Raw genomic sequence first — 144,179 nt, 5'->3', positions numbered from 1 at the left:
TTCTGGCAGGAAGCTTGGGGTTCCTCTCGAGTTGCCAAGAGGACCTCAGGGAACCTCTCGTGTTGCCTCAGGGAAGTCAAGTCTCCTTTCCAGTTGTGAGGGGGAGCGCGGAATTGCTCTCAAGTCACTGCAGAGGAATCAGGCCTCAACTTGCATTGATGGGGGAATCTCGTGGTTTTTCTCGAGTTGCGGCAGGAAGCTTTGGGTTTTTCTCGAGTAAAGACGTGAACGTCAGGGAACTTCTCATGTTGCCTCAGGGAAGTCAGGTCTCCTTTCAAGATGCAAGGGACACTTCGGGATCCCACTCAAGTTGCTTCAGGGGTACAGAACCTCATTTTGAGGTGAGGAGGGAAACTCAGAGTTCCTCTCCACTTGCAACAGGGATTTCGGGGTTCCTATCTAGTTTCAACATGTGAATCTGGCCTCATCTCTTGTCGAGGCGTGGAAAACTGCTTTCCTCTCGAGTCGTAAAGGGGTGGTGAGTTTAGGTGGGGAACTTGTACTTTTTCTAGAGGTGCAACAGGGAAGTCAGACGTCCATTCATGTCGTAAGGGGCTACTCAGGATTCCACTCAAGTCACTGCAGGGAAACATGGCCACATCTCAAGATGAGGAGGCGAACTCAGGGTTGCTCTCCACTTGCAACAGGGATTTTGTGATTCCTGTCAAGTTTCAACATGTGAGTCTGGCCTCATCTCCTGTTGAGGCATGGAAATCCGCTTTCCTCTCGAGTTGTAAAGGGATGTCGACTTGAGGAGGGGAACCTGTGCTTTCTCTAGAGGGACAACAGGGAAGTCAGACCTCCATTTGTGTTGTGAGGGGCTACTCGGGGTTCCATTAGAGTCAGTGCTGGGAAATCAGGCCTTATCTCATGTTGAGGGTGAACTCGTTGTCCTTTTGTCTTGAGGTGGGAACTGAGTGTTTCCTCTCAAGTTTCGATAGGTGAGACAGGTCTCCTCTTGAGGCACGAGGGTAAAGTCGGGATTCCTCTCGAATCGAAGCAGGACAACTGGCCCTCATCTTGAGATGAGGTGGGGAACCCAGGGCCCTTCTCAAGTTGTGGTCATAAACTCGGGCTCCTGTTGAGTGGCAATGTGTTTCTTGGGGAACATCTTGAGTTGCATAGAGGGAGTTAGGCCTTCTTTAGAATATCGAGACAAAACTCTGTATTGCTCTCAAGGTGTTGCAGGGGGAAAGGGCCTCATCACGCATTCAGGGGGGCATCTGGTGGTTTTTCTCGTGTTGAGGCGGGATGCTTGGGGTTCCTCTCTAGTTACGGCAGGTATGTCAGGGAGCCTCCTGTGTTGCCTTTGGAAGTCAGGCCTCCTTTTAAGTTTTGAGTGGCATCTCGGGAACCCTCAGGATGCGCTGCAGTGGAATATGGCCTCATTTAGCATTGAGGTAGGAATGTGGTAGTTTTTCTTGAGTTACAGCGGTAAGTTTGGTGTTCCTCTCATGTTGCAACAGGGAATTCAAGTCTCCTTTCATGTTTCTAGGACAAGCACAGGATTGCTATCAAGTCACTGCAGGGGAATCAGGTCTCATATCACATTGAGGGGGGAATCTCGTGATGTTTTTCAAGTTGCACAAGGAAGCTTTTTGTTTCTCTATTTGCCACAGTGTCTCCAGAGAACCTCTCATGTTGCCTCAGGGAAGTCTGGTCTCCTTTCAAGTTGTGATTGGCCCTCGGGATTGCTTTTGAGTAGCTGCAGGAGAATAGGGCCTCATCTCTTAGTATGGCAGGAAACTCAGTGTTTCTCTCCTGTTGCGACAGGGATCTTGGGGTTCCTAGTGAGTTTCAACAGGGGCGTCAGGACTCGTCTTATGTTGAGGCATGGAACTCCACTTTGTTCTCGAGTTGTAAAATGGTTGTCAGGCCTCCTGTCGAGTTGAGGCGGGGAACTCAGCCATTTTCTAGAGGTGCAACAGAGAAGTCAGACCTCCCTTCGTTTTGTGAGGGAATACTCGTGGTTCCATTTGATGGGTGCAGAAGAAGGTCTTTATCGTGAGTTGATTGGGAACTCGGTGTCGTTTCAACTTGTGGCAGGAAGGCCGGGGTTCCTCTCGAGTTTCAATATGTGACAGTCCTCCCCTTGAGGTGTGAGGGGAAAGTCGGGATTCCTCTTGAGTTGAAAAAGGGGAATCAGCCCCCATCTCGAGATGATGTGGGGTACACGGGGCACGTCTCGAGTTGTTGCTGGATCCTCGGGATTGCTCTTGAGTTGTGACGGGTACCTTGGGGAACCTCTTGAGATTCCTAAAGGGATTCAAGCCTGGTTTCGAGTTTCGAGAGGGAAATCTGGATTGGTCTCGAGGCACTGCAGGGCAAAAGGGCCTCATCTCGCATTGAGGCAGAAATCTCATGGTTTTTCTCGAGTCGTGGCAGGAAGATTGACATTCCTCTTGAGTTGCCACGGGGACCTCAGGGAACCTCTCGTATTGCCTCAGGGAAGTCAAGTCTCCTTTCAAGTTTCGAGGGAGAGGGCCGGACTGCTCTCGAGTCACTGCAGAGGAATCGGGCTTCATCTTGCATTGAGAGGCAGAATCTCATGGTGTTTCTCGAGTTGCAGCAGGAAGATTTGGTTTCTTCTAGATTTGTCTTGTGGACATCAGGGAACCTCTCATATTGCCTCAGGGAAGTCAGGCCTCCTTTCAAGTTGCGAGGGGCACCTCGGGATTTCTGTTGAGATGCTGCAAGGTCACAGGGCCTCATCTCTGATTGAGGAAGGAAACTCAGGATTCCCCTACTTACGACTGGGATATCAGGATTGCTATCAAGCTTCAACAGGGGACTCTGGCCTCACCTCTTGTTGAGGCATGGAATTCCACTCTCCTCTGACGTTGTAAATAACGTGTCAGGCCTCCTGTTGAGTTGAGGTGGGGAATTGGCCTTTTTCTAGAGGCGCAACAGGTGAGTCAGACCTCCATTCATGTTGTGAGGGGTTACTCCGGGTTCCATTCGAGTTGGTGCAGGGGAATCAGGGTTTATCTCGAGTTGAGGGTGAAGTCTGTCCTTTTGTCTTGTGGCAGGAACTGTGGGTTTCCTCTCGAGTTTCAACTGATGAGACAGATCTCCTCTTGAGTTGCGAGTGTGAAATCGGGATTTCTCTCGAATTGATGCAGTATAATCGGCCCTCATCTTGAGATTAGGTGGGGGACACAGTACTCTTCTCGAGAGTTGGTGTCGTATACTCGGGGTTCCTGTTGAGTTGCAACGTATATTTCGGCTTTCCTCTTGAGTTGCATAAAGTAAGCCTCCTTTTGAGCTTTGATAGTGGACTCGGGATTGCCCTCAAAGTGTTGAAGGGAAAAGGGCCTCATCTTGCATTGAGGGGCCAATCTCATTGTATTACTTGAGTTGTGGCAGGAAGCCTTGGGTTCCTCTGGAGTTGCAATGGGGACCTCAGGAACCTCTCTTGTTGCCTCAGGGAAGTAAAGTCTCCTGTCGTGTAGCAAAGCATAGTGCTAGATTGCTCTAGAGTCACTGCAGGGAATCGGGCCTTATCTTGCATTGATGGGGGTATCTCGTGGTTTTTTTTTCGTGTTGCAGTGGGAAGCTTTGTGTTTTTCTAGTTGTGATAGTGTACTCAGAGAACCTCTCATATTGCCTCAGGGAAGTGACATCCTTTCAAGTTGCGATTGGCACCTCGGGATTCCTTTTGATTCACTGCAGGTGAATAGGACCTCATGTCGTGTGAAGGCGGGAAACTCAGGGTTCCTCTCCAGATTTGAAAGGATTTTGGGTTCCTACCGAGTGTCAGGGGAGTCAGGCCTCGTCTGGTTTTGAGACATGGAACTCCGCTTTCCTCTAGAGTTGTAAAAGGGGAGTCAAACCTCCTGAATAGTTGAGGCGGGGAATTGGGTTCTTTTTCTATAGGTGCAACAGGGGAGTCAGACATCCTTCGTGTTGTGAGGGGAGACTCGGGGTTCCACTCAATTGGTTAGTGAAATCAGTTTTTAATCTCAAGTTGAGGTGGAATTCGGTGTCCTTTTGACTTGAGGCAGTAACTGTGGGGTTCCTCTCGAGTTTCAATAGGTGAGACAGGCCTCCTCTTGAGGAGTGAAGGAAAGTCAGGATTCCTCTAGAATCGAAGCAGGGGAATCGGCCCTCATCTCGAGATGAGGTGGTGAACGTGGGGGCACATCTCGAGTTGTGGCAGGAAACTCGTGATTCTTCTCGAGTTGTGACAGGTATCTCGGGGAACCTCGTGAATTGCATAAAGGGAGTCAAGCCTCCTTTTGAGTTTCAAGAGGGAACTCAGGATTGCCCTCGAGGAGATGCATGGGAAAGGGGCCTCGTCTTGCATTGATGGGGGAATCTCGTGGCTTTTCTAGAGTTGTGGCAGGAAGTTTGGGGTTCCTCTCAACATGCAACGGGGACCTCACGAACCTCTCATGTTGCCTCGGTGAAGTCAGGCCTCCTTTCAACTTGTCAGGGGCACTCTGGATTCCTTTCGAGTCACTTCAGGGGAATCTGGCCTCATCTCACATTGACAAGTGTATCTCGTGGTATTACTCGAGTTGCTGTGGGAAGCTTTGGGTTTCTCTCGAGTTGCGAGGGGGACCTCTGGGAACCTCTTTTGTTGACTTAGGGAAGTGCAATGTCCTTTCAAGTTGCGAGAGGCAGCTCTGGTTTCTTCTCGAGTCCGTGCACAAGAATAAGGCCTCATCTCGAGTTGAGGTGGGAAACTCAGGGTTCCTCTCCAGTTTCGATAAGAATCTTGGGGTCCTTATCGAGTTTCAACAGGGGAGTCAGGCCTTGTCTCATTTTGAGGCATGGAATTACGCTTTCCTCTCGGGTTGTAAAAGGGCTGTGAGGCCTCAAGTTGAGTTAAGGTGTGGAACTTGGGCTTTTTCTAGAGGTGCAACAAGGGAGTCAGACCTCGCTTACTGTTGTGAGGGGATACTCGGGGTTCCATTCCCTTCAGTGCGGGGAAATCAGGCTTTATCTCGATTTGAGGGGAAACTTGGTGTCCTTTCGACTTGTGGCAGGAACCATGGGGTAACTCTTGAGTTTCAATGGTGAGACAGGATTCCTCTTAAGATGCGAGGGAAATCGAGTGTCCTATCGAGTCAAAGCAGGGGAATCGGCCCTCATTTCAACTGAGATGGGGAACACGGGGCTCTTCTCGAGTTGTGGCAGGAAACTAGAGATTCCTCTAGAGTGAAGACAGGTGTCTCGGGGAAAATCTTGAGTTGTGTAATGCGAGTCAAACCTCCTTTCGAGTTTCGAGAGGACTCTCGGGATTGCTCTCCAGGGGAAATGTTCTCTCATCTTGCATTGATGGGGGAATCTCATTGTTTTTTTCAAGTTGAGGTGGTAAGCTAGGGGTTTCTACTGAGTTGCAATGGGGACCTCAGGAACCTCTCATATTACCTCGGGGAAGTCAACTCCTTTTGAGTTGCAAGGGGGTGAACGGGATTGCTCTCAAGTCACTGCAGGGGAATCAGGCCTCATCTCGCATTGAGCATGATATCTTCTGGTGTTTCTCGAGTTGTGGTGAATCTTTGGGTTCCTCTCAAATTGCGACGGTGACTTCAGGGAACCTCTCATGTTGCCTCAGGGAATTCAGTCCTCCTTTCAAGTTGCGATGGGCACTTCAGGATTCCCCTTCTGTTGCTGCAGGGGAGAAGGTCTTCATCTCAGGTTGAGGCAGGAAACTCTGGAGAGAGTGTTCCACTCCAGTTCCAACATGGAAATCGGGGTTCCAACTGAGTTTCAACAGGCCTCGTCTCGTGTTGAGGCATGGAACTCCACTTTCTTCTCGAGTGTAAAAGGGGTGTTAGGCCTCCTGTCGAGTTGAGGCGAACAACTTGGGCTTTTTCTAGAGGTGCAACTGGGGAGTCAGACCTCCCTTCGTGTGAGGGGGTACTCATGATTCCATTCTAGTCGATGCAGGCGAATCAGGCCTTATCTCGAGTTGAGTGGGAATGCAGTGTCCTGAGGAATTGTGGCACAACCGCAGGGTTCCTCTTGAGTTTCAATAGGTGAAAAATGCCTCCTCTTGAGGTGCAAGGGCAAAGTTGGGATTCCTCTCGAGTTGAAGCAGGGGAATTGGCCCCCATCTCAAGATGAGTTGGAGAACATGGGGCCTTCTCGAGTTGTGGTTGGAAACTTGGGGTTCCCCTCAAGTGGTGATGGGTAACCATGAAACATCTTTAGTTGCATAAAGGGAATCAAGCCTCCTTTCAAGTTTTGAGAGGGAAATTGTGATTGCTGTCGAGGTGCTGCAGGGGAGAAGTGATTCATCTCATGTTGAGAGGTGAATTTAGTGGTTTTTCTTGAGTTGAAACGGGAAGCTTGGGGTTCCCCCTGAGTTGCAACAGAGACCTCATGGAACCTCTCGTGTTGTATCAGGGAAGTCAAGTCTTCCTTCAAGTTGCCATGGGGAGTGTGGGATTGCTCTGAAATCACTGCAGGGTAATCGGGCCTCATCTCGCATTGAGGGGGGATCTCATGGTGTTTTTCGAGTTGCGGTGGGAAGCTTTGGGTTCCTCTCGAGTTGCGATAGGGACCTTATGGAACGTCTCATGTTGAATCAGGGAAGTTTGGCCACCTTTCAACTTGCGAGGGGCACCCAGGATTCCTCTTGAGTCACTCCAGGGGAATAGGGGCTCATCTCGAGTAGAGGTGGGAAACTCAGGTTTCCTCTCCAGTTGCCACAGGGATTTTGGCGTTCCTATCGAGTTTCAACAGGGAATTCAGGCCTCGTCTCATTTTGAGTAATGGAACTATGCTTTCCTCTGGAGTTGTAAAAGGGATGTCAGGCTTCCTGTCGAGTTGAGGCTGGGAACTTGGACTGTTTCTAGAGGTTCAGCAGGGGAGTCAGACGTGACTTCGTGCTGTGAAAGTATCTTCGAGTTTCTATTCTAGTCCGTGCAGGGGAATCAGCCCTTATCTCAAGTTGAGGGGGAAGTCGGTGTGCTTTCGACTTTTGGCAGGAACTGCGGGGTTCCTCTCGAGTTTCAATAGGTGAGACAGGCCTCCTCTTGATGTACGAGGGAGAAATTGGGATTCCTCTCTAGTCCTAGAATAGCAATTGGCCCTCATCTCGAGATGAGGTGGGGAATATGGGGTTCTTCCCGAGTTGGGGTGGAAAACTCGGGATTCCTCTTGAGTTTCAATAGGTGAGACAGGCCTCCTTCTGATGTGCAAGGGGAAAGTCGTGATTCCTCCCAAGTTGAAGCAGGGGAATCGGCCCTCATCTCAAGATGAGCTGGTGAACACAGGTCACATCTTGGGTTGTGGCAAGAAACTCTGGGTTCCTCTCGAGTTTCAACGTGTAACTCGGGGAACCTCTTGAATTGCATAAAGGGAGTGAAGTTACGTTTTGACTTTCAAGAGGGAACTCAGGATTGCTTTTGAGGCGCTGCAGGGAGAAAGTGCCTCATCTGGCGTTGAGCAGTAAATTCCGTGGGTTTTCTCAAATTGCGGCGGGAAGCTTGGGGTGCCTCTCGACTTGAGACTGGAACCTCAGGGAGCCTCTCATGTTGCCTCAAGAAAGTCAAGTCTCATTTCAAGTTGCTAGGGAGAGCGCTGGATTGCTCTCGAGTCACTTCAGGGGAATCAGGCCTCATCTCATATTGAGGGATGAATCTTGTGGTGTTTCTCGAGATGCAGCAGGAAGCTTTGGGTTCCTCTCGAGTTGTGACAGGGACCTCAGGGAACCTCTCATTTTTGCCTCAGGGAAGTCAGGCCTCCTTTCATGTTGTGATGGGACACCTAGGGATTCCTCTCGAGTTGCTGCAGGGGAATAGGACCTAATCTCAAGTTGAGGTGGGAAACTCAGTGTTCCTCTCCAGTTGCGATAGGGATCTTGGTGTTCCTACCAAGTTTCAACAGGGCAGCCAGGCCTCGTCTCATGTTGAGGCATGGAACTCCGCTTTTCTCCCAAGTTTTAAAAGGGGTTTCAGACATCCTGTTGAGTTCAGGTGGGGATTTGGGCTTTGTCTATGAAAGGTTGTTGTTGAATCACGCGAATACACTGGGATTCTTGGCCCCCGGAGGAGAAGAATTCAATCCAGGGCCAGAGACGAGGCTTGATTGCTCAGAGCTTTTGTGTAATAAAGTTTTATTAAAGTATAAAGGAGATAGAAAAAGCTTCTGACATAGGCATCAGAAGGGGGCAGAAAGAGTACCCGCTTGCTAGTGTTAACAATGAAGTTATATAATCCAAAGAATATCTGGAGGTTGTAAAGACCTCATCAGACCTACTCCCATAATTTACATTTTAAGATAACACTGTCCTCAGGCAAGATACATCCTTGTAAAGACCAGGTCTATTCCCATAATTAACATTTTAAGATAACAAAAGGTTGAATCCAAAGACTGTCCTTAGGCAGGATACGTTATTGTTATATAATCCTAAGGAATGTGGAGAAAGAAAAAAAGTTTGTCCTTTCTTGCGGGGAGCCGGTGAGGCATTCCACTCATGACAAAGGTCATGAGGAAGGAGGCTCGGCATACGCAAAGGCGGGATCGAGCCTCAGGAGTCCCCCCGGATATTCTCGAGCATTTTCCCCCCAAAAACCAGAGTCTGCCTACTTTATTGCTTTGTGCTCTCACCTCTGACTTTACTAGGGGCTGTCCCCTACCACCATCTCACTCTCTCTCTGTCAAAGAGTTAACTTACAGCTCCAATTAATAAAGTTCCTGGGCAATTAGGAGTGTTTAAATCCAAACCCCTCAGATGGCTCTCTAACTCGCCTGACAAGTTTACCCGGACTCCTGCAGCTAGCTATGCATTGTTTACAGTCTCCTAGCCTCCAGAGGCACAGGAAGCTTAAGATATTCAAATAGCTTAGAGCCTCTCAGAGAGTTAAAAACTGTCAGAATAAACTAGTAAAGGATTTCATTGATGAGTCAATGCTTGTTGCCAAGTTTTCACATCCCCTGAATTGTATCCTTGAATGTGTATTAATTAATAGTTGGTATATAGTAAAAAATAAGTAGTGGCCTTGGTGTTAGTAACTTTAGACCCTTAAGGTAATAAATTCTTTCTTTGTTGTAAACCCATTACACATCCGCCCTATAGGAATGCAATTTTATCTTTGGAAGATGGTGCCAAACCTTAAAATAATTACTCTTAGAGAAAATAAGTCTTTGTTGATAAGTCCTTGTCAAGAGTCATAAAATGTTAGTAGGCCTTCTGGCCAGAAGATGATGTAAATCACCTAAACCATTTGTATACGATAAATTTGCAGGAAAGAAACCTTGGTTTTTGATAAGAATCAAAGACTGCTGACTTTGCATCCCCTATTATCCTCTGTGTGTAACTTAGGGTATAAAAGCCCCTGTTAAAAATAAAGCTATGGGCCTTGTTCACCAGCGCTTGGTCTCCCCATGTCATTCTTCCCTTTAACTTCCAGCTGAGTCTCCATCTGGAGCGCGGAACCCACCACGCTTACTAATTATGCCTGGGCTTCTAAGACCCACTCGAGAAGGTGTCTAGGGTGAGGCACCTTCCGCTATTCGAGAGGGCGCCTGCGGCCTACGTAAGTGGTGCAAACTTCTTGTCTTGAAGTTTTATTGGCCTCCCGCGTAAACCAAGCTACTCAGCTTCTTTTCTCCACTGAATTTTCCTACTGAGCTATCCTCATTCTATTGTTCTCTATATCTCTAATTAGCATATAAATAGTCGCCTAGGTCGTCTCTCCTTCGAATACCCTGGATCAGCTGGGGCTGGTCCCCGGCACTTTCTTCCTCCTTGAGAATTCCAGACCCCTCTCTCCTTGGGGACCCCTAGACTCCCTATCAACATGCCCAGGAACTGACTCTCTCATCTAGAGATGCAACAGGGGAGTCAGACACCTGTTGTGTTTTCAGGGGATACTTGGGGTTCCATGCAAGTCAGTGCAGGGGAATCAGACTTTATTTCTAACTGAGTGGCAACTCAGGGTATTTTCAATTAGTGGCAGGAACCGTGGAGTTCCTCTGGAATTTCAATAGGTGAGTCAGGCCTCCTCTTGGGGTGTGAGGGGAAATTGGGGATTCCTCTCGACACAAAGCATAGGAATAGGCCCTCAACTCGAGATGAGGTGGGGAACACTGTGCTCTTCTTGTGTTGTGAAGGGAAATTCGGTGTTCTTCTCTTGTTGCAACAGGTATCTAGGGAATCTCTTGATTTGCATAAAGGGAGTCAAGTTTTCCTTTCAAGTTTTGAGAGGAAACTCGGGATTGCTCTCCAGTAACTTCAGGGGAAAAGGACTTCATCTCACTTTGAGGAGTTAATCTCGTGGTTTTCACGAGTTGTAGTGGGAAGATTGAAGTTCTTCTTGAGTTGTGACAGGGACCTCAAGGAACCTCTCGTGTTGCCTCAGGGAAGTCAAGTCTCCTTTTGAGTTTTGAGGGTGTTCGTGGGATTGCTCTTGAGTCACTGCAGGAGAATTGGGCCTCATCTCACATTGAGGGATGAATCTCCGGGTGTTTCTTGACTTGTGGCTGGAAGATTTGGGTTCCTCTCGAGTTGCAACGGGGATGTGAAGGAACCTCTCATGTTGCCTCAGGTAAGTCAGGCCTCATTTCAAGTTGTGAGGGTACCTCGGCATTCCTCTACAGTCGCTGCAGGGTAACAGGGCCTAATCTCGAGTTGAGGCGGGAAACTCAGTGTTCCTCTCCAGTTGTTACAGGGATCTGAGGGTTCCTACTGAGTTTCAACAGGGGAATGAGGCCTCGTCTCGTCTTAAGGCCTGGAATTCTGCTTTCCTCACGAGTTGTAAAAGGGATATCAGGCCTCCTGTAGAGTTCAGGTGGGGAAATTGGGCTTTTCCTAGAGGTGTAACAGGGGAGTCAGACCTCCCATCGTTTTGTGAGGGGATACTCGGGGTTCCATGAGAGTCAGTGAAGGGGAACCAGGCCTAATTGCAATTTGACGGGTAATTCGGTGTCCTTTGGAATTGAGGCAGGAACCGCAGGGATCCTCTTGAATTTCAATAGATGAGACATGCATCCTCTTGAAGTGTGAGTGGAAAGTCAGGATTCCTCTTGACTTGAAGCAGGGGAATTGGCCCTAATCTCAAGATGAGTTGGAGAACACGGGGCCCTTCTGGAGATGTGGTTGGAAACTTGGGGTTCCTCTCTAGTGGTTACAGGGGTCTCAGGAAATCTCTTGAGCTACATAAAGGGAGTCAAGCCTCCTTTCGAATTTCGAGAGGGAACTTCGGATTGCTCTCATGGGGCTGTAGGGGAATAGGGGCTCATCTCAAGTTGAGGTCAGAAACTCAGGGTTCATCTCCAGTTGCCACAGGGATCTCGGGGTTCCTTTCGAGTTTCAACAGGGGAGACAGGCCTTGTCTCCGTTTTAGGCATGGAACTCCATTTTCATCTTGAGTTGCAAAAGGGGTGTCAGGTCTCCTGTCGAGTTTAGGTGGGGAACATGGGCTTTTTTAGAGGTGCAATAGGGGAGTCAGACCTCCCTTCATTTTGTGAGTTCCGTTCAAGTTTTGTGGCTTCCATTCGAGTTGGTGCAATGGAATCAGGCCTTATCTCAAGTTGAGGAGGGAACTTGTTGCTTTTCAAATTGTGGCAGTAACTGCAGGATTCCTCTTGAGTTAAATATGTGAGCCAGGCCTCCTCTTGATGTGCAAGGGGAAAGTCAGGATTTGTCTCAAATTGAAGCAGTGGAATCGGCCATCATCTCAAGATGATGTCGGGAACATGGAGCCCTTCTCAAATTGTGGTTGAAAACTCGGGGTTCCTCTCCACTGGCAACGGATATCTCGGGTGTCATCTTGAGTTGCATAAAGGGAGTCAAGCCCTCCCTTCAAGTTTCAAGAGGGAACTCGGGATTCTTTCAAAGCCCTGCAGGGGAAAGGGCCTCATCTCACGTTGAAGGGGGTATCTCTTGGTTTTTCTCCAGTTTCAGAAGGAAGCTTAGGATTCCTCTCAACTTGCCATGGGGACATCAGGGGACCTCTCATGTTTCCTCAGGGAAGTCAAGTCTCCTTTCGAGTTGTGAGGGGTAGCTCAGGATTGTTCTCAAGTCACTGCAGGGGAATCCAGCATCATCTTGCATTGAAGGGGGAATCTAGTGGTGTTTCTCGAGTTGCAATGGGAAGTGTTGGGTTCCTCTTGAGTTAAGACGGCGACCTCAGGGAACCCCTCTTGTTGCCTCAGGGAAGCCAGGCCCTTTTTCAAGTTGCGAGGGGCACTGAGGGATTCCTCTCGAGTTGCTGCAGGGGAATACATCCTCATTTCGAGTTGAGGCAGGAAGCTCAGGTTTCCTTTCCAGTTGCCACAAGGATCTAGGTGTTCCTTTCAAGTTTCAACAGGGAATTCAGGCCTTGTCTTTGTTTTAGGCATGGAACTCCACTTTCCTCTCGAGTTGTAAAGGGGTGTCAGGCCTCCTGTCGAGTTCAGGCATGGAATTTGGGCTTTTTCTAGACATGCAACACGGGAGTCAGACCTCTCTTCACATTGTGTGGGGGTACTCGGGGTTCCATTCAAGTTGGTGCAGGGGAATCAGGCCTTATCTCAAGTTGAGCAGGAACTCGGTGTCCTTTCAAATTGTGGCAGGAACTGAGGGTTTCATCTGGAATTTCAGTATGTGAGATAAGCCTCCTCTTGAAGTGTGAGGGGAAAGTCGTGTTTCCTCTAAAGTTGAAGCAGGAGAATCTTCCCTCATCTCGAGATGAGGTGAAGAACATGAGGCTCTTCTTGGGTTTTAGCAGGAACTTTGGGATTCCACTCGAGTTGTGACAGGAACTCGGGAACTTCTTGAGTTGCATAAAGGAAGTCAAACCTCTTTTTGAGTTTTGAGAGGGAACTCGGAATTGCTCTGTTGGTGCTGCAGGGGAAAATGGGTTCATGTCACGTTGAGGAGGGGTAATCTCGTGGTTTTTCTAGAGCTGCAGCAGGAAGCTTGGAGTTCCTCTCGAGTTACAATGGTACCTCAGGGAACCTCTCATGTTTCCGCAGTGAAGGAAGCCCTCCTTTCAAGTTGTGAGGGGCACCTCATGATTGCTCTCGAGTCACTGCAGGAGAATAGGGCTTCATCTCCAGTTGAGGCAGGAAACTTAGGGCTCCTCTCCAGTTGCAACAGTGATCTTGGGGTTCTTATTGGCTTTCAATAGGGGAGTCAGGCCTGGTCTCTTCTTGAGGCATGGAACTCCTTTCCTCTCGAGTTGTAAAAGGAGTGTCAGGCCTCCTGTCATGTTCAGGCAGGAACTTGGGCTTTTTCTAGAGGTGCAACAGGCGTGTCAGACCTCCCTTTGTGTTATGAGGGGATACTCGGGGTTCCATTTGAGTCAGTGCAGTGGAATCAGTCCTTATTTTGAGTTGAGGGAGAACTCAGTGTCCTTTCGAATTTCCGCAGGTACAGCTCCTCTCGAGTTTCAAAGGTGACACAGGTCTCCTCTGGAGGTGCGAGGGGAAGCTCGGTATTCCTCACGGATTGAAGCAGGGGAATGCGTCCTCATCTCAAGATGAGGTGGGGAACATGGGGCTCTTCTCGGGTTGTGGCAGGAAACTTGGGGTTCCTCTCGAGTTGTGACGGGTATCTCGGGGAACCCCATGAGTTGCATAAAGGGAGTCAAGCCTCCTTTCAAGTTGGAGAGGTTACTCGGGATTGCTCTTGAGTAGCTGCAGTGGAAAAGCACATCATCTCCCGCTGAGGGGGGAATCTCGTGGTGTTTCTCGAGTTGTGGAGGGAAGCTTTGGATTCCTCTCAAGTTGAGAGTGAGACCACAGGGAACCTTTCATGTTGCCTTAGGGAAGTCAGGCCTCCTTTCATGTTGTGAGGGGCGCCTTGGGATTCCTCTCGAGTTGCTGCAGTGGAATCAGGCCTCATCTCGCATTGAGGGGTTAATCTCCTGTTGTTCTTCAAGTTGCAGTGGAAAGCTTTGGATTTCTCTCGAGATGCAATGGGGACCTCAGGGAACCTCTCATTTTGCCTCAGGGAAGTCAGGCCTCCTTTCAACTTGCATGGGGTACCAAGAGATTCCTCTTGAGTCGCTGCAAGGGGAATAGGGCCTCATCTCGAGTTGAGGTGGGAAACTCAATATTCCTCTCCAGTTGTGGCAGGGATCTCGCAGTTCCTATCGAGTTTCAACAGGGGAGTTAGGCCTCATCTCGTTTTGAGGCATGAAACTCTGCTTTCCTCTTGAATTTTAAAAAAAGTGTCAGGCATCCCGTAGAGTTCATGCAGGTAACTTGGGCTATTTCAAAGGTGCAACACTGTAATCAGACCACCCTTCATGTTGTGCGGGGATACTCAGGGTTCCCTTCTAGTCGGTGGAGGGGAATCAGGCCTTATCTCCTGTTCAGCGGGAGCTCACTGTCCTTTCGACTTGTGGCAGGAACCACGGGGTTCATCTCGAATTTCAATAGGTGAGACAGGCCTCCTCTTGAGGTGCAAGGGGAAAGTCGGGATTCCTCTTGAGTCAAAGCAGGGGAATCGGCCCTCATCGAGATGAGGCAGGTAACATGGCACTCTTCTCTTGATGTGTGTGTGTGGGGGGGGGATCTCGGGGTTCCTCTTGAGTTGTAAAGGGTATAGTGGGAACCTATTTATTTGCCTAAAGGGAGTCAAGCCTCCTTTCGAGTTTCAAAAGGGAACCCAAGATTTATCTCCAGGCGCTGCAGTGTAATATGGCCTCATCTCACCTTGAGGGGGGAATCTCATGGCTTTTCTAGAGTTGCGGCCGAAAGTTAAGGGTTCCTCTCGAGTTGTGATGGGGAACTCAGGAAACCTCTCATGTTGCCTCAGGGAAGTCAAGTCTCCTTTCGATTTTCAAGGGGGAATGCTTGATTGCTCTCGAGTAACTGCAGGGTATTGGGCCTCATATGACATTGAGGGGGGAGTCTCATAGTGTTTCTCGAGTTGTGGCAGAAAGCTTCGGGTTCCTCTCGAGTTGCGGCGGGGACCACAGGGATCTTCCCACGTTGCTTCAGGAAGTCAGGCCTCTTTCAAGTTACAAGGGGACCTCAGGATTCCCCTCGAGTCTCTACAGGGGGAAAGGGCCTCATCTTGCATTGAGGCAGGAATCTCGTGGTTTTTCTCGAGTTCCAGCTGGAAGCTTGGGCTTTCTCTCGAGTTACGACGGGGACCTCAGGGGTCATCTTGTGTTGCCTCAGGAAAGTCAGTCCTCCTTTAAACCTGTGAGGGTCACCTCGGAATTCCTCTTGAGTCGCTGCAGGGGAACAGGGCTTCATCTAGAGTTGAGGAGGGAAACACAGGGCTCCTCTCCACTTGCAACAGTGATTTCGGGGTTCCTATTGAGTTTCATCAGTGGAGTCAGGCCACATTTCCTTTTGAGGCATGGAATTCCACTTTTCTCTAGAGTTGTAAAAGGGGTGTCAGGCGTGCTGTCTAGTTGAGGTGGGGAACTTGGGCTTTTTCTAGGGCTGCAAAAGGGGAGCCACACCTCCCTTCCTGTTGTGAGGGGATGCTCGGGTTTCCATTCGATTGGCGCAGAGGAATCAGTTTTTATCTTTAATTGAGCTGGAATCTGGTGTCCTTTCGATTGCAGCATAAACCATGGGGTTCCTCTCGGGTTTCAGTAGGTGAGACTGGCCTCCTCTTGACATGCGAGGGGAAAGTAGGTATTCCTCTCGAGTCGAAGCAGGGGTGTTGACCCTCATGTCAAGAAGAGGTGGTGAAAACTGGGCAAATCTGACGACGTGGCGGGAAATTCGGTGTTCCACTCGAGTTGCGGTGGATATCTCTGGGAACCTCTTGAGTTGCATAAAGGGAGTTCAGCCTCCTTTCGAGTTTCAAGAGGGAACTGGGGATTGCACTCTAGGCGCTGCAGGAGAATAGTGCCTCATCTCGAGTTGAGGTGGGAAACTCAGGGTTCCTCTCCAGTTGCGACAGGTATCTCGGGGTTCCTACCGTGGTTTAACAGAGGAGTCAGGCCTCGTCTTGTTTTGAGGCATGGAACTCTGCTTTACTCTCGAGTTGTAATGGGTTGTCAGGTCTAGTGTCGAGTTCAGGCAGGGAACTTCGGCTTTTCTAGAGGTGTAACAAGGGAGCCAGACCTCCCTTTGTGTTGTGTGGGGATATTCGTGGTTACATTTGAGTTGGTGCAGGGGAATCAGGCCTTATCTCAAGTTGAGTTGGGACTCGGTGTCCTTTTGATTTGTGGCAGGAACCTAGGGGTTCCCCTGGAGTTTCAAAAGTTGAGACAGGCCTACTCTTGAAGTGTAAAGGGAAAGTCGGGTTTCCACTCGAGTCAAAGCAGGGGAATCTGCCCTCATCTCAAGATGAGGTATGGAACATGGGGCTCTTGGGCTGGTGGGAACCTTGATGTTCCTCTCGAGTTCAATAGGAATCGTGGGAACCTCTTGAGTTGCACAGAGGGAGTCAAGCCCCTTTTTGAGTTTTGAGAGGGAACTCGGAATTGCTCTAGAGGCTCTGCAGGGGAAAACGGCCTCATGTCACGTTTGGGGGGGGGGTGGGGGGAGGGAATCTCGTGGTTTTCTCGATCTGTGGCTGGAAGCTTGGAGTTCCTCTCAACTTGTGACGTGGACCTCAGGGAACCTCTCTTGTTGCCTAAGGGAAGTCAAGTCTCCTTTCAAGTTGTGAGGGGCAACTCGTGTTTCCTCTCTAGTTGCTGCAGAGGAATAGGGCCTCATCTCGCATTGAGGGGGTAATTGTGAGGTGTTTCTTGAGGTGGGCCAGGAACATTTGGGTTCCTCTAGAGTTCTGATGGTGACATCAGGGAACCTTTCATGTTGCCTCTGGAAAATCAGGCTTCCTTACAGGTTTCGAGGGGCACCTCGGGATTCCTCTCAAGTCCCTGTAGGGGAATAGGGCCTCATCTCGAGTTGAGGAGGGAAACTCAGGTTTCCTCTCCAATTGCAACAGGGATCTCTGGGTTCCTATCCAGTTTCAACATGGGAGTCAGACCTCATCTTGTGTTGAGGCATGGAACCCTGCTTTCCTCTCGAGTTGTAAAAGGGTTGTCAGGCCTCCTGTCGAGTTGAGGCAGGGAACTTGGGATTTTTCTAGAGGTTCAACAGGGGAGTTGGATCTCCCTTCGTATTGTGAGAGGATACTTGGGATTCCATTCGAGTCAGTGCAGGAGAACCAGGCCATATCTGGAGTTGAGAAGGAACTTGGTGTCCTTTCAAATTGCACTGGGAATGGTGGCGTTCTTCTCGAGTTTCAAGGTGAGACAGGCCTCCTCTTGAGGTATGAGGGGAAAGTAGGGACTTCTCTTGGGTCTAAGGGGGGAATCAGACCTCATTTCAAGATGAAGTGGGTAACATGGGGCTCTTCTCAAGTTGTGGCAGGAAGCTTCGGGTTCCTCTCCACTTGTGACAGGGCCCTCAGGGAACCTCTCATGATGACTCAGGGAAGTCAAGACTCCTTTAGAGTTGTGAGGGGGAGCACAGGATTGCTCTCGAGTCACTGCAGAGGAATCTGGCCTCATCTCCAATTGACAAGGGTATCACATGGTGTTTCTCGAGTTGCGGTGGGATTCTTAGGGTTTCTCTCGATTTGCGACAGTGACCTCAGAGAAACTCTTGTGTTAACTTAGGGAAGTCAAACTTCCTTTCAAGTTGCAAGGGGCAGCTCGGGTTTCCTCTCGAGTCACTGCAGGGGAATAGGCCTCATCTCGCATTGAGGTGGGAAACTCAGCGTTCCTCTCCAGTTTCAACGGGTATCTCGGGGTTCCTATCAAGTTTCAACAGGGAAGTCTGGCCTCGTCTCATGTTGAGGCATGGAACTCCGCTTTCCTGTCAAGTTGAGGCAGGGAACTTGGGCTTTTTCTAGAGGTTCAACAAGGAAGTCAGACCACCCTTCGCGTTGTGAGTGTATACTCGGTGATTCATTCTAGTTGATGCAGAGAAATCAGGTGTTATCTCAAGTTGAGTGGGAACTTGGTGTCCTTTCAAGTTGCAGCAGGCAACGAGGGGTTCCTCTGGAGTTTCAATAGGTGAGACAGGCCTCCTCTTGAGGCGTGAATGGAAAGTCAGGACTCCTCTTGAGTCGAAGCAGGGGAATCTGCCCTCATCTCGAGATGAGTTGGGGAACACAGGGTTCTTCTCTAGTTGTGACAGGGAACATGGTTTTCTTCTTGTGTTGTGACGGGTATCCTGGGGAGCCTCTTGACTTGCATAAAAGGAGTCAAGCTTCCTTCTGAGTTTTGAGAGGGAACTCGTGCTTGCACTCAAGGCACTGCATGAGAAAAGGACCTCATCTCTTGCTGAAAGAGAATCTCATTGTTTTTATCGAGTTGAAGCGGGAAGCTTCGGGTTCCTCCGGAGTTGTGATGGGGACATCAAGGAAGCCATCATGTTGCCTCAGAGAAGTCAGGCCTCCTTACATGTTGCAAGGGGCACCTCGGGATTCCTCTCAGGTCATTTCAGAGGAATAGGGCCTCATCTTGAGTTGAGAAGTGAAACTCAGGGTTCTCTGCAGTTGCGACAGGGATTTTGGGTTTCCTATTGAGTTCCAACAGGGGAGTCAGACCTCATCTCATGTTGAGCCATGGAACCCCACTTTCCTCTCGAGTTGTAAAAGGGGTGTCAGGCCTCCTGTCGAGTTGAGGTGGGGAACTTGGGCTTTTTCTAGAGGTGCAACAGGAGAGTCCAAGCTCCCTTCATGTTGTGTGGGGACTCTCTGTTCCATTCAAGTCAGTGCAGGGTGCCGGAGTCCAGCTCCAGCAACCAGGGATTCAACCTGAAAAGATGGATGGTGTCGGCGAGAGAAATGGGGCAGCCTCTCATTTTTCTTGGACTGCCTGTTTATTTCAAGTTTAAGATTCTCTTTTATACTTTTACAAAAACATTAGGCCAGAGGTTTGACATTTTCAGTTCCCCCTCTCCCAGATTTATTATTTCCATAAATCATTGTTGCTCTTCAAACAAAGTTCCTGCTTCAGTGATTCTCTGGGAATCATCCTTATCATCTATTATCTACCTCCTCTAATGTGTCCTATAGTTAACTTGTGATTACATTGTAACTCATGCTACATTCCTCAGTTTAATACTTATCTTCCGAAATCCTGTTTGCCCCTAACATCCTGAGCTCACTATCTCTTAAAAAGGCTTCTAGCTATAGTGTCTCTAAAAATTCCTAACTTCTATAAGCTATAGTAAAATATGCTAACTTTACAACATTCCTTAAATCTTTAACTTCTAACTGTTTTAATTATTTCTAAGCCCTAAATTCAGTAAACTCCTTTGCCATAAACATTCTCCTCACAAATAGGCTTCAGATAGCAATCCCTCCCATGGCCTCAAGCTTCGGCCTATGTGCTCATCCTGGAACACTCTTTTGTAAAAGTCCTTGAACAAATGTCAATGATTAACTTTATGAATTATTTTCTGAGCATAGCTGTGGAAGGTTTTGTGCCTCCTCATGCTCCTTTCAAGAACAATCAGTTCAGTTCAGTTCAGTTCAGTCGCTCAGTCGTGTCTGACTCTTTGCGACCCCATGAATCGCACCATGCCAGGCCTCCCTGTCCATCACCAACTCCCGGAGTTCACTCAGACTCACGTCCACTGAGTCAGTGATGCCATCCAGCCATCTCATCCTCTGTCGTCCCCTTCTCCTCCTGCCCCCAATCCCTCCCAGCATCAGAGTCTTTTCCAGTGAGTCAACTCTTCGCATGAGGTGGCCAAAGTATTGGAGTTTCAGCTTTAGCGTCATTCCTTCCAAAGAAATCCCAGGGCTGATCTCCTTCAGAACGGACTTGTTGGATCTCCTTGCAGTCCAAGGGACTCTCAAGAGTCTTCTCCAACACCACAGTTCAAAAACATCAATTCTTCAGCACTTAGCTTTCTTCACAGTCAAACTCTCACATCCATACTAACCACTGAAAAAACCATAGCCTTGACTAGATGGACCTTTGTTGGCAAATAAGCACCTTAATATTCCTTTTCAGTCAACTCAGCTGAGGAGAGGAAAAGACAAGTCAGAATTACAAGGCCTAACCCCCGACAGAGGATGAGATGGCTGGATGGCATCACTGACTTGATGGAGGTGAGTCTGAGTGAACTCCTGGAGTTGGTGATGGACAGGGAGGCCTGGCGTGCTGGTATTTATGGGGTCGCAAAGAGTTGGACATGACTGAGCAACTAAACTGAACTGAACTCCTTCATCCTGGGACCATGCCTGTGGAATGAGGAAAGGGGTCTGTGGCCATGCCTCCATTTTGTCAGGAATGCCTAACGTGGCTCCCGACAGCAGGGGAATCAGGTTTCATCTCGAGTTGAGAGGGAACTCGCTGCCCTTTCTACTTGCGGCAGGAACAGCAGGGTTCCTGTCGAGTTTCAATAGGTGAGATAGGCCCCCTCTTGAGGTCCGAGCGGAAATTCGGGATTCCTCTCCAATCGAAGACAGGGATTCGGCCCTCATCTCGAGATGAATTGTGCCGAGTAACTCGGAGTTCCTCTCCGGCTGTGACAGGCATCTTAGGGTACCTCTTGAGTTGCATAAAGGGAGTCAAGCCTCCTTCCGAGTTTCAAGATGGAACTCGGGCTGCTCTTAAGGCACTGCCGGGGAAAGGGCATCATCCCACGTTACGGGGGAAGTCTCCTTGTTTTTTTCAAGTTAAGGTGGGAAGATTGGGGTACCTCTAGAGTTGCGATGGGGACATCAGGAAATCTCTCCTGTTGCCTCAGGTAAGTTAACTCTACTTTCAAGTTGCATGGGGGGCAGGCGGGCGATATTGCTCTCAGGTCACTGCAGGTGAAATGGGCATCATCTTGCATTGAGGGGGAAATCTCATTGATTTTTTTTTTTCGAGATGCGGCTGGAAGCTTGGGGTTCCCATACAGTAGCGACGGGGACCTCAGGGAGCCTCTCATTTTGCCTCAGGAAAGTCAAGTCTACTTTCATTTTGTGAGGGTGTATGCGTGTTTGCTTTCAAGTTACTGCAGTGGAATCTGGCATCATTTCACCTTGTGGGGGAATCTCTTGATGTTTCTCGAGAAGAGGCGGGGAGCATTTTGTTCCTCTTGAGTTGTAACAGGGAACTCAGGGAAACTCTCATGTTGCCTCAAGGAAGTCAGACCTCCTTACAAGTTGCGAGGGGCACCATGGTATTCCTCTCCTGTCACTGCAGGGTAATTGGGCCTCATCTCGAGTTGAGGCAGGAAGCTTCAGGTTCCAATTGCAACAGGAATATCAGTGTTCCTGTTGAGCTTCAACAGGGAAGTCAGGCCTCATCTCATTTTGAGGCTTGGAACTCTGCTTTCCTCTAGAGATGTAAAAGGGGTGTCAGTCCTCCTGTCGAGTTGAGGTGGGGAAATTGGGCTTTTACTAGAGGTGCAATAGGGGAGTCAGACCTCCCTTCATCTTGTGAAGGGATACTCCAAGTTCAATTTGAATCGGTGCAGGGGAATTAGGCCTTATCTAGAGTTGAGGGGGAACTCGGTGTCCTTTCAACTTGGGTCAGGAACCCTGAATTTCCTCTGGAGTTTCCATAGTTGAGAGAGGCCTCCTCTTGAGGTGCAAAGGGAAAGTCGGGATTCCTCTCTTGAGTTGAAGCAGGGGAATTGGCCCTCATCTCAAGACAAGGTGGGGAACACGGGTTCCCTCTTGTGTTGTGGTCAGAAACTCGGGGTTCCACTTGAGTTGCGACGGGTATATTGGGAAACCTCTTGAGTTGCATAAAGGTAGTCAAGCCTCCTTTCAAGTTTTGAGAGGGACATTGGGATTGCTGTTGAGGTGCTGCAGGGGAAGAGTGCTTCATCTTGCGTTGAGGGGTGCATTAGAAATTTTTCTCAAGTTGAAATGGGAAGTTTGGGGTTCCTCTCAATTTGCAACAGGGACCTCAGGGAACCTCTTGTGTTGCCTCGTGGAAGTCAAGTCTTCTTTAGGATTTCAAGGGGGAGCGTGGGATTGCTCTCAAGTCACAACAGGGTAACCGGGCCTCATCTGGCAACGAGGGGAGATTCTCGTGGTGTTTCTCGAGTTGTGGCGGAAAGCATTTGGTTCCTGTCGAGTTGCGATAGGGAACTCAAGGAACGTCTCATGTTGCATCAGGGAAGTCTGGCCTTCTTTCAACTTGTGAGGGGCACATCGGGATTCCTCTCGAGTTGTTGCAGGGGAATAGGGGCTCATCTTGAGTTGAGGTGACAAAATCAGGGTTCCTCTCCAGTTGCCACAGGGATCTCGGGGTTCCTATCGAGTATCAACAGGGGATTCAGTCCTTGTCTCATTTTGAGGCATGGACTCCGCTTTCCTCTCGAGTCATAAAAGGGGTGTCAGGCTTCATGTCAGTTGAGGCTGGGAACTTGGACTGTTTCTAGGTGTGCAACAGGGGAGTCAGACTTCCCTTGTGTTGTGAAAGGTTACTTGGAGTTCCATCCTAGTTGGTGCAGCGGAATCATGCCTCATCTCAAGTTGAGGGGGAACTCGGTGTCATTTTGACTTCCAACAGGAACTGCGACATTCCACTCTAGTTTTTTTTTTTTTTTTTTCCCAGTTGAATCATCATATATTTAATTAAAAATACAATAGAAACTTTACGTTGTCATTGATAATCATTATGAAAGTAATAGGAAATACATTCTTATTTATTTTTTAACAGTGTTATAGGAAGTAAGCAAATTGTCCACTCTAGTTTTAATAGGTGAGACAGTCCTCCTCTTGATATGCGAGGGAAAGGTGAAATTCCTCTGGATTCCTAGAAGAGGAATCAGCCCTCATCTCGAGATGAGGTGGGGAACACAGGGTTCTTCTTGATCTGGGGTAGAAAACTCGGGATTCCTGTTGAGTTGCAATGGGTACCTCAGGGAACCACTTGAGTTGCATAAAGGGATTCAATCGTCCTCTCAATTTTTGAGAGGGAACTCAGGATTATTCTTGAGGTGCTGCAGGGGAAAAAGGCCTCATCTTCATTGAGGGTGGAATCTCATGGCTTTTCTCTAGTTGTGGTGAGAAGATTAGGCTTCCTCTCCAGTTGCAGAGGGTCCCTCAGGGAGCCACTTATGTTGTCTCAGGGAAGTCAGGTCTACTTTCAAGTTACGAGAGGTAGCATGAATTTATCTCGAGTCAGTGTAGGGGAATCGAGTCTCATCTCACATTGAGGGGGGAACCTCATGGTGTTTCCCCAGTTGCGGTGGGAAGCTTTGGGTTCCTCTCAAGTTGCAGTGGGGACCTCAGGGAACCTCTCATGTTGCCTCTGGAAAGTCAGGTCTCAAGTTGCGAGGGGTACCTCCTGATTCCTCTTTAGTCACTTCAGGGGAATAGGAACTAATCTCGAGTTGAAGAGGGAAACTCAGGCTTCTTCTCCAGTTGTGACACAGATCTTTGGGATTCGATCAAGTTTCAACTGGGAGTCAGGCCTTGTTTCATTTTGAGGCATGGAATTTCACTTTCCTCTCGAGTGGTAAAAGTGGTGTCAGGCTTCCTGTCGAGTTGAGGAGGGGAACTTCGGTTTTTTTCTGGAGTTTCAACAGGGGAGTCAGAGCTTCCTTCGTGGTATGAGAGGATACTCAGGGTTCCACTTGAGTTGGTGCAGGGGAACCAGGCCATATCTTGAGTTGAGAGGGAATTCTGTGTCCTTCAAATTGCACCAGGAATGGTATGGTTCTTCACGAGTTTCAAGGTGAGACAGGCCTCCTCTTGAGGTGTGAGGGGAAAGTAGGGATTTCTCTTGGGTCTAAGAGGGGAATCAGACCTCAGCTTGAGATAAGGTGGGTAACACAGGGCTCCTCTCGAGTTGTGGCCAGTAACTCGGGGATCCTCTCGAGTTTTGACGGGTCACTCAGTGAACAACTTGAGTTGCATAAAGGGAGTGAAGTCTCCTATCAAGTTTTGAGAGGGAACTTGGGATTGCTCTCAAGAAGCTGCAGAGGAAAAGGGCCTCATCTCGTGTTGAAGGGGGAATCTTGTGGTTTTTCTCGAGTTGTGGCAGGAAGCTTTGGGTTCCTCTCCACTTGTGATGGGGCCCTCAGGGAAACTCTCGTGTTGACTCAGGGAAGTCAAGACTCTTTCGAGTTGCGAGGGGAAGTGCAGGATTGCTCTCGTGTCACTGCAGGGGAATCGGGCCACATCTCACATTTAAGAGGGGATGTCATGGTTTTTCTCAAGTTGTGGCAGGAAGCTTTGGCTTTCTTTCAGATTGCAACTGGGACCTCAGGGAGCCTATCATGCTGCCTCAGGGAAGTCAGGCCTCCTTTCAAGTTGTGAGGGGCACCTCAGGATTCCTCTCGAGTCGCTGTAGGGGAATAGGGCCTCATCTCCATTTGAGCCGGTAAACTCTGGGTCGCTCTCCAGTTGCGATAAGGTATCTCAGTGTTCATATCGAGTTTCAACAGGGGAGTCAGGCCTCACTTCCTTTTGAGGCATGGAACTCCGGTTTCCTCTCGAGTTGTAAAGGGATGTCAGGCCTCCTGTTGAGTTGAGACAGGGAACTTGGGCTTTTTCTAGAGGTGCAACAGGCAAATCAGACCTCCATTCGTGTTGTGAGGAGCTACTTGGGGTTCCATTCAAGTTGGTGCTGGAGAACCAGGCCTTATCTTGAGTTGAGGGGGAACTCGATGTCCTTTTGTCTTGCGGCAGGAACAGAGGGTTTCCTCTCGAGTTTTGATAGATGAGGCAGGCCTCCTCTTGAGGTGCGAGGGCAAAGTCAAGATTCCTTTTGAATTGAAGTAGGGGAATCGGCCCTCATGTCGAGATGAGGTGGGGAACCCAGGGCCCTTCTCGAGTTGTGGTCGTAAACTTGGGCTCCTGTCCAGTGGCGACGTGAATCTCGGGGAACATCTTGAGTTGCATAAAGGGAGTCAAGCCTCCTTTCGAGTATCGAGACAGTACTCAGGATTGCTCTTGGGGCATTGCAGGGGGAAAGGGCCTCATCTCGCGTTGAGGGGAGTATCTCATGGTTTTTCTCGAGTTGCAGCGGGAAGCTTGGGGTTCCTCTTGAGTTACAGCGGGTACCTCAGAGAGCCTCGTGTGTTGCCTCTAGGAAGTCAGGACTCCTTTCACGATTCGAGGGGCATCTTGGGATTCCTTAGGAGGTGCTGAGTGGAATAGGGCCTCATTTTGTGTTGAGGGGGGAATGTTGTGGTTTTTCTCGAGTTACAGTGGTAAGCTTGGGGTGCCTTTCGAGCTGCGACTGGGATCTCAGGGAACCTCTCGTATTACCTTAGGGAAGTTAAGTCTCCTTCTGTGTTGCTAGGGGGAGCGAAGGATTGCTATTGAATCACTGCAGGGGAATCGGGCCTCATCTCACATTAAGAGGGGAATCTCATGGTGTTTCTCATGTTAAGGCAGGAAGCTTTGTGTTTTCTCGAGTTATGACAGTGTCTTTAGAGAACCTCTCATGTTGCCTCAGGGAAGTCAGGCCTCTTTTCAAGTTGTGATTGGTCTTCTGGATTGCTTTCGAGTAGCTGCAGGGTAATAGGGTCTCATCTAGTGTTAAGGCAGGAAACTCAGTGTTTCTCTCCAGAGGCCACAGGGATCTCAGGGTTCCTACCTATTTTCAACAGGGGAGTCAGGCCTTGTCTTGTGTTGAGGCATGGAACTCCACTTTCTTCTTGAGTTGTAAAAGGGTTATCAGGCCTCCTGTCGAGTTGAGGCTGGGAACAAGGGCTCTTTCTAGAGGTGCAACAGGGGAGTCAGATCTCCCTTTGTGTTGTGAGGGGATACTCGTGGTTCCATTCGATCGGTGCAAGGGAAACGGTGTTTATGGCGAGTTGAGTGGGAACTCAATGTCGTTTCGACTTGTAGCAGGAATCCCGGGGTTCCTCTCGAGTTTCAATATGTGAAGCACTCTTGAGGTGTGGGAAGTCGAGATTCCTCTGGAGTCAAAGCAGGGGAATTTGCCCTCATCTTGAGATGATGTGGGGAACACGGGGCACATCTCGAGTTGTGGCAGGAAACTCGGGTTTCTTCTTGAGTTGCGACGGGTATCTTTGGGAACAGAGTTGCACAAAGGGAGTCAAGATTCCTTTCGAGTTTCGAGAGGGAACTTGGGCTAGCTCTCAAGTTGCTGCAGAGGAAAAGGGTCTGATCTCGCGCTGAGGTGGATCTCGGTGTCTTTTCAACCTGCGGCAGGAAACTCAGGGTTACTCTCCAGTTGCAATAGGTGAGATGGCCTCCTCTTGAGGTGCGATGGAAAGTCTGGCTTCCTTTCGAGTCAAAGAAGGGGAATAGGCCCTCCTCTCGAGATGAGGTGGGGAACACGAGGCTCTTCTCAAATTGCCATGGGAAACTCAGTGTACCTCTCGAGTTGTGGTAGTTATCTCGGGGAACCAGTGGAGTTGCATAACGTGAGTCAAGTCTCCCTTCGAGTTGCAAGGAGGAAGGCGGGATTGCTCTTGAGTCTCTGCAGGGGAATCGGGCCTCATCTCGCTTTGAGGGGAGAATTTCATGGTTTTTCTCAAGTTGCGGGAGGTAGTTTAGGGTTCTTCTCAAGTTACCACTGGTATCTTGGGGAACCTCTGGAGTTGCATAAAGGGAGTTCCTCCTTTTGCGTTGCGAGGGGAACATGGGATTGCTTTCATGTCACTGTACTGGAAACAGGACTCATCTCATGTTGAGGGGAAATCTCATGGTTTTTCTCAAGTTGCAGTGGGAAACTGTGCATTCCTCTCGGGTTGAAAGGGGCACCTCAGGTTTCCTCTTGAATCGATGCACGAGAATAGGGACTCATCTTGAGTTGAGGCGGGAAATTCAGCATTCCTCTCCAGTTCTGATGGGATCCTGGGATCCTATCGTGTTTCAACAGGGGAGTCAGGCCTCGTCTTGTGATAAGGCATGGAACTCTTCTTTCCTATCATGTTGTAAAACGAGTGTCAAGCCTCCTGTCAAGTTGAGGTGGGGAAGTCGGGCTTTTCCTAGAGGTGCAACAAGGAAGTCAGACCTCCCTTCGTGTTGTGAGTGGAAACTCTGGTTTCCATTCGAGACGCTGTAGGTTAATGAGGTCTTATTCGAGTTTAGGGGGGACTCGGTGTCCTTTTGACTTGCAGCAGGAATCTTATGATTCCTCTCAAGTTGCAGTAGGTGAGACAGGCCTCCACTTGATATGCGAGGGGAAAGTCGGGATTCCTCTCGAGTTGAGGAAGGGATCAGTCCTCATCTTGAGATCAGGTAGGGCACACGGAGTACTTCTTGAGTTGAGGCTGGAAACCCAGAGTTCCTCTCGTGTTGCGATGGCTATCTTGGGAAACCTCTTAACTTGCATAAAAGGAGTCAACCTTCCTTTCGAGTTGCAAGGGGGAACACAGAATTTCTCTTGAGTCACTGCAGGTGAATTGGGGTTCATCTTGCCTTGAGGGGGGAATCTCGTGGTTTTTCTTGAGTTGCAGCGGTAAATTTGGGGTTCCTCTCAAGTTGTGACGGGGACCTCAGGGGACCTCTCATGTTGCCTCAGGGAAGTCAGGCCTCCTTTCAAGTTGCGAGGGGTTCCTTGGTATTCCTCTCCTGACTGTCACTGCAGGGGAATAAGGGCCTTGTGTAGAATTGAGGGGGGAAACTCGGTGTTCCTCCCCAGTTTCAATAGGGATTTCGGGATTCCTATCGAGTTTCAACAGGGGAGTCATGCCTCGTCTTGTATTTAGGCATGGAACTCCACTTTCCTCTCATGTCGTAAAAGGGGTGTCAGCCCTCCTGTCGAGTTGAGGCGGGAAATTCGGACTTTTTATAGAGGTGCAACTGGGGAGTCAGACCTTCCTTCATATTTCAGGGGAAACTTGGGGTTCCATTCGAGTCACTGCAGGGGAATCAGGCCTTATCTAGAGTTGAGGGGGACCTTGGTGTCCTTTTGACTTACAGGAGGAAACTTGGGGTTCCTTTTGAGTTGCAGTAGGTGAGACAGGCCTCCTTTTGTGGTGCGAGAGAAAAGTCGGGATTCCTCTTGAGTCAAAGCAGGGGAATCGGCCCTCATCTCAAGATGAGGTGGGGAACATGGGGCTTCACTTGGGTTATGGCGGGAACCTCGGGTTTCCTCTGAGTTGTGACGGGTATCTTGGGAAAGCTCTGGAGTTGCATAAAGGGAGTCAAGCCTCCTTTCAAGTTTCGAGAGGGAACTCGGGATTGCACTCGAGGCTCTGCAGGGTAATCGGGCCTCATGTCGTGTTAAGGAGGGAATGTCTTTTTTTTTTTTTTTTCAAGTTGCAAGGGGAAGCTTGGGGTTCCTCTTGAGTTAAGATGGGGACCTCAGGGAACCTGTCATGTTGCCTCAGAGATGTCAGGCCTCCCTTCTATTGGCAAGGGTCACCTCGGGATTCCTCTCACGTTGCTGCAGGGGAATAGGACCTCATCTCGAGTTGAGGTGGGAAACTCGGTGTTCCTCTCTATATGTGAAAGGGATCTTGGGGTCCCTGTCAAGTTTCAACACGGGAGTCATGCCTCGTCTCGTATTGAGGCATGGAACTCTGCTTTTCTCTCAATTTGTAAAAGGGGTATCAGGCCTCCTGTCGAATTGAGGCGGGGGACCCCAGCTTTTTCTCGAGGTGCAACACAGGAGTCAGACCTCCCTTCATGTTGTGGGATACTCTTGATTCCATCTGTGTCTCTGCAGGGGAATCAGGCCTTATCTTGAGTTGAGGGGGAACTCGGTGTTCTTTCGACTTAGGGCGGGAAACACGGGTTTCCTCTAGAGTTGCCACAGGGGACTGAGATCTCCTCTCCAAGTGCAGTAAGAAATCAGTGTTCCTCTGGATTTGTAGCATGGGGTGCAGGATTGCACTGAAGTCGTGGCAGGGAAGTAGGGGTTCTCCTCGAGCTTGGTTGGTACTCAGGGTTCCTGGCAGCTTGCAGTGGGGTCTCCTGTCAAGTTCTCTTGTGGCAATTCTTCTCTAGCAGGGATCTGCAGGGTGGCTCCTGTCTTTTTGCAATGACGGGTGACTACTCACTAGTTTTGGCAAGGGACTACTCTATCATTGTGGTCGGGATCCATTCTGTCATTGCAGGGGTTTCAAGTCTCTCTAGTGGTGGTGTGCAAACTCCTTTCTCCTTGTAGTCTGAGGTTCGTCGGTATTAGCAGAAGAGGGTCTTCTCTCTGCATGTGATGTCCAATGGGGTCCTCTCAAGTAGAGGCGGAGGTCTCCTCTCTAGGGGCGAGGCTGTGTCCTCTCCAGTTGGTGTGCCTGTCTCCACCAGGGAGGTCCTCTCTGCTTTTGGCACTATGGGCTCCTCACTTCTATTCGTGGGATGCTGCTCTCCAGTTGTGAGGGCCTCCACTAGACTTCCTTCAGGGAGCTCGTCTCCATTGGAGGCAGGTCTTCTCTCTAGGTTTGATATCCTGGGGGACATCTCTCGGGTTGTGCCTAGGGAATCCACTTCAGTTTTGGCTGGAAAGCCCCTCCGTCATTTGCTGCTGTGGCCCCTTTTCTTGTGCCAGCCTAGGGATCCTGTGAAATTCCAGAGTGGATTCAGGGTGCCTCTTGAGTTGAAGCATATGACTTGGGGTTCCCTTAAAGCTGTGGTGGAGACTCCTCTTGATCTACAGTGGGGCAGATCCTCTCTAGTAGCAATGTGAAGCTGGCGCCTGTCTAAGGGCACTGTGCAGGAGGCTACTCTCTAGATGTGGCCTGGGGTTCACTCATTGCAGTGGGTGTCCGCTCTTTATTTTCCGTGGGCCGGCTCGTCTCTAGTTGTCGTTTGCAGCCACCTGTCTCATTGTGGCAGGGGAACTCCTCTTTAAGTGTGCTAATATGGCTCCTCTAGATGCAGTAGAATGCTCTTCTCAAATTGGGAGGTGGCTGACTCTCTATGGTTGTTTTGAGAAGGGGCCCATTTTCTAGTTGTGAAGTGCAGGAAGCTACTGGCTATTTGTAGCCAGTCCTGCCAGAAGAAGTCCTGCTTAGTTGTAGTATGAGGCTTCCTCTCTGGTTGAGGAAGAGGGCTCTTCTCCAATTGGGATGGGCTTGGCTCCTCTTGGAAATCCTCTGCAGTTGCCCCAGTGTCTTGGGTCTCGTGTCGAGTTGGGCTGGGGAACTCCTGGTTCCTCTCGAGTCACTGCAGGGGAATCGGAACACATGTTGAATTGAGGCGGGGAACTCAGGGTTCTTCTTGAGTTGTGGTGGGAAACTCTGGGTTTCTCCCTAGTTGTGATGGGGAGCTAGGGGATCCTCTCGAGTTGCAATAGATGAGACAGGCCTCCTCTTGAGGTGTGAGGGGGATGTTGAGATTCCTCTCGAGTCGAATCAAGGGAATCAGCCCTCATCTTGAGATGATCAGGGGAACACGGGGTTCTTCTTGAGTTGCAACAGGTATCTAGGGAACCCTCTTGAGTTGCCAAAAGGGAGTCAAGCCTCATTTCGAGTTGCAAGGGGGAACTTGGGATTGCTCTCAAGTCGCTGCAGGGGACTTGGGCCTCATCTCGCATTAAGGAGAGAAATGCGGGGGTTTTCTCACATGGTTTTTCTTGTGGCAGGAAGCCCGGGGTTCCTCTCGAGTTGCGAAGGTGATGTCAAGGAACCTCTTGTGTTGCCTCAGGGCAGTTAGGCCTCCTTTAGAGATGTGAGGGGAAACTCGTGATTGCTCTCGAGTTGCTGCAGGGGACTTGGGCCTCATCTAGCATTGAGGGAGTAATCGCGTGTCTTTTCTCGAGTTGTAGAGGGGAGCCCCGGGTTCCTATCGAGTTGTGGTGGGAACCTCAGGGAACCTCTCATGTTGCCTCAGGGAATCAGGCCTCCTTTCGAGTTCTGAGGGGGAACTCAGGATTGCTCTCGAGTCGCTGCAGGGGAATAGGGCCTCATCTCAAGTTGAGGTGGGATACTCGAGGTTCCTCTCCAGTTACGACAGGGATCTCAGGGTTCCTCTCGAGTTGCAAAAGAGGAGTCGGGTCTCATCCAGTGTTTAGTCATGGAACTCCGCTTTCCTCTCGAGTTTTGAAAGGGGTGTTAGGTCTCCTATCGAGCTGAGGTGGAGAACTGTGGATTTTTCTTGACTTGCAACAGGCGTTTCAGATCCCCCCACCCCCCGACTTCGTGTTGTGAGGGGAAACGCCAGGTTCCATTTGAATCGCTGCAGGGGAATCAGGCCTTATCTCGAGTTGAGAGGAACTCGGTCTCCTTTTGACTTGCGGCAGGAAACTCAGGGTTCCCCTCAAGTTGTGATGGGGATCTGAGGATACCTCTCGAGTGGCAACAAGGGAGTCAGGGCTCTTTTCGAATTGAAGCGGGAAAGTCGTGTTTCCTCTCGAGTTGCAGCAAGGGAGTCAGCCTCCTCTTGAGCTGCAGCAGAAACCCTTGGTTCTAGTTGTTGCTGGAAACTCAGGGTTTCCTCAAGAGTTGCCACAGGTGAATGAAAACTCCTCTCGAAATCAGTGTTCCTCTGGATTTTGAGCACGGGACGCAGGATTGCACTGGAGTCGTGGCGGGGAAATCATGGTTCTCCTTGAGCTTGGTTGATATTCAAGGTTCCTGGTGACTTGCGGTGGGGCCTCCTGTCAAGTTCTCTTGGGGCGACTCATCTTTAGCAGGGATGTGCAGGGTGGCTCATGTCTTGTTGCAATGATGGGTGACTGCTCCCTAGTTTTGGCAAGGGACTACTCTATCATTGTGGTCAGGTTCCACTCTGTAGTTGTGGGGGTTTTGAGTCTCTCTAGTGGTGGTGTGCAAGTTCCTCTCTCCTTGCTGTGGGTCGGCTCATCTCTAGTCATCGTTTGCAGCCACCTCTCTTGTTGTGGCAGGGGAATTCCTCTTTAATTGTGCTAGCAAAATCCTCTATAGATGTGGTACAGTGCTTTTCTCAAATTGGGAGGTGGGTAACTCCTCTATGGTTGTAATGAGAAGGGGTGATTTTTTCTAGTTGCAAAGTGCATGAAGCTACTGGCTATTTGTGGCAGGGCAGGCCTCCTGCTTAGTTGCGGTATGAGGCTTCCTCTCTGTTTGCAGTAGAGGGCCCTTCTCCAATTCGGGTGTGGTAGGCTGCTCTTGGGAATCCTCTGCAGCTGCATCATTATTGTAGGGCTCGTGTTAAGTTGGGACGGGGAACACGGGGTTCCTCTCGAGTCACAGGGTAATTGGGCTGCATCTCAAATTGAGGCAGACAACTCGGGGTTGCCCTCGAGTTGAGGCAGGAACAATGGGGTTTCTTTTGAGTTGTGACAGGGAACTCAGGGATCCTCTTGAGTTGCCAGAGATGAGACAGGCCTCCTCTTGAGGTGCAAGGGGAAAGTCAGGATTCATCTTGAGTCAAAGCAGGGGATTCGGCCCTCATCTCAAGATGAGGTGGGGAACCCAGGGTTCTTCTCCAGTTGTGGTGGGAAAATCGGGGTTCCTCTTGAGTTGCGACAGGAATCTTGGGGAACCACTCGAGTTGCCAAAAGGGAGTCAAGCCTCCTTTTGAGTTGCAAGGGGGAACTCAGGATTGCTCCCAAGTCCCTGCAGGGGAATCAGGCCTCATCTCGCATTGAAGGGGGAATCTTGTGGTTTTTCTCGAGTTGCAGTGGGAAGATCAGGCTTCCTCTTGAGTTATGATGCAGACCTCAGGGAACCTCTCATGTTGCCTCAGGGGAATCAGGCCTCCTTTTGAGCTTCGAGGAGAGCCTCAAGATTCCTCCTGGGTTGCTGCAGGGGAATTGGGCTTCATCTTGAGTTGAGGTGGGAAACTCGGGGTTCCTCTCAAGTTGAGACAGGGTTTTGGGAGAAGCTTTCAAGTTGCAAAAAGGGAATCAAGCCTTCTTTTTAATTGTCATGGGGAACTCGTGATTGCTTTCCATCGATGCATTGAATTCGGGCCTCATTTTGGCTTCAGCAGGAACATTGTGTTTTTTCTCATGTTGCGGCAGGAAGCTCAGTGTTCATCTCGAGTTGCGACTGGCATCTGGAGGAACCTCTTGAGTTGCAAAAAGGGAGACAAGCCTCCTTTCCAGTTCCCTGCGGGAACTCATGATGGCTCTCAAATCGATACAGGGTAATTGGGCCTCATCTTGAGTGAAGGTGGGAAACTCGGGGTTCCTCTTGAATTGCAACGGGTATCTGGGGGAACCTCTCAAGTTGCAAAAAGGGAGTCAAGCCTCCTTTCGAGTTGTGAGGGGGAACTCGAGGTTACTCTTGAGCTGTTGAAGGGGAATCGGGGCTCACCTCGAGTTGAGGGAGGATATTGTGATTTTTCTCGAGTTGGGGCAGGAAGCTTGGGGTTCCTCTCAAGTTTTGACGGGGATCTGGGGAAACCTCTAGAGATGCAAAAAGGAAGTCAAGCCTCTTTTTTGAATTGGAGGGGGAACTCAGAATTTCTCTAGAGTCGCCGCAGGTAATTGGGCCCTCATCTCACATTAAGGGGGGATCTCATGGTTTGTCCCGTGTTGCGGTGGGAAAATTGGTGTTCCTTTCGAGTTGCTACGGGGTTCTCAGGGAACCTCTCGAGTTGTCTCAGAGGAGTCACGCCTCCTTTCCAGTTGTGAGGGGGAACTCTGGATTTCTCTCAAGGTGCTGCAGGGGAATTGGGCCTCATCTCGAGTTGAGGCAGGAAATTCGGTGTTCCTCTCGAGTTGTGACAGGAATCTCAGGGAACCTCTTGAGTTGAATCACATAAGTCAGGCCTCCTTTTCAGTTGTGAGTGGGAACTTGGGATTCCTATCAGTGTGCTGCAGGGGAATCAGGACTCATCTCGAGTTGAGGTAGGAAATTCGGTGTCCCTCTCGAGTTGCGGCTGGAAATATGGGGTTCCTCTCTAGTTGTGATGGGGATCTGGGGGAACCTCTCAAGTTGCAAAATGGGAGTCAAGCCTCCTTTCATCGAGGAGGCTCAGGATTCCTCTTGAGTCGCTGCTGTGTAATTGGGCCTCATCTCAGGTTGAGGAGGGAAGCTCAGGGTTCTTGATTTTTGAAAGGAATCTGGGGGAACCTCTCAAGTTCCAAAAAGGGAGTCAAGTCTCCTTTCCAGTTGTCTGGGGAACTCAGGAATGCTCTTGAATTGAAGCAGGGAAATTGCGCTTCATTGCAAGATATGCTGGGGAACATGGAGTTCTTCTCGAGTTGTGATGGGAAACTCGGGGTTCTGCCCGAGTTGCGATGGGGACCTCAGGGAACCTCTCGACTTGCTTCAGGAGAGTCAGGCCTCCTTTCGATTTGCTAGGGGAAACTTCCAATTCTTCTTGAGATGCTGCAGGGTAATCAGGCCTCATCTCGAGTTGAGGCATGAAACTCGGGGTTCCTCTCAAGTTGGAGTAGGGATCTCAGGGAACATCTCGAGTTGCAAAAAAAGGAGTTAAGCCTCCTTTCTAGTTGAGAGGGTGAACTCTGGATTGCTCTGGAGTCCCTGAAGGGGAATCTGGCCTAATTTCTGGTTGAGGGGGGATCTTGTGTTTGTTCTTGCATTGCGGCAAGAAAATTGGGATTTCTGTCAAGTTGCAATGGGGATCTGGGAAAACCTCTCAGGTTACAAAAAGGGAATCAAGACTTCTTCTAGTTGTGATGGGGAACTCATAATTGCTCTCGATCCCTGCATTGGAATTGGGCCTCGTCTGGGGTTGATGGGGGATATTGTGGTTTTTGTTGAGTAGTGGCGGTAAATTCGGGGTTCCTCTCAAGTTGTGATGGGGACCTGGGGGAACCTCTCAAGTTGCAAAAGGGAATTCAAGCCTCCTTTCTAATTGACTGGGTGAACTTGGAATTGCTCTGAAGGCTATGCAGGGGAATTGGGCCTCATCTCGGTTTGAGGTGGTATATCATGGTTTTTCTCGAGTTGTGGCGGGAAGCTTGGGGTTGCTCTCGAGTTACGACAGGGATCTCAGGGAACCTCTAGAGTTACAAAAATGTAGTCAAGCCTCCTTTCAAGTTGCAAGGGGGAACTCAGGATTGCTCTTGAGTCACTGCAGTTGAATCCCACCTCATCTCAAGTAGAGGGGGGATCTTGTGGTTTCCCGACTTGGGGCGGGAAGCTCAGGGTTCCCTCGAGTTGCGACGATGATCTGGGGGAACCTCTGGAGTTGCAACAATGAAGTCAAGCTCCTTTCCAATTGCCTGGGGGAACTCGGGATTGCTCTCAAGTCACTGCAGTGAAATCCCACTTCATCATAAGTAGAGGGGATATCTTGTGGTTTCCTGAGTTGGGGCAAGAAGCTCAGGGTTCCCCTCGAATTGTGACGAAGATCTCTCAAGTAGCAAAATGGAGTCAAGCATCCTTTCAAGTTGCGATTGGCAACTCGGGATTGCTCTCGAGTCACTGCTGGGGAATCGGGCCTAATCTTGGGTTGAGGATGGATGTTGCGGTTTTTCTCGTGTTTCAGCAGGAAGCTCGGGGTTGCTCTCAATTTTGGAAGGGGATCTGGGGGAACCTCTTGAGTTGCAAAAATGGAGTCACACCTCTTTTCCAGTTGCCTGGAGGAACTTGGGATTTCTCTCTACTCCCTGAGGAATAACAGGGGTCTCATTTTGAATTGAGGGGTGGTTTTGTGGGGTTTTGGAGTTCCTCTTGAGTTGCTGTGGGAAATTCGGGATTCCACTCGATTTACCAAATGAGAGTCAAGCCTCCTTTTGAGTTGTGAGTGGGAACTCGGGATTGCTCTTGACTCACTGAGGGGAATCAGGGATCATCTCGGGTTGAGGTGGGATCTCGTGGTTTTTCTCAAGTTGAGGAGGGAAGCTCGGGGTTCCTCTCAAGTTGAGACAGGTATCTTGGGGAACCTCTCAAGTTTCGAAAAGGGAGTCAAGCCTCTTTTCAATTTCCAAGGGGGACCTCGGGATTTCACTTGAGTCGCTGCATGGTAATGGGGCTTTGTCTCGGGATGAGGGGCCATCTTGAGGTTTTTCTTGAGGTGTAGCAGAAGCTTGGGGTTTCTCTCGAGTTGGGATGATGATCTGGGGGAACCTCTCAAGTTAAAATAGGGAGTTAAGGCTCCTTTCAAATTGCGAGGGGGAACTCTGTATTGCTCTCGAGTTGCTGCACTGGAATTGGGCCTCATCTTGGTTGAGGGTAGATGCTGTGGTTTTTCTCGAGTTGTGATGGGAAGCTTGGGGATCCTCTTGAGATGTGGTGCATATCTTGGGGAACCTCTCGAGGTACAAAATGGAATAAAGCCTCCTTTCCAGTTGCCTGGGCAAAGTCGTGATTGCCCTAGAGTCACTGCATGAATTGGGCCTCATCTCGGTTGAGAGGGGATCTTGTGTTTTTCTCGAGTTGCGGCGGAAAGCTCTGGGTTCCCCTCGAGTTGCAATGGGGATCTAGGGGAACCTCTCGTGTTGCAAAAAGGGAGTCAAAGCTCCTTCCCAATTGCCTAGGGGAGCTCAGGATTGCTCTCGAGTCGCAGCAGGGGAAATCCAGCCTCATCTTGGGTTGAGGGGGGAATCTCATGGTTTTTGTCAAGTTTTGGCGGGAAGTTTTGTGTTCCTCAGGAATTGCAAAGGCGATCTGGGGGAACCTCTTGAGTTGCAAAATGGGAGTCAAGCTTTCTTTTGAGTTGTGAGTGGGAACTCGGGATTGCTCTCATGTCACTGCAGAGGAATCAGGTCTCATCCCACGTTAAGGGGAGATCTTGTGATTTTTCTCAAGTTGCAGCAGAATGCTCGGAGTTCTCTCGAGTTGTGACCAGGATCTGCGTGTACCTCTGGAGTTGCAAAAAGGGAGTCAAGCCTCCTATTGAGTTGCAAGGGGAAACTCGGGATTGCTCTCAAGTCACTGCAGGGGAATTGGGACTCATCTCGGGTTGAGGGAGGATCTCGTGGTTTTTCTAGAAGTGCGGCTGGAAGCTTGGGGATCCTGTCAAGTTGCATTGGGGATCTCAGTGATCCTCTCGAGTTGCCTCAGGGGAGTCATGCCTCCTTCCCAGTTGTGAGGGGGAATTCAGCATTCCTCTCGAGGTGCTGCAGAGGAATCAGGCCTCATGTCGAGTTGAGGCAGGAAACTAGGGGTTTCTCTCGAGTTTTGACAGGGATCTTGGGGTTCCTCTTGAGTTGCAATGGGGATCTCAGTGAATTTCTCTATTTGCCTCAGGGGAGTCAGGCCATCTTTTGTGTTGCGTGCAGGAACTTGGGATTCCTCTCGAGTCAATGCAGGGGTTTCAGGCGTCATCTGGAGATGTGGTTTGGAACATGGTGTTCTTCTTGAGTTGTGACGGGGATCTGGGGGAACCTCTTGAGCTGCAAAAAGGGTGACAAGCATCCTTTCGAGTTGTGAGGAGGAACTCGGGATTGGTCTCGAATTGCTGCAGTGGAACTGGGCCTCATCTCAGGTTGAGGGTGTCTTGTGGTTTTCCTCGAGTTGTGGCAGGAAGCTCAGGGTTCCTCTCGAGTTGTGATGGGGATCTGGGGGAACCTCTTGGGTTGCAAAAAGGGAGTCAAAAATTCCTTTTGATTGCTCTCGGGTGGCTACAGGGGAATTGGGCATCATATCAGGTTGAGCAGAGATCTCTTGGTTTTTCTCGAGTTGTGGTGGGAAGCTTGGGGTTCCTCTTGAGTTGCAACAGTGAACTGCGGGAACCTCTTGAGTTGCAAAAAGGGAGTGAACGCTCCTGTCGAGTTGCAAGAGGGAACTCGAGATTTCTCTCAAGTCGCTGCAGTGGTATTGGTCTCAACTTGGGTTGAGGGGTTTCTTGTGGTTTTTCTCGAGTTGTGGCTGGAAGCTCGGGGTTCCTCTCAAGTTGCAATGGGAATCTGGGGCACCCTCTCTTGTAACTAAAAGGAAGTGTAGCCTCCTTTAAAGTTGCAAGGGGGAACTAGGGATTACTCTCAAGTCCCTGAAGGAGGATCAGGCCTCATTTCAGGTTGAGGGAAGGTCTTGTGGTTTTTCTCAAGGTGCATTTCAAAGCTTGGGAATCCTGTCGAGTTGCGGCAGGGATCTCAGTGATCCTCTCGAGTTGCCTCAGAGGAGTCGGACCTACTTTCCAGTCATGAGGGGAAATTCAGGATTCCTCTCGAGGTGCTGCAGAGGAATCAGGCCTCATGTCCTCTTGAGGCAGGAAACTCAGGGTTCATCTCGAGATTTGACAGGAATCTTGTGGTTCCTCTCAAGTTGTGACAGGGATCTCGGGGAACTTCTTTATTTGCCTCAGGGGAGTCAGGCCTCCTTTCTAGTTGTGAGGGGGAACTCAGGATTCCTCTCTAGAGTGCTGCAGGGGAATTGGGCCTCGTCTCGAGGTGAGGCAGGAAATTCGGGGTTCCTCTCAACTTGCGACAGGGATCTCAGTGAACATCTAGAGTTTCTATAGGGGGTCAGGCCTCCTTTCCAATTCTTAGGGATAACTCGATATTACTCTTGAGTTCAGTTCAGTTCAGTCACTCAGTCGTGTCCAACTTTTTGTGACCCCAGGAATCGCAGCACGCCAGGCCTCCCTGTCCATCACCAACTCCCGGAGTTCACCCAAACTCATGTCCACTGAGTCGGTGATGCCATCCACCCATCTCATCCTCTGGCATCCCCTTCTCCTCCTGCCCCCAATCCCTCCCAGCATCAGAGTCTTTTCCAATGAGTCAGCTCTTCACATGAAGTGGCCAAAGTATTGGAGTTTCAGCTTTAGCATCAGTCCTTCCAAAGAACACCCAGGGTTGATCTCCTTCAGAATGGACTGGTTGGATCTCCTTGCAGTCTAAGAGACTCTCAAGAGTCTTCTCCAACACCACAGTTCAAAAGCATCAATTCTTTGGAGCTCAGCTTTCTTCACAGTCCAACTCTCACATCCATACATGACCACAGGAAAAACCATAGCCTTGACTAGACGGACCTTTGTTGGAAAAGTTATGTCTCTGCTTTTCAATATACTATCTAGGTTGGTCATAACTTTCCTTCCAAAGAGTAAGTGCCTTTTAATTTCATGGCTGCAATCACCATCTGCAGTAATTTTGGAGCCCTAAAAAATAAAGTCTGACACTGTTTCCACTGTTTCCCCATATATTTCCTGTGAAGTGATGGGACCAGATGCCATGATCTTAGTTTTCTGAATGTTGAGCTTTAAGCCAACTCTTTCACTCTCCTCTTTCACTTTCATCAAGAGGCTTTTTAGTAGAAGCAGGGAAATCGTGCCTCATCTTGAGATGTTGTTGGGAACTTGGTGTTTTTGAGTTTCTGTGGGAAACTTGGGGTTCCTCTGGAGGTGCAACAGGGATGTTGGGGAACCTCTCAAGTTGCAAAAAGGGAGTCAAGCCTTCTTTTGAGTTGCAAGGGGAAGCTTGGGATATCTCTCGAGTCACTGAATTGAAATTGGGCCTCATATCGAGTTGAGGTGATATCTCATGGCTTATCTTGTGTTGCTTCGGGAAACTCGGGGTTCCTCTCGAATTGCGATGGGGATCTAGCGAAACTGTCAAGTTGCAAAATGGGAGCCAAGCCTCCTTTCATGTTGTGAGTGGGGAACTCGGGATTGCTCTCGAGTCACTGCAGTGAAATCATGCCTATTTTCGGGTTGAAGGGTGATCTTATCATTTTTCTCGAGTTGTCGCAGGAAGCTCAGGCTTCCTCACGAGTTGTGACAGGGGTCAGGAGGAACTTCTCAAGTTCCCAAAATGGAGTTCAGCCTCCTTTCCAGTTGCCTGGGGGAACCTGGGATTGCTCTCGAGTTGCTACAGGGGAATCAGGCCTCATCTCTGGTTCGGGGTGGGGGGGAATCTTGTGGTGTTTTTTTGTGTTGCAGCAGGAAGCTTTGGGTTCCTCTCTAGTTGCAAAGGGAATCTGGGGAAACTTTGTTCTGCCAAAAGTGAGCCAAGTCTCCTTCCGAGTTGTGAAGGGGAACTCGGGATTGCTGTCGTGTCACTGCAGTGAAATCCCACCTCATTTTTGGTTGAGGGTGGATCTTCTGGTTTTTCTCAAGTTGTGGTAGGAAGCTTGAATTTCCTCTCAAGTTGCCATTGGAATTTCGGGGATCTTCTAGAGTTGTGATAGGGATCTCAGGGAACCACTCGAGTTGCCCTAGGGGTGTCAGGCCTCCTTTCCTATTGTGAGGGGGAACTTGGGATTCCTCTCGAGGTTCTGCAGAGGATTTGGGCCTCATCTCGAGTTGTAGTGGGGAGCTTGTGTTTCCTATCAAGTTGTAACGGGCATCTGGGGGAACCTTTCAAGTTGCAAAAAGGGAGTCAAGCCTCCTTTCCAGTTGCCAGGGGGAACTATGGATTGCTCTCGAGTTGCTGCAGGGGAATTGGGCCTTTCTCTCGAGTTGCAGCAGAAACTAGGGGCTCCTCTATAGTTGTTGCTGGAAACTCAGGATTTCCTCGAGAGTTGCCGCAAGGGACTCTGGGAACCTTTCAAACTGCAGTGGGAAATCAGCGTTCCTCTAGATTTGCAGCAGGGGATGCAGGATTCCAGTGGAGTCTTGGTGGGGAACTCATAGATCTTCTTGAAGTGCTCAATGACCTTGAAGAGGTGACATTAGTATGGCACCCAGCCCTCTCAGACACACTCCGGTAACCTGCTTCCTTATGGGCAGTACTGGTCTGATCTAGAAATGTATTTGACAGCTCGGAAAGTGCACGGAGACACACGGCCCTGACTCTGGAATTTAGGCTCTCTGGGCAGGCCTGGATACTGACTCTGGAATTTAGGCTCTCTGGGCAGGCCTGGATACCTGACTTCTGAGAAGTGAAAGAGTTGCTGCAAGATAGAGGCCTGAAAAACACTCTCTGGATGCCTTTCCTTCCTCGAAGAAGATAGCTTTCCCAGCCTCTTGCATGCAGAGTCACACACTGCTTGAAAGCACTTGCTTGGTGGTCATTGCTAAAGGAAGATGGGATCAGAGTCATTTTGTCAGATGTATTCTTGAAGGACTCAGGCAAATGCATACTAAAACCTTAAACTATGCTAAATTGGCAGTCATAGAACAGGAGGAGACAGAAGCTCCTGGTAAATTCCTAGGGAGACTGAAAGAAGCCCTTTGAAGATTCACCGAGATTGATTCTGAAAGTGGAGAGGCAGGAGTGATCTTAAAAGATAGATTTCTCACTCAATTGGCTCCAGATATCCACTGTAAGCTATTAAAACAGGTGTATGCAATAAATCAGGAAGTTCATGGTTCACATATTGCTGAAGCCTGGCTTGGAGAATTTTGAGCATTACTTTACTAGCATGTGAGATGAGTGCAATTGTGTGGTAGTTTGAGCATTCTTTGGCATTGCCTTTCTTTGGGATCGGAATGAAAACTGACCTTTTCCAGTCCTGTGGCCACTGCTGAGTTTTCCAAATTTGCTGGCATATTGACTGTAGCACTTTCACAGCATCATCTTTCAGGATTTGGAATAGCTCAACTAGAATTCCATCACCTCCACTAGCTTTGTTCGTAGTAATGCTCTCTAAGGCCCACTTGACTTCACATTCCAGGATGCCTGGCTCTAGGACAGTGATCACACCATCGTGATTATCTGGGTCATGAAGATCTTTTTTGTACAGGTCTTCTGTGTATTCTTGCCACCTCTTCTTGATATCTTCTGCTTCTATTAGGTCCATACCATTTCTGTCCTTTATCGAGCCCATCTTTGCATGAAATGTTCCCTTGGTATCTCTAATTTTCTTGAGGAGATCTCTAATCTTCCCCATTCTGTTGTTTTCCTCTATTTCTTTGCATTGATCACTGAGTAAGGCTTTCTTATCGCTTCTTGCTATTCTTTGGAACTCTGCATTCAGATGCTTGTATCTTTGCTTTTCTCCTTTGCTTTTCGCCTCTCTTCTTTTCACAGCTATTTGTAAGGCCTCCCCAGACAGCCATTTTGCTTTTTTGCATTTCTTTTCCATGGGGATGGTCTTGATCCCTGTCTCCTGTACAATGTCACAAACCTCATTCCATAGTTCATCAGGCACTCTATCTATCAGATCTAGGCCCTTAAATCTATTTCTCACTTCCACTGTATAATCATAAGGGATTTGATTTAGGTCATACCTGAATGGTCTAGTGGTTTTCCCCACTTTCTTCAATTTAAGTCTGAATTTGGTAATAAGGAGTTCATGATCCGAGCCACAGTCAGCTCCTGGTCTTGTTTTTGCTGACTGTATAGAGCTTCTCCATCTTTGGCTGCAAAGAATATAATCAATCTGATTTTGGTGTTGACCATCTGGTGATGTCCATGTGTAGAGTCTTCTCTTGTGTTGTTGGAAGAGGGTGTTTGCTATGACCAGTGCATTTTCTTGGCAGAACTCTATTAGCCTTTGCCCTGCTTCATTCTGTACTCCAAGGCCAAATTTGCCTGTTACTCCAGGTGTTTCTTGACTTCCTACTTTTGCGTTCCAGTCCCCTATAATGAAAATGACATCTTTTTTGGGTGTTAGTTCTAAAAGCTGGTTTTACAAAAGGCAGAGGAACCAGAGATCCAATTGCCAACATGCGCTGGATCATAGGAAAAGCAAGAAAGTTCCAGAAAAAACATCTATTTCTGCTTTATTGACTATGCCAAAGCCTTTGACTGTGTGGATCACAGTAAACTGTGGAAAATTCTGAAAGAGATGGGTATACCAGACCACCTGACCTGCCTCTTGAGAAATCTGTATGCAGGTCAGGAAGCAACAGTTAGAACTGGACATGGAACAACAGACTGGTTCCAAATAGGAAAAGGAGCTCGTCAAGGCTGTATATTGTCACCCTGCTTATTTAACTTATATGCAGAGTACATCATGAGAAACGCTGGACTGGAAGAAACACAAGCTGGAATCAAGATTGCCGGGAGAAATATCAATAACCTCAGACATGTAGATGACACCACCCTTATGGAAGAAAGTGAAGAGGAACTCAAAAGCCTCTTGATGAAAGTGAAAGTGGAGAGTGAAAAAGTTGGCTTAAATCTCAACATTCAGAAAATGAAGATCATGGCATCTGGTCCCATCACTTCATGGGAAATAGATGGGGAAACAGTGGAAACAGTGTCAGACTTTATTTTGGGGGGCTCTAAAGTCACTGCAGATGGTGACTGCAGCCATGAAATTAAAAAGCGCTTACTCCTTGGAAGGAAAGTTATGACCAACCTAGATAGCATATTCAAAAGCAGAGACATTACTTTGCCAACAAAGATCTGTCTAGTCAAGGCTATGGTTTTTCCTGTGGTCATGTATGGATGTGAGAGTTGGACTGTGAAGAAAGCTGAGTGCTTAAGAATTGATGCTTTTGAACTGTGGTGTTGGGGAAGACTCTTGAGAGTCCCTTGGACTGCAAGGAGATCCAACCAGTCCATTCTGAAGGAGATCAGCCCTGGGATTTCTTTGGGAGAAATGATGCTAAAGCTGAAACTCCAGTACTTTGGCCACCTCATGCGAAGAGTTGACTCCTTGGAAAAGACTCTAATGCTGGGAGGGATTGAGGGCAGGAGGAGAAGGGGACGACAGAGGGTGAGATGGCTGGATGGCATCACTTACTCGATGGACGTGAGTCTGAGTGAACTCTGGGAGTTGGTGATGGACAGGGAGGCCTGGAGTGCTGTGATTCATGGGGTCGCAAAGAGTCGGACATGACTGAGCGACTGAACTGAACTGAACTGATGCAATAAATCAGTCTTTAGATAATCTGTTGCAACTGGCTCAAACAGTCTATTATGGTAAGGAACATGAAGAAAATAAATAAATGCAGTAAAAGACAAAGGCACAGGAGGAAGCCCTCATAATGGCTGTAAGAACCGTTCTTAAACAGCATGAGAAAAATGCCCAGAGGGACCCGGGTGAAAAGGGATGGGCTTGCTATTACTGTGGAAAGGAGGGGCACCTCAAACGAGATTGCCCTCAGGAATCTAGGCCGCCTGCAGCTTCATGTCTGGTCTGCAAGGCACCACATTACAGGAGAGACTACCCCCAGAGGCATAGATTTCAGGGGTTGGACTCTCAAGACAATCAAGACTGAAGGTGCCCAGGGGTCCCCACACAAACTCCCATCCTAATTACTCCTGAGGAACCTCAGGTATTAATAACTGGGGAGGGTGGCATTACTGAAGCCCCTGGCCCACTTTCTTCCCAATCCGCTTCCATAGTGGGACTGTCTGGACGAGCCAAAAGGTATTATTTCAGTTGTTCTTTAAGCTGTAACTGGAACTCTGTGCTATTTTCACACGAGTTTCTGATCGTGCCAGTGTCTCCTTCACCCCTTTTGGGGAGGGATAGACTAAGCAAGGTCCATGCTTCCGTTTTCAGTAATATTGAGCCCTCCCTTTCTCTCCCTTTAACTGAACAAAATGTAAATCCTAGAGTGTTGGATGATGGAAAATCTGTGGGTCGAGCACACAATGCTATTCCTGATGTTGTCAAGATCAAAGATAAGGATTTTAACCCATGAAATTATCCCCAGGTTTGGGCTGCCACAGTGCCTTCAGAGTGACAATGGTTCTGCCTTTAAAGCTGCCATAACTCAGGAGGTGTCTAAAGCTCAAGGAGAAGAATATCACTTACACTGTTCCCAGAGACCCCAATCCTCAGGAAAGGTTGAAAAAGCTAATAACATTATCAAAAGACATTTGCACAAATTAACTCAAGAGATGCAGGACAATTGGATTTAAGTTCTGCCCATAGCCTTAATGAGGGCTCGGACTGCCCCCCCCCCAAAAGGAGGGATTGTTCCCCTTTAAATGTATTTATGGAAGGCCTTTCTTACACATAGACATTGTTGTAGACCCTGAAGCCTTAGAATAAACTTATTATGTAACTCAGCTCTCAGCTTTTCAATAGGCATTAACAGAACTCCAGAAGTTGACTCCTGACCCATCCTCTGAGTCAAGCAAGCCTCTATTTGAGCCAGGAACTGAGATCCTGATAAAAACAGTGGAATCTGGGGTCTCATTCCTCGAGCCCCTCTGGAAAGGCCCTTACCAGGTTATTCTTTCTTCTCCCACAGCTGTCAAAGTGCCAGAAATTGATTCATGGGTACATCACACTCAAGTTAAGAGGTGGCACCCTGACCAGAACTAAGTGACATCATTTTATGTCTTTACTTTCTATGCTCTGACTTTGTACTTTTCAAATGGGCCTGATAATCTATGTGTGTCTACTTCTGCTGACTCCAAAAATCCTGAGTCTGCCGTTTGATCCTGAAGACAATGCCTTCCTGTCCTGGACTCATTCCTATGCTGCATTCCACAATCGGTCTAACTGCTAGGTCTGCAGAGCACTCCCCTCTTCATCAGTGGAAGGCTTCCCATGGTAGATATCTCCACTTCAAGGAAAAGACTTTCTAAAAGTCTGCAAATACCTTCAACAACAATCATATGTGATTGATGTGATGCTTCTTAAACTGATGACATCTAACAACCCTAAGATGTACTGGTGCAACACTTTGTACTTTAATGATGGACATAATGTGATTTTTAATTTTGATAATACATTGTCTCAGTTTAATGACTATTTCGCTACACATAAGGCAAATGGGTCTAAATCTAATTTTTCACCTGATGTTTATCAAATATGGGATGAGGTTATACGGCTAATTCCTGAAAAAGGATGCCTAATATCTATTGCCCCTGTATGCTGGGAACAAAGAGAGGCATCCCCAGAAGTTAGTCAACAATTTAATTATAATGTTTGGAAACAATTGGGATTTTTGCCTCAGGAAATATGCAATGTAATCATTCCTGTGTTTTTCAACCCCAGTTCAAGTTCTCCCTTTGCCTGGCCAAGTACAGATTAGGACTGGATATCTCAGCTGGCTTGTTCCAAATGGGACCTATTGGATATGTGGCTCTTACCTATGGGCATGGCTTCACCCTGGTTGGATAGGGAGATGAACCCTAGGTCTAGTTTTACTCACGGCTTTATATTTTCAGAGCTCCCAAAATATCCTGCTAATTTACCACACTTTAAAACTCAGTGGGCAAGGTTTGTATTTCACTGGTGTGATTATTTGGCTGCAGTGTTTGTTCCCTCTCTGGGAACTCCAGATGTTATGCTATGAGTGGATGCTTTGACTACTTTTACTCAACAGGCATTACAAGATTCTCAGAAAGCTATTTCAGCTCTTAATGCTAAACAAGCACAAATTAGAAAGGTGGTCTTACAAAACAGATTGGCCTTAGACATTCTGACAGCTGCACAAGGAGGAACTTGTGCCATTATTCATACCCAATGCTATACAAATATACCTAATACGAGTACTAATATTACTCATTTTTTGAAGCTATCGATACTCCTAAAGCCTCAATTGCCTCACTTTGGGGGATGTTAACTAGTACCCCATGGTGGAAAACTATCTTAATTACAATAATTCTGATTGTTATGTTTTTGTTCTTTGCTCCATGCATCTGTAAATGTAAATAAAGGATAAACTTTATTTGTCTACATTCCTTCAGTTCAGTTCAGTTCAGTTCAGTCGCTCAGTTGTGTCCGACTCTTTGTGACCCCATGAATTGCAACACGCCAGGCCTCCCTGTCCATTACCAACTCCCGGAGTTCACTCAAACCCACGTCCATCAAGTCCGTGATTCCATCCAGACATCTCATCCTCTGTGTCCCCTTCTCCTGCCCCCAATCCCTCCCAGCATCAGAGTCCTTTCCAATGAGTCAATGCTTTGCATCAGGTGGCCAAAGTACTGGAGTTTCAGCTTTAGCATCAGTACTTCCAAAGAACACCCAGGACTGTTCTCTTTTAGATGGACTGGTTGGATCTCCTTTCAGTCCAAGGGACTCTCAAGAGTCTTCTCCAACACCACAGTTCAAAAGCATCAGCTCTTCGGTGCTCAGCTTTCTTCACAGTCCAACTCTCACATCCGTACATGACTACTGGAAAAACCATAGCCTTGACTAGACGAACCTTTGTTGGCAAAGTAATGTCTCTGCTTTTCAATATGCTATCTAGGTTGGTCATAACTTTCTTTCCAAGGAGTAAGCGCCTTTTAATTTCCTGGCTTCAGTCACCATCTGCAGTGATTTTGGAGCCCCAGAAAATAAAGTCTGACAGTGTTTCCCCATCTATTTCTCATGAAGTGATGGGACCAGATGCCATGATCTTCGTTTTCTGGATGTTGAGCTTTAAGCCAACTTTTTCACTCTCTTCTTTCACTTTCGTCAAGAAAGTTTTTAGTTCCTCTTCACTTAGGAATCAGCAAACCAAAATGGACTGGAATGGGCGAATTTAACTCAGATGACCATTATATCTACTACTGTGGGCAAGAATCCCTTAGAAGGAATGGAGTAGCCATCATAGTCAACAAAAGAGTCTGAAATGCAGTACTTGGATGCAATCTCAAAAATGACAGAATGATCTCTGTTCATTTCTAAGGCAAACCATTCAATATCATGAATGCTTTAATATCAGTAATGCTGAAGAAGCTGAAGTTGATCAGTTCTATGAAGACCTACAAGATCTATTAGAACTAACACCCAAAAAGATGCCCTTTTAGTGGACTGGAATGCAGAAGTAGGAAGTCAAGAAACACCTGGAGTAACAGGCAATTTGGCCTTGGAGTACAGAATATAGCAGGGCAAATGCTACTTGAGTTTTGCCAAGAGAAAGCACTGGTTATAGCAAACACCATATTCCAGCAACACAAGAGAAGACTCTACACATGGACATCACCAGATGGCCAATACCAAAATCAGATTGATTATATTCTTTGCAGCCAAAGATGGAGAAGCTCTATACAGTCAGCAAAAACAAGACCGGGAGCTGACTATGGCTCAGATCATGAACTCCTTATTGCCAAATTCAGACTTAAGTTGAAGAAAGTGGGGAAAACCACTAGACCATTCAGGTATGACCTAAATCACTTTAAAATTAAGAGTTTGTATATGACAATAAGTGGGGAGGGGACTTGAAAATGATCTTACAGATCCAGCAACAATTCCCCTCCCAATCCTGCCCCCAAAAGGGAAAAATAAGAACTGAATTTGTATAGTTTTAGAAACAAAGTCTTTCAGACTTTTAAAGGAAGTGTCATCTATGATAGGAACTGTTTAATATTATTGAAAGGTATGGAAAACTCCAGTTCATTAAAAAAAAAAAAAAACTAGTATAAACCTGATGACAAAAATCTATAAAAGAGAAAAAAAAAACAAATCTACTTAACATAGTGTTGCCTTACACAATTTTACATGACAGATGCATGCCTAGGGCCATATTGAAAAGGGTAGTTATCATATGTTTTCCTCTCTGCTGATTAAGCAGTATGATAGAATAAATACTACTATAACCTCCCAGGCAATGAAAAAAAAGAGAAGCATAATATCTTATGGACACAGAGGAATGCCATTTTGGTGTTAAAATGCAAGTTTTATAGCACTCCAAATAGATGAGCTCTTTTTAGGGGCCAGTTGAGACAGCTGGTAAAAATTAAGGATTGTTAAAAGCCATTTGGTCTCATGAAGGGCATCATAAACATCAGTGGAGCCTGAGAGGAAGTGATCAATTATATCAAGAGTAGCTGAAATAAACTCCAGCTCAAGGCCTGTTAAGATTTGAAGGGATTTGAAGAGAACAAAGGAGAAGGCAATGGCAACCCACTCCAGTACTCTTGCCTGGAAAATCCCATGGACGGAGGAGCCTGGTAGGCTGCAGTCCATAGGGTCGCTAAGAGTCAGACACAACTGAGCGACTTCACTTTCACTTTTCACTTTCATGCATTGGAGAAGGAAATGGCAACCCACTCCAGTGTTCCTGCCTGGAGAATCCCAGGGACAGGGGAGCCTGGTGGGCTGCCGTCTATGGGGTCGCACAGAGTCAGACACGACTGAAGCAACTTAGCAGCAGCAGCAGCAGCAGAAGAAGAGAACAATATGGTGACTGATAATGTACCATGTTGGAAACACATCTCCATGGGGAGTATGCCCAAATGAGCCCATGGTGCACCAGTTGAGCTTTCAGACCCCTTTCCCATTTTCAGGAAGGCATTCTCGTATTCTACCATGCTCAGTGGAGGCTACCAACTTGCATCAATATCATTCATATCTAAATGCATAATCCGAAATTAAACATGGGGTTAACCAAAAAGTTCATTTGAGTTTTTTCCATAACATCTTACAGAAAAATTTGAATGAACCTTTTGGACAACCCAGTAGTAGCACACTGTAGTCAAGTGTATAATAAAAGAATACTACAGTGTGACTTCAAACCCTGGGCATTCACCAATCAAATCATTCACACACAAATATTCACACATGCTCAACCAGAAACAGATAGGAACTTCCTATGATCCAGCAGATAAACCCATCAGCCCATCCAGCAGATAAATCCATCCACCCAGGCCTTTCCCTTGCCAGTTTCCATTAGGAGATGCACCTCTAACTAGTTAAGGTTGAACTCCACAAGTAGGCTTTAGATTTCACTCCCTTCCATCATAGGAAGTTTGTTGACACTTTGCCTTTCACTTTTATCCTGGAACTTTCTCATTGCCTTTTTTTAAAAGAAAATTACTGATTTGGCTGTGCTGGGTCTTTGTAAGATCTTTAGTTGCAGCATGCAGGAACTAGTTCCCTGACCAGGGCTCCCTGCACTGGAAGTATGGAGTCTTAGCCTCTGGACCACTAGGGAAATCCCCTCTCATTGCCTTTTAAATGCACCTGGACTCTCTGTCATGAAGTGACAGCACACACACAGCCCTCCCTTAACAAACCATGCCTTCTAGCCATCTTCCTCTCTGTGGCCCCCTGACATCTCTTGTTACCCCTTTTTTACAATACAACTGGACTAACCTTTTTGAAATAAACATTTGACCATTAATTTCCATTTTAATGGACTTGGATGGCTTCTCATTGTTCTTAAGATAAAGACCCAAATGAACATGGCCCATAAGACCTTCACTGTCTGGCCCCTGCTTTCCTTTCCAGCATCATCTCACATTAAACCCCATCTTTCTCAGTATATTAGCTGTACCCAACTTCTTCAGCTCCTGGAATGTCCCATGTGCTCTCTTGCCACCTAGCGCCCTTCCACATGATCTTTTTCCTGCTGGAAATTCTCTTTGTACCACTGTCGCAAACTTCTCTTTTGCTTAATTAATTTCTCATCTTTCAGACTTAAGTTCAAATGTAATGTTCTTAGGGAATCTTTCCCTGACCTCCCAAATTAGGTCAAATTCCTCCTATTATGTGCTTTCATAGCATCATATACTTATTTTTAAAATTTGTTTCTAGCTATTTTTTGGTCATACCACATGGCATGTGGGATCTTAGTTCCTTGACCAGTGATAGAACCTGTGCCCCCTGTTATGGAAGTGCAGATTCTTAACCACTGGACTGCCAGGCAAGTCCCAACCATATACTTTTTTGTAGCTGCAATAATCAGCTGTAAGTTTACACATGTGTGTGTGTGATTATGCAATAAACACATTTCCCCCTCTATATCTGAGTTGCAGAGGTGGGAACTATTTGTCTCTATCACCTAGGTCAGTACCTTGCACAAAAAAACACACAATAAATATTTGTAGGATGTTGTTTTCAAATGAAACAATAGAGAGATTCCTGCTACTGTCAAGACCAAGGCAAAGTTGGCATCATCTACCTTATTTACTATTGTTCTGGCAATTCTGGACAATGCAATAAGAGATAAAACTTAAACAGGAAAAACAACTATTGGAAAGAGAAAATCATCATTAATTGCAGATGATGATTTACTTGAGGAATTCAAAGAATGCACTTGGCACAGTTAGATGCATTAAGGGGTTCAGCAATTTAGTCCGTTTCTTTTTAAAGGAAAAAACAATATTCTCAGATGAATAACTTCTGATATTATAAACTATATTATAAACTTATAAACTCATATTATTCCACCAACATTTATAACACACATGTGTCAGGCACAGTGATTAAACACTTTCCAACATAACCTTGCTTAAGAATCACATTTAATCCTTTCATTAATCCTAATAATGTAGGTGTGGCTCTTCTCATTTTACAAAAATAAATCTCTGCAAATTTAAACAACTAACCCAAAGGGAGGGGCAGAACTATGGTTCAAAATAAGGCCAGACAAAGTCCACGTCTATGCTACAATCTGTGATTTTAGAAAACACAAAGGGAGAAATGAAAGGTCATAAATGTAACAAATAATATAGGACACAAGAGAAAACGTTAGTGAGGAATATTTATGGTGTGCATGTGTGTGTGTGTTCAGTCATTAAGTCATGTCTGACTCTTTGTGACCCCATGGACTGTAGACTTCCTGGCTCCTCTGTCCATGGGAATCTCCAGGCAAGATTACTAAAGTGGGTTGCCATTTCCTCCTCCACGGGATCTTCCCCACCAAGGGATCAAACCTGCATCTCTTATGTCTCCTGTATTACAAGTGGATTCTTTACCACTAGTACCACCTGGGAAGCCCATGTTGATAGTGTAGTAAATTACAAAACCTTATCAGTGGGTATTTAAAAGGCAAGCATAACCTTCAGGATGCACATACACACATAACATAATGCTGTATACCATATACTTACATACACTCTGGAGACTGGAAAGTGAGTATGTCTGTATTCTTTATACTTTTGGAAATTGAGAAAGAATTGTTGCCACTCCAGTGTGAAAACAGACTTGAAAAAGATTCTTAAACATCAGTGATTACAAAAAATTGATTTACTTTTATTTCCTGTATGATGTGAAGGCAAGTTCAGTTCAGTTCAGTCGCTCAGTCGTGTCCGACTATTTGCGACTCCACGAATCGCAGTACGCCAGGCCTCCCTGTCCATCACCAACTCCAGGAGTTCACTCAGACTCACGTCCATTTAGTCAGTGATGCCATCCAGCCATCTCATCCTCTGTCGTCCCCTTCTCCTTCTGCCCCCAATCCCTCCCAGCATCAGAGTCTTTTCCAATGAGTCAACTCTTCGCATGAGGTGGCCAAAGTACTGGAGTTTCAGCTTTAGCATCATTCCTTCCAAAGAAATCCCAGGGCTGATCTCCTTTAGAATGGACTGGTTGGATCTCCTTTCAGTCCAAGGGACTCTCAAGAGTCTTATCCGACACCACAGTTCAAAAGCATCAATTCTTAAGCACTCAGCCTTCTTCACAGTCCAACTCTCACATCCATACATGACCACTGGAAAAACCATAGCCTTGACTAGACGGACCTTTGTTGGCAAAGTAATGTCTCTGCTTTTGAATATGCTATCTAGGTTGGTCATAACTTTCCTTCCAAGGAGTAAGCGCCTTTTAATTTCATGGCTGCAGTCACCATCTGTAGTGATTTTGGAGCCCAGAAAAATAAAGTCTGACACTGTTTCCACTGTTTCCCCATCTATTTCCCATGAAGTGGAGGGACCAGATGCCATGATCTTCGTTTTCTGAATGTTGAGGTTTAAGCCAACTTTTTCAGTCTCTTCTTTCACTTTTATCAAGGGGCTTTTGAGTTCCTCTTCACTTTCTGCCGTAAGGGTGGTGTCATCTGCATATCTGAGGTTATTGATATTTCTCCTGGCAATCTTGATTCCAGCTTGTTTTTCTTCCAGCCCAGAATTTCTCATGATGTACTCTGCATAGAAGTTAAATAAGCAGGGAGACAATATACAGCCTTGACGTACTCCTTTTCCTATTTGGAACCAGTCTGTTGTTCCATGTCCAGTTCTAACTGTTGCTTCCTGACTTACATACAGATTTCCCAAGAGGCAGATCAGGTGGTCTGGTATTCCCATCTCTTTCAGAATTTTCCACAGTTTATTGGGATCCACGTGGTCAAAGGCTTTGGCATAGTCAATAAAGCAGAAATAGATGCTTTTCTGGAACTCTCTTGCTTTTTCCATGATCCAGCGGATGTTGGCAATTTGGTTTCTGGTTCCTCTGCCTTTTCTAAAACCAGCTTGAACATCTGGAAGTTCACGGTTCACATATTGCTGAAGCCTGGCTTGGAGAATTTTGAGCATTACTTTACTAGCATGTGAGATGAGTGTTAAGACTATACAAATATACAATATCGGGATGGGAATCAGAGGTTTATCTTTTTGAAAATATATCACTTGCCTATCTTATTTTTCAACCAGAAACAGGAATGCTGAAGAAATAACTGCATGTCTGTGGAAATTTTATTTTCCTGTGGTTTCTAGTCATTGGAGAATTACCCTCCCTGTTATCCAGGATGAAGGTTAAAATCCACATTCAAAACCACACATAAGTGGGCTTGCAGAGGCTGAGCCTCTAAAACCACATTAAAATGGATTATAGAGAGGCAAGTGTCACTGCCTGTAAGTAATGTAGTAGAGACATTAAAATCAACATAACCGAGAGCTGTGCTCCCTCAGGACAAGGACTGTGCCTTCATTTTATATAATGGTATTGATCCCAGAACCGAGTGGAAAGCATGGAGTCTAGCATAGAGCAGGTGTCCTGTTTCCTGCATTGAGAGGATTTTATAACCCTCCAAGATAATCACAATGATGTGATCACTCACCTAGAGCCAAACATCCTGGAATGTGAAGTCAAGTGGGCCTTAGAAAGCATCACTATGAACAAAGCTAGTGGAGGTGATGGAATTCCAGTTGAGCTATTCCAAATCCTGAAAGATGATGCTGTGAAAGTGCTACACTCAATATGCCAGCAAATCTGGAAAACTCAGCAGTGGCCACAGGACTGGAAAAGGTCAGTTTTCATTCCAATCCCAAAGAAAGGCAATGCCAAAGGATGCTCAAACTACCACACAATTGCACTCATCTTACATGCTAGTAAAGTAATGCTCAAAATTCTCCAAGCCAGGCTTCAGCAATATGTGAACGGTGAACTTCCAGATGTTCAAGCTGGTTTTAGAAAAGGCAGAGGAACCAGAGATCAAATTGCCAACATCCGCTGGGTCATCAAAAAAGCAAGAGAGTTCCAGAAAAATATCTATTTCTGCTTTATTGACTATGCTAAAGCCTTTGACTGTGTGGATCACAATAAACTGTGGAAAATTTTGAAAGAGATGGGGATACCAGACCACCTGATCTGCCTCTTGAGAAATTTGTATGCAGGTCAGGAAGCAACAGTTAGAACTGGACATGGAACAACGGACTGGTTCCAAATAGGAAAAGGAGTATGTCAAGGCTGTATATTGTCACCCTGCTTATTTAACTTCTATGCAGAGTACATCATGAGAAATGCTGGGCTGGAAGAAGCACAAGCTGGAATCAAGATTGCTGGGAGAAATATCAATAACCTCAGATATGCAGATGACACCACCCTTATGGCAGAAAGTGAAGAGGAACTCAAAAGCCTCTTGATAAAAGTGAAAGAAGAGACTGAAAAAGTTGGCTTAAACCTCAACATTCAGAAAACGAAGATCATGGCATCTGGTCCCATCACTTCATGGGAAATAGATGGGGAAACAGTGGAAACAGTGTCAGACTTTATTTTTGGGGGCTCCAAAATCACTGCAGATGGTGATTTCAGTCATGAAATTAAAAGGCGCTTACTCCTTGGAAGGAAAGTTATGACCAACCTAGATAGCATATTCAAAAGCAGAGACATTACTTTGCCAACAAAGGTCTGTCTAGTCAAGGCTATGGTTTTTCCAGTGGTCATGTATGGATGTGAGAGTTGGACTGTGAAGAAGGCTGAGTGCTTAAGAATTGATGCTTTTGAACTGTGGTGTTGGATAAGACTCTTGAGAGTCCCTTGGACTGAAAGGAGATCCAACCAGTCCATTCTAAAGGAGATCAGTCCTGGGTGCTCTTTGGAAGGAACTATGTTAAAGCTGAAACTCCAGTACTTTGGCTACCTCATGCGAAGAGTTGACTCATTGGGAAAGACTCTGATGCTAGAAGGGATTGGGGGCAGAAGGAGAAGGGGACGACAGAGGATGAGATGGCTGGATGGCATCACTGACTCGATGGACGTGAGTTTGAGTGAACTCTCGGAGATGGTGATGGACAGGGAGGCCTGGCATGCTGCGATTCATGGGGTCACGAAGAGTCGGACACGACTGAGTGACTGAACTGAACTGAAGCATTCCAAGCATTCAGTAGAATTGAGGTATGTATTTAAAATGAAATTTTAAGCTTTAAGTCAAGAAATTAAAAACATTAAGAAAATTTAAGCCTGGAGGAGGAGCTAAGATGGGGGAGGAATAGGACGGGGAGAACACTTTCTCCCCCACAAATTCATCAAAAGAACATTTAAACGCTGAGTAAATTCCACAAAACAACTTCTGAATGCAGGCAGAAGACATCAGGCACCCAGAAAAGCAACCCATTGTCTTCAAAAGGAGGTAGGAAAAAATATAAAAGACAAAAAGAGACAAAAGAGGGAGGGACAGAGCTCCATCCTGGGAAGGAAGTCTTAAAAAGAGAGATGTTTCCAAGCACCAGGAAACATTCTCACTGCCGAATCTGTGCTAAGCCTTGGAAGCACAGAGGGCAACATAACAGGGAGGAAAAATAAACAAACAATTAAAACCCGCAGGTTACGAGCCCTATGGTAACTCCCCCAGCGGAGAAGCAGCACAGATGCCTGCACACGCCACTAGCAAGCAGGGGCTGGGCAGGGAGGCGCGGCGCAGGCTGCATCGCTTACAGTAAGGATCTGGCCTGAATACCCCGAGCGCTATCTGAGCTAAATAATTTGGGCTAACAAACCAGACTGTGGGATATCTACCACGCGAAAAGCCAGCCCTAACCTAAGACACTGCCAGGCCCGCACACGGAACAAAGGACTGAACAGAGATAGCCAGCTACAGACAATCCCCCTCCGGTGACAGGCATCCAGAGCCGGAAGGGGGCAATCGCAGCCCCAGAGAGACGTTATCTACAAAACTGTAAGCAGGCTTCGTTGCTAACTAAAACTTCTTGGGGGTCTGGACGGTCAACATACGCCTGAGAAGGTGCGCCGGTTGTACACATAGAATACGGAGCGGCAGGGAGACGATAAGTCGCAGCAACCACGCTTGCCAAACACCTCATCACCTGAGCTGCTCGGACCTGGGAAGGGCACAAAATGCAGGCCCAACCGAGTCTGCGCCTCTGAGGACTACCTGAGCGCCTGAACCTGAGCGGCTTAGACCTGGGAGGTGCAAGCAGCCCAGGGCTGGCCACGGATGGTTCCTCGCAGAGCAACCTAGAGGCTGAGCAGTGTGGGCAGGGAGGCTACATGCACCGTGAGCAGGGGCAGGCCCAGTGTGGCTGAGGCACTGCGAGCACACACCAGTGTTATTTGTTTGCAGCGACCCTCCCTCCCCACAGCTTTGTGTCAGGGTGGAAATCAGACACTGAAGAGACCAGCAAACAGAAGAAGCTATAACAGAGGGAACCACCTTGGAAGCTACAGGCAATAGATTAAAACCCTGTGGTTAGTACCGACTACATAGGAAGGGGCCTATAGATCTTGAGAAATATAAGTCGGACCAAGGAACTAGCTGAAAATGAACTGACCCCACAATACCCACAACAAAACCAGAGAAAGTCCTAGAAATATTTTTACTATTTTTATGATCATTCTCTCTTTCTTTCTTTTTTTTTAATTTTTAAAAAATTTTAAGTCCTCTATTACTCCTTTAATTTTTACTTTTATAACCTACTATTACTTTGCAAAAAAAAAAGACTATTTTTTTTTTGAAAAAGCAAACTTCATATATGTGTTTTTTATAATTTTTGTAACCTTGTTTTTTTTTCTTTTCTTCTTTTCTTTAACATTGTATTTTTGAAATTCCAAACTCTACTCTAGATTTTTAATTTTAGCTTTTTTATATTTGTTATCAATTTTGTACCTATATTTTTTTATATAATTTTTGTGACTTTTTATAATCTCTCTTTCTCTTCTTTTATATAACATTGTATATCTGAAATTCCAAACTCTACTCTAGATTTTTAATTTATGTTTTTTGGTATTTGTTATCAATTTTGTACCTACATTTTCTTCATAATTTTTGCGACTTTGTTTGTTTTTGTTTGTTTTTTTTTTCTCTCTTTCTTTTTCTTCTTCTTTTCTTTAACATTGTATTTTTGAAATTCCAAACTCTACTCTAGATTTTTAATTTTTGTTTTTTGGTATTTGTTATCAATTATGTACATATATTTTCTTTATAATTTTTGTGACTTTTTTTTTCTTTTTTTTTTCTCTTTCTTTTCCTTCTTCTTTTCTTTAACATTGTATTTTTGAAATTCCAAACTCTACTCTAGATTTTTAATTTTTGCTTTTATGTATTTGTTACCAATTTTGTACCTTTAAGAACCCAATCTTCAGTACCCATTTTTTACTAGGGAGCGAGATTACTGGCTTGACTGCTCTCTCCCCCTTTGGACTCTCCTTTTTCTCCACCAGGTCGCCTGTGTCTCCTCCCTAACCCCTCTCTACTCTACCCAACTCTGTGAATTTCTGTGTGTTCCAGACGGTGGAGAACACTTAGGGAACTGATTACTGGCTGGATCTGTCTCTCTCCTTTTCATGCCCCCCTTTTATCCTCCTGGCCACCTCTGTCTTCTTCCTCCTTCTTCTCTTCTCTGTATAACTCTGTGAACATCTCTGAGCAGTCCAGTTGTGGAGTGCACATAAGGAAGTGATTACTGGCTATCCCACTCTCTCCTCTATTGATTCCATCTCATCTCATTCGGGTCACCTCTAACTCCCTCCTCCCTCTTCTCTTCTCCATGTAATGCTGTGAACCTCTCTGGGTGACCCTCACAGTGGAGAAATTTTTCATCTTTAACCTAGATATTTTATCAATGGTGCTGTATAGGAGAAGTTTTGAAACTACTGTAAAAATAAGACTGATAACTGGAAGCAGGAGGCTTAAGTCCAAACCCTGACTCCAGGGAACATTAATTGACAGGAGCTCATCAAACACCTCTATACCTACACTGAAACCAAGTACCACACAAGGGCCAACAAGTTCCAGGGCAAGATGTACCAAACAAATTCTCCAGCAACACAGGAACACAGCACTGAGCTCCAAGATACAGGCTGCCCAAAGTCACCCCAAAACCATAGACATGTCATAACTCATCACTGGATACTTCATTGCACTCCAGAGGGAAGAAATACAGCTCCACCCACCAGAACACTGACACAAGCTTCCCTAACCAAGAAACCTTGACAAGCCACCTGTACAAACCCACACACAGCGAGGAAATGCCACAATAAAGAGAACTCCACAAACTACCAGAATACAGAAAGGACACCCCAAACTCAGCAATTTAAACAAGATGAAGAGACAGAGGAATATCCAGCAGGTAAAGGAACAGGATAAATGCCCACCAAACCAAACAAAAGAGGAAGAGATAGGGAATCGACCTGATAAAGAATTCCGAATAATGATAGTGAAATTGATCCAAAATCTTGAAATCAAAATGGAATCACAGATAAATAGCCTGGAGACAAGGATTGAGAAGATGCAAGAAAGGTTTAACAAGGACCTAGAAGAAATAAAAAAGAGTTGATATATAATGAATAATGCAATAAATGAGATCAAAAACACTCTGGAGGCAACAAATAGTAGAATAACAGAGGCAGAAGATAAGATTAGTGAATTAGAAGATAGAATGATAGAAATAAATGAATCAGAGAGGAAAAAAGAAAAACTAATTAAAAGAAATGAGGACAATCTCAGAGACCTCCAGGACAATATTAAACACTACAACATTCGAATCATAGGGGTCCCAGAAGAAGAAGACAAAAAGGAAGACCATGAGAAAATACTTGAGGAGATAATAGTTGAAAACTTCCCTAAAATGGGGAAGGAAATAATCACTCAAGTCCAAGAAACCCAGAAAGTCCCAAACAGGATAAACCCAAGGCGAAACACCCAAGACACATATTAATCAAATTAACAAAGATCAAACACAACAAATATTAAAAGCAGCAAGGGGAAAACAACAAATAACACACAAGGGAATCCCCATAAGGATAACAGCTGATCTTTCAATAGAAACTCTTCAAGCCAGGAGGGAATGGCAAGACATACTTAAAGTGATGAAAGAAAATAACCTAGAGCCCAGATTATTGTACCCAGCAAGGATCTCATTCACATATGAAGGATAAATCAAAAGCTTTACAGACAAGCAAAAACTGAGAGAATTTAGCACCACCAAACCAGCTCTCCAACAAATACTAAAGGATATTCTGTAGACAGAAAACACAAAAATGGTGTATAAATTCGAACCCAAAACAATAAAGTAAATGGCAACGGGATCATACTTATCGATAATTACCTTAAATGTAAATGGATTGAATGCCCCAACCAAAAGACAAAGACTTGCTGAATGGATACAAAAACAAGACCCCTACATATGCTGTCTACAAGAGACCCACCTCAAAACAGGGGACACACACAGACTGAAAGTGAAGGGCTGGAAAAAGATTTTCCATGCAAATAGGGACCAAAAGAAAGCAGGAGTAGCAATACTCATATCAGATAAAATAGACTTTAAAACAAAGGCTGTGAAAAGAGACAAAGACGGCCACTACATAATGATCAAAGGATCAATCCAAGAAGAAGATATGACAATTATAAATATATATGCACCCAACATGGGAGCACAGCAATATGTAAGACAAATGCTAACAAGTAAGAAAGGAGAAATTAACAATAACACAATAATAGTGGGAGACTTTAATACCCCACTCACACATATGGATAGATCAACTAAACAGAAAATTAACAAGGAAACACAAACTTTAATGATACAATAGACCAGTTAGACCTAATTGATATCTATAGGACATTTCATCCCCAAACAATGAATTTCACCTTTTTCTCAAGCGTACATGGAACCTTCTCCAGGATAGATCACATCCTGGGCCATAAATCTAGCCTTGGTAAATTCAAAAAAATTGAAATCATTCCAAGCATCTTTTCTGACCACAATGCAGTAAGATTAGATCTCAGTAACAGGAGAAAAACTATTTAAAATTCCAACATATGGAGGCTGAACAACACGTTGCTGAATAACCAACAAATCACAGAAGAAGTCAAAAAAGAAATCAAAATTTGCATAGAAATGAATAAAAATGAAAACACAACAACCCAAAACCTGTGGGACACTGTAAAAGCAGTCCTAAGGGGAAAGTTCATAGCAATACAGGCATACCTCAAGAAACAAGAAAAAAGTCAAATAAATAACCTAACTCTACACCTAAAGCAACTAGAAAAGGAAGAAATGAAGAACACCAGGGTTAGTAGAAAGAAAGAAATCTTAAAAATTAGGGCAGAAATAAATGCAAAAGAAACAAAAGAGACCATAGCAAAAATCAACAAAGCCAAAAGCTGGTTCTTTGAAAGGATAAATAAAATTGATAAACCATTAGCCAGACTCATCAAGAAACAAAGGGAGAAAAATCAAATCAATAAAATTAGCAATGAAAATGGAGAGATCACAACAGACAACACAGAAATACAAAGGATTGTAACAGACTACTATCAGCAATTATATGCCAATAAAATGGACAACGTGGAAGAAATGGACAAATTCTTAGAAAAGTACAACTTTCCAAAACTCGACCAGGAAGAAATAGAAAACCTTAACAGACCCATCACAAGCACGGAAATTGAAACTAATCAAAAATCTTCCAGCAAACAAAAGCCCAGGTCCAGAGGGCTTCACAGCTGAATTCTACCAAAAATTTAGAGAAGAGCTAACACCTGTCCTACTCAAACTCTTCCAGAAAATTGCAGAGGAAGGTAAACTTCCAAACTCATTCTATAAGGCCACCATCACCCTAATACCAAAACCTGACAAAGATCCCACAAAAAAAGAAAACTACAGGCCAATATCACTGATGAACATAGATGCAAAAATCCTTAACAAAATTCTAGCAATCAGAATCCAACAACACATTAAAAAGATCATACACCTGGGATAAAGTGGGCTTTATCCCAGGGATGAAGGATTCTTCAATATCCGCAAATCAAACAATGTAATACACCACATTAACAAATTGAAAAATAAAAACCATATGATTATCTCAATAGATGCAGAGAAAGCCTTTGACAAAATTCAACATCCATTTATGATAAAAACTCTCCAGAAAGCAGGAATAGAAGAAACATACATCAACATAATAAAAGCTATATATGACAAACCCACAGCAAACATTATCCTCAATGGTGAAAAATTGAAAGCATTTCCTCTAAAGTCAGGAACAAGACAAGGGTGCCCACTTTCACCATTACTATTCAACATAGTTTTGGAAGTTTTGGCCACAGCAATCAGAGCAGAAAAAGAAATAAAAGGAATCCAAATTGGAAAAGAAAAAGTAAAACTCTCACTGTTTACAGATGGCATGATCCTCTACATAGAAAACCCTAAAGACTCCACCAGAAAATTACTAGAACTAATCAATGATTATAATAAAGTTGCAGGATATAAAATCAACACACAGAAATCCCTTGCATTCCTATACACTAATAATGAGAAAACAGAAAGAGAAATTAAGGAAACAATTCCATTCACCATTGCAACGAAAAGAATAAAATACTTAGGAATATATCTACCTAAAGAAACTAAAGACCTATATATAGAAAACTATAAAACACTGGTGAAAGAAATCAAAGAGGACACTAATAGATGGAGAAATATACCATGTTCATGGATTGGAAGAATCAATATAGTGAAAATGAGTATACTACCCAAAGCAATTTATAGATTCAATGCAATCCCTATCAAGCTACCAACAGTATTCTTCACAGAGCTAGAACAAATCATTTCACAATTTGCATGGAAATACAAAAAACCTCGAATAGCCAAAGCTATCTTGAGAAAGAAGAATGGAACTGGAGGAATTAACCTGCGTGACTTCAGGCTCTACTACAAAGCCACAGTCATCAAGACAGTATGGTACTGGCACAAAGACAGAAATATAGATCAATGGAACAAAACAGAAAGCCCAGAGATAAATCCACACACATATGGACACCTTATCTTTGACAAAGGAGGCAAGAATATACAATGGATTAAAGACAATCTCTTTAACAAGTGGTGCTGGGAAAACTGGTCAACCACTTGTAAAAGAATGAAACTAGACCACTTTATAACACCATACACAAAAATAAACTCAAAATGGGTTAAAGATCTCAACGTAAGACCAGAAACTATAAAACTTCTAGAGGAGAACATAGGAAAAACACTCTCCGACATACATCACAGCAGGATCCTCTATGACCCACCTCCCAGAATATCGGAAATGAAAGCAAAAATAAACAAATGGGACCTAATTAAACTTAAAAGCTTCTGCCCAACAAAGGAAACTATAAGCAAGGTGAAAAGACAGCCTTCAGAACGGGAGAAAATAATAGCAAATGAAGCAACTGACAAACAACTCATCTCAAAAATATACAAGCAACTCCTACAGCTCAATTCCAGAAAAATAAATGACCCAATCAAAAAATGGGCCAAAGAACTAAATAGACATTTCTCCACAGAAGACATACAGATGGCTAACAAACACATGAAAAGATGCTCCACATCACTCATTATCAGAGAAATGCAAATCAAAACCACTATGAGGTACCATTTCACGCCAGTCAGAATGGCTGCGATCCAAAAGTCTACAAGCAATAAATGCTGGAGAGGGTGTGGAGAAAAGGGAACCCTCTTACACTGTTGGTGGGAATGCAAACTAGTACAGCCATTATGGAGAACAGTGTGGAGATTCCTTAAAAAGCTGGAAATAGAACTGCCTTATGATCCAGCAATCCCACTGCTGGGCATACACACTGAGGAAACCAGAAGGGAAAGAGACACGTGTACCCCAATGTTCATCACAACACTGTTTATAATATTAAGCCAGGACATGGAAGCAACCTAGATGTCCATCAGCAGATGAATGGATAAGAAAGCTGTGGTACATATACACAATGGAGTATTACTCAGCCATTAAAAAGAATACATTTGAATCAGTTCTAATGAGGTGGATCAAACTGGAGCCTATTATACAGAGTGAAGTAATCCAGAAAGAAAAACATCAATACAGTATACTAAGGCATATATATGGAATTTAGAAAGATGGTAACAATAACCCTGTATACGAGACAGCAAAAGAGACACTGATGTATAGAACAGTCTTTTGGACTCTGTGGGAGAGGGAGAGGGTGGCATGATTTGGGAGAATGGCATTGAAATATGTATAATATCATATATGAAATGAGTCACCAGTCCAGGTTCGATGCACGATACTGGATGCTTGGGGCTGGTGCACTGGGACGACCCAGAGGGATGGTATGGGGAGGGAGGAGGGAAGAGGGTTCAGGATGGGGAACACATGTATACCTGTGGCAGATTCATTTCGGTATATGGCAAAACCAATACAATACTGTAAACTTAAAAAATAAAATTAAATTTTAAAAAAAAGAAAGAAAATTCAAGCCTGAACCCAAGAAATTAAACCATTGATTTTTGCAAAGTGGAGAATATTACTATAAGCACTTACAGTTCAACCCCTCAATAGAGAAGTTGTCCAGTCTCTATTTTGAACTGTGTGATACACTCTCTCAGCTTCCCTAGCCATACCATTTGGGTTCATGGGCATGCAAGGTTCATCTAATGATATTATCCTGAATTACACAACAAAGGATAGCCTCACAAGGCTAAATTCTGTTTAACTGAGAGTTGAAAGATTAGCAAGCTGAGCCCTGTTAAAATTTTCAAAATGTGTTCCAGTTACACAAGAGGATGTCAGAAAAAAATGGACACCTTCCCACCCACCATGTGAGTACTGAAATGCACTTCTAACATGTGAAAGGCCTTTCTCTCCTCACAGCTGGCCAAAAGGCCCACAGTGCCAATAAGGATAAGTTGAACTGGTCAAGTTTCACAAAACTTGTATGCCTTAAACAGATCCAGAGATTATTTTACTACTTCTAACCATATATCCAAGAGAAATGAAGATGTACGTCCACACAATAATGTGTACGTGAATGTTCAGAGCAGTTTTAGGCATAGTATCCAAGACATGTGAATAAACCAAAATCTAACTGATGAATGGATAAATATGGACATATCCATACAATGGAATAGTATTCAAACCTAAAAAGAAACGAAGTGCTGACTTATGTTACAACATGGATGAACTTTGAGAGCACACTAAATGAAAGAAGGTGGTCACAAAGATTGCTTATTGTGTGATTCCATTTATATGCAATGTCCAGAAGAAATAAAAAGTAGATTAGCAGTTGTGAGAGGCTGCTGGTAGCAGGAAAATGGGGGTTTGAGAGGAAATGGGGGTTGATTTCTTAAGGGTACAGGGTTCTTTTTGGGTCAGAGTGTTCTAAAACTGTTTTGATGGGGTCTTCCCTGGTGGTCCAGTGGTTAAGAATCCACCTTGCACACAAGTTTGCCCCAAGTTTGACCCCTGATTGGGCAACTAATCCTGTGTGCTGCAATCAGAAGAGTCTGTGTGCTGCATGAAAGATCACACATGGCACAACTAAGACTCAATGCAGCCAAATACATCAGTGTTAAAAGAAGATTGTGACAATGGGTACACAACTTTGTGAATATACCAAAAAACACCATGTTGTATGCTTCAGATATATAAACTGTATGGTATGTGAATTATATCTTAATAAAGTTGTTACCAAAAAAAACAGAAAATCATGCCAGGGGGTCCAGGCCTCCTGGAGGTGGAACCCAGGGCCGTCTTGGTGGGGACCGGAAACACAGCAGATCCGAACACTTTGGCATCAGGCTCTAAAAGTGAGGTATCTCTCAAATGAATCAGAATTCATCTGGTGAATTTCCCTTGGGTAACTCTATGTGGTCTGTTAAGTTACAAGGGCCCAACATGCCATGCTTTCCAATCTGGAGGGCCTTCTCGGTCAGGAGAAAACTGAAGTCAAGGATGACAGAGTACTAGATGCAAGACTAATTCTATCAATGGCAGTATTCAAAAGCCTGAGATTAATACAGTAGATTTGGAGGTATGCAAGCAATAGCCGGGGGCTTCCTAGGTGATGCTAGTGGCAAAGAAAGTGTAGTCACTCAGTACTGTCTGACTCTTTGAGACCCCATGAATAGCAGCCCCACCTGGCTCATCTGTCCATGGAATTCTTTAGGCAAGAATACTGAAGTGGATTGCCATTTCCCTGCCTGCCAATGCAGGAGACATAAGAGACTCAGGTTCGATCCCTGCATCTGAAAGATTCCCTGGAGAAGAACTCCAGTATTCTTGTCTGGGGAATCCCATAGACAGAGGAACCTGGAAGGCTACAGTCCATGTGGTCACAAAGAGTCAGACACAATTGACTGAGCAAGCATGCAGGCATGCATGACCATCTCTGGAGGGCTTCCCCCAACTCATCAGGAAAGTACCAGTTCCCAGATTATGAAGGGCATATCAGTCTTAAGGCTTCCAAGATATAACAGAAGACATGTCCAGGACTCTGAACCCAGAGGTTTGGGCCAAAGCAGACATGAAAGTGAGGAGGAAAGACTTCTATTCCTGGGAGGGAAGAGACACAGCAGACATTTAGTGTTGGGTGAAGCAGGTTAAACTCCTGCTATTTGAGGTGAGCTTCTAGGAAGCAGAGAGAAGCAAGCAAGAGAGAAATATTTTGGAGGCAGATGAGAGTTCTTTTCCTAATTGCACACGGGTACCACTATATGAAAGACAGTAGCTTAACTGAGGCCTAGGGGTAAAGGACACACCATTTTACCTGGGTTTACTGATGGGTTGGTGTCCAGGATAGGTGGATTTACAGGTTGAACTACTCAGGAAAGAGAAAGACAGATACCTCAAGTCACAGTGACTGGATGGCAAGAATGGAGAATGCACTCCACCTGCCTAGGGAAGAGGCCAGAACACAATGACTGGTACACGAGCTCTTAAGACCTGATGGGGAGTGCCTAGTAAAGGGTGCAGGGCTGCCAGCAGGAGTGGAGCAGGCTATTGAGCCAACTGCCTCTTAAGGCAGCAGCTTCCTTAGCTTTCCCACCACTGGCTGGCACTGAAGTCAGAGCATTTCTTTCTTTCTTTCTTTTATCTTTGACCATGCCACATGGCACATAGGATCACAGTTCCCTGACCTGGGATCAAACCCATGCCCCTTGCAGTTGAAGTGCATGGTCTTAACAACTGGACCACTAGGGAAGTCTGGTTAGAGTATTTCTAGCCCCCAGTTTCAGCCACGAAAGCTGGCTGGAAGGCACAGTCAGGAGTCAGGGAGAGGATGTCAGGGGCCTGGATTCCTGAGAGAGGAGTCCCCTTCATGTCACTAGAGGGTCTTGATTTCCCACTGATTATTTCTGTCCTTTTACTTCCAGCAGAGAGAGAATGACTATCTGGACTTCTCTCTGTTCATTCACTCTCTTTTGGATCCTGGAATGCCTGAAGCACCTTGCAGCTAATTTCCACCCCAAGGAGGCCACCTGACAATATGATCACTTCCTAGTCCTATCAGGGTCCCTAGCTGTGTGTACACACATGTACACACACATAAACCACAGTGATCAGTTTGCTCCATACTGGTTTCTGGTTCAATGTGCAGGTATGAACCTAAATTATTTTCTGAGGATAACTTCTGACCAAGAGAGCATCAGATAAGGCAGTCCCAGGCTGCTTCATTCTGTAATTCTGACTTATGCACAATACTACCTCAACTAATCATTTCTTGCATTTTCCTATTTATTCTCTATCAATCAGTGACCTCTGTAACCATCTCAGTTAGGCTAATGCTTAGGAACACAGGAACACAGAATCTAGTCCCACTGTCCTTTATCTTTCTAAAATAATGATGATGAAAACTGAAAGAAAGGAAAGGAACAGTTTTCAATTATTCAAATGACTTCTCCTTTGGACCTCTGCTGGTTTGTAGATAAGGCTTTACTGATTTACTATTGCTATTTCTCAAACCATCAGCAATGCCAGACACACCTGTCCTTTAAGTAAAAGATCAAATACCTCTCAAACAGGTGGGGGTGCAGGGGGTGAAGCCAGCATATTCCCAGTCGTAGGTCATTTCACTGTCCTGCTCCTGCAAAGAAGAGGCCAGTTCCTGGGTGGCAGGGCTCTCATCACAGGGCTGCAGGAGGCAGGGCTGCTCTGTGGGCAGCCAGGAGCCTTCACACCCTTCCTCTGGCAGCTCGGTCTCAGTCTGCGTGAAGGCCAGGAGCACGCGGCACTTCACCTCTCACACCTGAACACCTGGCCCACATGTGGCACTGCAGGCAGACCACGGCTCTGGAACAAACCTGCAGGCAACCGGGGAGCCCCGGGGGTCAGAGCAGAGGAGGACACGGGCCATCGGTCCAAAGAGAGCACAAAGGGGGCGTGATGAGCATTCTATGAAGGGAAGAAGTAACTTCATTCAGAGGGGATTCAATATGTTTTGGAGGCTGTCCTTTTGTTGGTGCCTGAAAATGTGTCGTGGACAAACGTTCCAACCTCATCAGCAACAGAAAGAAGCTTTTACCAGAGATACACTGAACTTTTGCACCTATGTTATTTAACTCAAATTCTGTGCTCTGACCTTTGCATATCATCATTAAAAGGTTTTCTGTAAGATTTGGACATAATAAATTGTGTAGAGATAATTTCTACTCTGAGTTCTTTTATAACATGGAAATGTTCACCAGTATTTATTCAAGAAATTTTGGAGCTTACCCTGTCTTAACAGGCAGAATTTTATTAAAATGTCTTGATATTTAGGGGCAAAACTGTAGGATAACAAACGCTTTCTGCAGAGTGGTGGTGGTGGTTTAGTCACTAAGTTGTGTCCAACTCTTGTGACCCCATGGACTATAGACCACCAGGTTCCTCTGTCCATGGGATTCTCCATGCAAGAATTCTGGAGTGGGTTGCCATTTCCTTCTCCTTCTGCAGAGTAAATGAAGCTTTGTTATTCTTTTTTATTTAGTATATGGGCTTCCCTGGTGGCTCAGTAGTAAAGAATCTGCCTGCCATTTCAGGAGACACAGGTTTGATTCCTGGTCCAGGAAGAACCCCTGGAGAAGGAAATGGCAACCCACTCCAGTATTCTTGCCTAGAGAATTCCATGAACAGAGGAGCCTGGCGGGCTACAGTTTATGGGGTCCCAAAGAGTTGGACATGACTGAGCAACTAAACAATATGCAACATTTTCATATATAACAACACACAAAACTTCTGAATTTTCTTGAAACTATCACAGCTGTTACCCATTGTGACTGAATAAAGCATGTATTTCTTATCCTGAATCTTTCTCCACTAAATTACAGGGTGTCCTCCTTTGGCCTACAGGTTAAATCCCGTCCACCTATTTCTGCACAGCCTACCTGGTAAGAATGATTTTCATAGTTCTAAATGGATGGTGAGAAAAAAGCAGGATATTTTGTGTCATGTAAAAATGACATAAAATTCAATGTGTGTCCATAACTAAATATTTATTGGAATACAGTCATGGTCACTTGTTCAGCCTTGTTTATGGCTGGCCAGGTCTGAGGATTTGCAAAATAGACTGTTTGGCTGGCAAAACCTAAGATATTTATTATTTGGCTCTTTATAGAAAATGTTTACTGATTCCTGCACTGAATTTAAGACACAGACTCCATTGGGACATATATATTTTTTTGTTTGTTTTATTTTATTTTTAAACTTTATAATATTGTATTGGTTTTGCCAAATATCAAAATGAATCTGCCACAGGTATACATGTGTTCCCCATCCTGAACCCTCCTCCCTCCTCCCTCCCCATACCATCCCTCTGGGTCGTCCCAGTGCACCAGCCCCAAGCATCCAGTATCGTGCATCGAACCTGGACTGGTGACTCGTTTCATACATGATATTATACATGTTTCAATGCCATTCTCCCAAATCTTCCCACCCTCTCCCTCTCCCACAGAGTCCAAAAGACTGTTCTATACATCAGTGTCTCTTTTGCTGTCTCGTATACAGGATTATTGTTACCATCTTTCTAAATTCCATATATATGCATTAGTATACTGTATTGATGTTTTTCTTTCCGGCTTACTTCACTCTGTATAATAGGCTCCAGTTTCATCCACCTCATTAGAACTGATTCAAAAGTATTCTTTTTAATGGCTGAGTAATACTCCATTGTGTGTATGTACCACAGCTTTCTTATCCATTCATCTGCTGATGGACATCTAGGTTGCTTCCATGTCCTGGCTATTATAAACAGTGCTGCGATGAACATTGGGGTACACGTGTCTCTTTCCCTTCTGGTTTCCTCAGTGTGTATGCCCAGCAGTGGGATTGCTGGATCATAAGGCAGTTCTATTTCCAGCTTTTTAAGGAATCTCCACACTGTTCTCCATAATGGCTGTACTAGTTTGTACAGTGTAAGAGGGTTCCCTTTTCTCCACACCCCCTCCAGCATTTATTGCTTGTAGACTTTTGGATCGCAGCCATTCTGACTGGCGTGAAATGGTACCTCATAGTGGTTTTGATTTGCATTTCTCTGATAATGAGTGATGTGGAGCATCTTTTCATGTGTTTTTTAGCCATCTGTATGTCTTCTTTGGAGAAATGTCATATATTTTTAAGACAATCTGAAGCAACACTTGCATCATGAGATATTAATAAGTGATAGGCTGGAAAGAGAGCAGTAATTGAGTGTGGAAAACACTGTTTTCAATAATGTTCAATAGGTTTATTTACTGCAAAATTTTTCCCAAAACTATGATATATGAACACATACCATACATACTCAAGGGGGAGTGGATACAACGTGTATGGTTTCCTAAATTTGAGTGACTATAGACCTATATTCATGGGAAAATGTTGTACTAAATAACTTCAGAAAAAATGCTGCTGAGCTGTTTGCTTCAAATACAGTTCCAAGGCTTAATGTTTAAAATCTCAGAATGAGCTGGTTGTAAACATCTCTCAGAATCACCTAAGCATCTCTCCCTACATGAGGCTTCACCACAGTTGTACACAAGAGCACAGCAGAATCAAAACACTATTGCTGTCCATGAGCAATAAAGAAATATCAATAACACCTCCCTGTTTTCATTTTGTTTTGTTGGAAACTGTTAGTGGCAAACTATTCTCTAATCTTCATTTTCCATGACTCAGCTCCTTAGGATGTAGTAGTACTGGAGCAATATTTGCATCTTTACTCTTTTCTGTCCTTGCTGCTTTCCCATGGGAAAACTGGAAAGGAGACTGATTAAATTTAAGAAGACACATCCATACAATGTATTCAATAATAGGATGAGGTCACTGAAAAGAAGAAGGTGAATCTATATGAATTGGCAAGGAATATTCTCCTTTTGGAGGCTGTTAAATGAAATAAGTATGTGGTCTTATGAAATAAGTATCATACGCAATGATCTTTTGTCTAACTACACAAAAGAGCACAGACATGCCTATATAGTGTATATATTACATATTGTTGCTCAGTCTCTAAGTCATGTCCCACTCTTTGTAACCCTGTGAACTGCAGTACACCAGGCTTCCCTGTCCTTCACTAACTCCCTGAATTTGCTCAAACTCATTTCCATGGAGTCAGTGATGTCATCCAACCATCTCATCCTCTGTCACTCCCTTCTCCTCTTTTCCTCAATCTTTCCCAGCATCAGGATCTTTTCCAATGAGTTGGTTCTTCGCATCAGGTGACCAAAGTATTGGAGCTTCAGCATCAGTTCTTCCAATGAATATTCAGGGTTGATTTCCTTTAGGATTAACAGGTTTGATCTCCTTGCAGTCCAAGGGACTCTCACGAGTCCTCTCCAGCACCACAGTTCAGAAGCATCAGTTCTTCAATGCTCAGCCTTCTTTATGGTCCAACTTTCACATCCGTACATGACTACTTGAAAAACCATAGTTTTGACTATACAGACCTTTGTTGGCAAAGTGATCTCTGCTTTTTTAACACAATGTCTGTCATAGCTTTTCTTTCAAGGAGCAAGTGTCTTTTGATTTCATGGCTGCAGTTACTGTCCACAGTGATTTTGGAGCTCAATAAAATAAAATCTGTCACTTTTTCCCCATCTATTTGCCATAAAGTAATGGGACTGACTGCCATGATCTTAGTTTTTTGAATGTTGAATTTTAAGCCAGCTTTTTAACTCTCCTCTCTCACTTTCATCAAGAAGCTCTATAATTCTTCTTTGCTTTCTGCCATTAGAGTGGTACCATCTGCATATCTGAGGTTTTATCATTTCTCCCTGCACTCTTGATTCCAGTTCATGACTCATCCAGCCCTGAATTTCTCATGATGAACTCTGAATATAAGTTAAATAAGCAAGGTGACAGTATACAGCCTTGATGTTCTCCTTTCCCAATTTTGAACCAGTCTGTTGTTTCACGTCTGGTTCTAACGGTATATATTTATAGCTTCTATGTTATCTATGCTGATTTATATATAATTTCTCTTTTCAGGAAGTGATTGCAAGAGCCAGGAAATGGAGTTTATAGAAGGAGGCTTTTACTGTATTTTGTTGCTGCTTTTTTTAAATTAAATTTTATTGGAGGATAGTTGCTTTACAGTGTTGGTTAGTTTCTACTGTACAGCACAGTGAACCAGCTATACGTAGACATGTATCCCCTCTTTTTTTTTTTTGGATTTCCTTCCCAGTTAGGTCACCACAGAGCACTGAGTAGAGTTCTCTGTGCTATACAGTAGGATCTCATGAGTTATCTATTTTATATATAGTATCAATAGTGTATATACATCAATCCCAATCTCCCAATTCATCCCCCCCGTTGTTTCTGCTTTGGAGTCCATACGTTTGTTCTCTACATCTATGTCTCTATTTCTCTTTTGCAAATAGGATCATCTATACCATTTTATAGATTCCATATGTATGTGTTAATACGTGACATTTGTCTTTGTTCATTTTCATTTTGCACCTTTTAAAGGCTTTAACTTTCTAACCATATGCATAGTATACTTCTATGGTCATTAATTTTTTTCTCTTTTCTCCTTCATAATAAAAACTAAAATTTGGGATTATGTTTCAGCGAGAAGGCCCATCTTAATTCCCAACAGGGCAAATGATGGTTACACTTGATGTTTTCCAGGTGTCCTGGATGTTTCAAGTTGGTTATCATTTTTTTTTTTTCTTAGCTTGTAGAATCTTAGTTCCCCAACCAGAGATCAAACCCCAGCCTTCAACTGTGAAAGTCTGGAATTCTACCCACTGGACCACCAGGGAATTCTGTCAAGTTGGTTTTCAAAGATCCTTTTAAGTGTCCTCTTAAAAAACAAATATCAGAGCTGTCCAAATTATCCATGAGTGATTTGGGGGAAGCGAGATGGGGAGTCACGGCAACTCAAAAATGTATGCATCATCCTGCATGATTTTCTTCTACACATTATGTTTCATTTAAACAAAGGACACTATCATGTTCATGCAGTTTGAATCTTGTTTTGTCTTTGTTCCCCCCTCTACACACACACACACACACACACACACACACACACACACACAGTAATTTTTTCTTTCAAGAAAAGAAAGACACACAGCTGCACACAAATATTTGAAGAGTAATGTCTGGGAAAAACAATCAGAGAAACAGAGCATATTCCCTGTGTCTTTGCACAATGCATGCATGCTCAGTTGCTCAGTTGTGTCCAACTCCACAACAGAAAAGATTTTTTTTTTTTTAAAGAGCAATTCAAGGGACTTCTCTGATGGTCCATTGATTAAAAGACTTCATCTTCCAATGAAAGGGTGCAGGATCAATCCCTGGTCAGGGAATCCCACATGCCTTAAGGCCAAAAACCCAAAACATAAAAAAAAACAACAGTTCACCTATAAGAGAGCCTAGGTACGAGATGATAAAACCACAGAATAAAATGGAAAACTACAGAGCTGAGGAAACAAATGGTGAAACAAAACATCATTAGAAACTAACAATTCAGAACCAAGAGAAAAGAATAGAAGAAACATGGCTGAAGGTCAAATTAACAACATAGAAGCAAGACTTGGAAGTGAATGCAGTGTTGAGAGAAAGAAAAGTTTTAAAGCAATTAGAGGGGTGAATGGAGGGCTGGGCTGCAAAGGAAGCTTCTGGGTGGGGGAGATGTTCTGTATCAAGAATGGGACTGGGGTTCTGTGTTTTGTGTCCACCTGTTAAAACCCATCACTTTAGACAGACACACATTTTGTATGTAAATTGTATCTCTCTAAAATTGATTTTTAATGCAGTTTTTAGAGATAAAATGAGAGAATCCAATGTTGAAGATAGTTGGATTCTTCAAGTAGAGGTTTCAACACATGAAACAGAAAACAAAAGTTCATAAATAAAATATGTGAAAAATGTGCCTAAAATACAGCCTGGAAAGGTTACACTGTCTTCCAGGAAAAGGTGATTAAAAATGATTAACATAAAAACCTAGAGCTTTCAGCAGAATGCCCTCCCTAAAGATACCCACACCCTAATCCCTAGAATATATGAATATGCTGTTACATGGCAAAAGGGATTCTGCAGATGTGGTTAAGATTATGGACCTCAAGACAGGGCAATTATTTCAGTGGGCCTAATCACACAAGTCCTTAAAAACAGAAAGAATTCTCTGGCTGGAGTTAGAGAGATGCAGCATAACAGGAGGCAAGAGAGAATGACAGCATGAGAGGTACTCAGCCCACTGTGGCTGGCTCCAGGTTGGAAGGGGCCAGGAGACAAGGAATGCAGGAAGCCTCCAGAAATGGGAACAGCTCCCAGCCAAGAGCCAGCAAGGAAATGGAGATTTCAGCTCTGGAACTGCATGGATCTGCACTCTGCCAACTGCCTGAATGAGCCTGGAAGTGGATTCTACCCTGGGCCTCCAGAGAAGAGATCAGGCTGACAGATGCCATGGTTTTACCCTAGTGGGACCTAAAGAAATCAGCTAAATATATTGGGTTTCTGACCCCCCGAACTATGAGATAATACATTTGTGCTGTCTTAAAGTACTGCTGCTGCTGCTGAGTCACTTCAGTCGTGTCTGACTCTGTGCGACCCCATAGACAGTAGCCCACCAGGCTCCCCCGTCCCTGGGATTCTCCAGGCAAGAACACTGGAGTGGGTTGCCATTTCCCTCTCCAATGCATGAAAGTGAGAAGTGAAAGTGAAGTTGCTCAGTCGTGTCCGACTCTTGGTGACCCCATGGACTGCAGCCCACCAGGCTCCTCCATCCATGGGATTTTCCAGGCAAGAGTACTGGAGTGGGGTGTCATTGCCTTCTCTGCTTAAAGCACTAAGTTTATGTAAATGAATATACTTAAAAACTAAGACTTTGAGGATGAAAAAAAGAATTGCATAGGCGTCTAGGTACAAAAATCAAGTCCCTTATAATAAAAAGTCAGGTGGACTTCAGACTCAGCAACATTCAAAACCAGAAAAAGACGAACAAAAGTTTTGAAAGAGAGAGTTGGGGTCCCAAGAATATTACGTCCAATCAAACTGTTATTCAAATACAAAGGCAATAATTTCCTGTAATATAGCAACAGTAATAGTACCAACCTAATGGGGTTAGGTTGGGATTAAATGAGATGTCAGAGTGAAAAGCTCAATAATTACAACAAAAATGAAAACAACTGACATTCATTACATTGTTATTTGTGTGAGACATTGTTCCATGTACTTCACATATATTTTATCATTTACTCATAGCAACAGCCCCATCAGGAAGTATTATTATTATTCCCATTGTACAGATGAGGAAACTGAGGATAATTTATCAAAGATGACATAGTAGCTACTGGCATTATTTTACCCTGCCTCAACAGTATCATAGGTGAGAGATGCAATTTAAGATCATCCAAGATGACAATGAAAGGATCCCAGGAAAATCTGAGAATATTATTTTGGGGCATTTATTTTCCTGATTTCAAAAGTGAATAAACAAACACCAATATCCACTTGTTAACATAATTTTTTGCTATTAAAGAAGAAGAATGTAACATATATCTGTGAAGGGAAAGCATATTTTGGGAAAAAATATTATCAGATACAGAAGGAAATGCTACAGCATCTCCTTAAAATGTAATGACAATAAAATTCAAGGAAATATTCTATAAAACAAAAGATAAATGAAGAGATTAAGAAAGTCAAAACACAAACTTCCCTGGCGGTCCAGTAACCACTGGACTAGGGGACTAGGATTCGATTTCTGGCTTGGGAAGATCACACATGCTATAGAGCAACTAAGCCCGTGTGCCACAACTGCTGAAGCCTGCACCCTAGAGCCCATGCTCTGCAACTAGCGAAGCCCCCACAATGAGAAGCCTGCACACTGCAACTAGAGAAAGAAAGCATGCAGCAACAAAGACCAAGGCAGGAAAAAAATAAAACACTCAAAACATGGCTGGAAATACTCCCTGGCTTGGTTGAGAAAAGGCTGAAAAAATACAAAAATAATGCAAAGTTTGCTCTATGACAGAAGAAAATCCAAATGAATAGTAGGAAATACATTCATGGTAAGGATAGCAAATGGTTGTTTGAAGGGCAGATGTGCACCCAAAACATAGAGGAGAAAACACAAAAAGGTGAGGGAAGTATCACATGTTAAAAACAGAGAAGAGATTCAATATGGAGAGTTGATGAACCTTCAGAATAAATAAGAAATACAATAGAAAGAGGCACAAATACAAAAGAAGAAAACTTTCATGCACCCAAGAAAGATTTGAATCCATGTCCCAAAAATTCTCACTGTTTACCAAAATTTGAAAAGAAAAGAATACCTGGATTTATTCTTTAAAAATCCTAATTTTAAGTATATGGAGAAAAATCTTATGTCTAAGTAAAAAAAAATTTCATAACACAAGTATAAAGGGCAGTTTAGGCACAAAGAAGACAGTTATTGAACAAGAGTTCATACTTCTGCTCATTTCAGAGTATAAGAAAGGAACTCTTAAATGCAGAAGGTCTGAAAGACTTATGCCATCTATATAATCTCCCAGAAAAAAAAAAATGTACAAAGATACACTCTCATTTAATGAGAATTTAATTTTTAAAATTACCATGGGAGAAAAACAGAAATAAGATTCAGCACTTCCTGAACACTATAGTATCTTTTGTTTAAATTTTAAAGAGGAAATTTGATGGTAGGAATTAAATGCCTTCAATGTGTCCATCTTCTGGCCCCCAAATTCCACTCCAGCAAATGTGTCCTAAGGAGACATAGAGATGTAGAGAGGTGCAATTTGAGATTTGCTACAGTTTTATTTATCATAGTGAATAATTAGATACAAACTGCAGAAGGCCAGAAACATCTTTCTAAAATATAATTGTTGTGATTACATCACTTGTTAAAAATTCCTAAATGATTCTCACTGCCTACAGATGAAGTCCAAATCCTTTATGAGCCATGGAAGGCCTCCAAGACTTGCCCACTTTCCCTGCTGTCATTACCACCTCCTTAGCCTCCAGCCTCCTCTCCACATTCAGTACCCTCAGTGTCCAGGTGTGGTGGCCCCCACGGACCAGTTGGCCTACATACAACCCCAATGCCTGATGTGCTGTTCTAACACCCATATACAACTTAGGGCATCATTTCATGTACCAGCTCTCCCTGGAAGCCATCCCTGAGCTTTAAGCCTCACAACACAGCAATCTAATCGCTAACTTCTCTGTCTGCCTTATGAGACCAACCCAAGGATGGGAGAGCCTTGAATTCAGGTCTCCTAACAATGGCACCCCACTCCAGTACTCTTGCCTGGAAAATCCCATGGACGGTGGAGCCTGGTAGGCTGCAGTCCATGGAGTTGCTAGGAGTCAGACATGTCTGAGCGACTTCACTTTCACTTTTCACTTTCATGCATTGGAGAAGGAAATAGCAACCCTCTCCAGTATTCTTGCCTGGAGAATCCCAGAGACGGGGGAGCCTGGTGGGCTGCCATCTATGGTGTCACACAGAATCAGACACTACTGAAGCGATTTAGCAGCAGCAGCAACATAAAATTGGAGCTCTTCCTTGAATCACAGGCTAGAGCATCACCACCCACCACTTAGTAGATCTGAAATGTTGGAGATAATTCTGTAATCTAAACATTTGTTTCTTCATCCCTACAATGAAACTAATAATAATGCCTCCTCATGGGGTCATTGTGAGAATTGGATCAGAATTAATCCACATACAACACTGAGGACACAGTCTGGCACAAAGTCCTTAGTATTAGTTGTTACTACTGTTGTAAGAAAAATAGAATGTCTAAAATATAACCTGATTCAATTTGAGCAAATACAAATGGAGAGGCTAAAATGGCAGTGGAAAATATACAAAATTGTTCTGAATCTGTCTCATTTCCTTGGTTCTCATACATGCTAAAAGAGAGGGAGGGCAGCGTGACTAAGGAAGCTCTGTGAGTCCCATAGAAACTAGGAAGGCTCCAGGGAAGAACTTTTAAAGCAATGATGAACCATATCAACTGTCAACACATTCCACAGCTGAAAGCTAACATGGTAAAAACTGCAGTTCCCCTGGCTTTGCTTTATAACCTGTAATTTTTATTTTCCTAATTAAAAAGAAAGGCCTTTTTAACATCCATTCTCTATGTAAAGTCAGAGCTCGAGCCACAGTAAACCACAGAGGCAGAAATATTTATCTTCTCCAGGCGGCTTTGGCAGGCATTCTTCAGGGATCCAAAATACAGCTATGTTCATCTTCTCACTCACTGTCAACAGGCAAGCATCCCCAAACCACAAAGACGGAGAATAAAAGGATGAACTGGAAGCTGAGATATGTTGTGGTTTTGTTTGGAAATCAAGGGACTGACTAGAGTCAGAGTGGTGGGAGGAAACTATAAACTTCACACTAGACAGTGGGAACAGGGCAGAAACTGCCAGGCAGCATGACTTACAAAGGAAAACTGCAGAGACCACAGAGAGAGGGAGAGGGATGGCGGGGAGAGGCAGCTGTTCAGGCCCAGGAACAGGTGCTGGGGAGGAAGAAGGTGTCCTACAGGAGTAGAGAGCAGATTAGCTTTGCTCAGTGAATGTGAACAGGAAGAGCCACTACCAAAGTCAGGTGGGGCTGACAGCACATGCAGGCTTGAGGATGAACATGGGGCCGGACCCTGCTGCAGCTTACATGATATGGCCCTTTTCCAGTTAGGTAAAACTTAAGAAAGAACCTGGCTTCCCTGGTGGCTCAGTCAGTAAAGAACCTGCCTGCCAATGCAGGAGACATGAGTTCAATCCCTGGGTTGGGAAGATCCCCTGGAGAAGGGAATGGCTACCCACTCAGTATTCTGGCCTGGGAAATCCCATTGACAGAGGAGCCTGGCAGGCAATGGTCCACAGGGCCACCAATAGTCAGATGTGACTGAGCAACTAAAACCACCACCACCAAGAGGGACCCTAGAGATTATCTGATCCAGTAGTTCCCAAATTCTGATGCACCACCCTCCTCGCCAGTCACCCAGGGTGTTTGCTAAAACATGCTGCTGACAAATCCACAGAGCTGGAAGTACAACAGAGATGACCACAGGCTGCAGGGAAAGGGACAGGGGATGGGGAGTCAGTGATTCCCAGGTACAGAATCTGTGGTGGGTATATGAAAACCCCTGGAGATGGATGGTGGTGAGAGTTGCACAATAGTGCCAATGTACTTAATACCAGTGAACTGAACACTTAAAGAGGGCTAAGATGCTCCATTTTATGTTATGCCTATTTTACCACAATTTTAAAAAGAACTGGAAGAGCCAAAAGAAAAAATATATATATACTCCCAGAATACCTGACTTGGTGAGGTCCAGAAATCTGCATTTTAAATAGCATCACAGGTGCTTCTAAAAGAAGCAATCTGAGGACCACACTTAAAAGAGTGGTATTGTGGGGACTTCCCTGGTCCAGTGGTTAAGACTCTGAGCTTGCAATCACAGGGCACAGGTTCCATCCCTGGTCAGAGAACTAAGATCCCACATGCCGTGTGGCATGGCCAAAAAAATTTTTTTACAGTGGTAATCTGATGATCAAAAACAGATGTTTCTCTTTTAAAGATACACACTTAAGTATTTATGAATGAAAGGACATGCTGTCTGGGTGTGCTTCAAAAATGCCCCACTGTGGGTGGAGGCAGTGGTGTGGATGAAACAAGATGGCCCTGAGTTGATAACTGTTGCAGATGAGAGACAGATACATGAGTGAGGTTGTCATATTGTTCTCTTGTCTTTCAACAGGCTTGATATTTTCTATAACAACCAAAAAAAACAAAAGCTTTTTCAAAATCCAGGTGGGTGCCACTCCCAGCAGAAAGGAGAACATGGTTAAAGTGAAGGAGGTGAATGGCAGCTCATTACAGGCAAGGAACAGCCAACAGCAGCAAGTGCTGGAGCACCCCATTCCAGTCTAAGTTGGGGGCAGGAGGGGGTCTGATCAGAGATGAGGCTGGGAGCCAGGAAGAGTGATACCTACCGCACTATGACTTGTTGGCTGGTGAACGAGCATAAGTCTTCAGGAAATGGGGAAACACTGGGATACGCTGAACACTGTAAGAAAAGATCAGACTTGTGCTTTAGCCAGACTGGGTGGATCTGAGGAGATCAAAAGTGAGAGTGAAAGTTGCTCAGTCATGTCCGATTCTTTGTGACCCCATGGACTGTATAGGCAAGGAATTCTCCAGGCAAGAATACTGGAGTGGGTAGCCGTTCCCTTCTCCAGAGGATTTTCCCAACCCAGGGATTGAACCCAGGTCTCCCACATTGCAGGCAGATTCTTTACCAGCTGAGATCATCAAGTGGGGAGCAATTAGAAGGCTGTTGTAGGTGTCCTCGTAAGTGACCTCAAGACCTGAACAAAGGCAGTAGTAAGGATGGAGAGGAGGAGAGCTGCAATGGAGATTTTAGTAGATATGACTTCACAACTCTAGTTAATTATAGACAGGGAAAACGTGAGCAAGAGGCGAGAATGACTGCAAGCTTCCAGTCTAGGGAACTGACAGCAAAGCCTTTAACCAAGAGAGAATACACAGAAGGATTAGCAATGGTGATCTAATTGTGTTTTTTTTTAATTAATTTTTATTGGAGTATAGTTGCTTTACAATGTTGTTAGTGTCTACTGTATAGCAAAATGAATGAGCCACACATGGAATATTGCTGTGCTGTGTTTAATCGCTTAGTCATGTCCAACTCTTGGTGAACCCATAGACTGTAGCCTAGTAGGCTCCTCTGTCCATGAGGATTCTCCAGGAAAGAATACTGGAGTGGGTTGCCACTGCTTTCTCCAGGGGATCTTCCCAACCTAGGGATTGAACCCCGGTCACCTGCATTGTAGGTGGATTCTTTACCATCTAAGCCACCAGGGAAGCCCTATGGAATATTGCTCAGCCATAAAAGGAACAATATTGGATCATCTGTAGAGGCATGTGGAATGTGGACCTAGGGAATGTCATAGAGAGTGAAGTCAGAAAGAGAAAAATAAATATCATCTATTAACACATGCATGTGGAAGCTAGGAAAATGGTATAGGTGATCTTATTTACAAAACAGAAATACCGACACAGACGTAGAGAAAAATACTAGATAACATCTAACTGTGTTCTGAGAAGAGACCCTGGCAGGATGTATAATTCAAGACTGAGAACTCACTGACCATCCTTGTGTGACAGCAACAGATTCCCTTTGCAGGCATCCAAGTTCCTTTTCTTCTCTAGATTCCATCCCTTACAGAACCATAGGAGATCAGGGCTGGGAGAAGCTTCCAGTAGCATTTAGCCTAACACCCTCCTTGTACAACTGAAAAGTCTAGAGATGATAACTGTCTAAAATCCTTATGATCTTTTTAATATGTTTAAGGTTGCCCTAACTTTAAATGAAAAACAACAACAAAAATCAAATACATACCTATAACCCTTCCTTTTCATCAACTTGACTACCAGTCTTCCTTCTTGAGTAGTAAAATACCCATTGTCCCATTTCCTTGTAATTCAGAATTCATTCCTTAAAGATCTGCAGCATTTTACTTCTCTACACTTTGAACACTACTGCTCTAAAATTAACTGAGGAAGACTTTGTCAGATAAAACAGCTTTTCCTCAGTTCCCAAAGCTGTTCCTTGGCTTCCTGTGAAGTCTGAACCTGCTGCACCTCTCCTTTAAGGCTTTGCTCCCTTGCTCTTTCTAACGGTGAGCCTTCCTTGGATCTATTCCTTCCTCCGTTGACAACTCCTACACTTTCATGATCCACTTTTAAAAAATATTTATTGATTTGGCTGCACTGGCTCCTTGTTGCAGCATGGGGGATCTTTAATCTTCATCTTCAATCTTACTTGAGGCATGTAGGATCTTTTTAGTGTCAGCTGCAAACTCTCAGTTGTGGTATATGGGATCTAGTTCCCCGACCAGGAATCAAACCTGGGCCCCCTGCATTGGGAGCTTGGAGCCTTAGTCATTGGACCACTAGGGCAGTTTCTAAGATTGACTTTTGACTCCACTTTTTCCTCTAAACCTCCACACTTCCATCATGAGCCAACATGCCTCTCTTCAGTCAGTTCCTCTGGGGTCATTCACCTCACAGTGTTCACAATGTCTTCTGGGTTCACATCCAGATGTTCTGCATGTGTCATAAGTGTGATGTGCCAGTTCTCTTGGTCCCCTCGGTCACTGGAAGCAAGGTGCCTTCTCAAAGAAAAGGAATCCATGTGCCCATGGGGGCTCACTGCTGGGTTGCACTGCAGTGAAAAGGGACATTGACGGATGAGAGCCTGTTCTGAGAGGAGCAACAGGGTTGGTAAGGGATTTAAAAACAATACACAAAAACTGCTGAAAAGGCTAAGAATGATGAACCTGGGAAAGATAGTGCTCTAGGGATTCAGTTTTCTGCAAATTTGTGAAAACTTGTCACATGGGATGAGGCACAGATGTGTTTTTTTCTGTTTCAGAAAGCAGAAATTGGAAGGAGGTTATATTTTGGCTCAAAAGGAAAAAAAATACTGCAAATAACCCAGGTTGTTCAATCCAAGAAAGAGCTCTCAACGCAGTGAACTGTGCCCTTGCCGAAGGCGTTGAAGAGAGACACTGGCCACCCAGCCTCTGAGATCTGCTTTCCTCTGACCACCTGTGAATTGTTCTCCCTGTGACAGCCTGTCAGCATGGCAGGCCTCACATATCTGATGTGGAATCAGCTGTCCTGTCCAATTCCTCAAGTCTATCACTGATGCTGTTTTGCTTCTAGATTCCTGGGTGAGAGTCAACGTCTTTGATTCCTTGCTCTCTTTAGGTCCCCATACCTTCACCTCCAGAATGTTTCTTGACATGCTCTTGATACTATATCTCCATGGATACCATGACAGCCCAAACTTGCCAAATCCCATGTGGACAGAAGCCACTGGATTTTTGATCTCTCTAGAGATTAAGCCTGGCCTTCTCATTTTATAAGTAAGGAAATGAGACCCAGAAAAATGAAAGACTTGTCTAAGGTCACATGGTTACAAGTGGTGATTCTAGGCTCCAAGACTCTTGGTGCCGTGTTCTTCCATGCCCCATACCACAGCAGCTCTGGGAGTTCTCCTGATAATCACTCAGGCCAGCATGTTATGTTTTAGCTTAACTGGTTTGATAAACATTGGCCATGTCTTATCCATGGAATGATCAGTTTATTTGGTTAACACTGTGATGGTCTTTGGTCAAATCATATGTGTTAATCTAGATCTAGATATTACCCCCAATCTGGAAACTGTAACAGACTACTGAGTCTGCTTTGAGTTAAAAGGCACCGTTCTTTTCTGTGCTACTCGTAGATGCTGCCAAAGACTGCTGAATTGTGCAACAGAGGAGAATTCTAGCCAGTTCAGGCTCTCTAGAGTCTGCAAATCCAGGTCATTTGGATTTGAAACATATTATACTCCAGTGAGTACAAAAATGACATATATCATGTTAACTGGCTAGGCCCTGAATACTCCCATAAAAGGTCCTGGACTCACATTGGTTCTTCTGTTGCTATTCTGGTCTCTTCTAGTTCTTGAGCTTGTTTCAGCCAAGGTAATTTAGCTCCCACTGGACTTTTTTCTAAGGAAAAAGGAACATAAACAACAAGCTTAATTATTGTTAATCATTCAAGAGTTGGACATGTGATTGTTATTTACTGGAGATTTCATCAATTTTTTTTTTTTTTCAAACAAACAGTGCATTAAGTGGCTTCTGGACGGAACCAAAAACTTCTGTCACGTATTTTTTTAATTTATACATTATCAGAATGCAACCAAACAATCCCATGACACAGTTGAATACATTCTCCAAGTTATCATAAAAAATATCTTTTATAAATCAGTACCAATCTCTGTTGTTTGCATATTAAATCTCTGATTTCAACCAGCTCAGTTTGCTTTCTTTTGCCACACATTTTTTGCCCACTGAGTGAAGAAATTAATAGAGACAAGCAAATAACATAGAAGGCTTAGAAAACTGAGAGGAGGAAGCTCTGTATTATGGTTTATTCAAACTTTAAAATTTTATATTAAAAAATGGAAAAAAAAATGTTGTAGTTGTTAAGAGAGATGATTACCAATTACAATTGGCCTTCAGGAGCAAGCTGGTGCCCTTCTCTGTCCTTTGAAGCTTCTTAAGATGTGAAGAAACCATCTAATTATGAAGTGAGAAGGGAAATAATTTTGGACTGCTTTGGAGAAATCACAGATGCTAAGAAAGTAGCTATAAAAGTACCACTGACTGCAGAAAAGAAGGAGAAAAGACTTCCCTGAAGAAATTATATAATCGGTATGTGTACCTTGCATGGAAACCAGTGATTTTTCCAGAAGACAGACATCATGAAAGAAATGTCTGTTGAAGAATTAGTTGCTTATGAGGCTATTTGTATGAAGAATGCACCCAGAAATCATGAAAAAGAATCTTACTATCCTCTCTGCTAAGTCACTTCAGTAGTGTCTGACTCTGTGCGACCCCAGAGACGGCAGCCCACCAGGCTCCCCCGTCCCTGGGATTCTCCAGGCAAGAACACTGGAGTGGGTTGCCATTGCCTTCTCCAATGCATGAAAGTGAAAAGTGAAAGTGAAGTCGCTCAGTCGTGCCTGACTCTTAGCAACCCCATGGACTGCAGCCTACCAGGCTCCTCCGTCCATGGGATTTTCCAGGCAAGAGTACTGGAGTGGGTTGCCATTGCCTTCTCCAACTATCCTCTCTAATGGGCTAATAAGGACGATTCCTTGGCACTGACACTTGGGAGTAATTCTTTCTCCATTTGCAAAAGGAAATACTTGTCATGGGATTGGTAATACCTTACTAAAATGCATGTATGGAAATAATCCTGTCTAGAGGGGAACACAACATACCCAAGAGGTGGTGCCAAGGTTTGCTTACCCATGGATGAGCTAATTCATGTCTGCTAATTCATGTGGAACAAATGGAACCACTCAAAAATTTCTGAGTGCATCTATAAATCTAGACTGGAGATTTAGTCTATAAATCTAGACTTTCAGTCTAGAAAGTTTTCTTTGTTCATGGTAGACAATAGGACGTATGATGAAGAGGACACTGTTCCTTCCATTCTGGTGGAAGGCAGGTGGGAATTTTCCTATTTCTCTCTCTTCATCCTCCTCCTCCTTTTTCTTCAAAGCAGGTACTGCATCACATAATTTTATGTCTACTTCTTTCTGGAGTTATTTCTCATCTGATCTCCAGTAGCATATTGGGCACCTACTGACCTGGGGAGTTCATCTTTGAGTGTCCTATCTTTTTGCATTTTCATACTGTTCATGGGGTTCTCAAGGCAACAACACTGAAGTGGTTTGCCACTCCCTTCTCCAGTGGACCATGCTTTGTCGAACTCTCCACCATGACCCGTCCATCTTGGGTGGCCCTATACGGCATGGCTCCTAGTTTCACTGAGTTAGACAAGGCTGTGGTCCATGTATTATGTCCACTAAGAAATGCTAATATAAGCCTACACAGACAGGAGCCACTGTACCTATACAGTAAGTCTCCTGCATATGACCCTTCAAGATGTGAACTTCCAAAGATCTGAATGTGCATCTGGTTTAGCAAGGAACCAGAACCTGTGCCATAAACGTCAGGCATGAGTGACACTGCAGCCTGTCTTCTGTATCCTATTGCCAACAAGCCTTCAGCTCTACTATCTCCCACCCCTTCTCCCTCCTCCAGTCAGTAACTCTTCTTGCCTGTTCAATCGATGCCAGCCCATGTTCTGCACTACTGTACTTCTTAAGGTACTTACTGTAAAATTAAAAGTGTTTCCTTTAATTTTTTTGTTTTTAATGTATTATTTGTATGAAAAGCATGATAAGCCTATTACAGTACACTACTATACAACTAATTGTGTTAGTTGGGTACCTAGGCTAACTTTGTTGGACTTAGAAACAAATCGGATTTATGAACCAGCTCTCAGAATGGAACTCATTCATATACAGGGGACTTACGGCACTGAATCAACAAGATCAAGTTTCTCTTCAAGATAAATTAATGACATAGGTTTAACTTCTTTATCTAGGTGGACAGGTCAATCTGTCAGTGAACAGTTTTTGTAAGAAAGTTAGTATGTTTAAATGCAAATGCTGCAGTATTAGTAAGAGAGCTGGAAAGCACCACCTGATTTCACTTTAAAATGCACCACAAATTTACCTTTTGGTTTGTAAAAGGGATGCGAATGATACATTCTTCTTTGATGTGTAACTTCAGTTGTGGGTTACAGCCACCAATGTGCTGTTCACAGTGGTTGATGCACTGCACAACTCAATAACGTAACCCTCGACCACAAGTCACTGTGCACTTCAGAGATGAAAAGAGAAGTCAATGAAATTCTACATGAATATTAAACACAAAAGATCATAAACATTACATAAGGAAGGGGGTGGAGGCTAATTTCCCATGATTCTTATGCTTCAGGGCCCCTCCCTTGCAAGATTACTTCCAATTCTCACTTTGAAAAGTATTTCAGATGAGGTCACAGCACAAGAAATATTGAAATGCCCTAAAATCTTTCTATATAAATATGAAAGAAACTTAATATAGGTTTTTCTCAAACTTGGTTAAAAATTCACACAACATCATCCAAAACAATCTGTGAAGACAAAAGAAACCTTTCAAAACAGTTAATTAAAAAGATATCAAATTTTGCTCAACCATGCCACAGGATTATCTTTCTATTCTGTGTATAGAAACTTATCTTGCAAAAATATCATATGAAAAGGCCTTCTAAGAGTATTCAGCCAAAAATGTAGGAAAAAATACTATAGGTATAATAAGGCAGTTAAAATGAATGAAAACACTATGTTATTTTCTCCAAATTTCGTGAATTTTGTGTTGCCAGCATTTCTTTTCTTGAATAATTTGTTTATGATTTAGAAGGTACTTTTGCCTATGAATGGAATTTTCTCAAGTCATGAATATCCAGGATATCTTTGCAGTTTATGTACATTATGTTGTAAGTACATATGCATGTATGCATGTTTTTTCTTAAATCAAGACTAGTTTTTAGGACTACTTAAGGTTTACAGAAAAATTGAGCAGTGATTATAGTGCAATAAAAATAAAATAAAATATTTAAAAAAAGAAAAACTGACCAGTTAGTATAAGAGTTCCCATATGCCCCCGTCCTTTACACACAGTATCCCCCAGTATTAATATCTTGCATTAGTGTGGTACCTTTGTTACAACTGATAAACCAATACTGATACATTATTCTTAACTCAAGTCCAGAGTCACATTAGGGTTGCCAACTTTAAAATACTTGTAATTTCTTACAATTTCATTATTCTAAATAAACATGTATTTAGATACTCAATATTTGTGTTTTGTATTCTTTTTTTCTTAAAAAACCACCTCCTTGGTAGGGGAGGGATGGACTGGAAGTTTGAGATTAGCAGATGTAAACTGTTGCATATAGAATGGATAAACAATAAGGTCCTACTGTAGAGCATAGGAAACGATATTCAATGCCCTGTGATAAATCATACTGGAAAAGAATATGAAAAAAAATGTATATATATGTATAACTTGATCACTTTGTTGTGCAGCAGAAATTAACACAACATTGTAAATCAACTATACTTGAACAAAATAAAAATTTTTTAAAGTCACCTCCATATTGTTTAAACTTCAGGCCCCACCAATCCTGGATCCACCCCTGGGAGAAGTCAAGAAGCCTTGGGCACATGCAACAGAACAGACAGTGCTCTGCAGACATGATCTCACTAAGGGTTCTGATACACTGGCAGGTCAACAGCTTCATTCCTATTTAACAGATGAGCCAATCAACAACCGCCAACTAAGGACCTTCCTCAAAGTCAAGTAGTTCCTAAGAGGCCAAGTGGAATTCCATCCCAGAGCCTCCTGCTGTAAAAATAATGACTTCATCACTGCTTCATAAAGCTTTGAGATTCTTTCCTAAGACCATAGATGTTTCTTAAAATGTCAGAGAAGAGTTTCAGAGGATATAGAGGCCTTTTGCAGCATAGACCCATCTTCAAGAAATTCTTAAAGAGATGGGAATACCAGACCACCTGACCTGCCTCCTAAGAAACCTGTATGTAGGTCAAAAAGCAACAGTTAGAACCAGACATGGAACAATGGACTGGTTCAAAATTAGGAAAGGAGTACATCAAGGTTGTCTATTGTCACCCTGCTTCCTTAACTTCTATGCAGAGTACATCATTTCAAATGCTGGGGCTGGATGAATCACAAACTGGAATCAAGATTGCCAGGATAAATATCAACAACCTCAGACACACAGATGATACCACCCTAATGGCATAAAGTGAGGAGGAATTAAAAAGTCTCTTGACAAGGATGAAAAAGGAAAGTGAAGAAGTTGGCTTGAAACTCAACATTCAAAAAACTAAGATCATGGCATCCAGTCCCATCACTTCATGGCAAATAGAAGGGGAAAAAGTGGGAGTAGTGAGAAATTTTATTTTCTTGGGCTCCAAAATCACCAAGGATAGTGACTGCAGCCATGAAATTAAAGATACTTGCTCCTTGGAAGGAAAGCTTTAACAAACCTAGACATTGTATTAGAAAGCAGAAACATTACTTTGCTGACAAATGTCCATCTAGTCGAAGCGATGGCTTTTCTAGTAGTCATGTATGGATGTGAAGGTTAGGCTGAGCACCAAAGAACTGATGCTTTTGAACAGTGGTGCTAGAGAAGACTCTTGAGAGTCCCCTGGACAACAAGAATATCAAGCCAAGTCAATCCTAAAGGAAATCAACCCTGAATATTCATTGGAAGGACTTATGTTGAAACTGAAGATCTTGGCCACCTGAGTTAAAGAACTGATTCATTGGAAAAGACCCTGATGCTGGGAAAGACTGAAGGCAAGAGGAGAAGGGGATGACAGAGGATAAGATGGTTAGATAGCATCACCAACTCAATGGACTTGAGTCTAAGTAAACACTGGGAGATAGTGAAGGACAGGGGAGCCTGGGATGCTGCAGTGCACAGGGCCCCAAAGAGTCAGACACGACAGAGTGACTGAACAACAGTATCTCAGTGGCTTCCAAATAGGCTGCCTGCCTCTGGGCTTTCCCAGCATCAGTCTATCTTACCTCATTAACTTCAAATATAACACATTTACTCTCTTCAACAAAAACAGTGAAGCTTCACAGTAACTACCAGATCAAGAATACACTTCTAGGGACTCCCTTGGTGGTCCAGTGGCTGGAACTCAGCCCTCCCAATGCAGGAGGCCTAGTTTCAATCCCTCATCAGGGAACAAGATCCCATATGCCACAACTAAAGATTCCTCATGACACAACTAAAAAGAGCCCACATACCACAGGAAAGATCAAAGATCCCACATGCCTCAAGTAAGATCTGGTATAGCCAAATAAATTATAAATATTTTAAAAAAGAACACACTTCCAGTGTCAGTTTTAGCATCTCTGTCTTAATCTTCCAATTCTTAATAACATGAGTTCTCTCTTTAATCCAGATGAATTAGGGCCTTTTCACCTCCAGTCATTCTGTGTCATTTCTGCTTTACTCCACCATCCTGGCTTAGCCATACCTCACAGTGATGCCTTCTCTAGGCTCCTGCAGGGTTAAAGTCTGTGAATCTGAAACATGGGTTAAGCACTACAAGGGCAACAAAGACTTTCCAAATAATTCTGTTTCAATGCCTGTTCCTTTCAGATGTACCATTGTTCTCAATCTTACCTGCTCTGATGCCTCCAACATTTCCCCTCATATCATCCTTCAACTGTCTTCTCAGCTCTTAAGGAGTCGGAACCATGTTCACATACAACTTCTGCATCCGCCATGTTTCCCAGTATAGTATTGGCCACAGAGCAAATAATCATTAAAGTCTGAGACTGAATTAAAAAGTGGCATGTTCTCAAATCTTGCCTGAGACCACTCCATGGCAATCCACTTGGGACAGTCAAACAGATTACAGGTTTGCATCACCTTGGGTTTAGGTGCATACATGCACTTCCATTCTTACACTTGAAGTATCTCTCCATGCATGGACTTCTACACACACACAAAGGTCCGTCTCTGAATCCTGCCTCCACAGAACACTGAACATGCAGTCCAAGGGTTGTGTTCCCAGCTCAAAAGCAAAGAAGTGAAAACACATTATTCATTTGTTGCTTGCTTCAAGTTTGCAAAGTTGATTGCAACAAGTACAGCCATAAGACTTTAATCTTAACTACTACACACACTGTGTTGTCTTAACTCCTTGGTCCTGAAAGTTATTGTCAGATGGGAGTAACATACCTGCCCCAGTGTATTATAACAAGAGGCTGTTGTGTGAAAGCATCTTCAATCTGATTCTAAAGTATAAAACACCAGTGGACAATATTACCAGGGAATTGTACACACTCAGAGTCAGAAAGAATCATCCTAACATGTCTAGGTATAAAAGGGAATGTAAATATCTAATCAACTGCAATGTGTCAGCTCCCTCTGTAACGTACTGTGCTTAGTCACTCAGTCATGTCTGATTCTTTGCGATCCCATGGACTGTAGCCTGTCAGGCTCCTCTGTCCATGAGGATTCTCCAGGCAAGAATACTGGAGTGGGTTGCCATGCCCTCCTCCAGGGGATCTTCCCAACTCAGGGATCAAACCCAGGTCTTCCACATTGCAGGCGGATTCTTTACTGACTGAGCCGCCAGGGAAGTTCCCCTCTATAATACCTAGGTATAAATGCATGCATGACATCTCCAGTGACAGAAAATATCACCTTTGAGGCAGCCTATTCCATCTAATTCTTAGAAAAATCTTATTATGTAATTAAAGTTTTTGTTCCCTTAGCTCTCTGTAAAGGGTCTAGTCTCATACATTTAAGACTACTGCTACAGATACTATGGGCTTCCCTAGTGGCTCAGACAGTAAAGAGTCTGCTTGCAGTGTGGGAGACCCAGGTTCCATCCTTGGGTCAGGAAGGTCCCCTGGAGAAGGAAATAGCAACGCACTCCAGTATTCTTGCCTGGAAAATCCCATATACTGAGGAGCCTGGTAGGCTACAGTCCATGGAGTCGCAAAGAGTTGGACATGACTGAGTGACTGCACTTTCACCTTTCACAGATACTAAAGCTCCTTGCAAACTGCTGAGAGCATATTACAGAAAGGGAAAGGAAACACGTAACTCACTGAGGGAGAGGCTGGAAGTGGTCATAGGGCATGATCTCTTTAAATCCATCGCTAGAAATGAAATCATGAGAATATAATTATTACTCAATACATTTACTCATTTGACTAGTACAGATGTCATATGACAAAAGACAGAGCTCTTTCAAATTATATTGACACTGATGGTTCTGAACCATTTCCCCCCAAATTCTCTTTCCACTGGCACACTTATGCTACCAACTCCTTAATTTTTAGGAACATCTCTGATATAAAACTTACCCAATTCTACATGAAAATGAAGGAAATGAAGCTAGTAGTATATACTCATTAAAGTAGTATATGTTCAACTCTTAATTTAGATAAACCTATTTATTCCCTTTTATCCTCTTAAATTATTGTGATAAAATATATTCATGATATTAACACACTGTCTTATTAGCAGGATCTTTAGAAAATCACTTTGTTTAACAGAATCTGTCTTTTGAAAAGATCTCTATTCGTGATTGTGTACACCTGAGATTACAGGAAATGCACAGCTTTGTGATAGGAAATGAAATCCACTGAGAACACTTCCCTTTCCACTTGCACACTGTCTCAGCCAGCTGGCAGGGAGCTGTGGGATTCTGGGACCTGATAGTGTGCTGTTATTTTAGGATCCTGTTGCAAAGCCAGTAAACTTCCCCAGGCAATCCAAGTCACCAGGTACTAAGTTATGCAGCAGGATGGTTTATGCATAGCTTTTCTCCTCTGGCAGTCAAACTCTGCACTTCCTGCACTATGCATTATTTATACTGAGTTTAAGGTGAACACTTCAAAAGTTGAAATGTGGTCATCGGTAACCCAGTTTAAAAAGCTAAAATGGTGAATTATTGATATTCACAGCTGGTAGGTGGACTGCTGCTGCTGCTGCTGCTAAGTCACTTCAGTCATGTCTGACTTCATGTGACCCCATAGATGGCAGTCCACCAGGCTCCCCCGTCCCTGGGATTCTCCAGGCAAGAATACTGGAGTCGGTTGCCATTTCTTTCTCCAATGCATGAAAATGAAAAGTGAAAAGTTAAAGTGAAGTCGCTCAGTCGTGTCTGACTCTTAGCGACCCCATGGACTGCAGCCTACCAGGCTCCTCCGCCCATGGGATTTTCCAGGCAAAAGTACTGGAGTGGGGTGGACTAGATGTACTTGAATGAAGAGACCTTTAAGGTTGTATACACAAGACATGCTCAGAGAGGTTATGACAAAAAGTGAAAGGTCACAGCACATGGACACAGAGCCCACAAGCTCGAACCAGATGAGTGAGCAGATGAGCCTAATGCCTCTTGACCACGGTTACAAATGGTTTCACAGGTACCTGCCACCAGGGTACATTCAAGGTCATGCAACGGAACTGTGTTGCTTGATAAGAATGGATCTGTCACAGCTGCTGTTGATTTCTTTTTTAAAATTTTTAATTGGAGAATAATTGCTTTACAAAATTGTGATGGTTTCTGCCATCCATCAACATGAATCAGCCTGTGTCATACAGGCTCCCTGTGTCATACAGCAAATTCCCATTAGCTGTCTGTTTTACATATGGTAATGTATGTTTTCATGTCACCCTCTCAACTCATTCCACCCTCTCCTTTCCTCCTTGCATCTACAAATGTCGGTGTCTCCATTGTTACCCCACAAATAGGTTCATCAGTACCATCTTTCTAGATTTCATATATATGTGTTAATATATGATATCTGTCTTTCTCCTTCTGACTTACTTCAATCTGCATAACAGGCTCCAGGTTCATACACCTCATTAGAATAGAATAGCAGAGTAATATTCCATTGTATACATGTACCAAAGGGCAGTGATACAAACCTTGATGGGCAAGGATCCTTCAGTTTGGGTTTTGGTTTCACATTTTCAGGGTAGTAATGGCAGTAACGGTCAGGAACCACGCTCTTCAAGTGGATATCCACATATTGAGCAGAATTGAGCTGAAACCCTAAAGTGGCAGAACAGGAGTGTCTGAGTAGCGCATCCATTTGGGACTTCCTTGGCAATGAAAGTGAAAAAGAACTAAAAAGCCTTTTGATGAAAGTTAAAGAGGAGAGTGAAAAAGTTGGCTTAAAGCTCAACATTCAGAAAATGAAGATCATGGCATCTGGTCCCATCACTTCATGGGAAATAGATGGGGAAACAGTGGAAACAGTGTCAGACTTTATTTTTTAGGGTTCCAAAATCACTGCAGATGGTGATTGCAGCCATGAAATTAAAAGACGCTTACTCCTTGGAAGGAAAGTTATGACCAACCTAGATAGCATATTCAAAAGCAGAGACATTACTTTGCCAACAAAGGTCCATCTAGTCAAGGCTATGGTTTTTCCAGTGGTCATGTATGGATGTGAGAGTTGGACTGTGAAGAAAGCTGAGCTCCAAAGAATTGATGCTTTTGAACTGTGGTGTTGGAGAAGACACTTGAAAGTCCCTTGGACTGCAAGGAGATCCAACCAGTCCATTCTAAAGGAGATAAGCCCTGGGTGTTCTTTGGAAGGACTAACGCTAAACCTGAAATTCCAATACTTTGGCCACCTCATGCGAAGAGTTGACTCATTGGAAAAGACTCCGATGCTGGGAGGGATTGGGGGCAGGAGAAGAAGGGGACGCCAGAGGATGAGATGGATGGATGGCATCACCAACTCGAAGGACATGAGTTTGAGTGAATTCCGGGAGTTGGTGATGGACAGGGAGGCCTGGCGAGCTGCGATTCATGGGGTCACAGAGTCGGACACGACTGAGCAACTGAACTGAACTGACAATGTTATCGCTTGCCACACATTTTTTTCTTTCTTCCTTAAGAAACTCAACTCAGTGGTTCTCAACCCTGGTTGTATAACAAACAGAACCATGTGGGAGCCTTTAACACATACCAACACTCAGGTCCCCTCCTGGTCCAATGAAATCAGAAGCATTACAATTAAGAAATCAGCATTCCCACAGGTCAAAGTGGGAGGAGTGGGTCCTATCTGTTCCCATGGTCTCATTGCAACTGAAGAAATACAGCCATTCCTTTATTCCCAGGCTACCTAGAAGGTAGAAGCAGCAGATGCTGCTGCTGCTGCTAAGTCACTTCAGTCGTGTCCGACTCTGTGCGACCCCATAGACGGCAGCCCACCAGGCTCCCCGGTCCCTGGGATTCTCCAGGCAAGAACACTGGAGTGGGTTGCCATTTCCTTCTCCAATGCATGAAAGTGAAAAGTCAAAGTGAAGTCGCTCAGGCGTGTCGGACCCTCAGAGACCCCATGGACTGCAGCCTTCCAGGCTCCTCCCTCCATGGGATTTTCCAGGCAAGAGTACTGGAGTGGGGTGTCATTGCCTTCTCTGTGTATGAAGCACACTGACAGTTTAAAAAAAAAGTTCAAAACTCAATTCTCTATGTTGATTGGGCATAAATTTTAACACTTTACTATCTTTCACAAATATGCTTAAAATAAGTATTTTCAGAAAGACAGTAGAGAACATACTCAGTCTTCAAATTGAACTTAAAGAGCTTGAATGATCCCATAAATCTGGAATTGATTGAACCAATATATTAAGAAGACAAATCAGAAAGATGCAGTCAAATGCATCACTGAAAATGTTTTTAAAGATTGAGAACTAGGTGTGTTGTGCATTATCACATTTATGACAGCACATCTGTGATTGGTCACCACTATGTCTTACCCCAGTTTTATTGCACAAGCATAAAGAATGAAATGATCCAACGGCAAATAATTCTCCATCTGGAGCCCAGGCTACTGAGGTAATAGGATGCTCATGAGGTTGAGAACTGTAGAAAGGATGGCTGTAACTATCCCATACCTTATATTTACAGTCTTTGCCAGAAGATAAAATTAAATCATTGACAGAGTTCCAATCTACTTTTAAAATAATGCCATCATGAGCTTTCCACTGTAAAATTTTAGCATTTGGTTGAAGTGGTTTAATGATCAGCTGTTTGTCTGCTGTATAAAGAGCCTTTTCTGAATCAGGGCCCCATGCTACCAAATACACTGGTGTTCCTTGATGAGCTAAAGTATATCTTAGCATTTCAGTCTTTGACCATATTTTTATTTGTCCATCTTCTCCAAATGTAACTAATGCTGTTCCTTCATAATTCCATCGTCCTGCAGCAGATGCCCACTGCTTAATCAGAAGAGGGTGTCAAGCGCTTTAGCAAAAGCCCTTATGGAGAGCTAGCAATTGCACTGAGTGCTGCTTCCAGCTTCCCAGACTCCTTTAGGTTTACAGTTACTGTGGGGAGTGAATAAGATCATGAGTGTCAAAGCTTTGTTAAAAATGTAAATCTTTAAACAAAGCCTGGGTGATATGGTACAGCAGCAGCAGAAAAGTTATGACCAACCTAGACAGCATATTAAAAAGCAAATACATTACTTTGCTAACAAAAGTCTGTCTAGTAAAAGTTATCATTTTTCCAGTAGCCATGTATGGATGTGAGAGTTGGACTATAAAGAAAGCTGAGCACCGAAGAATTGATGCTTTTGAACTGCGGTGTTGGAGAAGACTCTTGAGAGTCAGAAAGGAGACAGAAAGGAGATCCAACCAGTCAATCCTAAAGGAAATAAGTCCTGAGTACTCATTGGAAGGACTGATGCTGAAGCTGAAACTCTAATACTTTGGCCACCTGATGCAAAGAACTGACTCATTTGAAAAGACCCTGATGCTGGGAAAGATTGAAGGTGGGAGGAGAAGGGGATGACAGAGGATGAGATGGTTGGATTGCATCACTGACTCAATGGACATGAGTCTGAGTAAACTCTGGCAGTTGGTGATGGACAGGGAGGCCTGCAGCACTGCAGTCCGTGGGGTCTCAAAGAGTCAGACACAACTGAGCAATTGAACTGAACTGAACTGACCAGCAAAAAAAAAAAAAGATTTTTAAAAAAAGACTCTCAGGTTCTTCTAAGATGACTGAAATGTGTGACCAAGATTGAGAATGACTACTTGCGTTATAACTTGCATTATAACTGATTTGTGTTATACTTAGCACTTACTTTTTTAAGATTTTTGTTTTGATATGGACCATTTTATTTTTAAAGTCTATTGAATTTTCTACAGTACTGTTTCTGTTTTATGTTTTGGCTTTTTTTTTTTTCTTTTTCTTTTTCTTTTTGGCCACAAGGCATGTGGGATCTTAGTTCCCCAACCAGGGACCAAACCTGCAACTCCTGCATTGGAAGGCAAAGTCCTAACCACTGGACCACCAGGGAAGTCCCTGTTTTTAGCACTTATGATTAGAAAGTTATAATAGACTCCTTTGAAAATTTTTGGAGCTCATGTACAGGATAGATAGTCAGTGTCATATCTCTTTACTGTTGTAAATGGCACTGTGCAAGGCTCTTGTTTCCTTATATTTCCCCTTCTTCCATTACAATCCCCCAGAGACATCTATTTATTGGTAATGTGTTAAATATACATTCGTCTCTTGTAATGTTGTTTCATGTCTATCTGCTTTGACTAAATAAATGATAGTGTCTTAAATCAACTTCTGTTTTCTACTTTTCTCACTCAGTGTTACATTTCTGAGAAGTACCCTTGTACTGAGCTGTTGTTTCATTCTTCTGTATAACATTCCATTGCTTTCCTCATTTCCTGCCCTGGAGTACCTAGGTTACCTCTGACAACAGTGAACTTTCTAACAGGGGAAATAGAATTTTCTATACAGGGGAACAAAGCCCTCCCATCTACATCTCCCCCTGCCTCATAAGCCTTCAAAGAAGAAGGAATGAAGACTTATTCCTGATTCTATTCAATCAGTTTGTACAGTCTCTGAGGAAAGTGAACATTCCATATGGATGAGGGCTGTAAATTCAAAAAACAACTCACAAAATGATGCTTCTATTTCCTGAAAGATCTGATTCCAAGTTTCCTGTCACTACATAAGTGTCATGTTAAGTTTTTAAAAAAGGTAATTTTTCAAAACCAGAATGAGCTCTTCAAAAGAAAAAAAGAAAAAAAAGTCCAAAATTAAGTTCTCAGCCTTAGTCAACTGGTATAAAGTTCCAAAAATACATTTAAAGGCTTAATGGCTGAGAGCAATCTGATTTTATAAAACACTAGAGCTTCCTACAAGTTGTGGCTTAAATGTAAGCTGAGTGTAGAAGGACAGACTGGTATGCATTATAAAAAGCAAGGTCAAAAACCACAGGAACGAAAATCCAAATGGAGTCAATAAAATATGACTTGGGCACCAACATCTGCCAGAAAGTCTGCAACGTCAGATGGCAATGCCAGTCCGGGTACTTTCCCTGAACTAACCTCACGTGTCTCACACAGATGACTGCAGAAAAGACTGGGGAAGTCCACCCAAGTACTTGGAGACCAGCCTACTAGCCTTCCTCATTATCCCAAACTCTGAAATGCCATTTACATAAATCATGTAGATTTGATTACTAATATAATTAGATTTTGGTAATGCTTTCCTTGTGGGTTTTATGTGTGTGTATTTTCCCCAAAATAATAACAGAATGAAATTATAGCTCCTCGAGTCAAAGAAAAATTTCTTTGTTCTAAATGGAAACATATTTCTAGGAGACAAAGACCATACAGGTGTTTATAATTTGGGGAGAGAGACAATTAATTTTCCTCCTTAATTTTGTCGCAGTACACAGATAACTAAAAGAGAAAGAAATAAGACAGACTGCTTTCCTACATTAAGAACAAATGTACTAAAATTCTGCCAATGTACAGAAAATGGCAGGATGTTGGGGGAACCTCCGAAAGGAGACTAACATGTTCCTTCTGTCCTCACAGACAATGCCATCTTTGGTGACGGACTCACAGCCAGGTGAGTCCCATGAAGGTTGGAATCCCGACCAGCAGGGCTGATTGTGGCTTTCCTTGAGCATTCAGATATGAGAAAATCTATTCTCCTCCAAAGAACTGAGCCAAGTGAACTAAGCTGAGTACATGTCCCTCCCAGAATGGAAAGCGTCTCTTTTAACTTCAGTGTCCAAATGAAAACACATATTTAGCTGTGTGTGAAAGCTGGAAAATAAATTAAAACTAAAAAGATATTTGTTGTTTTTCTCATGGATAATTAGAATCAAAAAGAATTCTTTAGGATTAGAATTTTAAAAGACATAGAATTTGAAAGCCTCCCTATGTCTTTGCTCTTATTTTGGGGTCCATGAGACACATGCAAACATGTTTCCAGTTCTAACGGGGAAGGGGTGTTCTCTAAATCCAGTTTTCACCTGTTTTCAAGAATAAGGCAGAGGCATGTTCATTAACCCCACTGCGTCCCAGGCTGTGGAGTAAGATGCTGCGTGGTTACACATCTCTAATTAGCACACCAACTTTAAAGTCAGCTTCAAAAACACAAACATGTCATTTTTAAATCTGAGCTCTAAATATTTAGGAACAAAGCCTGTGCCTCACCTCCTCCACATGTCACAGCGCAGGGAAAGAAGTCAGTTTGTCTCCACTGATGGCCGATCGGCTGGTAGAAGAAGAACTGGACCACGCTGTCCTTGGTCACAGTGTACCTGGTCTGGACAGAGAGAACTGTGATAACATATCTGCATGCAATGAAACGGTGCCTTCCACATCTTTCAACATGAGCTGAATACAAGTCAACTAGGTAGATAAATGCATCTATCACAACACACTCTCGTACATGAAGATTCCCAGAATGTTAAGATGTGATAGAATTTCAATTAAATTTGTCATAAACGGGATTTCAGAAGATCTTCAACCATTCTCCCTGGAGTCATTTTTCCAGGTAATTCCATGCTTGTGAATGAGTTCACAAAAATGTAGGCAGACTTTTTTTTTTTTTAATTTATTGGCATATAGTTGCTTTATAATGTTGTTAGTTTCTACCATACAGCAAAGTAAATCAGCCATTTGTATGCATATATCCCCTGTTTTGGAATTCTTTCCCATTTAGGTCATCACAGAGAACTGAGTACAGTTCTCTGTGCTATATAGTAAGTTCCTATTAGTTATCTATTTTATACATCAGATCAGATCAGTCACTCAGTCATGTCTGACTCTTTGCAACCCCATGAATCACAGCATGCCAGGCCTCCCTGTCCATCACCAACTCCCGGAGTTCACTCAGACTCACGTCCATAGAGTGACTGATTCCATCCAGCCATCTCATCTCTGTCGTCCCCTTCTCCTCCTGCCCCCAATCCCTCCCAGCATCAGAGTCTTTTCCAATGAGTCAACTCTTCGCATGAGGTGGCCAAAGTACTGGAGTTTCAGCTTTAGCATCATTCCTTCCAAAGAAATCCCAGGGCTGATCTCTTTCAGAATGGACTGGTTGGATCTCCTTGCAGTCCAAGGGACTCTCAAGAGTCTTCTGCAACACCACACTTCAAAAGCATCAATTCTTCAGCGCTCAGCCTTCTTCACAGTCCAACTCTCACATCCATACATGACCACAGGAAAAACCATAGACTTGATTAGATGGATCTTTGTTGGCAAAGTAATGTCTCTGCTTTTGAATATGCTATCTAGGTTGGTCATAACTTTCCCTCCAAGGAGTAAGTGTCTTTTACTTTCATGGCTGCAGTCACCATCTGTAGTGATTTTGGAGCCCAGAAAAATAAAGTCTGACACTGTTTCCACTGTTTCCCCATCTATTTCCCATGAAGTGGTGGGACCGGATGCCATGATCTTTGTTTTCTGAATATTGAGCTTTAAGCCAACTTTTTCACTCTCCACTTTCACTTTCATCAAGAGGCTTTTGAGTTCCTCTTCACTTTCTGCCATAAGGGTGGTGTCATCTGCATATCTGAGGTTATTGATATTTCTCCTGGCAATCTTGATTCCAGCTTGTGTTTCTTACAGTCCAGCGTTTCTCATGATGTACTCTGCATATAAGTTAAATAAACAGGGTGACAATAAACAGCCTTGACGAACTCCTTTTCCTATTTGGAACCAGTCTGTTGTTCCATGTCCAGTTCTAACTGTTGCTTCCTGACCTGCATACAAATTTCTCAAGAGGGAGATCAGGTGGTCTGGTATTCCCATCTCTTTCAGAATTTTCCACAGTTTATTGTGATCCACACAGTCAAAGGCTTTGGCATAGTCAATAAAGCAGAAAGAGATGTTTTTCTGGAACTCTCTTGCTTTTCCTATGATCCAGCAGATGTTGGCAATTTGATCTCTGGTTCCTCTGACTTTTCTAAAACCAGCTTGAACATCTGGAAGTTCACGGTTCACATATTGCTGAAGCCTGGCTTGGAGAATTTTGAGCATTACTTTACTAGCCTGTGAGATGAGTGCAATTGTACGGTACTTTGAGCATTCTTTGTCATTGTCTTTCTTTGGGATTGGAACAAAAACTGACCTTTTCCAGTCCTGTGGCCACTGCTGAGTTTTCCAAATTTGCTGGCATATTGAGTGCAGCACTTTCACAGCATCATCTTTCAGGATTTGGAATAGCTGAACTGGAATTCCATCACCTCCACTAGCTTTGTTCGTAGTGATGCTTCTTAAGGCCCACTTGACTTCACATTCCAGGATGTCTGGCTCTAGGTGAGTGATCACACCATCGTGATTATCTGGGTCGTGAAGATCTTTTTTGTACAGGTCTTCTGTGTATTCTTGCCATCTCTTCTTAATATCTTGTGCTTCTGTTAGGTCCATACCATTTCTGTCCTTTATCGAGCTCATCTTTGCATGAAATGTTCCTTTGGTATCTCTGATTTTCTTGAAGAGATCCCTAGTCTTTCCCATTCTGTTGTTTTCCTCTATTTCTTTGCATTGATCGCTGAGGAAGGCTTTCTTATCTCTCCTTGCTATTCTTGGGAACTCTGCATTCAGATGCATATATCTTTCCTTTTCTCCTTTGCTTTTCGCTTCTCTTCTTTTCACAGCTATTTGTAAGGCCTCCCCAGACAGCCATTTTGCTTTTTTGCATTTCTTTTCCATGGGGATGGTCTTGATCCCTGTCTCCTGTACAATGTGATGAACCTCATTCCATAGTTCATCAGGCACTCTATCTATCAGATCTAGGCCCTTAAATCTATTTCTCACTTCCACTGTATAATCATAAGGGATTTGATTCAGGTCATACCTGAATGGTCTACTGGTTTTCCCTACTTTCTTCAATCTGAGTCTGAATTTGGCAATAAGGAGTTCATGGTCTGAGCCACAGTCAGCTCCTGGTCTTGTTTTTGCTGACTGTATAGAGCTTCTCCATCTTTGGCTGCAAAGAATATAATCAATCTGATTTCAGTGTTGACCATCTGGTGATGTCCATGTATAGAGTCTTCTCTTGTGTTGTTGGAAGAGGGTGTTTGTTATGACCAGTGCATTTTCTTGGCAAAACTCTATTAGTCTTTGCCCTGCTTCATTCCGTATTCCAAGGCCAAATTTGCCTGTTACTCCAGGTGTTTCTTGACTTCCTACTTTTGCATTCCAGTCCCCTATAATGAAGAAGACATCTTTTTTGGGTGTTAGTTCTAAAAGGTCTTATAGGTCTTCATAGAACCGTTCAACTTCAGCTTCTTCAGTGTTACTGGTTGGGGCATAGACTTGCATTACTGTGATATTGAATGGTTTGCCTTGGAAACGAACAGAGATCATTCTGTCATTTTTGAGATTGCATCCAAGTACTGCATTTCGGACTCTTTTGTTGACCATGATGGCCACTCCATTTCTTCTGAGGGATTCCTGCCCACAGTAGTAGATATAATGGTCATCTGAGTTAAATTCACCCATTCCAGTCCATTTCAGTTCGCTGATTCCCAGAATGTTGACATTCACTCTTGCCATCTCTTGTTTGACCACTTCCAATTTGCCTTGATTCATGGACCTGACATTCCAGGTTCCTATGCAATATTGCTCTTTACAGCATCGGACCTTGCTTCTATCACCAGTCACATCCACAGCTGGGTATTGTCTTTGCTTTGGCTCCATCCCTTCATTCTTTCTGGAGTTATTTCTCCACTGATCTCCAGTAGCATATTGGGCACCTACTGACCTGGGGAGTTTCTCTTTCAGTGTCCTATCATTTTGCCTTTTCATACTGTTCATGGGGTTTTCAAGGCAAGAATACTGAAGTGGTTTGCCATTCCCTTCTCCAGTGGACCACATTCTGTCAAGTGTCAACCCCAGTCTTGCAATTCATCCCACCTCCTCTTCCCTGCTTGGTATCTATAAGTATGTTCTCTACATCCATGTATTCCTTCTTTGCAAATAAGTTCATCTGTAGCAATTTTTTCAGAGTTTTTAGTTTGTTTAACATTTTTTCTTCCTCATACATATGATTTTAATTTCTATGAGAACAGGAACTGAGATGTAATCTGGGTTTGCTTACAACATGGCACATAATTAGGAATCTTACATTTTTAGTAACAACATCCCTAAGCATCTTTTAGCAGATCCTTCTGAAAACACAATTACAGAAACTCAAAACATACACAAATCCACAGTGTTTGCACATGAGCCTTTCTGCATCTAGTTAACAGAGAGAAGGTGCACCACTGAGTGTGAGAAGGCACTTTCAGGTTATTTTATTTCAGCAAGTCCTCTCCCTTCTTTCTTTTCTTCTCTACTGATTGAACAAATAAGTGAATTGAGGAAAAGTCTGGAATGCAACACAAAGAGAAAAATAGAGGGAAAACAAAGATTAAGCTTGTGGGCAACAGAACCAGAAATGCCAGTATTACATGGAGTTAAAGAGAAAGAACAGAGGGACTTCCCTGGTGGTCTAGTGATTAAGACTCTGTGCTTCCACTGCAAGGAGTGCAGGTTCGATCCCAGGTCAGGGAACTAAGATCCCATGAGCTGTGCAATGTGGGAAAGACAGAGTGCTCAGTCTAAAAATATTCATAAAGTTCTGAGCAGACATAAAAAATGCAACAACAAGGACAAAGAGAAATTCTAAAAGTTATCAGAAAAAAGATGATTCCCTACAAAGAAGTGAGAATCAGAATGGCATCATATTTCTCATAGGCAATAATGGATACAAGAAAACAAACACCTTTAACATGATAAGGGCCAATAGTTTTTAATCTAGAATTCTACAACCAAATTATTCACTACCAATCAATGATCAGTTGTCAACTTATAAACAATCTAAGATCAAATTAACAGTCAGTAATCAGTGGAATGAAGTTTTTCTCAGAGACAAAATGACAGAAACTTGACCAAAGACTAGAAAAATAAACTACTTAAGGGTATACTGAAAAAAGAACTAATATAAATGCATGAGAAAGTAATGAGATGCAGGAAGCAGTAATGATGAAATGATCAGTAAAACTTATTAGTAAATATAAATAAGAATTGGCTGAAAGAAAGAAAAACACCAATACAGTATACTAACGCATATATATGGAATTTAGAAACATGGTAACAGTAACCCTGTATACGAGACAGCAAAAGAGACACTGATGTATAGAACAGTCTTTTGGACTCTGTGGGAGAGGGAGAGGGTGGGATGATTTGGGAGAATGGCATTGAAACATATATAATATCATATATGAAATGAGTCTCCAGTCCAGGTTCGATGCACAATACTGGATGCTTGGGGCTGGTGCACTCGGATGATCCAGAGGGGATGGTACAGGGAGGGAGGAGGGAAGAGGGTTCAGGATGGGGAACACGTGTATACTTGTGGTAGATTCATGTTGATATATGGCAAAACCAATACAATATTGTAGAGTTAAAAAATAAAATAAAATTAAAAAAAAAAAAGAATTGACTGAAAAAGAACAGTGTGTTGTACTTACTTATAAAACAGAAAAAAAGGTGTAAAATTATCAAATGAAAAATTCCAGACAGGAGATGTGTGTGGAAGAAGGGAGAGTTAAAGGGATGGGATGAGGTTACAGAGGCAGAAAAGACTTCTAAGGAATTTAAGAAGTTAAGAGTTTTTTTAGATTCACGAAGTACCATGAAGCTCAAGCAGAAGAAAGTCACTAATTACATCATAGTTAAATTGATGAAAAACCAAGAGAAAATGGTTGAAAACAGACAAATAAGACACATTACCTTCTAAGGGACAAAAATAAGTCTGACAGCTGATGTCTCAACAGAATAAATGGAAGCCAGGAGACAGTGGAGAGATATCTTCAAGAAAGAGTTTCACAATGACAAAAAGGTCAAGTCACTACAAGAGCGAATGATTCTAAAAGTTAGTGTACCTAAACACCAAGCTTCAAAATACATAATTCACAAGTGGACAGACCTCCACAGTCATAGTGGTAGTTTTATCAGGTATCACGTGGTAACAGAATAAGGAGATAAAATTCAGTAAGGCTATAATTTTGAATAAAACCATTAATAAACATGACCTAATTAATATATGTAGAACACTGTGCCCAACAACAGAAGACTACATATCATACTCTTCCAAAATTTACCACAAATTGTTTTCACAAATTTCAAAACATTGAAATGATATAATGTTCTCTGACTACAGTAGAATTAAGGTATAAAATGATGTGATTTCTTGAAAATTCTGACATACTTGGACACTACACTTGTAAATATACTATAAGTCAAATAATATATCACTATGAAAATTATAATACAATTTAACTGAATGATGAAGGAAAAGATTTCATATTAAGCTTTGTGGAATGAAATTTAAGGCATGCTTTGAGAGAAATTTATAGAGTTAAAATTGTATGTTATGGAAAAATTGGATGAAAAATAACTGATCTAACCATCCATTTCAAAAAGTTGGAAAAAGAAAAGCATATTGAATCCAGAGAAAGTACAGAGATGGTAATAATAAAGACAAGAGCAGACATTAATGATATGAGAATGAAATTACATATTAGTGCCTTATAAAGCCAAACAGTGCTTCTCTGAAAAGTTTAACAAAATTGATAGCCCTCCAACATGAACAATTAAAGGAAAAAAACAAAAATAGGGACAAATAATGAATATTAGGAATGAGACTCACCACAGATTCTCTACATAATGGAAGAAATAAGACAATACTATAAAAAAAAATCTATGTCAATAACTTTCAAAAAGCTAGTTGAAATAGACAGGTTCCTTGAAACAAAACTGACACATAAGGAAATCAAACATCTAATTAATTAGATAACAGCAAACTTGCACAAACTGTTACAGAATAGAGGAAGTATTTCTCAATGTATTTTGTAAAGCTAGCATAAAATTAACACCAAGATCTGACAAAGACATTACAAGGAAAAAACTCACCTCTCCTGGACATAAATACCAAAAAATAATCATAAATAAAAATAATTTAAAATCATAACTAGTAATATATAAAAGGGTAACCCTTTTTTTAATGATAAAATAACAAATACTTGTAAGTAAATACTGACAATAAATTCTAATAAAAAATAATGACCAATAAAGTTTATTATGGGAAGGTAAGATCAGTTTAACATCCTCAAATCAATGTAGTTCACTATATTAAAAGGAAAGAAAGAAAAAAACATAATCATTACTTCTATTGAACATTGTACTAAATGTCCTAAGTAATGCAAGAAAGCTCCAATACTTGCCACCTGATGCGAAGAGCCAACTCATTGGAAAAGAACCTGATACTGGGAAAGACTGAGGGCAGGAGGTAAAGAGGGTGGCAGAGGATGAGATGGTTAGATAGCATCACTGACTCAGTGGACATGAATCTCAGCAAACTTCACGAAATAGGGAAGGACAGGGAAGCCTGGCATGCTGCATGCAGTCATGGGGTCTCAAAGAGTAGGACATGACTTAGAGAGTGAGCAATAACAACAATGCAAGAAAATTTCTTTAAAGTACACAACAATTGGAAAAGAAGAAACCAAACTCATTATTTGTGGGTGTCATAATTGTGCATGTACATACTCCAAAGAATTCACAAACTATTGGTAATAACATGTGAATGCAATGAAAATATAATGTCAGTATACAGAAACCAATTAGATTTTCATTCTCCAGCAGAAAACAAATAGAAAAAATTTTAAAACATTTACAATAGCATCAAAATAATAATCAAATATTTGGAATTTCATTAAAGATATGCAAAACATACACACTGAAAATTATAACCATTATTGAGAAGACAAAAGAACTAAATAAAGGGATGAATATACCATATTTATGGACTGGAAGACAATATAGGAAGGTGAATTTTCTCCAAATTGACCTACAGATTCAAAGCAATTCAAATAAAAATCAGCAGAATAAAAATTTAGGAGCATATTTCAAAGTTAACATGGAAAGGGAAGGAGGCAAGAATATTAAAGATAATCTTCAAGAACAAAGCTGAAGAAATTACACTGCCAGATATAGACTTGTTCTAATGTTACAGTAATTAAGTCACAATGGTATTGCTGCATAGAGATGAATAGGTCAGAAGAGAGTGTAAAAATCGAGCCCCACATATATAGTTTGGAATTTAAGATAGATATGGAAAGGATTGTCTTTTCCACCTAATGGTTTTGGCTCAGCTGGATAGTCATGGGGGAAAAGATACTGATTCTACTTCACCCACAAGTATCAATTCTAGTTGTATTATAGCTCTCAGTGTGAAAGGTAAAATAGTAATGTTTCTAGACAAAAATATACAAGAATATTTTTATGATCCAGAATAAAGCAAAGATTTTCTAGCCAGGATACAAATAGCTTACACATAAAGTTTAAAATTAACAACCTATAGCACAACAAAATTAAGAATTTCTGTATGGGGACTGGTAGCCATAAATACATTTAATGGAGAAAAAAGTTGAAAATGAATTAAGAATTTAACTCTAGAAATTAGAAATACAATACCAAGATAAAACCCATGTAAAGAGAAAAGAAACAAAAACTAAAATTTACATGAATATAACAAGACTAAAGTCTAGTTCTTAGATACCTCAGAGACAAGCCTTTGGATGGTTTGAACAAACAAAAATTAGACAAGGAACCAGAGAACACATTTAGGAATGAAACAGACATAGGTACAGGTGAGTTTTTTGTGTTGCTGTTTTGTTTTGTTTTAGTGATAAAGGAAGGTTATGATTACATTTCAAAAGTTAAATTTGAAAAATTAGATGAATTGGACACTTTTTAAGAAATAATAAATTGCAAATGTTTCTACCTCTGTGATTCACGGCACACGTTTAAAATGAGATGGAATTCTGGCTGAGAGGAATGATGAGATAGGTAGATTTTATTTTCTGTTAGACACTGAACTCTATCCCCCACAAAAAGTTATATTGAAGTTCAAACTCACAGAACCTCAGAAATGATCTTATTTGGAAATAGGGTTTTTGCAGGTCTAGTCAAGCTAAGATGAGGTCATTAGGATGGGCCCAACCCAGTGTGACTGGTGTCCTTATGTTACCGACCAGGGTTCTTGGCCTCCTTGATCAATAGAAATTGATCAGAGGCCAGATAATAAATTCAGGCGAGAATTTGTTGCAGCTCCTTCTGCAGTGCTGGGAGAGAGAACAAACAACAGATTCCCTTGCGCCCTGAGGGGGCGAGAAGCAATCCTTAAATGGGGTGAGGGTAGGGGTGTGTTCAGGGGGTCAGACTGGAGGGGTGACTTAGGTGGTTTGTCCACCCCTTAGGTAGTGGCATGTGCAGGGGGCATGCTCAGTACTCTGCCTTGTTCCCAACACCCAGTTTTGTTCCTGACACCCAGTTTTGCTCCAGGCTCTTCAAAAGTGGCAGTTGGGCTTTTCAGTCTCTTTGGATCTTTTGTCCAGAATCTGCCCCAACTGTGCATGCACACAGTTATTTTTAGCCCCATGTAATTTATTTGTATTTTGTCACATGAGAGGTGTGTCCAGGTGCAATCATTGCAGTGAAAGGTTCCAGGTCCCAGCCTGTCTCACTTATATAAACTGAGACATTTGGGCACAGATGTGGACATGGACAGAGGGAAAGTGGTGTAAAGAAAAGGTAGGAAAGCTGAGGATTCAAGAAGCGAAGATAGTGTTTTGCCTATGTTCTCCTCTAGGAGTTTTATAGTTTCTGGTCTTACATTGAGATCTTTAACCCATTTTGAGTTTATTTTTGTGTATGGTGTTAGAAAGTGGTCTAGTTTCATTCTTTTACAAGTGGTTGACCAGTTTTCCCAGCACCACTTGTTAAAGAGATTGTCTTTAATCCATTGTATATTCTTGCCTCCTTTGTCAAAGATAAGGTGTTCATATGTGCGTGGATTTATCTCTGGGCTTTCTATTTTGTTCCATTGATCTATATTTCTGTCTTTGTGCCAGTACCATACTGTCTTGATAACTGTGGCTTTGTAATAGAGCCTGAAGTCAGGTAGGTTGATTCCTCCAGTTCCATTCTTCTTTCTCAAGATAGCTTTGGCTATTCGAGGTTTTTTGTATTTCCATGCAAATTGTGAAATGATTTGTTCTAGCTCTGTGAAGAATACCATTGGTAGCTTGATAGGGATTGCATTGAATCTATAAATTGCTTTGGGTAGTATACTCATTTTCACTATATTGATTCTTCCAATCCATGAACATGGTATATTTCTCCATCTATTAGTGTCCTCTTTGATTTCTTTCACCAGTGTTTTATAGTTTTCTATATATAGGTCTTTAGTTTCTTTAGGTAGATATATCCCTAAGTATTTTATTCTTTCCGTTGCAATGGTGAACGGAATTGTTTCCTTAATTTCTTTCTGTTTTCTCATTATTAGTGTATAGGAATGCAAGGGATTTCTGTGTGTTGATTTTATATCCTGCAACTTTATTATAATCATTGATTAGTTCTAGTAATTTTCTGGTGGAGTCTTTAGGGTTTTCTATGTAGAGGATCATGTCATCTGCAAATAGTGAGAGTTTTACTTCTTCTTTTCCAATTTGGATTCCTTTTATTTCTTTTTCTGCTCTGATTGCTGTGGCCAAAACTTCTAAAACTATGTTGAATAGTAATGGTGAAAGTGGGCACCCTTGTCTTGTTCCTGACTTTAGAGGAAATGCTTTCAATTTTTCACCATTGAGGATAATGTTTGCTGTGGGTTTGTCATATATAGCTTTTAAGAACATAGGCAAAACACTCTCCGACATACATCACAGCAGGATCCTCTATGACCCACCTCCCAGAATATTGGAAATAAAAGCAAAAATAAACAAATGGGACCTAATTAAACTTAAAAGCTTCTGCACAACAAAGGAAACTATTAGCAAGCTGAAAAGGCAGCCTTCAGAATGGGAGAAAATAATAGCAAATGAAGCAACTGACAAACAACTCATCTCAAAAATATACAAGCAACTCCTACAGCTCAACTCCAGAAAAATAAATGACCCAATCAAAAAATGGGCCAAAGAACTAAATAGACATTTCTCCAAAGAAGACATACAGATGGCTAACAAATGCATGAAAAGATGCTCCACAGCACTCATTATCAGAGAAATGCAAATCAAAACCACTATGAGGTACCATTTCACGCCAGTCAGAATGGCTGTGATCCAAAAGTCAACAAGCAATAAATGCCAGAGAGAGTGTGGAGAAAAGGGAACCCTCTTACACTGTTGGTGGGAATGCAAACTAGTACAGCCACTATGGAGAACAGTGTGGAGATTCCTTAAAAAGCTGGAAATAGAACTGCCTTATGATCCAGCAATCCCACTGCTGGGCATACACACTGAGGAAACCAGAATTGAAAGAGACACATGTACCCCAATGTTCATTGCAGCACTGTTTATAATAGCCAGGACATGGAAGCAACCTAGATGCCCATCAGCAGATGAATGGATAAGAAAGCTGTGGTACATATACACAATGGAGTATTACTCAGCCATTAAAAAGAATACATTTGAATCAGTTCTAATGAGATGGATGAAACTGGAACCTATTATACAGAGTGAAGTAATCCAGAAAGAAAAACACCAATACAGTATACTAACGCATATATATGGAATTTAGAAAGATGGTAACAATAACCCTGTGTACGAGACAGCAAAAGAGACACTGATGTATAGATCAGTCTTATGGACTCTGTAGGAGAGGGAGAGGGTGGGGAGATTTGGGAGAATGGCATTGAAACATGTGTAATATCATGTATGAAACGAGTCACCAGTCCAGGTTCGATGCATGATACTGGATGCTTGGGGCTGGTGCACTGGGACGACCCAGAGGGATGGTATGGGGAGGGAGAAGGGAGGAGGGTTCAGGATGGGGAACACAGGTATACCTGTGGCAGATTCATTTCGATATTTGGCAAAACTAATACAATATTGTAAAGTTTAAAAATAAAATTAAAAAAAAAAAAGAAGTGAAGAGAGAGGTATGAACAGATTCTCTCTCATATCCCTTTCAAGGATCAGTCCTGCCCACATCTTCATTTTGGACTTCTAGCCTCCAAAACTGTGAGACCAATAAACATATTGTTTAAGCCACCCAGTTTACTGTTCTTTGTTACTGTAGGTTCAGGAAGTGAATGCATGCACCGACTCTGAAAACTGTTCTGCTGTGTTTTGAAACACCTGTGGACATGGGAATTTAGCCACCATCCACACCACACTGCAAGGCTAAAATCTTCTCTTTGAGAGAGAGGAAAACAGTTTCAAACCCTCTCATCCCTGGGAAAGTTAGATATGCTGCCATAACTCCCCAGAAAGAAAAAAGAGACCCTGTAAGTAGGAAACATACACAGTATCCAGAGCTGTGGTTGGAGGAAACCAGAGACAGAGGCTTGCCCAACTGAAAACCAACATGAATGTACTTAGCGCCACGGGGCTGAACAGTGAAACATGGTGAAATAAAAACATTTTTCATTTTACCACAATAAAAAACATTAAAAACAGAAATCAGAAAATATTTTTCTATAGAAATACAAAATATCCAAATAAAAGAAAGCAGATAGACAACTAACATAAAAAGGAAGTTTTCAGACTATTAGAAAAACTTTTTTTTTTTTCCTTGAAGAGGGACATACTTTTTAAAGAGGGGAAAAGCCACCAGCAATCTTTATTAAAATAGTTAACCATGGAAACAGATACCTTTCTCAAAGCCACTTATGTTTATTTCACTAGATTATTCTCATAGACATATACTGAAAGCAGATATTCACAAACATCTACTTACAGATACTTAGTAAATTCTTACTGAAAGGATAGCGCCTCAGGGTCCAACCAGCAAAGCACACAGCATCAGCTACAGGCTCGAGACTCTCTACTGCTACGTGGTGGCCACATACGCATATTGCAGAAGCAAAATAAGAATATCTCAGGGGCTTACACAAAAATACTGTGACTCAGTAACAGAGTGACAAGAGTCATCCACTAGAAATAGATCATTCAGGAAAATAAGGATACTTAGTGAGAAATCCACTGGGAAGAAGAAAAAGTGCACTTTTTAAAGAAAGGTCCAATCATGAAAATACAGCTTCTGAAAAAGTAGAAGAAAAGAAATTCCATCTCATTGGTGCAGTGAGTTGCCAGATTTCTGAATCAGCACAATAGCCACAAAATAATCCAGAATCTCATGGATGCCTTCATATTTTACTCACCACGTCAGAATGTAGTTGTTTTCAACCTTCCATTTATTAAAAGTCCATGTTGTTGCTGTTGTTCAGTTGCTAAGGTATGTCTGACACTTTGTGACTCAATGGAAGCAACGCAACAGGCTTCCTGGTCCTTCACTATCTCCTGGAGATAGCGGAGACGTCCATGAAATGAGGTCTAATCTAGGAACTGTATGCAAAGGGTGCCTTTGTATTTCAGTGCACCCAGGACTGAGCGAAATTATTAACAGCACTCTATGGGGTAGAGCTGATGGAGGTGATGGAATTCTAGCTGAGCTCTTTCAAATCCAAAAAGATGATGCAGTGAAAGTGCTGCACTCAATATGCCAGCAAATTTGGAAAACTCAGCAGTGGCCACAGGACTGGAAAAGGTCAGTTTTAATTCCAATCCCAAATAAAGGCAATGCCAAAGAATGTTCAAACTACCATACAATTGCGCTCATCTCACATACTAGCAAAGTAATGCTCAAAATTCTCCAAGCCAGGCTTCAACAGTATGTGAACCAAGAACTTCCAGATGTTCAAGCTGGATTAGAAAAGGCAGAGGAATCAGAGATCAAATTGCCAACATCCATTGGATCATAGAAAAAAAGCAACCGAGTTCCAGAAAACATCTGCTTTATTGACTACACCAAAGCCTTTGACTGTGTGGGTCACAATAAACTGTGGAAAATTCTTCAAGAGATGGGAATACCAGACCACCTTACTTGACTCCTGAGGAATCTGCATGCAGGTCAAGAAGCAACAGTTAGAACCGGACATGGAACAACAGACTGGTTCCAATTTGGGAAAGGAGTACATCAAGGCTGTATATTGTCACCCTGTTTATTCAACTTCCATGCAGAGTGCATCATGCGAAATTCTGGGCTGGATGAAGCACAAGCTGGAATTAAGATTGCTGGGAGAAATATCAATAACCTCAGATATGCAGATGACATCACCCTTATGGCAGAAAGTGAAGAGGAACTGAAGAGCCTCTTGATGAAAGTGAAAGAGGAAAGTGAAAAAGTTGGCTTAAAACTCAACATTCAAAAAACTAAGATCATGGCATTCACTCCCTTCACTTCACAGCAAATAGATGGAGAAACAGTGGAAACAGTGACAGACTTTATTTCCTTGGGTTCCAAAATCACTGCAGATGGTAACTGCAGCCATGAAATTAAAAGACGCTTTTGCTTCTTGGAAGAAAAGCTATGATCAACCTAGACAGCATATAAAAAGCAGAGACATTATTGCTGAGAAAGGTCCATGTATCCATAATTTATCCATTAGGCATGTATGGATGTGAGAGTTGGACCATGAAGAAAGCTGAGCGCTGAAGAATTGATGCTTTTGAACTGTGGTGTTGGAGAAGACTCTTGAGAACCACTTGGACTTCAAGATCAAACCAGTCAATCCTAAAGGAAATCAGTCCTGAATATTCACTGGAAGGACCGATGCTGAAGCTGAAACTCCAATACGTTGGTCACTGATGCAAAGAACCGACTCATTGGAAAAGATCCTGATGCTGGAAAAGACTGAAGGCAGGAAGAGAAGGGGACAGCAGAAGCTGAGGTGGTTGGATGGCAGAACTGACTCGATGGACGTGAGTTTGAGCAGACTCTGGGAATTGGTGATGGACAGGGAAGCCTGGCGTGCTGCAGTCCATTGGGTCACAAAGATTCGAACGTGACTGAGCAACTGATCTGATGAACTGAACTGTGGGGTAGAGCTGGTCTTCACATTCTCTCTCAGGTTGAAGTCAGCTCTTCCTATTTTTTTTTTTAAAGATCAGCTGTTCTTAGTTGATTGGAATGGAACGAGATACAGTGAAATACAAGGTTAACCATCATCAGAGACCTCACACCCATTCTTAACCTACCACTAGAAGGAGAGCCATCACTTGATTGCCTCATAGGCCAAGCAGAAATGAATAGAAGCAGAGTTCCCAGTCTTAGAAACAACACAGGCTGGGTAGTACTACAGTGCTCTGACCAGAAAAAAAGTAACCCATGGAAAAGGATACTTCCTAGAAACCCACAGAATTTGGACAAGGTTGTAAGTCAGGGAAAACCATCAGAATTATTCTTGCTTCATCACAGCATCTCTGATTTACCAAATTCTCTCCCACCAAGTACACCACATTCATGAAAGAAAATGGTTTGGGCATGAAAGTGAGGCTTTATTTATGCATGAGTCAGACAGTTGTGTGTAACATCCTCTTTGATAAATAATATACTTTAAAAAAAAATACCTTTCTAGTCAAGAGAGATCAAAAGCTTTCCAGAAATTGAAGTTAAAACCCAGAATTGTTTATTAAATCTGAGAAAATTAGAACTCAAGAGACAGGAAAATAGAACACTGAGTACAAATTCATACAGTGGCAACATGCTGCTAAAATGAATTCTATTAAGAGGTGAATATATAATTTGGACATAAAGATGTAAAGTAATTTTTGAGTGTTGTCTTTCAGTTGCTAAGTTGTGTCTGACTTTTTTGTGATCCCATGCCCTCTAGGCCCCTCTGTCTATGGGATTTCCCAGGCAAGAATACTGGAAAGGGTTGTCATTTCCTTCTCCAGGGGATCTTCCCAAGCCAGGGATCGAACCCACATCTCCTGCATTGGCAGGTGGATTTTTTTTTTTCTTTTAACTGCTGAGGCAACCAGGGGAAGCCCAATTTTAACTACACATATAATATATGACTGTATTTCTAAGAATTGAATTTTAGAATATTATAAGTAAAACTAAGATCACTCCCCCAAAGCACTGATACCCTCTAAAATAGCCACTATTTTCTCAGTGTTTTCAGTTTGGAATATATCCTCTCAAATCTTAAAAAAATGTATATACACACAGACATACACATATTCATATATGTACATGTGTGTATATACAGACACACTCGAAGTAAATAGTTTATGTATTTATGTGTGTTTATGCATGAGGTCAATAAACAACACATTTTCCATGTTAATACCTTCACCAAACAGTTCCATAAAATTTTAACCTTTGTGGCTATTTTTCTCATCCCATCACTGTACTAATGTTTCCTACTCGGTCAGAGGTCTCTAAATTGACTTGAAAGGAATACAGATCTTCTGAGTAGGGATGAAAAGAGAATTTTTTAAGAGGGTATGTTTGTGTTTGTGTGTGTGGGTTTTACTACTTTAGCATCAAATGGGAAAACCTTAAGAGAAGCAAAGCAAGCCCAGAATTTATGTACAACAATGGGTAAGAGAGAATAGAAGGAAAGAGAAATGACAGTTAGGGCTTCCCTAGAAGACTTTCCCAATGCTGCTGTCAAGGAACAACATTGGGTTGATGCTTCAAGGGTCTGACACAAAAGTCACTTCAATGTCTGGGAATAGCAAGTGACATCCAGTAGTGGCAACTTAAACGTCTAAAAATGTCTATACCTTTAACGTCAGGATTACATGAGGGCCCGGTGTGGACCATGGCAAGTGAGGACGTGTGCCCTGTGGAGAAGGCAGCTGTTACCCAGCTGCAGCCAATTACCACCATGGCGGAATGCAAGCTGGTGGTCAGACCTTCCCATTTTTTAAGTGAAGCAGGAAAAAAAGAACACTGGTATTTTAATATAAAAATCTCTTTATTTTTTAAAATGTTGACAATTTAAAACTCAAAGTTTCAAAACAACAACTCCACCCAGACTGACACTTGGCTGGTCACACTGGAGGCTGACTTTGCAAACAGGACAGCAGTTTGCAACTCTCCTCCAACTCCAAATGTCTTTCTCTGCTGGCACAACCAATACTTTGATGAAATCTTTGACAAGTCAACATAGAACAGTTCTTTAGAAGGCACTGGGTCTTCTCACAGGTAAATATATTCCTGGCAATTGGAGCGCTTGTCTTTCTTCCCTTTCCATTTTGAATGAGTTTCTCAAAAGGGATAGATAGGACAAAACCATCCTCTGAAACACCCCTTTCTGCATGTCTTAGGTATTTTTGGTTGTATCAGAAGAATTTCAGATTGTATCACCTTGGAAATACATTGGCCACTGCATTTCATGTCCTCTGAGTGAAAGAAGATCCCCGGATTTACCCAAGAGATGGGACACAGAGCCCTGGTCACAGGAAAGAAGAGTACTTATGAGGGGACCTCGTGACAGCCAGACAAGTGCTCATGATGAGACATTACTGAGGAAACAGGAAAGGAAGGTAAGAGAGGGGCCTCTGTCTTCTCTGCTCTGCTTTGCAAGGAGAGCAACAGAAGAGTCATGGTTTAAGACATGGAGCATTTAACCACAGACCATTCTCACTGAACTCCATCGAGAGGTTTAAAACTGAACACAGCAACCAGAGACTACAAATTCAAAACAATCATTCCCCTGTAAGAGTGAAGTTTGTTTCTTAACTATTGTGGTTGAGGAACAGAACCTTGAGAGAGTTGAATGATTTTTAAGAACTGACTGTCAAGGTGAAAATATTAATGACATATGCCCTGTATAATAACAGTCATTGGCTGCCAACCAAACAAACGTGTTCTTTTTCAAATTCAAGATGTGCTGGGCCCCTGATGCATGATGTTTTATGAAGAGACTCGTCCTACCTTGAAGATGAAATCAGCCATCAGACGTCCTGGAATCTTAAAGGTTTGCCTCTCTGAGCCCTTCTGAAATTCCACTGTTGTGTTTTCTACAACAAAAACTCCAGGGCTCTTAAAGCTGTTCTCTCCTTTGCTTCCTTGAAGTGTTTTTGATTCAATAACTACAATTTAAAAATAAAGTTTTAATGAAAGTATCTTAAAAAAATTTCATTTCAAAAGATATTTTAGTACATGTAATTGCATCTGATATCAACACAACGTCAATACATCCACTCAGTTTACAAACACTGATTCGAATTGGTGACACAAATATATAAGCGTTTAGTGTGTGCGTGCTAAGTTGCTTCAGTCATGTCCGACTCTGTGCGGCTCTGTGGACTGTGGCCCACCAGGCTCCTCTGTCCATGGGATTCTCCAGGCAAGAATACTGAAGTGAGTTGCCATGCCCTCCTCCAGGGGATCTTTTTAGCTGTCTATAAAAAGGAGCAAACAAGATTGCTAGGTCCAGTAAGGTCTACTTAACTCTTTGGAGTTATAAGAGCAAGAAGAAAACTTCTCTCTATATTTTTTCATGATGTAGTTATTACTTAAAGGTATGTTACTAATTTTCTCACCCCTTCAGATCATAGGCCTAGACTTTACTAAACTACAATAAAATTTGAATTTGTTTTAAGATTATTTTTTTATTTTGAACTACTTATAGATTCACAGGAAGTTGCAAAAGTAGTGAAGAGGTCCTGTATACCATTCATTCGGTTTTACTCAATGGAATGATTACATCTTATCCAATGATAATACAATATAAAAACTAGGAAATAGACATCAGTACAACGTGTGCCTATAGTCCTGTGCTATTTTGTCACACATCACCACAACCAAACACAGAACTACGACATCACTACGAAGATCTCTCTCATGTGTCACCTCTGTAGTCACAGTGGCTTTTTTTCTTTCTTTTTTTTTGCCGATTTCTCTCTGCCACTGGAGCAGCTGCAGGAATTCAAGCGCCCTGGACAGACTGTGTAACAGGCATTAGGAGACATCCCTAATTATCCCTGACAGGCAGGCTGGGAGCTTTTCTGGGAAAATTCAAAGACTGGACAAGGGCCCCTTGATCTGTAGGAGTCATTACTCTCAGGCACAAAAAACCCCAACCACTTTGGCCCTAATCTCTGTGACCGCAGTAGATTTTTGGAAAGTGTGAGATTAAATTCATTTCCTAGTTCCAATGAAGATATAAAACTGAATGCTATAAAGCGAGTTGTCAGTAAAAATGAGATGGGAAACTAGAAATGTAAGAGGGCCCTACACTGGATGAATTAGACCTTGAAACTAAAGGAGAAAAAAATTATGAGCATTCAGGTAATATCAAAACATGAAATGAAATTGGGCAAAATCCACTGCTGCAAAGAAGAAGACATAAAAAACACCAAGTTTCTAGACAGAGATTGAGCCTGAAGTGACTTGATTAAATTTAAATAGTGTCCAATGGATTCAGCGGCTGTGTTGGGGCAGTGATTGTTTTACCACTGAGCTGACCTTCTGCATCACAGCTTGCTGCATCTGGCTGCTTGCTCCATCTGGCTGCAGAGTTATGGCAGCGGTGGCGAGGGGTGGGGGAATCAGAATCTGGAAAGGCGATCTAGGGGGAAGGGAAGACCAACATGACATCTATCTTCTGAACCATTTCTGTTCATTTGGCTTTCCTTGTTTTTAATGTTTATTTTAGCATATTCAAAAGCAGAGACATTACTTTGCCAACAAAGGTTCATCTAGTCAAGGCTATGGTTTTTCCTGTGGTCATGTATGGATGTGAGAGTTGGACTGTGAAGAAGGTTGAGCGCCGAAGAATTGATGCTTTTGAACTGTGGTGTTGGAAAAGACTCTTGAGAGTCCCTTGGACTGCAAGGAGATCCAGCCAGTCCATTCTGAAGGAGATAAGCCCTGGGATTTCTTTGGAAGGAATGGTGCTAAAGCTGAAACTCCAGTACTTTGGCCACCTCATGCGAAGAGTTGACTCATTGGAAAAGACTCTGATGCTGGGAGGGATTAGGGGCAAGAGGAGAAGGGGACGACAGAGGATGAGATGGCTGGATGGCATCACTGACTCGATGGACGTGAGTCTGAGTGAACTCCGGGAGTTGGTGATGGACAGTGAGGCCTGGCCTGCTGCGATTCATGGGGTTGCAAAGAGTCGGACAGAACTGAACGACTGATCTGATCTGATCTGATCTGAATGTTTATTTAATTATCTACTTGGGCTTCCCACATGGTGCTAGTGGTAAAGAACACGCCTGCCAACACAGGAGATAAAAGAGACTTGGGTTTGACCTGATCCTTGGGTTGGGAAGATCCCCTAGAGGAGAGCACAGTAACCCACTCCAGTATTCTTGTCTGGAGAATCCAATGGACAGAAGAGCATAGGGTTACAGAGTTGGACATGACTGAAGTGACTTAGCACACATGCATGCAAGTATCTACTGCATTTTCTGCCTCCTTTAATTATTTTTTTCATGACATTTTGTGGTTCTTTTGTTTTCATTTATTTTTAGGCCATGCCATACAGCATATGGGACTTTAGTTCCCCAACCAGGGACTGAACCCATGGTCCCTGCATTGGTAATGCTGAGTCTTAACCACCAGACCACCAGGGAAGTCCCTAATGTTTTGGTTTTTGATTCTGAGTCCATTCTATTAACTTCAATGGTGTCCAAGATCTTTAGTGATGAAGATGTGAGAATACAAGGTGCATACCCAGTTTTCAAGTGCATATGAATTACCCAAACTACTCTCCTCCACTTCTCATAAAATATCTTTATTCCAATTATTTCAAAAGGTTTCCCACTGTCTGGGTCACAAACCCTGGCTGCATACACAGGAGGTCAAAAGCAGATGCCCCAACCTCAACTGCATGACTTGATTCAGAAATGGGTGGTCCATAAAGGGAAGTGCTCTGATGAAGCCACCTTTTGATGGCTTGTGGATCCCAACACTGCTGACACTTCAGATTAACAAGGCCACTGTGATGAATTCACAGTGAAGCAGAGGCCAGTGCTGTTCTTTAGGAGTCGCCATTTTTATTGAGATAAACTTGCTTCTCCTTAGTGCCTATGCCTCTTAAAAGTAATTGGCAGAAAAGGGGTTTTTGAAAATCAACAATTTAGACAATGTGTTGATTTATGGATATGTTTTTTAAGTTGTTATTATTTATTTATTTATTTAAATTGGCAGATAATGACAATATTGTGATGATTTTTGCCATACATCAACATGAATCGGCCATAGGTAAATATGTGTCCCCGCATCCTGAATCACCCCCCACCTCCTCCCCACCCCATCCCTCCAGGCTGTCCCAGAGTGCCCTGGGTGCGCTGCTTCATGTATCAAACCCACAGTTGTCATCCATCCTACATATAGTACTGTACAGGTTTCAGTGCTATTTTTTCAAATTAAGGTCCAACACCCAGTGTATGTGCTGCAGGCTTACATTGTGATGTGCAATCCACAGATCATGAGAACTGCACTCACAGCCTTTCAATCCTCAGAGCTCTCAAGGACCTTCTATTCCTACAGTAGGACAGCTAGTGCTGGGTAAAGACCCCAGGAAACGTATAAATGCTCCCACACTGCGAAAGGCAGAGGATGACAGCCTCTTTTCTTGCTGCCACAGCTGCCTTCTTTCTCCTCTTCAGGCTTAAATGACTGAGGTTGCAAAGAAGAGTCAAGGAAGAGATGTCAAATAGATGAAAGAGAAATATCCTATGATATTGCTTACATGGAATCTTAAAGAAAAATACAAACAAGCTTTGGCATTAGTTAGCTGGCTTAACAAAGAAATATATTGGAAATCCCTTTATCCTCTGCTGCTTAATCTGAAGAATGAAGTTAGTGTTGTTGCAAGAATAAATAAAATCGCATACCAGGAAGAAAAAAAAAAAAAGAGGATCAGAAACCAAGACGCTCTTTTATCCCCAAATCTTCACAACTCAAGTCTACAATAGTACCTTTACATATTTTGATCCATATTAGTTATTTTTTAAAAGAAATGACTAGAAAGATGATGAATGCTCCTAACTGCTTCTAGCTGAAAGGATTGCCCTGAGAAGTATCAGTCTAGGCTTCTTTCAAAAGAGACAGGGTCATGCTAATTATCCCAAGAGGTCTCAAATTCTAAGAAGGCCACAAAGTATTGTTAGGTAAGCATGTAATGAGCATTTAGCATGGCTGCCTTGGTTATAAATACATCAAACTTATCCTTCGAGTTGTATTTTATAGTGTATGCACACTTTGCTCAGCATCCATTTCCTTTGATGAGTCATTATGCTCATGCTTATATTTATATGTCTCTATACAGTGAGTCCCCTAAATATAAACCTTCAAGTGGCAAACTTTCAGAGATCAGAATGTGTGTTCGCATGTCCAATCACTAAGTTAGTTCACATGTCTGGTGTACATTGTCACATGTCTGCATCCTCTACAAGTGATCGTGCTGTGTGCAAGTACAGTAGTACAGCATCTTTATTTCAAGCCCAGGATGTCCAGAAGCAAGCATAAAATAGCAGTGATGTAGCTGGTACAGTAGTCAATTGTGTTAATTGGGTACCTAGGGTAACTTTGTTGGACTTACAAACAAATTGGACTTACAAAACACTCTTTGGATGGAACTGGTTTGTATGTAAGGACTTTACTGTATATGGTCATCAGACAGCATTTAGAGGGCCAAAACAAACAAACAAAAAAAAACAATTCTTACAATCAATAATGGAGGTTTTCCATTTATGGCATCTTGCCTTCTCCAATTTATTGCCAGTCAACATATTTCATGTTGAAGTTTTGCTTCAATAAAATCTCTTTTGCAGGAACCCTCTTATTATTTCCATTTTTGAAATTTTAGGGAAATCTGGAGCTGTGTGCTTGATATAATACTGAGGCCAAGCTTGCAAAAGGACTGGAAATTCAAGCTCTAATCGCCTCGAGGCAATATGCAATACGGGTATTCTGTAATTAAATTCCCCAGCAAAGAGACTAACATTATGTTACTGAGTGTCCTCAGGTTTTAATGATGTAGCCTTTTGGAGTGTAGGACTTAATACGGATCTTAAAAAGAATGATTTATTACTGCAAAGTCAGCTTAATTTCAGGACTATATCTTTGGAATAAAATTAAGAAAACACTTGTGCAAATCAAGAAAATAAAGCCACATCTATATTAAGATGTTAAGAAATGCTAACTAATTCTTTTGTAAATGAAGCCAGTTCATTCTCTTCACTGGCAGAGATAGGTAACTTTCAGAGACACTTCTGAGCCAGTTTTGAGAATGTTTAGAAGGAGAAATACTCCAAGCAAGAGATCTTACCACCTTTGGAGAAATGGGAATATTTTTGAGCTCTGTTCTTGGGACAGTGCCAGTCTTTAGTACTAAAGTTATATTTAATATGTCAGAACAGGTATGTATGTAAATGAGTATTTTACCTCAAAGTATTCATCTTTACTAAACCTGTTTGCTGCTGCTGCTGCTAAGTCGCTTCAGTCGTGTCCGACTCTGTGCGACCCCATGGACGGCAGCCCACCAGGTTCCACCGTCCCTGGGATTCTCCAGGCAAGAACACTGGAGTGGGTTGCCATTTCCCTCTCCAATGCATGAAAGTGAAAAGTTAAAGTGAAGTCGCTCAGTCGTGTCAGACTCTTAGTGACCCCATGGACTGCAGCCCACCAAGCTCCTCCATCCATGGGATTTTCCAGGAAAGAGTACTGGAGTGGGGTGTCATTGCCTGTTTACTGCCTACTTATTCTGCTTTTTGAGCTTATTAAGCTCTCTTTAGAGCTGAATTTTAAAGAACTGTCTTTAGTATCATGAGAAAATCAGGCCCAGTCATTGCATATTTTTATTTTCTAAAATATCCTTTTGATATGCTGTAAAATTCACATGCCATAAAATTCACTCATTTAAAATATAGTTTTGTGGTTTCAGTATACTCACAGAATTGTGCAACCATCACCACAATCTAGGTTTAGAACATTTTTGTCACCACTCCTCCAAAGAAACCCCATATCCATTAACAGTCAGTCCTCAGACCTGCAGCCAACCCAACTCAGCCTCGCCCTATGCAAGTGCAACCAACTTTATGTCTCCTTAGATTTGCTTACACTGGACACTTTATATAAAGACAATCAAATATTAATAACATGTGGCCTTTTTGTGACTGATTTCTTTCACTTAGCACAATGTTTTCAAAGATCGTATCTATTGTAGCAAGCTTCTCAGGTGGTGCTAGTCATAAAGAACCTGCCTGCCAATGCAGGAGATATAAGAGACTTGGGTTCCATTTTTAAGCAGGGAAGATCCCCTGGAGTAGGAAACGGTAGCCCACTCCAGTATTCTTGCCTGGAGAATCGCATGCACAGAGGAGCCTGGCGGGCTACAGTCCACAGGGTCAAAAAGAATCAGACATGACTGAGCACAGAGACATCTATTGTAGCACATGTCAGGGACTTCATTCTTTGTTGTATTCAAATAATATTCCACATATGCCACATTTTATTTACCCATTCATCTGTTAATGGACATTTGAGCTGTTTCCACATCTTAGCTATTATGAATTATACTGCTATGAATATTCAGTACTCCATAGTTTTGAACCAAAATGTTACTTTACAACGTGATCATTCAAATCATTCACAGAATTTGGATCTAAATGATTTTCACCTGTTTTCAAACATCAAGTTGGCATTTACAAGGATGAAGATTTATTCTCATCGAGTTGTGGGCTGGGACTCCCCTGGTGGCCCAGAGGCTAAGACTCTGTGCTCCCAATTCAGGGGCCCAGGTTCCATCCCTGGTCAGGGAACTAGATCCCACAGGCCAAAACTAAAGATCCTACATGCCACAACTAGGACCTGGCACAGCCAAATAAATAAATTTTAAAAAAGAAATAGCTCTTGTGGGCTTTAAGCCATTTTAAGAAGAAGCCTTAAAAAATCTTTTGATGCATCATTCTAGAGAACGCCTTGAGTGAATTGACTGCTATATGGTTGTAAACATTTTAATATTTTAAATAGATCAGTCACACTCTTTTAGTCATAATTCATACAATAAAGTAGTGTTAAAAAAAAAAAGACTTTCCAATAATGGCTCACTCTCACTGTCCTAAATATATTCTCTTCCTTCCCTAATTTAGGCCATAATGTACTATGGAATTTCTTTTCTTTTCTTTTTTTTTAAGATTTTTAGTCTATATCGTTGGTGACAAACACATTTTGATATAAACATTCCTCAAAGGACATTGCTGGTTAGAATATCAGTACTGAATCTAAAGTATACAAACACATAAACACACATGCACATACACACTTGAAAGCTACAGAAAATGTACGACACTTGTGGCCCTGAGAAATTCTTACAACTTGAAAATCTAAGATGGTGGCTCAGGAGAAACAAAAAGGCAAAATATGCACATTTTTAATCCAGTGGACCTTGATTTGTGTTGCTTTAAAATAGTTATATTTATAACTCCTTAGTATTTTATACTTTCTACAGAAAGATAGAGTTGAACACAGTGAGCTTCTTCAAGGCTAGGGACCCAGTCTGGGCAGAGACTCAACTTCCCCAGAAAAAGACTAAGAAAGCCCATCGCATGGCCACAGGAAACCCTGGGAGAGAAATATACAAACTTCTTTAGTCTCAGTTTCTTTGGGTCCTAAGAGACCAGAAAGGGCTTCCCTCATAGCTCAGTTGGTAAATCATCTGCCTGCAATGCAAGAGACCCGGGTTTGATTCCTGGGTGGGAAGATCCCCTGGAGAAGGAAATGGCAACCCACTCCAGTATTCCTGCCTGGAGAATCCAATGGACAGAGGAGCCTGGCAGGCTACAGTCCATGGGGTCACAAGAGTCAGACACAGCTTAGCAACTAAAGGACCACTGAGAGACCAGAAAAGCTAAGACAGAGGAGATACCATGTAACTTTGACTAAAGAAACATACAATCCCAACCCTTTGTTGTTTCAAACTCTTAGGATTCTGGGAAACCAGTGTTTACTTTCAGTGCCCCCTAGATCTAGGCTGTGATGTGCTATCAACAGAGTTTGTACTTGTCAGCTGTATTCACTGATGCAGCTTTGTTGTTTAAATTTTGTTTTGCTATCTTTTATCCCAAACTGTTGAGATCTCCAGAAGACTCTTGAATCTAAGTTTACTCTCCACATAAAAAAATAGTTCATTTCACATATAACTTGATTTCCTCTCCTGTGAGGGGATTAATGCCAAACTGGTATACTTCCCACTAGGACATGAGAACTAAAAAAATCAGGATCATATATCATTCCCTAGAGATATAGACTATTTCAGTGGGTCTGCTCAGTTTTGTCTGACTCTTGTGCAACCCCATGGACTGTAGCCCACCAGGCTCCTCTGTCCACGGGATTTCTCTGGCAAAAATATTGGAATGGATTGTCATTCCCTTCTCCAGGGGATATTCCTGACCCAGGGATCAAACCCACGTCTCCTGAGGCTCCTGCATTGGCAGGCGGATTCTTTACCACTGATCCAACTGGGAAGACCTAGACTATTTCAAAGTGATAAGCAAAACCATTAAGATGCTGACCTACTCATTAATACAAAGAAGAGTGTATACACACGTACACACACACATACATTTTCTTTAGTAAATAAGCTTTCAGAAAAGAAGAAAAATGTTAAGATTACATCTTGCTTACAGAGATGTGCAGGTGCTTTCACTGTAATTCTCACACTTCAACTTCCCAAAGGAACAGCAATTATATTTTCTTCCCCTATGAAAGAACACAAGACAAATGTAATAAAACTTCTGCACTAAAGCCCCATTGAAATAAGCCACTCAATCAAAACTAAGGGCATGTATAAAGTGTTCTTAATTGTATTTCATTTCCATCTTCAGTCAGGAAGCCTTCAAAAAACGGTCATTGTGTCAAGGCATATTAATATACTCACATAATTTCATTTAAATACTGGGTTGGCCAAAACATTCATTTTTCTCTGTAAGATGGCTCTAATAGTCCTTAGTTGTCTTTAATTTCATTAGGAACACTTTTGTTAGACTGTATTAAGACAGCTGTCATATCAGTGTGCATTAAAAAAAAATAACCAAAATTGGTGAATTTTTGTGTAGCCATGTTAATAATAAAAAATGGAAGAAAAAAGGCAACATTTTCAGCATATCATGCTTTATATATTTTATTATTTCAAGAAAGGTAAAAATGCAACTGAGAAGCAAAACAAGATTTGTGCAGTGTATGGAGAAGGTGCTGTGATTAATTGAATGTGTCAAAAGTGGTTTGTGAAGTTTTGTGCTCAAATTTCTAGCTGGACAATGTTCGTGATCCAGTAGATCAGTTAGTTGATAGCAATCAAATCGAGATATTGAGAACAATCTACATTATACCATACAGAGATAACCAACATACTCCAATATCCAAACCAGCTTAGTTATGTTAATCATTTTGATGTTTGGGTTCCACATAAGTTAAGCAAAAAGAATCTTCTTGTCTCTGCATGTGATTCTCTTCTTAAATGTAACAAAAATCCCATTTTAAAAAACAAATTGTGACAGGTGATATAAAGGGGATGCTGTACAATAATGTGGAACAGAAGAGATCATGCGGCAAGGGAAGAGAACCCATTAACAACACCAAAGACCAGTCTTCAGCCAAAGAAGGCGATATTGGGTGATATGGTGGAATGGGAAGGGAGTCCTCTATAATAAGCTTCTTTCAGAAAACCAAATGATTAATTCCAACAAGGCTCCCAATTAGACCAACTGAAGACAACACTCGATGAAAAGTGTCCTGAATTAGTCAACAGAAAACACACAATCTTCCATCAGGATAATGCAAGATTGCATGTTTGATGACTAAGGCAAAAACTGTTATATCTTGGCTGGGAAGTTCTGACTCATCTGCCATATTCACCAGACACTGCTGCTTCAGATGTCCTTTCAATTTGGTCTTTACAATGTTTGCTTCAGGGAAAATTTTTTAATTCCTTGGAAGACTGTAAAAAGCACCTAGAACAGTTCTCTGCTCAAAAAGATTAAAAGTTTTGAGAATATGGGATTATGAAGTTGCCTGGAAAATGGAAGAAGGTAATGGAACAAAATGGTAAATACATTATTAAATAAACTTCCTGGTGAAAATGAGAAATGTGTCTTTTACTTTAAAAATACTGAAGAAATTCTTTGGCCAAACTATTTTTTTTAATATTAAAGAAAAATTTAAATAAATGCACTGATCAACTTGAGTGAGTCTACAAACGAGGGTCCTAAGGTCATACTCATTCATTTGAGGCTGCTTGTGCCCTACAAAGGCAGAGGTGAGTAACTGTAACAAAGACAATACAGATCACAAGACATCTCTGGCCCCTGTCGATTTCTTTTTCATGCTGTTACACATTCTGAAATAAATTTTCATGACCACATAATAATCCAGGGGTATCTGAAATTCTATCCCCCTGTCTATTTGATCAAGTCTATGACTAAATTATATTAGTACATCATCAACAATATGAATTACTTCAAGCAGATGTTGTGTTTTGTTTGTTTGTTTAACTTACAGAGAATTTTTTATAGTCTCTGGGTGAAGTTGTTGAATCAAAGGATGTCACTATGTTTATTGATTTGTTTATAAGTTTTATTAAATAAAAATACTTATTTACTATTAAAATTCAAAAAGCATTCCAGACAAAATAAAGCTATTTCCAATCCAACTGCCCAGAGATCATCACTTCTAGCACTGTGATAAATATCCTTTCCTGATTTTATATTTGTTTGTTTTTGAAACACATACATGTAAAAAAAAAATGAACACTATTTAAATGTTCACTATTTTGGGGGGAGTTAGATAAACAGTGATACATCCAGGCTAAGGATCTTTCCAATCCAGGGATTCAGCCTGTGTCTCTTGCATCTCCTGCACTGACAGGTGAGTTTTTACCACTAGCATCACCTAGGAAGCCCTGAAGGAATACTCTACAACTGATAATAGTAACAATAGGAGGCCACAGTACTTGACAGGAAAAGACTGCTAACATATATACTGATTGATGAAAAAAGCAAGTTAATATATGTTTTCACCCAGCGTTAGATAAGTACAATCCTTTGTTTTACTGGTAGCTGGATCACTTGTGAATGTATCCTCAAGCAGCATATTGCTTACTTTTGCTTGTTTGGGACCTTGGTTAAAACAGAGACTACTGAGAGGGTAACAGGCAGGAAGGCCAGGGGTCTCCAAACGGAGGAAATGGCCTGCAAGCATCAGACATTTTTATCTCTCTTAAGTAGCAGGAGGAAACAAACTAGCGATATTTCTTTTCTTCTCAATACCAATTTAAAAGGAGGTTTCTCTTAAAATACTGTGTTGCCATAATGACACCTGGTTTCACCTGAAGTTAACTATTCTCAAACCTAGAGATAACCAATGCCTTTTTCTTATGGAAATGTTGTCTTAAGCTATGCTAATGTGCTATGCATTTACCCCAAACGGTCTTCAAGCTGGTTCTGCTTCATGGCTCAGAATCTACCTGACAAACCAGTATGTTATACTCAGATATTGTTCCCCTAATCTATATAAATGAAACTATTTGTATGGTAATCTGTCCTTCTACAAGATTCAAGTTAATCATTTTATGGCCCAGGATGAACCATTTGGTGCCAAGATTATCCCAAAATGCATCTTATGGGTGAGGGGCCTGGTGCCATTCTGAGTTTTAAGACATTCCTTTCTTTCATTAACAGACTGCTAGTGACTATATAACATCCAGCTGAAGACTAGCAGGGGGGTACTCTTTCTGCCCTCTTCTGATGCCTATGTCAGAAGCTTTCTCTATCTCCTTTATACTTTAATAAAACTTTATTACACAAAATCTCTGAGCAGTCAAGCCTCATCTCTGGCCCCGGATTGAATTCTTCTCCTCTGGGGGCCAAGAATCCCGGGGTCTTTTCGTTCAACAACAACCTTTCTCTACATACGTATGTGTATATTCTTATGTGACTTGCTTTTCTTTGAACAATGCTGTTTATCTGAAATAAAATCATGTTGATGAGCCAAATTGTCCTTCATTCATTTTCACAACTGTACACAACATAATAGTTAAATTAAACATCTTTGAATCTCCTTTTTCCAGGAAAAGAAAAAAGAAAATTAAAAAATAATTATATGGCCAAATATTTCTTGAATATGATGTCAAAACCACAGGTAACAAATGAAAAACACAAACTGGACTCCACCAAAATTAAACTTTTCCACGTCAAAGAGTACTATCAATAGAGTGAAAAGCCAAGGCATGCAGTGGGAGAAAATATCTGTAAATCACATACCAAATAAGGGGTTAATATTCAGAACAGATACAGAATTTCTACAACCCAACAATAATGACAAAAAAAATCACCCCAATTCAAAAAGTGGGCAAGGACTTGAATAGACATTTTTCCAAAGAGGATATACAAATGTCAATAAGCACAAAGAAACAGGCTTAACATTACTAATCATTAGGGAAATGCAAATCAAACCCACAGGGAGATATCACTTCACACTTATTAGGATGGCCATTATTAAAAACAAACAAACAAAAAAATAACAAGTGTTGGTCAGGATGTGAAGATATTAGAACCCTTGGGAACAGCTGATGGAAATATAAAATAATTTTTTCAATCACTATGGAAAACAGTTACTCAAAACATTAAATATAGAGTTACAACATGATTCAGCAATTCCACTTCTGGGTATACCCCAAAGAACTGAAATCAGGGACTCACACAGATATTTGCACATGCATATTCACAGCAGCATTATTTCAGCCAAAGATGAAATCAACCTAAGTGTCCATTCACTGATGAGTGGGAAGCTATCACGTGGTAAATATATACAATGGGATATTTTTCAGCCTTAAAAAGTAAGGAGATTCTAGGACTTCTCTGATGGTCCACTGGTTAAAAATCTGCCTTACAATGCAGGGGACACAGATTCAGTCCCTGGTGGGGGAACTAAGATCCCACATGCCGCAAGTCAGCTAAATCAGCACACTACAACTACTGAGTCCATGTGCTCTAGGGCTGGTGTGCCACAACAAGAGAAACCCACATACCACATACTACAGCTAGAGAAAGCCCGCATGCTGCAACAAAGGTCTGGGGTGGCCAAAATGAAAAAAAAATTTAAAAAAATTTTTTTAAAGTAAGACAATTCTGACACATGCTATGACACATAGATAAACCACAAAGATAGTATGCTAACTGAAATACGCCAGTCACAAAAGGATATGTATGATTCTGTTAGGGGAAGCACACTGATTGAAACTGCCCACCCTGGCCAGGCACCATAATAACTATTTGCATGAGTTGTTTTATGACAGGAGATCCTGATAAGGAATACGGAACTAATAAGCCACCACCAACTGGAAGAGTCCAGGAAAGGTCTAAAGGAGACACCGCGTGTCTGTCCACTTCCCAGAATCCCACTCACTAGCATCCATCTTGGCTGAGCGATGTGTGCGCCACCAGGAAAGACTCTGAATTAGAATGATTGGCCAAAGGCCACCTGGAAACTAATCCCATCACCATAAAACCCGAGACTGAGAGCCACGCAGCAGAGCAGTTCTCCTGGATTCCCTTACCCTACTGCTCTCCACCCGGGTGCCCTTTCCCAATAAAATCTCTTGCTTTGTCAGCACATGTGTCTCCTTGGACAATTCATTTCCAAGCGTTAGACAAGAGCCCAGTTTCGGGCCCTGGAAGGGATCCCTCTACCTGCAACAAATGGCGACTCTGGCAGGGACTCTTCTTCACTGAGACTGACATCCTGACCACTCGGGGTACTCAGGGGCCAGCTTGCCTGCCAATGGACCAGACCCAGTGGCCGCAACTGGTACCCTTTTGTCCCTGGTCTCCTCCTGATGCGGATAACTGGCCAGAGTGCCCTGACCAGTAAGGAACAAGAAACTTTATTGACCTCTCTCCCCTTCCCTCTCTCTTTCCTCTCCTTAACCCTTCCTATCCTTCCCCGTTTTTCTAGTCCCCCGGTCCTGGACCCAGGAATCTGGTCGAAGGGCCCTCAGCCTAAGCTGAGGATTGGAGACTGATCACCTCCTCTTGGCAGATAACTCGAATTCTGATTCTGTCTGGTCTGATTTCTGGTAGGGCCAAGTTCCTGTCCTCCCTTCTCTGGAGGCCCAGGGGTAAAGTCCCATAATGCCTGGGTATCTGCAGGTGGCAGGAGACGTCTCTAAGGCCACCCCTTTTACCCCCCTCTCCCGCCTCCTCCCTCTTCTTTCAACCTGGCTTCCTTTCCTCCCTTTGAAATTTTTGAAGACCTGAGATATTTTCCTTTATCTGAAGTTCTGTGTCTCTATAGGAGGTTTACTGAGAGACTATATTCTTGTATTTAAGGGAGTGTCTGATGAGGACTTTCAGGTTTATATGTGCGTGTTTTAATTCTGTGTTCTGTGTTGTGTTTTTTGATGGCCATTTTGCTTTGTCTGGCCACCATTTGGTTTAGACCTGCCGCCATTTTGTTAGAACTCGATTTTCTTTCCCTGTGCCTTGAGACCAGGGCTCTCAGGAACACTTATCTAGATCATCTCTAACTCCTGAAACTAAGGAAAAGGGGAGAAAGACTTTAAAATTTTTATTTATTTCAACTTTTTTTTTATATAAATTAGTAAAGTTTATATTGTAGTATCAAATTCATGACTAAACTTAGAAAATGAAGCTAGGTCTTGCACTGTCTGTCTAAATATGTCATGGTATGTCTTTGTCTCTGGGTAATATTTTTGAAGTTAATTTGTAAATGAGCTCTATTTAATTGGCTTAAAAAAAGGTAAGTGCTTACAAATCAAATAATTCTAAATTAAACAATAAATTCCAGGTTCATGTGAACTGGGAAATATTCAGTATTAAATACCTGATATTAATGTTTGTTTGTTGACCTATCTAATATAGACATGTCTTAGAGTAATTAACATTAAGTAGAATATTTTCATTGTACGTAGGTTTAATATAAGTTAAATATTATATCTGTTACAAGTTTGTCAACAAGGAAATTACCTCAAGTGAAGAAACTTCTAAAAAAATGTAAATGAGATATGAGCTTTTATATAAACTCTATTAAAAATAATTATTCTTTAGAAACATCTAAGATAGTCTCTCCAGATTGGCGTAACTTAAATTTCTAAGGGTTGTGCTAAGTGTGGTAAGTGTTGGAAGTCTATTGAATAGTTAGGTCATTTTCAAATAAAATAAGATTTTGAAACATTTACTACTAAACACTAATTTCCTTTTACAGAGAAACTAAAGAGATTTGGGACTATAAATGAATAATGTTTGGTGCCATCATAAAATGTTCTAAGGAAAAAAGGGTTTTAGAAATTATCACTGGTATTTATGCTCACCAATCTATAAAATGCTAATATAAAAGTTAGTTCTTGGTTGCTAGAGGAAAGTAGGAAGTGTGTTTTCAGTTAAAAAAAAAAAAGGTATGAAAAATACTAAAAAGAGTTATGCATGATCAGGATTTTCTAAAATGGGATTACAATTAGTTAGATACATTGATTTTGTTAGGAATGACAGCCATAAGAAAACTGGTTAAAGCCAATTAGGTCCAAGATGGCAGAGCTGACTCTCACTAGTCCTTGAGCCTTGGTATTTACGCCCATTGTGACACATCAACAAGCTAAATGATACACCCATCAACGTTGACTAAATCTGACCAAATATTCTAAACGCGTTTAATTGATCTTTTTGATAAAACTTCCTAAATCGAATTCTTTTGAAGTTCTTTTGACCTCTAGCTAACTTTGGGGTGCTTCAGACGGCCCCTGAAACATCCCAAAGAGAGATATTAAACTGTGTTTATTTGGTTGGTTAAATTACATGAAAAAGATCATCAAATGAGTAATAAATCCGCTCATGTTATAATGTACGGTAAAATTACTAATACAGATATCCTAGAAATTATATGGAGTTCTTAACATTCTGATATGTCCTGGTATTCTAATGGAAAACCTGATGACTTTACAAAAGTTAACAAAAGGACTGAATGAACCAGCGAATATGCTTATAACTTTTATGGTTTCTATCTGAAAAATCACAGGTTTGAATCAGGTTTTCAGGGAGTAGGGAAAACCTTCCTCTCAAACTAATTATGACAATACTTTGGTAAAATTAAACGTTATAAACAAAACAATTATATTTTCTATTTGACTCCTCCAAAAATTGGAAATTCTTAGGTTTCCAGTAAGTTTATCAAATGAGTTAGGAAGGTTATCTCACAAGTACAAAAATCTCAAGAAATTTTTGAGACCTTAAAAAGGGAAGAATTCAGCTAGATTTGTTAGGCAAAATCTGTGATAAGCCTTTGGTGTGAGTTTCCCAGCCCTGCTTTATTTTAAAAGTTCAGTCTGAGGTTCTATAAATGTTTCAGCAAAATATGATCAAGTGTGGTTATATAAATCATCAGACCAAAATTAATGAAAACAGACCTATTTTGTAAACAAGCTAGTCTTAATTTGGTTATATTTGATTAAAATGAGGGTAACTTTAGGGAGAAAAAGATGTTTCAATAAATGTTAAATCCCAGTTTTTTAACAGAAGTCTGCATGTAGTAAGACTCATTTCTTGGATAGTTCTTTGCTGTTATGTGATATTAATGTAAAATTGAATTGAATTCTTAAAGAATATCCTAAGTTTGTTTCTGAAGCTTATCTCAGTAATCTATCTTTGGATGAAGATCAGATGCCTCATGACCTGCAACCAGGACTGGAAAAAGACATAATTTAAGGGACTGTCTCCAACCTGGATGGAAGGACTTTTTTATCATCAGGATACACTACACTACACCAGGATGAGAAGACGACGACATCAGAGGTAGACAGCTTGCCCAAGATGCTGGACCTGATTCGTTTGATCATTTATGTTTTCTTGACTTCTTAGACCTTTGCATATAAGTCAAATGCTTTTCTATCATAGGCCTGATTCTATGCTAGTTTTAGAAATCAATTTAATTGTTGGGTTTGTGGCAGATTACCTGTGTCTAGTTCTGGATTACCTTTGTAAATTTCTCTAATACAAGACTCTAACTGGTTGGTCCTGAGAAAATTTACTTTAAAAAAAATTATAGTCATATTCAGGTCACTGTGATATTACTAGTGGGATCCCCTCACCGGGCCAATTAATAATGTCAGCTCTGACTCTGGCCATAAATTTGAGCTTTTTTCTATTACTCAAGCTCAATCAGAGCAACAAGAAAAGTTTCAGCAAAGGAGGAAAAATCTCCCACAATTATGGGATGAATTTATATAGATAACACCAGGCTATGGTAATTTAGGTTTAAAGTCTCCTCTGTATTGGAAACAATTAAATCATACTAAGGACAATCAGTGTAGTAACACTAGAAAACTGGGCTATGTGCCTTATAGACAGTGCCAATATATAATTTCCCTGGAAGATAAAGATTCTACAGAGCAGACTAAGTCAGATGACCTGAGATCTACTGTGCTACATCTAATGGAAGTTCTTAAGTCTTACTTGGGACTTTACTAATACTGCTGGCTATGTTATTTGTATTTCACCTGTTTTACAAAACTGCTGTTTCTTACACTGTCAAATTTGTGTCTGAGGCCTCTAATAATATATAGTCCCATATGAGATCGATAATGGTAACAGTGTAACTCTAGATATGGGAAGAAGCAACAAGAGGGAATATTTTCCTGGACCAAGAGGCTAGTAAGACAAGTGGTCCAGAGAATTTTGGATACTATTTTATGGCCTAGTCCAGTAACAGCACATTGAGTGGCCTATCAACAGAATCTTTGCCAAACCTGAGAATGGACATTCTCAGCACCATGGGATAAAATGGTCATGAAATGCCCCCTTCAAAATCATGGTCTAGTTTATGAGCAAAAAGGGGCTCTGCCAACTGAAGACTGACACTTGCCATCTACACCTACAAAGATTAAATCATGACCACTGCAACTGCTGACTTTCAATGCTCCTGAAAGGAGTTCAGGGTGAAAATCAGGAATGATACACTCTGTACTCTGGGAAAAACTGGCAGAACAGGCCTTCAGATAGTTAGATCTTTTCAGGAGAAGATTTTATGAGTCCAAATTCTTGCATCTTCTCATACCTAGAGAAACACTGACGTCATTAACGGCGAAATCTGCTTTGGCTACTAAGGAAAAGTTTATAATTAAAAGTCAAAATAGAGTAGCTATGGTTCAGATATCCTGGGAAATAACTAGGTGATGCTATGGGTGTACTATAGACCTTGTATTGCTAAACACTTGAGTTTTCTGAGTCCTGGCAGGCTTGGATGCCACCATTCTCAAAACAATGTCTTCTGGAAGCTAGTAACTGCAACCTTACTTTTTATAAAACTGGCAACTGGCTACTTGGCTAGTTGCCTAGTTTTTCAGGCCTATTCTAAAAAGAAATGAGATTTATTTTGTCTACTAAATTCCAGTTATCACTCCTCCAAATACTTCTAATTGGGTCTGTTACACCAAAATGGCAGACCAAGGGATTGAGATTTTAATCATACAAGGCTCAGATCTAGGACTTGGAACTCAGGAATACTTTCAAGTCAGTGTCTATTCTCCAAGCTGAGGCAGTCCTATGCTCCATTTTGACAGGAAATTATCATAATCATAGTTGCTTCATTCCCTAAATTAAAACTGAACAGAACTCTGTGGGGCTCTGGAGCAGAGATCTGTTCTGTGTTCTCCATTTCTTGTCTGTAGGATATAGGCTTCATTCAGCCTCCTTGACCTTCCCTGAGTTCCAAAGGGTGGATTCAAACAATTGCTAATCAGGGAAGGGAGGAGATACAGAAACAGGAGAAACAAAGTTTGGTATAGCCTCCAGACAGAGTCCTGGTTCCTACTCAAAGAAATATGAATACCAATGTCTTTGAGTTTTTCTACAGAACTCGAGCCCCCACCCAGGTGGAGGATGGTAACCTCAGACTGAACACAAGATTGCTGGAGCACAGCTCTGTTCCCTCACCAGCAACCAATCAAAAAGGGTCACAAATCCTGCAACCCTCACCCCAAATGTTGCCTTCTGTTTCCGGGGACCAGAGATGACCATCTTGTTAGGTCTCCTGTTTGCCCCTGTCTATTTCATCTCTGAGAGGGGCCAACAGTTTCAAACTAAATTGCTGTTATTACAAGAGTGAATGCCGGTTTCAGGCAAAAAAATACCTTGACTTAGATCTGGTACAGAGAGACTTCTGCTCTGCTAGGCAGGCCTATGCCCATGCACAGCAGGAAGAAGTTACAGAAGAAAGAGACCTCCGCCCCAATTCCCAAGAAGTATCTTGAGTATGGAGTCTCTAAGGGGGGAGTTGTTAGGGGAAGCACACTGATTGAAACTGCCCACCCTGGCCAGGCACCATAGTAACCATTTGCATGAGTTGTTTTATAACAGGAGATCCTGATAAGGAATACGGAACTAATAAGCCACCACCAACTGGAAGAGTCTGGGAAAAGTCTAAAGGAGACACCGCGTGTCCGTCCACTTCCCAGAATCCCACTCACTAGCATCCATCTTGGCTGAGCAATGTGTGCACCACCAGGCAAGACTGAATTAGAACGATTGGCCAAAGGCCACCTGGAAACTAATCCCATCACCATAAAACCCGAGACTGAGAGCCACGCAGCAGAGCAGTTCTCCTGGGTTCCCTTACCCTACTGCTCTCCACCCGGGTGCCCTTTCCCAATAAAATCTCTTGCTTTGTCAGCACATGTGTCTCCTTGGACAATTCATTTCCAAGCGTTAGACAAGAGCCCAGTTTCGGGCCCTGAAAGGGGTCCCTCTTCCTGCAACAATTCCATTTATATGAGGTATGTTAAGTTCATAGAGACAGAAAGTAGGATGGCTTTTGCCAGGGGATGGGGTAAGACATATTATGACAATCTATCTCCAGAACTTTTCTCATTTTGCAAAACTGAAAGTCTGAGCACACTAAATAATAACTCTCCATTCTCTGTCAGCAAATCATTGACAGTGGTTTCCTCCCAGGAAAAAAAAAGAATTCTGGGAGTGCCTGATGGAAACATAGTTCTACATTTTTTGAATTTTCTATAATAAAAATGCACCAATGAGTTACTTTTAAAATACAATTTTTGAAAAAGCTAAAACCATTATTTACAGAGAAAAAAAGAAAAGAAAAGACCACAGCCAAAATGTTTTGCCGAATGAGTTCTGAAAAACCTTAAGCAAACAAGCAAGTTGCAGTAATAGGAAACTGAAAGCTTTCCAGTTAGTGAAAACCAGCTAAACAAACTGATACCCAAACCAAACACAGAGATCACATAAACAAACGTGAATTAAATCTGTGCTTGGCCAGTGACATGGTGGGGGGGCGGGGAGCGGGGGTAGGGGAGGGGTCCACGGGGCGAAGGGGCGGGGCTGAGGCGCTCAGGTCGACCGCGCTGGTGGCTCCCGGTGGGTTTGGGCACTGTGCAGGTGCCCTGCAGGATGGGCGCTCAGGCCACGCCTGGGCCACGCCTAGGCCCGCAGGAGGCTCAGAGGCCCGCGGGCAGCGGGGTGCGGGCCGCCGCAGGCCCCGAAGCCAGACACCTCCGGAGCCGCGTGGCACTGAGCAGCGAACTGTATGAGGGGAGGCCCACGGAAAGGGGCCGGGCCTGGAGAGATCCAGGGTGGGAGGGCGGCGAGACCTCCGCGCCCCTCACCCCAACCCCCAGGACCCGCAGGCACGCACGGCAGGCCGCTAGGGGTCCCGGAAGCCCTCCGGGCCCCCGGGCCCGGCCAGGAGGTTGCTGGCCGTGGTGGGTGGCGGTGTTCAGGGGCGTGGCGGCGTCGGCAGGCAGGAGTCCGGTCGCCGGTCGTGCGGCTCGAGTACAGCGCGCGCCCCGTGGAAGGTGCGGCCGTCTTGCCCGACCGGCAGGACAGAGCGAAAGGGAGGCGCAGCGCAGGGCTTTCAGGGAGCCCGGAGGCAGCCGCCTCCGTCTACGACCATACCACCGTGAACGCGCCCGATCTCCTCTGATCTCGGAAGCTAAGCAGGGTCGGGCCTAGTTAGTACTTGGATGGGAGACCGCCTGAGAATACCGGGTGCTGTAGGCTTTTGGCCTCCCCTGTTCTTTAGCCCCCGTACCCCCGGCATGGCTGTCTCCGCAAGCCCCACCTGCCCCTGGCGCCCCTCGCACGCCACCGCGCCCAGAGCCGGCGTTACTCAAAGGCACCGGCGTCCCAAATCTTGGGCGCCCGCAGCCCCAGCCCCTCCCGGGATGGGTGGCCGGGGCCCGACTCCCGCTGCAGACCTGGGTTGCCTCCGCGCGGCCCGCGAGCCCCTCCGCATTCTGCTTCTAGGTAACCAGACGACCTGCGGGTCTCCGTCTGGGGCTCCCTTGGCATGCCGCAGGCCATCCCCGGGGCTGCACCAGCCCCAGCCCCAGCCCCAGCCTCGCAGGCGATCGCGCGTGCTCGCGCGCGCCCGCGCACACACACAGATACTTGTGCACAGATGGTGCATGTATCTTGTTGAATTATAGTTTTGGTGGATATATGCCTGGGAGTGGGACTGCTGAATAATATGGCAGTTCTATTTTTAGTTTTTTGAGGAACCTCCATACTCTTTTCCATAGTCACTGTAACCAACTCACATTCCTACTAACAGTAGAGGAGACTTCCCTTTTCTCCACATCCTCTCCAGCATTTGTTATTTACAGACTTTTTAATGAGGACCATTCTGAACTAATGTGAAGTGGTACCTCCTTGTAGTTTTGAGTTGGTTTCTCCAATAATTAGTGATGTTGAGCAAGAGGACCTGTTTAAAATGCAGATCCAATTCTATCACCTCCCTGCTAAACACTGCTCTTGTATTTTCCCGTCATATTTAACATACGACCAAATCCCTTCATTGCTTGGTTCCTTTCTTCTCTGATTTCTTTTCACTGTAATGCCCTTTGCACTCTTTGGGTTACATCCCATAGGGCATTTTTCATTTCTTGAATGTACTAAGTTTCCCTTGTCACATAGCCTTCCAAGATACTGTTGTACCTGCCTGAAATTCTTCTTGCATCTTACCCTAGTCGGTTCAACCTATGGATCTCAACTCAATTATTACTCTGAAAACCCTTCTCTGACACCCAGGTTTGGTCAGGAAAGAGTCCTCTATATACGTTCTCAAAGTATCTGCCCATTATTTATCATTAGATTAGTCTCAGTGAAAGCAGGAAATGTGTGTCTTCTTATCTCAGCATTCTATTTCCAGAAACCTATTACCTGCCTATGAGCTCATTGTAGATGCTCAATATTTATTCAGTATGTGAAAGACAGAAAAGTTCTTTGAAGCCTCAACTTTTCCCTTGGCTCAGCACTTTTGATCTCTTTGTATCTTTGTCAATTCAATTCTTTTCTTTATTCGGTTGAGGTGCACCCTATATTCAAGGCACAACCTAAGGCATTAAAAAATATCAATAAACATAGGTTTTTGCTTTCAAGGAACCCGTACATCAGATTTCTATCATTGAGCGTTTTTAAAATGCTCTAGAACCATGTGAACTTCTGGTATTTTCCACTTTCATTTCAAAGAAAGATCATTTTACTTATATAGCAAAGGTTGAAACCTTCAAACTTTTAGTCCAATACTTATATCTTTAGCATTTCAGGCAATGCTTGTGGTTCCCTCTGTAGGTGTGTGGCTCTTCCAGAAATGTGAAGATCTTCCATAGTCCTCAGACTTTTGTGTGATTTGGAATCATCAAGAAAGTTTCCAGTTATAGGTTCCAGACCACCACCTCAGTCAGTAGCTAATGGAGTGCATTCCAGGAATATGCATTTTTCAGCAGCATCACTGGTGATTCTGTTGCTACAGACTCAATGCAGGGGGCAGGGCCTGGACTGTCCACTGGGTCTGATGTGGAATGGAAAGAAGGGCTTCCCCACCACTGTTTATAGCCCTGTGACTATAAACGGTCCCCAAACAAGAATCAGACAAACAAGATAATCCCAGACTGTAGTCAATGAGATGAAGGAACTAAGCAACTGGTTGAGATAGAGCTAAGGGGAAAGGTTGCTCTTTTTTTCTCCACCTCTACTCCTTTCTTCCTTGATGCCTTAGTGATTCATAATGGAGATCTGAAATAAAGTTGACAATATTCATAGTTGTTGAATAAAGATTTTGCATTTAACCAACTCTAAAAAAATGAAGAAAATTTCACCTGCCACATGTTTCTTTAAAATAGTCCATTGCTTTTCAATTCTGGGTTTTCTCCATTGCCTAGTTCAAGTAGCCTTAATAGTAAAAGTAAAATAAAACTAAATAAAGATTCAAATATACCAACAAAGGAAACCTTCCGTTTCTTAAATCATCTTTCCACTTAGTAGAACACGAGATCTTTTCTTTGTATTTTGACTAGGGAATTAGCAGTATCGTGGCTCAGATGGGAAGGAATCTGCCTGCAGGAGACTCGGGTTTGATCCCTGGGTCGGGAAGATCCCCTGGAGAAGGGAATGGCGACCCACACCAGTATTCTTGCCTGGGAAATTCCACAGACAGAGGAGCCTGACGGGCCACAGTCCATGAGTGGCGTAAAAGTTGGCCACAACTTAGCAACTAAGAACAGAAGTATTTCCAAGGGCCACATTCAAGGGATTTGGAACTCTTGCTTGACTCCCTCATGTTGACCATGTTGACTAGGCAGCAGACAGCAGCTGAGTCATCTGTACAATCAAAAAATAATATCTCATTCTGTTCTATACTTCCTGTACTGTAGGAAGAGACTGTACAGAGCAGACGTCTGGACTTGTACAGGACTTTTGGTGCTTTAGAGGATTACAGTTGTAGCACCATCAATGACTGCCAGAGTCGGCAGGAAGGCTGCCCTCAAAGTCTGAGTCCAGGCATGTCCAGTATTTTAGGGTATATCAGATGAGTAGGAGTGCATTTACCCTTCACTATGTCTCCATAGAAAGTTGCTTTGGGTTTGGAGGTACACACACACACACACACACACACACACACACACACACACACACCCCACCGCCAAGACTGGTCAAGAGCTGGAAATCACAGGTAAGGGAGACAGAGAAAGAGGGAGAGAGAGAGACAGCAAGAGGACCCACAGGCTTCCCCACCCCCGGCCTCCCCCCTCCACTCTGGGTATCTGCCCGGCCCCAAGTCGACTTGACCCCACCCTCGCCCACCGACACACTCACACACACACTCTCACACACTCACCCTCTGGCCTTGGGGCGGGGTCTCGCCTTAGGTAGCCAAGCCAAAGGGGACCTTTGAGACCACGGCTGCGAGGAAGCCTTGGGGTCTCCACGGGCGAACGCCAGCCCTAGGGCACCGCGTCCAGCCAGGGCCCGGCCCAAGGCTGACGCCCCCTCCCTTGGGGAAGCTGCTTCTTCCGCAGGGCCTCCCTCTGTGGTGCGTCACGGTCTGTGCCAGTATGTCTGTCTCAGGTCGGATGCCATCTTCTCTCCCCTGTCTCTCTTTGCCGCCTCTGTCAGTCGCTCTGTGTCTCCCTCTCTCTGTCTCTGCCTCCCTGTGCCTGTGTGCTTTCGCGCGTGCGCGCGCCCGCGCGCGCGTCTGTCTGTCTGTCTGTCTGTCTGTCTGAATCTCCCTCCCGTCGTCTTCGAGTCTGTCTCTGAACCTTCGTCTCTTTCTGCCTCTGTCTCTCCTGACACCCTGCCGCCCGTCCGTTCCTCTGGCCCCGGCCTCTCACAGGTGCTATGGCTCTGGCTGAGGAGCTTGCACCGGCCGGCTGTCTCCCTTCGCGTGGGTGCGTGCGAGTGTCTGGGCGTCTGTCCGTGTCTGTCCTGCCTGTGGCTCGTCTGCTCTCTCTGGAAGGTCGTGTGCCTGGCCGGCGGTGTGGGGGCAAGGGGGCCCTCGGTAGGGCGAAGGGGCGAGGTTGAGGCGCTCGGATCGACGGCGCAGGTGGCTCCGGTGGGTTTGGGCACCGGGCAGGTGCCGGGCAGGATTGGCGCTCAGGGCCCCGCCTGGGCTGTGCCTAGGCCCGAAGGAGGCTCCAAGGCCCCCGGGCCGCGGAGGGCCCCGAAGCCAGACAACCTCCGGGGCGGGGCCGAGTGTCCCTGAGCAGCGAACTGGATGGGGGGAGGCCCGCCGAGCGGGGCCGGGCCTGGAGAGGCCCGGGGCGGGAGGGCGCCGAGACCTCCGCGCCCCTCACCCGACCCCCCAGGCCCCGCACGCACACACGCATGCCCGGCCGCTGGGGGTCCCGGAAGCCCTCCGGGCCCCCAGCCCGGCCAGGCGCTTACTGGCCGGGGGTGGTGGCGGTGTTCGGGGGCGTGGCGGCTTCGGCAGGCCGGAGTCCGGTCGCCGGTCGTGCGGCTCGAGTACAGCGCGCGCCCGCTTGGAGAACTGCGGCCAGCTGGTCCGACTGGCACGTCAGAGCGAAAGGGAGTCGCAGCGCAGGGGCTCTTAGGGCGCCCGGCGGCAGCCGCCTCCGTCTACCGCCATACCACCCTGAAGGCGCCCGATCTCGTCTGATCTCGGAAGCTAAGCAGGGTCTGGCCTAGTTAGTACTTGGATGGGAGACCGCATGGGAATACCGCGTGCTGTAGGCTTTTTGCCTCCCCTCTCCTTTAGCCCCCGGCACCCCCACCCACCCCCCACCCCCAGCCCTCCGCGGCGTTACTGGCGCCGCAAGCCCCAGCGGCCCCTGGCCGCTCGCACCCCACCGCACTCACAGCCGCAGGCGCCCTTGAAGGCAGCGGCGACCCGACTCTTGGGCCCCCGCACCCCCAGCCCCTCCCGAGGTGGGTGGCCGGTGCCCCGACTCCCGCTGCAGACCTGGGTTGCCTCCGCGAGGCCCGCAAGCCCCTCCGCATTGAGCTTCCAGGAAACCAGACGACCTGGGGGTCTCCATCTGGGGCTCTCTTGGCAGGCCTCCAGCAATCCCGGGGTCTGCACCAGGTCCAGCACCAGCCCCAGCTCCAGCCCCAGCTCCAGCCCCACCCCAAGCCTCGCAGGACGTCGCGCGTGCTCGCGCGCGCAAACGTAAGCACACACAGATAAATGTGCACAGATGGTGCATGTATTTTGTTGAGTTACAGTTTGCCTGGGAGTGGTACTTCTTTCTAGTTTTAGTTTTTTGAGGAACCTCCATACTCTTTTCCATAGTGGCTGTACCAACTCACATTCCTACTAACAGTAAAGGAGAGTTCCCCTTTCTCCACATCCTCTCCAGCATTTGTAATTTAGACTTTTCAATGAGGACCATTCTGACTAATGTGAAGTGGTACCTCGTTGAAGTGGTACCTAGTTTGGAGTTGAGTTTCTCCAATCGTTAGTGATGTCGAGCAAGATGACCTTTTAAAAATTCAGATCCAATCCTATCACCTCCCTGCTAAAACTGCTCTTGTATTTTCCCATCATACTTAATATCCGACCAAATCCCTTCATTGCTTGGTCCCCACTTTCTTCTCTGATTTCTTTTCACTGGAATGCCCTTTGCACTCTTTTGGTTACACCCCATAGGGCATTTTTCATTTCTTGAATGTACTATGTCTCCCTTGTCACATAGCCTTCCAAGATATTATTTTACCTGCCTGAAATTCTTCCTGCATCTTACCCTAGTTTACGTTGGTTCAACCTATGGATCTCAACTCAATTATGACTCTGAAAAGCCTTCTCTGACACCCAGTTTTTGGTGAGGGAAGAGTCCTCTATATAATTTCTCAAAGTATCTGCCTGTTATTTATCATTAGATTAGTCTCAGTGAAAGCAGGAAATGTGTGTCTTCTTATCTCAGCATTCTATTTCCAGAAACTTATTACATGCCTATGAGCTCATAGTAGGTGCTCAATATTTATTCAGTGTGTGAAAGACAGAAAAGTTCTTTGAAGCCTCAACTTTTCCCTTGGCTCGGAACTTTTGATCTCTTTGTATCTTTGTCAATTCAATTCTTTTCTTTTTTCTGGTGATGTGCACACTATATTCAAGGCACAACCTAAGGCATGAAGACATATCAATAAATATAGGTTCTTACTTTCAAGGAACTCATACATCCAATTTCTATCATTTAGGGTTTTTAAAATGCTCTAGAAAATGTGGACTTTCAGTATCATCCATTTCATTTCAAAGAAAGATAATTTTACTTACATAGCAAGGGTGGAGACCAATACTTAGACATTAACCATTTCAAGCAACTCTTGTGGTTCCTTCTGTAGGTGTGTGGCTCTTCCAGAAATGTGAAGATCTTCCATAGTCCTCAGACTTTTGTGTGATTTGGAATCACCAAGAAAATTTCCAGCTATAGGTTCCAGACCACCACCTCAAACAGTCAGTAGCAAATGGAGTGGATGCCAGGAATATGCATTTTTAACCAGCATCACTGGTGATTCTGTTGCTACAGACTCAATGCAGGGGGCAGGGCCTGGACTGTCCACTGGGTCTGATGTGGAATGGAAAGAAGGGCTTCCCCACCACTGTTTATAGCCTCCTGACTAGAAACGGTCCCCAAACAAAAATCAGACAAACAAGATAATCCCACATCGTAGTCTATGAGATGAAGGAACTAAGCAGCTGGTTGAGATGGGGCCAAGGGAAAGGTTGCTCTTTTTTTCTCCACCTCTACTCCTTTCTTCCCTGATGGATGCCTCAGTGATTCATAATGGAGATTTGAAATAAAGTTCACAATAGCCATATTGGTTGGATAAAGATTTTGTATTTAACCAACTCTAAAAAAACAAAGAATGTTTCACCTGCCACATGTTTCTTTAAAAAAGTCGATTGCTTTTCAATTCTGGGTTTTCTCCATTGCCTTGTTCAAGTAGCCTTAATAGTAAAAATAAAACTAAATAAAGATTCAAATATACCAACAAAGGAAACCTTCCATTTCTTAAATCATCTTTGCACTTAGTAGAACACTAGCTCTTTTCTTCGTATTTCGACTAGGGAATTAGCAGTATCATAGCTCAGATAGAAAGGAATCTGCCTGCAAGAGACTCGGGTTTGATCCCTGGGTCGGGAAGATCCCCTGGAAAAGGAAATGGTGACCCACACCAGTATTCTTGCCTGGGAAAAGCTACAGAGGTGCCTGACTGGCCGCAGGCCATGGGTCGCATCAAAGTTGGGCACAACTTAGCAACTAAGAACAGAAGTATTTCCAAGGGCCACATTCAAGGGATTTGGAACTCTTGCTTGACTCCCTCATGTTGACCATGTTGACTAGGCAGCAAATAGCAGCTGAGTCATCTGTACAATTAAAAAAGAATGTGTCATTCTGTTCTATACTTTCCTGTACTGTAGGAAGACACTGTACAGAGCAGATGTCTGGACTTGTACAGGACTTTTGGTCCTTTAGAGGATTACAGTTGTAGCACCATCAATGACTGCCAGAGTCGGCAGGAAGGCTGCCCTCAAAGTCTGAGTCCAGACATGTCCAGTGTTTTAGGGTATATCAGATGAGTAAGAGTGCATTTACCCTTCACTACGTCTCCATAGAAAGTTGCTTTGGGTTTGGAGGTACACACACACACACACACACACAACACGCACCGCCCCCTAGACAGGTCAAGAGCTGGAACCCACAGGTAAGGGAGACGGAGAAAGAGGGAAAGAGAGACAGCAAGAGGACCATGCAAGCTTCCCAACCCACGGCCTCCACACCCTCCCCCCTCCACTCTGGGTATCCACCCTGCCCCAAGTCTACCTGACCCTACCCTCACCCACCGACACACTCACACACACACACACACACTGTCTCTCTCTCACCCTCTGGCCTAGGGGCGGGGGCTGGTTCCCACCTTAGGTAGCCAAGCCGAAGGGGACCTTTGAGACCTTGGCTGCGAGGAAGTCTTGGGGTCCCCACAGGTGACCGCCAGCCCCAGGGCACCGCGTCCAGCCATCCAGCTGGGGCCCGGCCCAAGGCTGATGCCCCCTCCCTTGGGGGGAGCTGCTTCTTCCGCGCGGCCTCCCTCTGAGGTGGCTCACAGTCTGTGCCAGTGTGTCTATCTCGGGTCAGATGCCATCCTCTCTCCCCTGTCTGTCTCCCGTTTGCCGTCTCTCTGTCACTCGCTCTCTGTCCCCCTCTCTCTGTCTCTGTGTCCCTGTGTGTGTGTGTGTGTGTGTGCGCGCGCGCACACACATGATTCTGTCTGTCTGTCTGTATCTCCCTCTCGCTGTCTTCCAGTCTGTCTCGGAACCTTCATCTCTTTCTGCCTCTGTCTCTCGCGACAGCCGGCCGCCTGTCCGTTCCTCTGGCCCCGGCCTCTCACAG

General features: G+C 43.5%; 1 protein-coding gene, 1 non-coding gene and 1 pseudogene across 13 annotated transcripts; 2 read left to right on the top strand and 1 right to left on the bottom strand.

Annotated features, from left to right (window-relative positions):
- Positions 1-68,373: 68,373 nt before the first annotated feature.
- On the bottom strand, positions 68,374-144,173 carry LOC139180203 (ADAMTS-like protein 3). 12 transcript variants are annotated; one of them, XR_011564518.1, is made up of 10 exons: positions 140,750-142,491; positions 136,248-138,066; positions 123,653-123,727; positions 114,944-115,101; positions 97,373-97,484; positions 85,009-91,937; positions 82,338-82,422; positions 80,926-81,086; positions 78,835-78,908; positions 68,374-75,590 (listed from the first exon to the last, which is right to left on the bottom strand). XR_011564518.1 is itself a non-coding variant. In XM_070781686.1 (10 exons), exons 4-8 carry the CDS (start codon positions 114,962-114,964, stop codon positions 88,859-88,861), a joined length of 390 nt encoding a protein of 129 aa, XP_070637787.1. In that variant the 5' UTR covers positions 114,965-115,101; positions 123,653-123,727; positions 136,248-138,066; positions 140,750-142,478; the 3' UTR covers positions 77,749-81,086; positions 82,338-82,422; positions 85,009-88,858. The 12 variants fall into 12 exon arrangements, 4 of the variants coding, with proteins under 4 accessions (XP_070637787.1, XP_070637788.1, XP_070637790.1 ...); XR_011564514.1 differs by having other exon boundaries at positions 68,375-75,590; positions 80,262-81,086; positions 140,750-142,490; XM_070781686.1 differs by lacking the exon at positions 68,374-75,590 and having other exon boundaries at positions 77,749-81,086; positions 85,009-88,937; positions 89,983-90,033; positions 91,811-91,937; positions 140,750-142,478.
- LOC139180238 (5S ribosomal RNA) lies at positions 135,932-136,050 on the top strand. The gene has a single exon (XR_011564575.1). It is a non-coding gene; the product is annotated as a 5S ribosomal RNA (ribosomal RNA).
- Positions 140,405-140,523, top strand: LOC139180246 (5S ribosomal RNA; annotated as a pseudogene).
- Positions 144,174-144,179: the final 6 nt, after the last annotated feature.

The sequence above is a fragment of the Bos indicus genome, chromosome 27 (genome assembly GCF_029378745.1).
Source record: "Bos indicus isolate NIAB-ARS_2022 breed Sahiwal x Tharparkar chromosome 27, NIAB-ARS_B.indTharparkar_mat_pri_1.0, whole genome shotgun sequence".
Taxonomy (NCBI): domain Eukaryota; kingdom Metazoa; phylum Chordata; class Mammalia; order Artiodactyla; family Bovidae; genus Bos; species Bos indicus.
Note: the sequence above shows the minus strand (reverse complement) of the source record. Positions and strands in the feature narration are given on the sequence as shown.

Bases quoted from the DNA above. Each gene is read 5' to 3' on its own strand.
- LOC139180203 (XM_070781686.1), bottom strand. From the start codon at position 114,964: ATGGCTGATTTCATCTTCAAG. The intron at 91,938-97,372 runs GTGAGGCACAGG...CTGCCACTTTAG, and splicing joins CGCTGTGACATGTGGAGGAG to GGTTTCAGCTCAATTCTGCT. The intron at 88,938-89,982 runs GTGAGTTACGTG...TTTGCTTTTGAG, and splicing joins CACTTCCAGCCTCTCCCTCA to CTGGGAACACAACCCTTGGA.